This window comes from Centrocercus urophasianus, unplaced genomic scaffold (genome assembly GCF_019232065.1).
Source record: "Centrocercus urophasianus isolate 14NV4802_14NV808 unplaced genomic scaffold, USGS_Curo_1.0 seq_11, whole genome shotgun sequence".
Lineage (NCBI taxonomy): Eukaryota > Metazoa > Chordata > Aves > Galliformes > Phasianidae > Centrocercus > Centrocercus urophasianus.
Window position 1 is genome coordinate 36,386,948 of NW_024884253.1, and position 134,355 is coordinate 36,521,302.

Here is a 134,355-nt window from a genome sequence, read left to right on the forward strand (position 1 = left end):
TCTCCAACATTCTGTCTCCTGAACAGACAACTTTTATGACAGCATTTACCCCTACTGAGGTGGAGACTGGGAGCAAAGGGGATGGTCAGCAAGGACAGATGATTGTAGTTGTCAACACGAAGCTCTAGATGCTCTTTGGCCATTGGGGAAACCCTGCTGTGACGAGAAGAATCAAATCTTACTTTTCACTTTTTTTTCTGGAAGGGATTGTAGACAGCTGAGGACAGGTCTGATACACTTAAAATAAACAGCATGGCTGAGGGCTTTTTATTCTAGGTGAATTGTTCTGAGTGCTGAAAAGTCTGGTGACCAAATATATCAGACTTTTGTAGTCCAGCCAGGAAGCAAGTGAAGCAAGAATAACTGAGTAACATGTCACTGTCTGCCAGCATGGGATGGGGTCTTCTAGCCAATGAAAGCTCATAGAAAGCATTACTCATGGGTAATGCTATGTCCGAACTTAGCACAATCAAGGAATGCACAATCAAGGAATGCAAAAGGACTTCTAAATTATAGATTTGGTTGATCAATTACAGATGTGGATCGACTAACTCCAAAGTAGACCGCATTTTGCACTCTTCTGAAAGGCTTTCCTCACTTCATGATTCTTGCACGGGCTCTGTTTCACACAGCTGTTTTTCATCCTTGGGTTAACTTTGTCCAAATACAGAGCCAACGAGACAAAAACAGCAGCATTGTTGTACGGAGCAACTAGCAGATAGAGCAGTGTATTACCTACCTTTTTCTAGGGCTTAAGCCTATGCCACCTGATCAGTTTAGTCTGATGGTAAAAAGATCCAAGAGAGATTGTTCTTGCACTCCACATGTGAGCAGTCTGATAGTATCTGGCAATTACTCATCACCACAAACCTGCAGAATGGACTCAAAGCAGCTTAGCATGTTTTCCATCCTGCCTACCTCTTTTAGAGGAAGCAAGATATTTTTATGGTGGGACATCACAAGCGCTGTGGAAAGATGCTGGAGAATGCTAGTTCTTTACACTGACTCATTTCTATTAATGGAAGCAGCATTTAGCCAGTCAAGCTAAAGGCTGTGTAGGTCAGTGGCCAGGCCTGAGTCAAGTAGTCCTATTACTTCTTCCATACAGCAGATGCTGGCTTGCTGGAACGCACAAGAGACTGTCATACAGTCCATACTGGAGCTTTGCATTGTCTACCATATCATTTTCTACAGCGAACCGATCATAACTAGCATTGAAGATTTACTGACTCCATCTGTTAAACACAATGAGCCTCTCAGGATTTACTTTTCCATTTTTTTTCAGCCACGAGTGTCCTTAACTTTCTTATTCACATCTTACATCAAGTCAAAACAGATATTCTTTAGCATTGCTCTACATTTTGTGTATCTTCATTGCAAAGGAACAGGAAAAAGTACTATCTGTTTACTAGTGGGTAGTTGCCTCTGTGTAACTACTCAGGAATTTTTTGATGAGAAAATGTAACTTACATCAGTAATATTTCCTGACTGAGGAAACTGTGAATTATAGCTGTCCAATGTATACATTGTTGCAATTCTGTCATAGGATTATTAAAGCAAACAAAGAAAAACATTATATATTCCAGAAACATTTTTAAAAACATGTTTCCAAGTTTCTGTTCCCACTCGTATCAATTAATATCTCTGCATACAATAAACATTACAATAAACATAAACAGAAATTCTTATAGTTAAGGAAAACTCCCACACTGCCTCAGAGACAGATCATTTTGTTTTGATGAAATGAACTATCAAGTGAACAAGGGAGAAAAAATTAATCTTATCCAGATTCAAAGAAGACATCCGACAAGATCAAAGAAAGTGCTCTGATAAAGGCTAAGAGGAAAAGCCCTTGTGTCATTAACGAGTGTTTAAGAAAATAGCAGATAAAGGAGCAAATGCCAACTGTCACAGACTACAAGGAGCATCTCCAGGACCTGTGCTCTCATCCAAGGTGTTCATCATATCCAAAATGAGTACAGTGCTGTGACTCAGAAGGTGATGTGATTCGCTGCGGATGCTTCTGTACGAGTAAGAATGAAGCCTGGAAATGAAACACAGAAGAGCCTCAGGAGATTGACTGACTAAGTACTAAAATAGCAGAGGAAAGTGCAGTTAAGTAAACAAATGTAGAATGATACATTAAAAAAAAATACAATCCTAACTTTGCATAGAATTCTAATGGTCACATTTGTGAATTCATAATAATGAATTATTATAATGATAATAATGAATAATAATGAAAAAGTAGTAGCTTCACATTAGCCATTACTATCAGGGAGTGAGGTGTTAAAGATGAAATAGACAGTTCTATGAAAATATCAACTCGGTGTTGAATAATGAGCAAAAAATGAAAGGAAATGCTTATGAGGAAATGAATACTAAACAAGACAAAAAAATGTCGTGCCATTGTGTAAAATCATGATGTGTGTTATGAATAATGAGGGTATGAAAGAAAGGGTATGGCAGGAAGGAAAATGTAGAGACAAACCCAGAAACATCACAGAGTGGCCTTCCTATAAAGTGGTAGAATATTTAAGATGACTAAACCTGGTGAGGAGACAGCTGGGAATATGGTAAGAGGCTGAGAAATCTAAAGTGGCAGGAAGAAGGCGAATAGAAAACCTTTGCTGTTTCATCCAATAAAAGATCAAGGAAACATTGAATGGTACCAGAAATGCAGCGCACAGTGGATAGAAACATGTATCACTCCACTTTGCTTTTAATCAAAGGGACAGCTGCAAGCTCTTGGTCTAATCATAGACACCGAATGAGTGGCTTTTATGGTACTTGAATCTATTAACAATACTTTGATGTTTGCCACTGACTGAATCATTTTTACTTCCCGTGACTTACCTAAGAAACTAGGTTCTTGTACTCGGTACATACTACTTTGAACATTATTGTGTTGCAACAATCACACAAATTAGAAGTGAATCTAGCGGCTCAAATCTATACAGTTAGTGCATTTTTTCTCAGCAATGGGGTGGCCTCAAGGAATCATTCCAGCCCTGTACTGTCCTCAAAGCTATGGACACACACTCTCTGGGAAAGTATTGACTGGTGAAGACAAAAACCACATCAGGCAGGATACAAATAACTCCACGTCATAGATGGCTGTGGAAGAGTCCTCAGGCTCTGATGTTTTCTTTACTACCATGGATGCAGACACTGATGGATGAAGAGGAAAATCAAGGTATGATGCATCTTTGCACAGTGCCAGGGAGCTGGAGAACGCAGCGGTGACTGATCACTTCCTTCTTGTGACTCACGGGATGTTTACTGAGGAATCATTTAAGAAAAACACAGGGCAGAGACTTTTCTGTTCTTATTTATGGAGCGTGTATCAGCAAGTAATCTGGGAAGAGGACTGTAAGAGCTCCATAGCCATTTCTGTTTTAAATTTGTGCCCTGTAGACATCCATCGACAGCCAGTGATAGCAGTAATTTTTTGCAACCACTACGCGGTCCAGAGTTGTTTGAGTGATGTCACTGTATTTGGAATAATTCCCAAAGCACATGAAAAATACTCACGGGCTGTACTAAGCGCAGCTGAACTTTGCCAGCTTTCTTTTCAGGCAGGCGGAGCTCTCTTTTCTTTTTCACAGAACTTATCCCAGACTCACACACATGTTGGCTGGAAGGTATTTCTGGAGGTCCACAACCCAACTTCCAACCCAAACTGGGGCTATGTTCAATGCTGCCTGATCACCACGGCTTTGGTTACTTATTGGCCTTAAAAATCAAGATATCACAGCCTCCCTGGAGTCACTCTACAGTGCCGCACTATCAAAACTAATCACTAAGTTTACCTAATGCCCATCCTAGGCCACAGTCCATGCTTACCTTGTGAATAGATCAGGACAGCAGCTTTCCACAACTTGCTGACCATGCTCCTTGTTACTGTAGCCCCCTATGTTGTTTGCTTTAATCAGCCAGAACCCAGTCCTGACTCATATTTAAGTCACATTTGTCCACTCTAACATCCAGGTCTTCTCCAGCACGGCTGCTACTCAGCCTGTACCTACACATCCATCTACTGACATAGAAACACGTTTTTCAGTCCATAAAAATGGACAAGTTACTTTTTCCACCACAAATTCAAACGGAGTGGAATTTGTTGACAGAGTTCAGATGAAAGGAATGTGAATTAGCAGATGAGTCTGCAGTTAGAATTTCATGTAGACAGGATATACGTCAGGATCCCAGTCAGGGATGACTTACTGCAGACCTCATATATTCCTTCTTTTAACTAACAACTGTACGGAAAATGGTTCAGAATAAGAAACCAATAACATTTTCTTACATCTCTTGTGCAAAAACTATGTTGCTTTCTGCCAATAATATTCCTAACAATTTGATTATATTCATCCATGCTACAACCATCTTTTTAAAGAAAGAATGGATTTGCCACATAAATTGCGTGAAGTCAAACATGGTATGAATTGCCAGTCTCATGATGAGACACCAGACAGTTGTTAACCATCACTATAAACTGTTATTTACCTGATCCAGAATGAGAAAATCCTCTAGGTGAGCTTGTGGCTGTATTTGGTTATGCTTTATGAGACCATAGCTATGTAATATCTTTGACCGTTGGCTTCAGTAAATACCATATGACATATACATCAAAAGTTAGATTTGCTTTTGCAAACCAGTCAAAAACCATGTATTATTTTCAGTAGGGAAAAATACAGAAAAGCTAAATAAATCCACAAACCATTCCCTTGGAACTGGAAACTTTTCTGAAAACAAACAAACAAACAAAAATGTGTACAGAAGATCAGCAACATTTTGAAGCCAGAAAACAAAACAAAACAAAACCTGAATACATCCCCGTAACTTTGAAGCCAAGTTTACTGACTGTAAATCTGCTGCAGTGAGCCTGAAAAACCATACAGCAGCCTTGATGGCACTTTTATCCATTTCTGAAGTTTCAGAATGAGCAAACACAGGGCACTGCCCAGATGCTCTCAGTGACAAATCTTGGCTCTCCCCTATCATTTGTCCAGGCTGTAAGTGTTTCACACAGATCTCTCTCCATTAGTGTATCCATGTCTGTCCCATGCCTATGTTGCAATTTCTGATTACGGAATAAGTTTCTGAGCTCCGTATTCTCCACTTCTATTCATTTTCAAAACAACCAGAAGCAGACCTGCCAAACTTTACACCATTTTCTCCTTCACCCTCTGACACACCAAAGTCCATTTCTCATGCTTTTACAGCAGAACACCAGACCTCTTCCGTGCCATGAAGTCCCACATCAAGCAAAATCCTCACCCTACCATCCTGCTGCATCAGGACTGGGAGAGAAGTGGGGCCACAACCCTGCTCGTGTCAGCAGTGGGGGACATCAGCAGGGCCAAGAGCTGAGCCAGGCTGAGCCTTTAGAATCTAGTGCTACCATAAGACCCAGGAACAGTTATATTTTAAAACTGAAGAATAAACACTAAATGTGCCAGTTGGAAAAACAACTGAATTTTAACAGAGCTAAACAATACAAATGCCTTTTCAGGAAATTTAGGAAGCTTACTAATTTTATCTATAGGTTCTTCTCATAGAAATTTTATCTTAAATTGCCAGTAACAAATTCAGAGAGTAAATTCATTTTAATGATAAAGATAACAGGAACCACTCAGGTACATTAGATATTATTCCTAATATCTTGACCAGATTTCATGAAATAAAAATGCACTTTTCTCTCCACACCATCATAAATAAACTCTAATAGTCAGCTTGGCTGGGAACACTTTAAAGCTTCTGAATTGGTTGTTTTAAAGTTTGTTTGCTTGTTTGTTTGTATTTTAAAAAAAATCTCCATGACAAGTTATTTCTTTTGACTGGTTCAGATAGAAAATTCAGAGTTTCCATAGCACAGACTTAATATCTTTTTTTCCTCTCTTCTTTCTATAGACTAAAACAGTGCTATTATTTTTTTTTTTTTGCACTTTGGTCAACTGGTTATTAAATTTTTGCAACCATTTTCTCTGCTAATTCAAGAATGCCCAGTAGGTGGTCTCAGTGCATAATGCATCTCTTATTAACTCTGCTTTGCTGTTTCCAATTCTACAACTATTTTATTTTAGCTGAAATCTTCCCCTTTTAATAATTTACTTTCAATATTTCAGTGTCAGCTATTTGTTGAGGAACTATCCTTTAAGTATTAGCAAAAACAACAACAAAAATCCTTCTGTTTCTAGATTGCAGGTAATAATTTGGGAAAAGAACAATCAAAATCCATAAAGTTCTGCTCTGAATTAGAGATATCAACCATATATTTATTGATTCCTTCTCTATCTCTCATTTTACGTTCTTTGAGGATTAGAGAAACATTTTCTTTAAGGAATACAATGTATTATTCAGGTCCAGACAGGCATAACTCGCACGAGCTTTTACAGATCCCTGGAATCATGGAATCACAGAACGGTTTGGGTTGGAAAAGACCTTCAAGTCCGTCCAGTTCCATCCCCCTGCTGTGTTCAGGGCTGCCTCCCACCACCTTCCCAGGGCCCCACCCAACCTGGCCTTGAGTGCCTCCAGGGATGGGCACCACAGCTTCTCTGCAACCTGTGCCAGTGCCTCACTGCACTCCAAGTAAAAACTTCTTCCTAACATCTAACCTAAATCTTCAGTTCTAGTTTAAAGCCATTCCCCTTTGTCCTATCACTAACAGATCATGTTAAAAGTCAGTCCCCGTCCTGTTTGTAAGGTCCCTTCAAGTACTGGAAGGCTGCAATGAGGTTTCCCCTGAGCTTTCTCTTTGCTACCTCTTGCTCTCCCATCAATTTCAGAACTCAATTAACTTTTGGGATACAATCAGCTCTCGCTTACAAACAAAGGTGTTGCCCATACTTGCCATCCTATAAACACGCTCCTTTCAATAAAGACAAGTAGGTGCTTTAGATATGAAAAGCATGAAAAGCATTAACTGACTGAAGATATCAATGACTCTATTTCTTGTTCTTGTGGGAAACACATTTTTTTTTTAATTTCTAAGATGGAGTACCAATAGCTGTGATTGCTAGCAAAACATTTAGCAGCTTTTTGTATTTTCAAATACATGTCCAAATTAAATGCAAGTATTTAAGACACTCAAAATCATGTATTATACCTATTATAACAGAATAGGAAATGGTGAGATTCACCAATTAGTGAAGTCATTTCTATAACATTGTCTTGATGAGACTCCATATTAATTCTACCCTGTCATTCATCATACAAGAAATCCTGTAACATGAGATCAGCTGTCATTTTCACCGTGACCTTTTATACTGAAAGAAGTGCCGGTATAGCTGCGAAGCATAAGTGCCAATGAAGTATATTTGTCTACCACAGATGTCCCAAAAATCCACGACTCTGGTTTTTGAAGATAATTGATGTAAAAATTCAGTCTTTGGCTATTGCCAGTAAGCTAATAAGACAGACAGTCTTATAGTTTCCGTACCATAATGAGGCCTGAAACCAATTTGGCTGGGATCAAGGAAATATGAAGCCTCCAAATATTTCTGGAATTGCCTCACTATAAACTTTTTCAAAAAGGCAGATTGAAATGTCTTATAATAGATCTGACTGTTTGCATCAAGAAGAAGATATTTTTAGGTTTAACAAGGGCTTCCTAAAGAGAATTTGGTGCCTGGTCTTATCACATCCTAACAACATTCTCAGCTAAGTTTGGGATCTTCGTTGCCCAACAATGTAGTCTCAGTACAGTCTTCACTTAATGCTTCATTTACATGGGGACACTAAGGAAAATGTCTAGTCAAGACAAATTAACTAGTCAGTGTACATAAGTGAGGCTTTATTATATTCAGAAGAAAGGCAGTTTTATTGCACAGCAGGCTAAGACATAGTTACAATGTTACAGTGCATGACAGCGTCCATATAGAAGTTTAATGCAATCAAGCATATGTGCATTAGTTTATTTCATTTAACATTCCTAAGTATCTCACTGTAGGCAAGTCCTAAGAAAACAGCATCAGATGAAGTAAAAACTTGGGTTTGCTTTTGTCCCCTCCATAGCCTGCTCTGCTACCATGGAGACAAACAGCTCTGACAGAATCTAGTAATCTCATCTTCAAAGAAATAAAAACATTCTTGGTGAAAGTGCCTGCAAATCTCTGTTGGCCCTGAATGTGATCTTACGCCTTTCATTGAAATCCCACTTTAGCATGAAAGGAAAAAAACTACTCCCTGTCATCCCCGTTTTCCTCCCTCCTCTTTCTATGAATGGTAACAAGAGCTCCTAATGTATAAATTCTCCCACAGACAGCAGAACCAGTGGGCCCTGCACCATGCCCCATGCTTCTCTAGCAGCACCATCCCTGCACCTTCTATCTGTTCTACGTACCTTCTGTTCCACAGTGCAACTCTCCCAACTCCTCCCGCCAACACAGAGCCCTACAACATCTTCACAAAACCACAGAATCACAGAATGGCCAGGGTTGGAAAGGACCTCAAGGATCATGAATCTCCAACCCCCTGCCACACGCAGGGCCACCAACCTCCACATTTAATACCAGACCAGGCTGCCCAGGGCCCCATCCAACCCGGCCTTGAACACCTCCAGGGATGGGGCATCCACAACCTCTCTGGGCAGCCTGTTCCAGCACCTCACCACTCTCTCGTAAAGAACTCCCCCCCGACATCCAACCTAAATCTTCCCTCCCTCAACTTAAAACTATTTCTTCAGTCCACTGCTGCATTCCTAGCTCTGGCTGTTTAGTTATTGCTTTTATTGTCTCCAGGTCTGTCTCCTCTCCATACCTCCTGCCTGCCTGCCTGGACCCAACAGCACCCGTTGGGCAGTGCGGGAGGCCTTGCTGAGCCTTGGCTGCCTCTGGGAGCAGATAGTGACTCAATTCTTCTTGCATTTCCTTCACCTCTCCTGCAAGCATCTACAAAAATATGGAAATGTAACCTCCATCTTCCTTGCCTGAGATTCCTGAGATCACCCAACAGATCATGGGCAGGGCAGCCAAAAAGACGGCCTGACTGGCAGTGTTTTGCTGTGATCAGAAACCAGGCCTGTGAGAAGACAGCCCTAGGGATCCAACTCAAACTGAGAACTGGCTTTCCCTGTGCTCTCCACCAAGTCATTTCATCTCACTCCCATTCTGTTACTCTGCCTATGTAACAGAAACGTGAAACAACCTATCTAAAGCTCAGAAAGGTATTTGAGTTTTCAGACACTGGCTGCATAGTGGGAGACTGCTGTTCTTCAGCATTGAAGAAAGAACAGGGTAGGTCTTTTAACTCAAGAACTATGCTATGAAGAAATTAAAACAACATTCAAGAGTTTAGGGACATTTTTGGGGTATATTCTGAATACTGAACATAATTTAGAGGAAACTCAAACTATTTTTGAAGAAAAAAAAAGTGACACATGGAAGTTATTTGCATGGTAGCTAGAGTGACGTTAAGAGAAATGCAAATTTAACCCTCAGAATGGGAAGGACAAATCTAGAGCACATTCCACTTTCATGAGATTTAAAAAAGCCTCCTCCTTGCCACAGATGTGCAAACAGAGCTTTCATAAGCCATCACAGATCTCAGCTCTGTTCCTTCCAGAAGGTCATGACCTCTTCTTCCTTCCTTTCCTCTCCTCTCTACTCCTTTCCTTTCCTTCCTTTTTTCTTTCCTGGAGCACTTTAAAACCACATGGTTATAAATGATTTGGATGACTATAGTGATCACAATCTCTTTGCTAACACACCTCTGTCATACATAAATAAGTTGTCACTGGCCTAGGCTCATGTTTCACTCAATGCACAGATCTAACCTGACTAAGGAAGTGGTTTAACCACTGGAATGCAATCTCTGCTTCTTCATTCATGTCTCAGTACAAATGCAATAGGCTTAACTCAAGAAGAATCTCATCCTTTACTATTCAAAGACAAACAAGCAAGCTAATTACCCCTTCATAAAAATATGTGATCCTGAGGACAGCTGGGCCCGGCTACAACCCATTGGTACTGCAGGTAGCCTGCAACTACTGAACTCAAAGCCAAACCGATATCAGTGGTATGTGTCCAGCAACAGAAGATGTGAGATGGAAAGCATCAGATTTTACAGACTTAGAACTTCAGTGCTTATTCATTGGGAATTAATGTTAAATGGGTACAGTTTAATGGGAATTAAAGAGAGTGATTTGTGAACGCTACCCCACATTGTGCACAATGTACCTCGGACAAACGTGAGCACACAAGTGAAAAGGAGAGGGATATCCCCAGTATACTGTCAGGATTTGGCACAAATAAATCAAGTGTTCTTATTTTCTCTCACTGACCCTAAAATATTATAGCTATTTGAAAGCATGAGCATTGTCCCAGTTCCACTATCGCAATGCCTACAGAGAGGGGAAGGATCAGACCAGGATCATTTACCAACTATACACTGTGCGCTGTGTCACACTTCTGCAGTCAGGCAATATTTTGTTATGATACACACCAAAATCACCTTAGCTCTGCTTTATTTGAGCATTGTACTTTAATTCACATAAATACACTTTGACTTTAAAGATTATGCATACTGTTCTAAAATTATGTCTCTGTGTCTGATTCTATCTCATTTCTACATCTATACACACGTTTACATGAGAAACATCAAACCAAAGTGTCCCACACAGTTGTGTACTCAAACATTCAAACTGGTGCCCAGAAGTAACCCTATCTCTACTAGATTTTACAACCAGATATTTTATTCTCAGTCACATTACTCTTACACAAAGCTGTACTTTCACAGGCCCACCAGGAACCCCCACAACCCACTCTTCACTGTAGAACAGCAGCTCCTACAAGACCACAGGAGTCCACAGACATACAGCATAATACTTGGCTGTGGCAATACTGGATTCCACAGGGAATCATCTCATTTCCCAATAACAGCTCTCTCAGGCTGCTTCAACTAATCCCTCAACCCCTCAAATTAGCATTACCTAACACAGGGGACACAGCTGGATACCAGCAGATAATTCCTAGTGATTATTACCAGTTTCAGGAAGCAGAGCTAAGGTTGCATTAGAAAGTACCCTAATTTCTCACTCTCCGGTTCTCAGAGTGTTACTTAACTGCACATCCTGAAAGAAATGAGACATTACGAAGCAATCTTGACAATGTGTTAACACATTTTTCTGCAGTGAAACCAGTAGGATTACAGAGCTAATGGTCAAGCTTTTCAAATCACAAGATCATCTGCTTCCTCTTCACCCTTCTGCATGCAAGCCCCTTCCTTTGTGCAGCCATTACATTCAGAAAAAAATAAGACAATTTATCTCTCATAAGACTTTAATGCACTGCTGACCCTGTTTTTCTGGTTTAAGAGCTTATGCACAGTATTCTTGTTTGCTATAAAGGCAGTATGCCTAACCAGTTTACATTTTCCTTATGTGAACTACTCTGAAGAGAGTAAAATATGTACATTTTTCTCTAAAGAAGCAATATGAATGTATTAGAAATTGATGTGCAATATAGGAAAATAAACTCCCAGATAAACTTCAGGCACCTTCAGTTTTGACCTGCAACAATTCTAAGCAGTGTGAAATAGACAAAGTTAAACTTGAGCAGAAAGACACACAGAAATGGGAGAAGTTTTAATGGATAGCTCTATTATTCATTTTGTGTAAAACTACTTGTGCTCAGCACTTATACAGCAATCTTGAATCTTCATGAGGAACTCCTCATAGTGCTTCTTCATGCTTAGCAATGCGCCTGCTCCACTTCATACACATTTACTCATGGTAATCCTGTTTGCTACCTGTCCTCAACAAATGAAAGAATGCATCATTACATCTATGCAGGAGGTGGCAGAGCACACAAGATGAAGTTCATAGGATACATCAATGAAGAAGAAACAGGAGGAACCAAAGTAAAGAGGAAATTTCTACAACGAAGTAACAGTGATAAAATGTTGAGAACACATAGGCAACTAATGGCTCCACTGGAAAGACTAATTAACAGTCTGGACATTAGAACTGAAAACTAGACAGCACAGGTTCATCTGTTTATGATAGACGACTGCTGGCTCAGCTGCTGAGGTAGTACTATGCCCTTCACTACGTCAGTTTTCTACATGTGATTTCACAGTCATAAGAGGTTTAATTATAACACTTAAAGTATGGAGGAAATTTCTCTATATTACTATAAATAAAACTTCAAAATTAGATTGTTTTGTGAATCCCGTTATCTGTGAAATCTGAAGCCTGTGTAATGCACTGAACTTCAACTGTTTCCAGGTTTAGACCTCTTATGGTCCATTCATACAAGGAAATAAGTCTAAATGCATAGATGTGAGATGAAAACTAGACTTTTCAACATAATCCTCAGTCCCTGACTTTCATTGTTTGCTGAAGTGCTGTTAATGTGTATGAAATGTGATTCATCTGCTGTCTTCTGTGCCTCCATCCAGCACGTGCTGTTGAAAGATAGTCATTTGTGTCTTCCAGCAACCTCTTCCAGCTTCCTCTTCAAACAGCAACTACATCTGAATCACAGCACTCAGAGAGCTATGATTTCTTTTTTCCACTATAGTGCCATTAGGAAATAACACTCAGTATTATAAATGTCGCTAGGGAATGTGCTAAAGGCTTCAGAGGAATTTTTAAAAAGACAAGAGCTGGTTTCAAAGTATTTACAGTTCAGTTTTCCACATAGCAAAGCAAGAATGCCAAACACACAGGCAGGTTTCAGGGAAGCACGTGAAATAAAACCTAATAGATTTCCTTTCCTATCATGCATGAACATCATGATGGTCCGAAAAATGTGTGGCAGACGAAGAAACACAAATCTGTTTCTCTAAAAGCACAAAGCAAGCAAAGCACTGGGTGAATTGCTCTGCAGCACTTCACCTCCTACCACCCAAATGTCATTCATGTTTTTTTTTTTACACACAGAAACAACGCTATGGAAGTGAAATAGAACAGAAACAGAAATAACGAAGACTTGGACAAAAACATCTAGCAAATTGTGTGGAGACAGATTTCAATATTTGAATGTTTGGCAGAATGCATGGAGAGTAGTGTCAGTCCTTAATTGTACAGGTTTAGAAAGAATTCAGCCTGTGGGCAAGGTGCTCCTATAGTTTCTTATTAGAGAAGCTTCACACTTAACAGTAATCTTTCAGCAACTTACAGTAACTTAACTAAATGGCTGGCATCTTTCAGGCCCTTTTCCAGTTCTAGTGATAAGAAATCAAGGACTGGTGCCAGTAAAAAGTTGCTGCTACCGTTCTTCTCCTCCCCAGATCCTGTTCGGGCCCACGCAGCAGAAAGTTCTCTTGTATTGCAGTCCTGACCTGCGTAATTCAGGTTGGCAAAGATGGTTTCATTGTGCTTTGTTCTTCCTGCTTTAACGACCGCTGTTTCCCTTCCTTGCTGAGATTTGAGGGGGCTGCATGTGTTTGCAGCAGAAGTCCTTCTGTCCGTTTTCCAGTTCTAACAAAAGGAACAAAGAAAGAAGCAGGCCCTGTGGGTCGTTAACAAGGGACTCTGGCATATTTTATATCTCTGACGCTTAAGAGGCTTTCTGGCTTTGCCCTACTGGAAACTGATCTGCCACCGGCCTTTTCTAATCCCCCACACACTTCCTTCACCTGATACTGCAGTGTCTGCGCAACCTTCTCTATAGAAAGCATTTCTTTAGATTTCTGAAGTTTAAGACGATATTTAGCAAAGCAACCGGCAAGGAAAATGTTGATTTTAAAACTTAAAAGAGGTGAAATCAAAAAGTTGAAGGGAATAGTAAGAAACAGAAAAGCAACAGCGAAGTTAACCAAGTAGAAAGCGCTGTTAAGCTTTAGGAATGCTAGCGGTGGTAATTCACCACGCGGGAATGGTCAGAAGAGCCGAGAATCTCATCTCCACCTCTACGAACTGTCTTCCCCTGCTCAGTTCAGCAGCTCCTCGCCGACAGGAGCGACACCCGAGCAGTAAACAAACGCGCGCCCTGAGCGCAGCCGGCCCCTCAGCCGGCACGTCCGGGCGCCCCGCGCGCACTGCATTTCCCAGCAGCGCCGGGGCTGAAAGGCGCCGTGTCCGGCGCGGAGGCCGCTGGGAGAGCCGTTAGCGGGGCGCGTCACGGCGGTCGCCCGTGAGGGGGGAGGGTGGCTGCGGCTCTGCTGCCGGGCTGTGCAGGGTGGGGTGTACGTTGATATGTTTTCTAGAGTGGGAAGGTTCTGATATACACTAGACAGAGGGAGGGGAGCGAGTTTTGTAAGGGTGTAGCTCAAAAACAACAAAAAAACAAAAAACCAAGCAAGAGTGCTTCCTCAGTCCCCATTCCCAAGGAGGGCAGTGCCAAGCAGTAGCTTTGATGAGGAGATTCTCCACAGCTGGCTCCCAGCGGAGGAAGCTCTGGTACAAAAGAGATCGATTTTTAGAATCATTTCTTAAGCTTAGGATGTCTATGACCGCCTCACATGCATTGGGGAGAGTAAGCTGCTAGAGAATTAGCGTGCCTGCATCCTGTGGCCATGTTTTCGGGCATTTGCTCACAGCAGGCTCAAAGTTGAGCCCTGGGGACGCAGGCATTATGGCAGTGCATGATTTTCACCATAAATCCTTGTGCAAACCACCTCCTACATCACCTGAGATTTACGGAACGTCACACGGCTTTTTGTTTCTTGGGGCTCTTTGGTCTTTCATAGGTGAGGCACGGAACATGAGAGCGGTAGCTGGGCCATCTCTTTGACAGCATCTTGACTGCTGTTTTCTCACTCTACCTTGTGCCAAACAAAAAGGCAGGTCACCAAACCTCTGTTAACAAGCAAAGCCACACCCAGAAGTATTTGGGAGTGCAAACAAACAAATGCACACAACATGAAAATAACTGAATCTTCAGATCTCAGGTTTGGTTTTGGTTGCTTCTAACTGCAAAGCATTGGGACAAAACTGCACAAGCTGCCCTGTAGAATTTCTTCTTTCAAGATGACTATTTTCCCTAAATGACCTTTTTTGTTTAAAAGTAGTGATAATAAAGACGTCTCTGCTAAATACAGTGGGAAGCTTTTTCCACCTTTCTCACTGGTCTTGCATTCTAAATGCATTTTTTTCCATCTCAGCTTCAGATACCTAGAAACTTTCCATTGAAGCTGCGTGTTAGTTTGCTGCAGCAAATTTAAGTCCAGTAAGAAGAGGTTTCCCATTTTAGTCACCTCTGTCACACACATAATCCACAGGTTACACCGTCTGTGGATCACAGTTTGAAATGCAACAAATAGGTTAATCTAAATTGCTATTCACTTCAGTGGCAGCTGCAACAATTAGTCACTTCTTTGATTGCTACAGTATAAATATGGTGTCTCTATACTCTCATACCTTTAAAAGAGGTAAATAAGGTAATATGGACACACTTTACATACAAAAGGTCTTATTTCCCCCCCCTTTCCCCCCAGAAATTCGCACAGTTTATCCAGAACTCAAAAAGCAGAGAACCAGTGTTTCAGTAATTACCCAGAAGGTGCTGCAATGTGTGAGCCTGTCAGCTGACTTTTCTCCATTTAACCACTGGGACCAATAAGTACAAAACTATTTTCTGTGGCTTCTGAAGTCCCTGAACTGAATGAGTCTGTGTGCACTGGGGAAATATCCCTTATATGTTTTGCCTGTTCGTGTACTATTTTTCTAAGTTCATGCTGCAGATTACCTAAGAAGTAAAATACTAGGTTAATTAGATATTTGTCTAACACAGCATGGCTGTTTTTCCAAAAAGAAGTGTTTTGCAGACAGTACTGTGAAGAATCTGCCATGTCAAATCAACTGTGTAACTTAGCTTTATGGGAGGACATACTTCTTTCTTTAAATGGCTGCTTTGAAAAAATGAGAATATTCTCCACAGTTACTTTATAGGATGACAAATACTCATCCATCAAGCAGCCGATTGCTGAATTTCTGAAAAGAGGCTTCTGGGACTAAGCTGCTAAGTGGCAGGGTGATTCCTTTTTGTTTCATTTGAAACGTGAGGATGATGATGGCTTGAAGACTACGTATTTACTGTAATTCATGTCATCCATATCATCGGAGATTTTATAATTTTCTATCACATTCATCACTTCTCAACTCTCTTTTGAGCTGTTAAAAAGTCTCTTAAGTGAAAGCTATGGCATACTTCAACCATCCTTTATCAGTCTTCTGCTTACCTTTCAAGTTTTTATTAGGTCCTTCCCAAAATGCAGGGTTAGGATGCAGAGAAATTAGCATTCTCTTAGAGTTCAGGACATCCATGCACTATGGATTTAAGACATGGCCTGCTTATTGTTTTCTGTTTTGTTACCTATTTCTTCCCTGAAAAACTGCTATTTTACTTCTCCCATTTTTCTTACATTCTTCACAGTGCTCCCAGAGCTACTTCCCTAATGTAGACACTGTTGCTTTGGGTTTCAAAAGTGAGCTATTAAGTCAGCCTGACAGATTTTGAAACAAAGTCCAAAAATATGCTGTAAACCAGCAGCGCTATCCAAAATCTTTATATTTTAGAAGGGATCTATAAACAGTCAGCGATCGTGTTTTGTCCAACCACAGTTTTCAAGGAAAGGGAAGCAGGCTGAGGAAAATAACGTTAGTGGAACTATCCTTCAGCTACAGGAAGTTAAATGGGCAACAGTAAAGCTTTTTAAAAATCGTTTAGTTTGGCTTTGAGGTATGGAATTAACACATTATAGATTTCAACTCTAGTACAGAAAAATATTTCAGAAATTAAATGAGCAATATGAAATGTGGCCATTTGAGAAAATGTAAGGAACACATTTCGTATTTGGATGTATGAAAAATACTACAGTGTGTACTAAGATCATATCCTGAATTCAAAAGTAACCAAAGGCAAAAATTCCTGCCTCTAGTATTGAGCTCATGTGGCAGGATTCTCTGTGGGTGATGTTTCACACTTAGACAAGTGATGTCTGGAAAACAGATCGCAAAAATCAAAATCTCCCACGGCTATTCAAAACCAGCTGTGGAAAAATCTTTTCATTTAGCACTGTTTTTTAAGGTTTTCTAGTATAAAATACAATGCAAGAGAAAGGACTACCAAAGCAGCAATGAGTTATTTTCCTTAGGGTTAATGGGCAGTACAGATCTCCTGGACAAGCTTCATTTCTTCACAGACTTCATTGGTGTAGATGTATTTTAAAATGTGAGGTTCTGTGTACTGTCGCTCTTTATTGCTGTGATACCACATGCATCTTTGTCATCTAATGACATGACATTCAGTTGCAGGCATAAAAACTGGGTATAGGCACTAAAGCCAGAAATGAAGTGTAAAAACATGGAATATTTTAAATATGAAGCTTATATATAATATATGTGAATACACCAACTTATTGCAGGAAAAAATATACTAACAAATGCAGGGGATGCATTTCAAACAAATGCAAACAAACAGATGTAACAAAATAAGGTGGAAATACTGTAATTAACATACACTGAAATGTAGCATAACTTACAAAAGTGTTGGGAAATGTGTCTAAAAGAGCTGTTGTAGATTTTTTTTCCTGCTTTAATTTAATTTCTTCCTTATGATCAACATAACACTATATAGGTCAGTAGCTGTTAGAAGAGCACACAAACATCCAAGTCTTGCATGCAAATCATCCTTTTGGTTTTCATCAGAATTTTACAACATGATAGCAATACTTGCACTGTGGTAGCATCATGTATAGCACGTAGTGTGCGTACCTCCAAGGCACATTCTGCATGTGAAAACCACCTGGTGGAAATCAGGCCTGAATCCTTCAGGGTGACTGGACGAGGCCAGGCTCTTCTCAGTGTTCTAATAGAAAGTTAGGGAGGTAGGGGCTGTGACAAGGAGCAGGACAAGAAGCAATGGGCTGAAACTTGAGTGTGAGATGTTCCATACTAACATGCAGAACTTCTTTATGGTAAGGATGGTGGAGCACTGGATCAGGTTGCCAGAGAGGTTGTGGAATCTCCTTCTATGGAGATATTCAAGACTCATCTGAATGCCTACCTGCATGACCTGTGGTACTTCATGATCTCTTGAGGTCCCTTCCAATCCCTGTGATTATGTGATTCTGTAACTGCTCCATTCAAATGAACTGTTAAGAGGCTACAAAAATCTGAATCTGTAGAAGTGGGAAACTGACATTTGAATTTGAACAAAAACTGGCAAATCCAAGGGTGATTTAAACTCTGCTTCCTCAGAAAACAGGTTTGGTACTCTCCAAAGTACCAAAGTACAAGAAGTAACCAGGGGTACACTGTGAAACTTCATCTGAGGCAGAATGCTCCTGTGAATGCTGTTCAATGTTTGTTGTAATCACTATTAATGAATTGACATTTTCCCTGACAAAATGGCTTCACCACAGCTTCCCCCTGTTGATTCAGCCGAAGAGCTTAGCAATTACGAAGTGATGGGAAAAAAAGAGAAGTTAAAGTCCAAAAGCGGGAATCCTGCATTTTTCTTCAATTTTCAGGCCAACAATTAAGGCAGCACCCTTTACTCCTCTCAAAACCTTTGCAGCATTATCTCAACCTCTGGATACATGCAGTCCAAACTTGACCATCAAGATACACAAGCATATTCTTATTTTCACAACATTTATTTGAGAGAATGAGAGGGTACATCTTATTGAAAGGCAAAAAAACCTTAATGCTTAGTAATCACCTCAGCTGCTAAGAGATTACTTAGAAATTATTTCCTCGAGGCCAATAGAAAACAAAGAAATGAAAGGACGAGGGGGGCAAAAGGGCAAGTTAGCTTTTTAGCAGTAGCTTGCAATGGCACAAATATGGAATAAGACTGAACACTCAGAGAACTGGTGAACACCTGTTATAGAGTGCATTAGAATACATTATAAGTTCTGTTCCTCACTGCCTCCAGAACTTTGAAAATTCAGAAAAGCAGAGGAGTAAGGGCTAGGTTTGACACAGAATCATTATGACTTTCACCCTTCGTGTTTTCTTCTCCCCTACCATTTGTGCCACACGTAGCCCCTACCTCCCTGACTTTCTGACAAAAAGCCCAGCTGAGGAACTCATCACAGCCTCACCTGGAGTTTTCCTTACAGTATGTGGAGTTTTAAATTAGCTCTTTGAGTGGTTATAGCCTGCTGCTCCCATTCCAATTTCTCCTTCAGTCCCTGCTTATTCCCTTATTAGAACACACTCTCCCACCCACTGCTTCTGTACACACTCAATTAATTAAAAGCTTGCTAACTTTTCTTCTTGTTAGCTGGCCATCAACAGCGCTGCTTCATTTCCCAGCATCACTGCAGATCTGATCTCTCTTGCTAATTCTGCTTCCCTGCTGAGCCTCTTGTATTTTCATGTCAGAAACCTTGCATTACTCTTCATTAGGAAAAAACTTTTTCAAGTCCCAAATGGTAGAAAGATGCATTATTCTATTAACCACTCAGACTTAGATTATTAGGAATTACTTTTTTTGTTTTTTCTTTTTTTCATCATCTCCCTTTAAATCCATTCTGACAGCTTGTATTATAAATGATGTTTGGCCCAGACTTCCTAACCAACCACTCACAGTTTTTTGGGGGTTTTTTTTTTTTTTTTTTTTTCCAGAGAGGAAAGAGATAAGTCCCTTGTGAGATGCTTCCACTTGGAATGCAGGAAGGTTCTCTTAGAAGCAGAGGTACTATGAGGAACATACAGTGTGGACACATAGGGAAGTATGAAAAAGCAGTGAGCAGGGGGCTACATGGCAGCAATCTCTTTGCATCTGACTATGGCATGCTACTGATATCTCTGTTCTTTATGTATCAACGTTATAGCTTCTGTATTACCAAATAATATCCTAATGGATATTAGGATCAGAAGTAATATCCTAATGGAAGGATCAGAAAACATGATGGTGCTAAATGAGAGCCTGGTTTACAACCCTTAGACACGTACCCAGTATTTGAGCTCATGCTTTAATACTTCTGTATCACACTAGAATTACTCACACCTCATGTTTCTTTCATTTCATAGTTCTAGTTAAAGTGAATCAGCTCTGGAGGCAGAGGGAAGCTCAGCCAATGCTACTTGCTTACTCAAGGGAACCTTCTGCTGCCACTCCCAGCAATTGCGTGCAATAACCTCTTTAGCACCAATAATCTGAACACCTGAGTAGTCAGAGAGGACCACAGTGTGCCAATTCCATCTCCAGAGCAGTGAGTTAAATAAAGTACAGCAACCTTGGCAAATATCACTTCAAAGAGGTGATGCTACTGTCATTCATTTCTATAATGTGGAGTGAGGGTGGGCAGCAGCAGGGCTAGGTACATAAGGCAAGAGGAACCCTCTTGTCCCACATCATTCAAGGCTCTGCAGATTTGATAAAGGAATTTAAAAAGGTATTTGTAGCGTTCTCCTGAGAAGGTGGGAAATGTGGTTTTAAGCCCTTTGCACCATCACTGTCATAACTCTGCATAACAGAGACTGGCAGACTTTTTCATGACTGAGGGACATACAGCACTTCTACCACTCACAAGAGCTGATTTATTCACCTACACCCACAGTGAGCAGCTGAACTTTGGCATTGCAGACATACACAGCAGGTATTCCTATCTGGGTGAAGGTCACATTGCTAGCATATTACACTACTTCACTTGAACAGCTGCAGTAGGTGGGGAATAATCAATGGTTTAACAACAAATATTTAGTACGTTTTGAGTGCTCTTATAAAAAAAAAAATAAAAGAATAAGAAGAGTGCTTTTGAAAGAGTATGGCCTGAGCAAGTCAGGTTGTTGTTCTGTGCTGAGGCAAGGCTGCGTGCCCTAGTCACTGTGCAGTTGCATTTATCTAGCTTAGGCCAGCCCTTATTCAGTTTACTTAATCCTCATTTATTGTGACATACTGATAATCAAAATTAAAAGGTGAAGCCAACATTAATGTAATAAGGACTGCCACAGCTTTGCATGAGGCTTTGTGCACCTGATTACGTGGCTCCACTAGCAGCACCACTATCTACTCTATAGCAAAACCAAGAGCTTTATGGGAATTCACGTTGGCCAAAATAAAGAGACACCCTTGAAAACAATCAACAGTTGCAGGACACTTAAGTAGTATGAGTATAGACCAGGCAAAGCTCTTACAAAGTCACTCCAACTTCTTTCCGTGGCCTTGAGATAAACTTGGGATCCTTTGCACACGCACAGAGTGCTGTAACACACCCTGCACCAACCACACCAGTCCAGTACGGCCCTGGAGTTTTGCCAGCACTCGCAATTTGGTCCAGAAATTATGTGTGGCAAAAGGGAGACATCTTCATCTGACACAGATGAAAGTAGTTCAATTTCTGGACTTGAATCATGATTGACAATTCTACCTGGTTCTGCTCCAACCCCAAACCATGGAAAACGGTAATTTGACAGTCCTGAAAAAGGTATCTTTCAGGCTAAACTTGAACTTTTCATCATGTAGATAAGCAATCTGGAGACATTCAGACATTTCAGTGAGTTTTATTTCAGTGACTTTATCATTTACTTTACAAAATCTGGGAAAGGAGGCAGGGATCCATATTTCTAGCTTCCCACTCTTCTCACAAGGTCAGGCTCAGTGTTAAATACTACTAATTTGCAAGCATTACTACAAAGCACATATTTTATTTAAATATTTTTGAAAATTAAATCAATGGTTTTCCACACTTCCTTGTTTCAAATGAACCACTGCAAACAATACAATCCACAAAGAAAGTTGCAGCCAAAACCAAATTTCATCCATGTTACTGTTTGGCTATCATCAGCCTCCTGGATTTACTTTATTATTACAATAAAACATTAACTCAGCAGAATATTCTAATTCAGCAGATACTTTCCCTTCTGTGAGCTGATCCTGAGGGTTCAGCACTGTTTGTACCGTCAAAAGCCTGGACCCTGACCCAGCATTATATACCTGAAAGAAAAGAACTTTTGACCCCTTTCAACAGTCCTTCAAGTAGAGCAGGTTGTGAAAGCAGGAAAGGTATTTATTTAAACAGCACAGCAGCTTCCAAACCCTGGCTCTTTGTGACCACAGGGTGCCATTTGTTCCTGAGCGGGCAAGCAAAGCAACCTGTTCGTGCCAGTGTGAATCACAGTACTCCCTCCTCTTGAAAGCAGTCCCTCAAACAGAGCTCTGAACATTTATTTGGAGACGATGGGTCACACCTCAGATTTCCAAAGTTGCCCTGAGACACGTTATTAATAGTGAACACAGCACAGCATTAGGCAGTATAACGAACCCAGCGCTTCACAAGGGAGCGATCGCCTAGCACAGCAGGCAGAAAGCGAAGGTTCAGAAAGCCGTGTGCTCTGCGTGTCACAGGAGTGTAACAGCAGCGTAAACGTGCCACTCGGGAAGGAGGGACACGAAGGATCCGAGTGCGAGGAAATGCCTTCAAGGCTATTTTTTTCCGGCGGCATTAAGTACCCTGTGTCTTACAGACCTTCGCGGAAGTTGCGAGCGTTCAGTTTTCTTGTCTAAGTGGGAGCGCGAGGTGAAAGCAAGAGCCGCCCCAAAGCGCTGCTCGGAAGGAAGAGACCATCCAGAGCAGTAAACACAGGGCACGAGTCAGCAAACTCAGGCCATCCTCAACTCCCTTATGAGACAACTACAGCACGTTTGGGAAGCCCAAGCATCCTCCATTCACTTGAACCCGCCCGGGGATCTCTCACCCCGGCTCAGCTCACTGACGGTGCCACCTCCTCACGCTCCCCGGTGCCGTCTCCGCGCACCAGCTGCCGTCTCACAGAATGCCGCCCCTTCCTCACGCAAACTCCGCCTGACGAGCTCCCCAGGATCCCACACAGCCCCACCGCTGTGCGCGAGGCACGGAAGACCAGACCAGCCCTGCCCAGCCTTCCACGGGCTCCGACCCGGCCAGACCCGCACCCCCCACCGCCGACCCGCGGCCCTTCCGGCCCGCCCCCCGGTATCCGGTCAGCCCCGCTCCGGGTAGGGCTGCGGTATAAAGGCCGGATCGGCCCGCAGTCCCGTTCTCCATGTCGCGCTTCCTTTGCGGTACGCGGCCTCTCTGTTCCCTCAGGCGGAGTTGCCTTCGTTCTTCGATCCGGCAAGCGGAGGTACCCGGGGTGCTGTGGGGGGACGCCGGCGGGGGAGCACCCATGGGTGCCGGGCTCCTAGGGGTAGGCGGTGCTCAGCGCGGGGAGGGGGCGGCGAGCCGCTCCCTGCTTGCTGCTCCGAGCCGTTTGTGGGCTGGAGTCCGGTGTTAGACGGTGGGCAGGGACGGACGGGAGGCTCAGGGTAGCGCGGAATCTTCCAGGGAAGGCATTGCCTGCCAGGTGCCTCGTCTCGGCTCACGGCACCGCTGCGTGTGCCGGGATTTCCTGCCCTCTGGATGCAGTGAGTGAATGCGTACCTGCCGGCATCTGCTCAGGTGGTTGTACCATCAGTTTTTTTACGCTTTCTCTATTAGCGGTGTATTGGAGCAACATACGGTAAAGGCAGCTTATAAAAAAAAAAAAAAATGGAGGCTGATTTTTTTTTTTTTTTTTTTTTTTACGCATTCTGATAGTAATATGATGGGGGGAATGGCTTTTAATTACAAGAGGGGAAACTCAGGTTAGATAGTAAGAAGAAATCCTTTACACAGTGAGACCCTGGCACAGCTGCCCTGAGAAGCTGTGGTGTCCCATCCCTGGAGATACTCAAGGCCAGGTTGGATGGAGTCCTGCATAGCTGAGTTGGTGGAGAGCAGCCGACTACGGCAGGACTGGATGGGCTTTAAGGTCCCTTCCAACTCAAGCTGCTCCATGATAGTAGTCCCAGTTCGGTCCTTGCAGCATGTGGGCACTGGTAGTCTGCAGGGGCTGCTCAGCTGACAGCATCAGCACCTGCACATACAAGTCTGTTTTGGAAACTCTCTGTGGCTGGAAAGCAGTCTGACTGTTGTGAAACCTCTTGAGACTTTGCTACTGCATAGAAGCCCTTCGTACTTATGTGGGGGGGAGGGAGAGAAGTATTAAAAGCAATGTGTGTCACCGGAATGACTGGTGAGGAAATGCAGGAATCTGCTTGTCCTATGTGTGCCAAAGGTATCTGTGGCTCATTCACCTGTAAATCTATTCCAACTTACGTGCTCCTATTTACTGCTTTTGGACCAGCCCTGTGCTGTGAGTTGGCAGAACAGGGCTGCAGGCCAGGCACGGGTAGGCTAAGGGAGGCACAGCAGAGGGAAATGGTAAGCATCTCAGTGAGGGGTGTGGAGTTCGACAACCCCTATACCTAAACCAATTCTACTTCCCCAAGAGAAAACAAGTTCTCTGAGCTCTAGCATGTCTCTGCCCTGTATAAGCCTGATACCTGATCATATCGCTTACTAAATTGCTGACACACTCTGGTTTTAGGAACTGGTTTTAGATCAAACAGAATATTATATTCAGAAGGCTGTTACCTCCCTTGTGTTTTCTATAGGGATTAAGGACTCTTTTGCAGCTCTCTGTAACATTCGTATCTGTTCTGGAGATACCAATCTCCTTTCATGCCAGTGAAGTATGTTACTGTTCACCCTTCTAAATTAACTTGGTGAAGTTAAACTCTGTAGCTGCATCTGCTTTGAAGACTTCCTACTTCTGTTTTAGACACAGCAAATAAATTGTAATGAAAAAATGTTATTTTTGATACCTGTGAAGTTTAGTAACACCTCTCCCATCTAGTTCTATCTTAGCTCAGATCTGTCATAGCTCTACAACTGTGAATGTCTACTGCAGGTAAAATCATTGCAGTATCTATGAAAATATTGTGCTGTAAAAAAAAATACTTAAATCAGTTTTACTACCCTACCTTTTTTGTGCTAGAACTTCTGTGTATACTTTGCACCATTTGAAAGGGAATTAGGAAGAGAAAATACTATACAACATGTCCTTCAGAAAGAGGAACTTGTTTCCTGACCCACTTTGCTGTTTGATGAATGTTTTTCTGTTACCAAAATTGATATGGAAACCATGTCCTAATGCTTGCACTGTAAAGCCTTCTGAACTAACTCTGATCTTGTAGTTGTCTGTTCCTTCACAGCTATTGAGATGTTTGTCATGTACCAAAACTTGATGCTCCTGACAATGCAAATTAAAATGCTACACTTTGCAGACTTTGCTCAGAGCTGCAGAGATATAAGTAACTTATCTCTAGGCAATTGTCAAACATGAGTACGTACCTAGATACCAGCGTTAATAAAGATGTGATTGAATCAGGCACTTAGTGCTAAAAGTTGAAGTGTAAGCACTGCTAAGCTGTACCTTTAGCTCAAAAGGAAAATACTAATCTTTTGCACCATAACTAAGTCAAAGATAAAAGCCTGCCTCGACCAAGGGCGTGCTTCTTGTGTAGCATTCATATGCTGGGGAATGGGCTTAAATGCCTGCTCAGAGTTACTGTGATAAGTATGGACTGTGGATTGTGATTCAAGCCTGTTGACTTCTAATTGCCATGCGTTTTGGCTTCAGATGTAGCAAAGGGCAACTGTTGCCTTTTTTTAAGGTGTCTATATTCTGTTGGAGTGGAGGTGGAAAGCCATGATGTGAAGGGCGGAGAATTTTCAAAGCAAGTATTTCTTCCCTCTCCCAAATCACAAATCTCTTCTTGCATTTCTGGAAGAGAATAGGAACACCCTCAAGATAATATAGAAACAGAGTAGGTGAGTCAGACATGCAGACATAAGGCCATGTACTCTCTAGGCTGCTTCTGAGTTCAAAATACTTAGAATAGATTGGAAAATGCTTTTCTGTTTGGAATTGTTGATGTTTGCATTATTTTCAATCAGATATCAGAAAAAATAGCCTCAAGATGAACTTCTTCCTGGAGCTGCTCAAAGTCATTGGACTTTCAACATATTACATGCTGGAATCACTGGTGTTTTTGTTTGTGCCTAAACGTAAGAAGAATGTGAGTGGTGAAATAGTATTAATAACAGGAGCAGGAAGTGGAATTGGAAGACTCTTATCCTTAAAATTTGCCAAACTTGGAGCCACACTGGTTCTTTGGGACATTAATCAAGATGGACTCCAGGAGACGTGCAGATTGGCTGAAGAAAATGGAGCAGTAAGAATTCATTCTTACATCTGTGACTGCAGCAAAAGGCAGGAAGTCTACAGAGTAGCAGATCAGGTAAAGTATCTCACTTGCAGCTTTGACACTATTCTGAGGTGTTGGTGATCTATGATACACTTTAGCCATGTCAAGTCAAGAAAATGTTTCATTTGACTTACTACATACACTACCTGTTTTAAGAATACTGGTTCTTAGAGTTGACTTTTGCACCTTTGTCCTTTAAAAATAAAAAGAGCTGGTTCTCTTTCAATGACAAATTTCAGCTGAGTGGCTTTGCATTTGTGCAGCACTTGCTGGTGAAGTACACAGAGACAACTTACTGAAATTAAAGCAGTATTTCAAGTTCTAGAAACATTTTACAAAAAGTAAACCCTGAAGATTGTACCTTGTGAGAAGGATTAATGACTTTGGTCAACTTAGACTAGATCCCTGGCTGTGAATAGACTTTTGCAAGTGCACGTGAACAGAATTAATAAATAGAACTTGAAGGCTTTGTTAGGATGCTTTCTAAAGAGCTTTGTAAATACAGCTTGTGGCTAGGTATCTTGGGCAGGACTTGTAGAAGTGCCAAAAGCTAGAACTACCTAACAGTTTCCATTATAACCTGCTCTCATTTGCTTAAAATGCTGCTAAACTTAAGTGCGGTTCTAAGGACCTAAGTTCTAAGGGCTGATGCTTCAGTACCATGGAGAAAAGCAGCAGAAGAACCTTTCTGGACAAGCAGAGGATGTAGCTATGTGTGTAGAATAGATTGAGGACGATAAAAATGGGGAGATGGGAGCAAGGAGGTGGTAAAGGGGTCTTGTAACCACACAGTGCAGGATTCCTCACTTTACAACATTCTGTCAGAAGTTCACTAACAGCTGAACCACAGGGAAGAAAACAGACTACCACTGTTATTTTAGATACAGCATTTCCTCCTGATGTAGAATCACGCTGGAAGTGTTCTTATTAGCAGCAAGACCTTAGTATTAATCAGTGCTTGATGCTGCTGTTTATTTAGTACTGTGTAGTAGATCCTGGCTCAGTGTGCTTCCTCAATTTTTGCAAGATGAGGCAGAACTGTTCCACAGGTTTTTTTTGTTTGCTTGTTTTCTCCGGTGGTTCAGCTACACACATAGTAGTTTGGAGTGGTGCAAGATGATAGTGAAATAAATTCATGCAGGCAGTATGGAACGTTGTTTTGCATGGTGTATTTCCTGGAATCTCAATGTCAAAATGAAATGCAACTGATCCTTAACTACCTGCTCTGGGTACTTCATCAGCCACACAGAAATCAGAAAACATTTCAGTAGGAAGAAAAAGTGCTGGGCGTGTGATGTCCTTATGAATTTCCTGTACCAACAAAGACAGCTTTTGGTGCTGAGAGCTACGGCTTAAGACACGTTCAAAGTGTCCCTGTTGCACCACCACCCCCAAAAGGAATTTGGCCTTCTCTGACTTAACTCCTTTACTTAGAGTTTAGCTTAACATTGGGCATCTGGGGCTTTGAAAGAGGGAAGTAACTTTTATGGGTTTTTGATCTCCTGTTTGGGAGGAAACAGCCTTTTCCTCACTATGCGATTATGAATTGCATATGGGCTCACACTTGCTTCAAGATCCTCTTGCGTGTTACTGCTCTGCTTATGCTCTATTTTGATTTTTGTTGTTACTGATTGCTTGTCAACGTGACTGTTTTTACTTTTGTATGAACCTTCTTTGCTTTTGCTCCCCTGCACAGCAGAAGCAAGTTTCTCAGTTGATGTTTTCTGCTCCCAAATACACATCCAGTGAACTTTTCCCACCTTGTAGGAAGTTATGGGAGATGGTCTTTGTCCATGGAAGGCAGGCACTTTGGGATGCTCTCTGCGGTTCACAGAAATACAGCCAAGCGTCTATATGTAAAGTTATAAATGAAATACAGCAACAAACAGGAAAGGGTGCTCATGCTTGATAAAGATGCTTAACCAGGTCAGCAGTTTGCATAATTTTCAGCTTACCTAGGCCTAAAACAAACACCTGAAGTATCCTTTCCTGCTCTGCATAATGGAGAGGCTTATAATTCTGGAAAGATGACATTCCCTGCCCCATTAATTAGAATACTCAGTAGAGGTGTCCTGTTCTGAGAGAAGAATGTGGGAGCCTGGTCTGAGTGTCCTGGCTCTCTGTCTTATGTGGGGTAGCTGTGAGGAGGGAACCAGAACAGCCAGGTGTGTGAACAAGGAGCTGTTACGTCTAGTTAGTAGTTGTTGAACAGCTGAAGTGTATGGGTTGCATCAAGGCACTCAAGTCTGCTTTGAATGCTATCCGAAGTGTGAATGTATTTTGGAAAGCTTGGTAGAGACAGCTGTTCTTAAACAGGAATAAAGGAAGAGGTCGCTTAGGTTTTTTACCCCTAGTAAGAAATCGATTGAGACTGTTATTTGCTGCCTTCTCACAGTATTTTCATCTTCACCTTATGGGAATGCCCCAGGTACCACCTTATGAACATCCCCCAGCTCTGTCCATGCTTTTGCATGTGAAAGCAGCATGACTGCTCATTCAGGTATTTATTTGCCCCAAAGGGTAGGCCGGGGGAGTGAGTCTGTGCTTCCAGGTTTGCAAAGATCATCAGATGTGAGGCAGTGCTACTGCATCATTTGCCAGTGATTCCGGGTCTCTCTGAGTTCCCACAGTTGTTAACTTGTGGTGGGGCTGTGCGCTCCTGTTAGTGACTAGACCAACTTGTCCAAGGCTGCATGCAGAGATGATGTAGCACTGCTCCAGGAATACTTGAATTGTTATCTGATGACCCTCTGGGAGGAGTATGACTGAGGTAGAAGGAGGGCTTTGGCTTACAGAGTGCAATAAAAGCTACTCCATATAATCCTAAGAAGTCTGCTGCTTTTTTTTTTTTTTTTTTTTTAATCTATACCTTTTAACAAACATGGAAATAGTCAAATAAGTGCAGAGACAAGAAGGTTGTTAAGGGGATAAGCATTACATTTAAACCCTTGCTCTCAGGCAAGCTATCCTGTGTGGTCTCCTCATGCTCTGTTCAGTTGCTGTATTTGTACAGCATAGGACATCTCATTGAGAAATGAGTTTTCTGTGATCTGGAACTCAATGGCTGGGGGCATAAGAAGAAGGTGCTTTTCCTAAGCTACTCACCAGCGGAGTTTTACCACTTGATCTGGAAGCTACAAATTAAACAAAAATAGGGAAAACTTGCCTCCTGTTTCCTGGACAGCAGAGATGAATGAATGATACTTGAAATACCACACCAAATATTTTAATTCTCCTTCTATGAAAACTGGTACAACACCTTGATGATCTCAGCTGGCCTGTAGCTGTACTGTCAGGTTAGTTGACTCTCATTCTGGAGCTGAAATGAGAACTATGCTTCCACTTACTGAGCTAAATTATTTTTTAGCCAACTAATTTTTCTGGAACCATTTCAAAAGGTTTCTGGCTCAGTGTTACAATCAAAGCAAATATTCTACAAACAAACTGCTTGTCGTGTGCTGCCCCAGAAGGCTTTTGAGGTTTTTGCATTCTGTGAAAGCATGTGTTTTTCACTCCTCCACCTAAACTGTAGATACACAAAAATAATAATAATAATAATAAAATAAATACCTTCATTTGGTAAGAGAAACTGTTAAATTCCTGATCTATGAAATTGCTTGAAGCAGTCAAGATATTTGAATAAAGGAAAAGGCTGTAATATGGAAAATAATTTTATAAGCTGTCTTTCTCACTGCTTATGCACATATGGGATATTTCTAATGAAAAACGACTTTGCCCATTCTAACCCTAATGTGCTGAGGGAGAGAACTCTGATCCTCAAGAAGGGTGCAAGGAGGTCTGGTTTAATAGGAAAGCTCTTGTTGTGTACAAGTGAAGGTATGGCTAGTGGAGAAGCTGCAATGTAATACTTGCAATTGCATAACACTGGCAGTCAGAAGAAATGGAACCTGTGCTAAACAGCACAATGAGCTTTGAAATGTCTGAAATACCATGATGCAATTAAGTAGCTGCTGTCCTATACAATGGTAAAGATAAAATCCTGGATTGTTTGGACATGGGCAACTTGTGTTACCAGCAAGTAACTCTCTTTTCCTTCTCTTCACTAGAAGACCAGTGGTGTGAAAGCTAGTTTCAGTTCTGAAGCCGTATGGCAGCACTGCTTCTGAATACAAGTAACTCTGGAATATGTAAGAGGATTTGAGTATAGAGGAAAATCTCACAAGTGAGGTTAGTTTTAGCTATTAGTTTAGCTATTATGGCCCTCATGTAGGTTTTGGTGGACTGATTCCGTTTACTTGGCATGAGGACTTGCATACTGTGCTTGCAGCATGGTACAGAAATGGTCCTAAATACAGACTTGCCTGTTGGTTTTGAGATGGGTTTATTTAATGTAGGAAAGTACTTATATTAGTAAAGGTCTCTGTAGTAGGGATTTATCTGGAACAGTCACAGTGAGAACTGTAGTTCTCTGAAAGCAGACACCTACATGGAGCCATGAGCTGCTGGGCTCCAAAGTCCAGGGGTGAGCTCAGGCCTAAATAGGCATCACGTGGGGAAGTGTAGGGACCCATAGTATTTGGATCTGTAACAAGCACAATACATTCAGCTTGGTTGAGATGTGTGACACTTCTATTTCTTATATTCTTATGTATAAAATTCAGAAAGCGTGTTTTATATTTATTGCATAATAACTCAAGACTTTTTGTTGTAGGTTAAGAAAGAAGTTGGTGATGTCAGCATCCTAGTCAACAATGCTGGCATTGTCACTGGAAGGAGCTTTATTGAATCTCCAGATTCACTTGTGGAAAAAACTATGGAAGTGAACACAATGGCACACTTTTGGGTAATGCTGTTCTTGTACATACACACATAAACATCCTGTCCTCCTGACATGTTTTCAGTATTGATTTTGCAATTTGGAATTGAGTAAAATATGCGGAAGTTGAGTCAGAAATGATACAATAAATTATTTTCTATGCCTTGGAGTATGTGAAATAAAGGGTGAGGAATGGATCCTTTAGGAACTTCTAGGTAGCTAAATGGGAGAAAAACTGCTCAGTATTTAGAAATGCTTTTAAGAACTGAAGTTTGTCATTCTGTTAAATTCTTAAGCTAAGCAGATACTATATTCCCCAATATTCATTGATGTGAAACACGTCCAGTTTAGAAGTTGCTGCTCTAGCAACAGAAGTGTTGAATTCTGTTGTTGTTTTAGTTACTTTGTGGTTATGATAGTTATTGTAAGGAATACCACACGTCCAGTCAGTGTGCTTACACTAAATAAGTGGGGCTTTTGTCCAAAATGAGCAACTTAATGTGCTTTTCCTCCTTTCAGGGGAGAAGGGCCATCTATGCTGTGTTCTTACCATAAAGAATTGTAAATGAGACATTAAAACATGCTTCAGTTTCTTCATAAATAAATTTAACCACAGAGAATAAGTAAACTTAAAAGGAAGATGTGAAATTCAAATTTTTGCCATTTTACAAAATTTTGTATTGAGTCTTCATTTGAAACAAAATAGTGCTGAACTTTAAGGTAAAAGCAGTTTTACAGCTAGCTGAAGATGTGTTTTATGCCTTCAGCAAGTTGTCATCTGTCTACAGTGTTGAGAAAATGGGACTGGTTGGACATGGAACATCCCAGCTTAGTTTAGTGTTCAAACAACAAATTCCTATTTTTTTCCCTCTCTTGTACAATAGGCAGGAAGTTCTCACTAAAAGTGCAGGCAGAATTTCTCTACAAATAACACCTTTGGAATATTATAGCAAGTACTTCACTTACTAAAATGTTTCATTGCAACTCTGACTTACGTTGCAGACTTATAAAGCCTTCCTTCCAGCAATGATAGCCTCTAACCACGGACACTTGGTTAGCATTGCAAGCTCAGCAGGACTGATTGGAGTCAACCGTCTTGCAGGTAGGGTATTAAAGCTGATGTCTGTTTAGTTAAACCAATTAGTTTGATTTAAGCCCAGCAATCTACACTCATGAAAGAAGTCCTAACTTTGAGTCTCTGGGTTGTTGTATACAAAGTAAAGCAAACAGTGATACTTTCAAACCAGCTGACCTTAGACATTTTGTTGAAAAAGTTTTCCAGATGCTCAGCAGTGCTGTGAAACAGGCTTTTCTAGCAAGGCAGTAAGAGGATCCAGGAGCTTCATATGGAACTTTGAAAACTGAGAACATGTATGTTACTGAAATTGACCTACAGACATTTGGTAGCTTAGAGGCAACTTTCTTTGCAGATATGTTCTCAAGCTATGCAGCGTCCTGTATTGACTTCCCTAACTCAAACTGTTAATAAAATCCAATGTAGTACAGTGGTAGTTGCACAGTATCTCATTTTGCATTCTCTTCTCCATTCACTGAGGAGAACCTACTCAGTGTTGAGATTACAGCAGACTCAGAAGGAATTCCTGCAAAGTGCATGCAAATGAGGGGAAGGAAAACGAAATAAGTGGCATAAAAGAAATCCAGCTTCAAGATAGTGATAATGAAAACAAATAGAGCTGCAAGCTGAAAACACTTTGGAGAGTCTTGAAATTCTAGGTTTGAGACTGAAGAAACCGATTTGATGAAGTTATGTTTTCATGCCGGTCCTTATCATCTGCTGTTAGCAGATTAGTGACTAGGAAGGTGATACACGCAGAGATGTGATGAGAAACCCTCTGTCTGCCAGTCTATACCAACAGCTGATTTAGAAGAGGGAAAGTAAAAGAATGAGTCGCATCAAAAGCAAGTTTTATTAGTAGCCTATGAAACTGCTGCTTACTCTGTTGTGTTACAGGATAGTAATTTCCTGGGAGTAGCACACATATATCGTATCTATACCATTCTGTAGTGCTGCTGTTTGTTTACTTACTAAAGCACAGAGTTGTTCCTGTTCTCTGTCAAAAACTGGGACTCGCTTTTTTAGTAAGGCTTCATGAATGGTTTAACTGCAATTACTGTTCTATTTGTTTTACAGATTACTGTGCAAGTAAGTTTGCGGCCGTCGGTTTTGCAGAATCCATTAGTTATGAGATGAAAGTTCTGGGAAAGACTGGTGTTAAAACCACAACTGTGTGTCCTTACTTCATAAACACGGGGATGTTCGATGGCTGCAGTACCAAGTGAGTAAGCTTCTGTGATGTTGTTATGCAATTTGAACATGTGGTCTTGTTTCTTTTATGACACTTACAAGCTAGACTTTGCCCTGCTTGTGTTGTTTTAGGGCCTCTCAAGGATGATATGCTATCTAGTGACCAGGCAATGTATGTGGCAAAGCTTTCAGTACTTCAATATTCATTTAAGCTGAAGCATAAAACGTAATTGATGTCCCTTCCCGTTTCATTCCTTTGTGGAAGTCAAATGCTTCAGTTGTCCTGTCTGGTTTCCCTCATTCACCTCCTGAAGTCACTGGCATAGCTTTGCTCAGAACTCTTATAAAAACACAAAATTCAGGAGCCAAATAAAAGGCTAGAGTGTCTTAATACATGGCTCTCTCTTGTGAGGGAGACAAAGGAAAAGTAACAACCACCCCTTTCCCTCTTTAGGCTAACATAAAAAAGGTTTGCTGCTTCATATGATTTATGGTATTTCTCTTTTAATTATCTGCAAGAATTGATACCTTCTTGAATAAAATGTCAATCTAAAGAAATCTGTATTAAAATAAACATCCTCCCCTCTAGGTGGCCGTTTCTGCTCCCCATTTTAGACCCAGACTATGTGGCTGAAAAGATAATGACTGCTATTCGACGAGACCAAGCAATTTTGGTACTGCCACGCAGTTTGTATTTCTTCTTTGCTTTGAAACAGTAAGTTGTGTTCTTCCTTCTTTACCTCACTCTTTTTTTCTATCTAAGCTGAAAATGTTTTGACTAAAAACACCAACTAGACTACTCCTGTGCAGTGTGAATGCTCATTCAGTTCTCCACATTTCTGGAGTTTTCTTAGTTTCTAGGGGTTGGTTCTACACAAAACAATGTCAGAAATGTGTGACTGGCTTGCTGCCTCTGCTGGGGTGCAGTGTTACTGTGGGCTGTAGAAACTGGGCCTGCTCCTAAGGAAATGCATCACTGGAATCTTTGCCCCAGCATTAGGGCATGTCTGTCTCTTGCAAGCCAGGCTGGTGAACTGATTTAAGGTAATGACTAAGGCAGCAAAATGAGTGTAACCTGTATTTTGTGAGCACTGGTGGAACTATGTAAGAGATTATAATTTCTTTGCAAGTATTAGCCACGTGAAGTGACTTCTGTGATTTCTGTATAAAGTACAAAAATCTTCTGAGATCTGTTTCTTCTACCTTGCAGTATCCTACCAGTGAAAGTAGGCGTTCTCCTTGCGGACTTTGCTGGAGCCCTCCATTTCATGGATAGCTTCAAAGGCCGCACGAAGAAGGACTGAAAATTGCACAAAACTCAGCAACCGAAAAGCAGACTTTGTTAAAGGTAGTGGTGGGAAAGGTCTGCTTCTCTAGCAGCTGTGAACTTAAGGTGCCTCACTTCTACTTAATAACATTTTTAAGGAAATTGATTTTAATTAGCTCTTAATCAACAGCTTTCACGTGAGCTTTTTTTTATCCAACGCACTGATTTCTTTTTCCCTCATTATGGAAGTAGGAAAATTGAAATGCATTCCTTTGGTAATATCTGTTATAATGCCTTAAATATCATTCTGCTTCACAAACCAATAATTAGCAGTTTGGGGGGAGATAATCTCAGGACTCACAGGTGTGTCTATGGATGTCAGGGGAACAAAAGAATGCAAATGACATTTGTGCTGCTAATTGACTTCTTGTCTAATTTATTTTAAAAGCTAATACTATGCCTGCAACTTTGCAATGAAATCTTTATATCTTATGAGTGCAATATTTTAGGAACAATTTTAACTTTTCATCTCCTATGTAGAGCTTGTAGCTACAAAGCATAATACTACCAGTAGAGATGGGATGTCAAATATCTTGCCAAGCAAGACAACAGAAATACCTTTGCTACTAAAATCAAAGGTATTACATGGTGTAATTAGGGCTTCTCCTGGGACTGTTTCAGAAAGGAATGATGCTGTGTGAATAGTGAATAGGTTCACTAGAACTACAGCTTGAGTAACAGCAGAATGTTTTGCTCCTGAATTGGGAAGCAGGCTGTCTTCTATCTACAGACACTTGTTTTATTTGCCTTTTCTCTTAGGACTATTCTCAGGTATGCTGTGGAGGAGGCCTTGTTTTTTTTGACAGTGACCACTTAGAGGCCCCCTCCAACCTGACTTTCATTAAACCCCCACAAAAAAAAGAAAAAGGAAGATTATATATTATGCTATTTATATATATGCTGGTTAAACCAATCTCATGTCACAGTATTCCACTGGCAATTGGCAATGCCTACAAACTAAGACTTGCTTTAGCATGAAATTAACTGCAGACAGCATGGAGGAAAGGGTGATTGGGGGTTGGACTCAATGATCTCTAAAGGTTCCTTCCAACCCCTACAATTCTGTGATTTAAAATCTGTAATTTAAAAAAAAAAAAAAGAGTTGTTTTTTCCACGATGGCCTAGAAACTATTGTCATTTTCCCCGCTTATACAATTAATGATGTTTTCACTGATTGAGAAGAGTTTAAGTTAAACTATTTTGCTAATGATGAGCAAGAAACAAGAATGTTAGAAGTAGCTTTACAGTTATGATGGATAGCTGAGAGGTAGAATTCAGACTGATGAAGAAAAAAATTGTTTCTACTGTTCTCTCAGATCTTCTGTTTCAGAAATTCTGCTCAGTTTGCAGCTCAATTCAGGAAGTTGAAGTTATCAGAAAATATATACCTGTAAGTTCTGTGATGTGTACCTGTAAATTCTGTGATAGCTCTGTTTGCTTGTAATAAAGTCAGTCACCAATATACCCGTGTGGTGCATGCACATCTTGCAGGCTCCTCACCTCCTGATGTTAGAAGGTCCATTTTCCCCTCTTAATGTGGAGGATCTTTCCTAGGAATGTACTGAAGAAGAACGTCTCCATAAGGACTTTACAGAATCACTGAGTTTGAAAGGTAGCTGTACTAAGAGCAAGGTCAATCAGAGTGTTCCTCAGCACTGTTTCCATGCTCCGATAGACTTTACAACCACTGTGGGATGGCCTGTTCCAGTGTGTGTGACTACGCAGTTTAAAAAAAAAAAAAAGATTATGTGGAATGTGTGGTTTCCAGTTTTTCTCCATTGCTTCTTGTCGTTTCACTGGATGTCATTAAGAAAAGTTTGGTACAGCTATTTAAAAATTCTGAAGGAAGAGCCATCTGGAGTGGAGCTGAGGCAGTAGTAAAAATTGTATTGATCACATAAGCAAGATTTATGTCCAGAAACCAAAACTACTTCAGCTGCATGATAGCAATTAACGTTAATTTAGCTACCAAAAAAAATGCATTTAGTGTGTTTTTTCTCTTTTTTCTATTCTTGGTCTCTTTAACAGATAATTTCTTTAAGTAGGATTATTCCTGAGAGCAAACAGACTGAGACAGCATCCTTGATCTGTAGATGTAGGTGTAAATGGCTTCTAAAGCCATCTCATACTCTAAGTTTGCATTTTAGAGATTGGGATCTGATGAGTCTAAGTTAAGTTCCTGCTCTGTATTTGTTTTAAAATAGAAAATGATGGCCCTATTACCTGTTTGTGCAGCTGGAAGAAATGGATGTTGTCATAGTGATCTGGGCAGCTGGAGTTCACCTGTTACATTTCTGAAAAGAAACTTTCTTCATCATAGGCTTGAACAGTAGCAAGAAGTAAACAAGCTTTATTGCAAAACAACACAGGATCTTTATTGCTCAAGTGTTTAGAGTACTAGCACAGGTGTGATGGTTGCTTTGTGTGACTGGAAGATAACATCCTGTCCTGTTGGTGACTTCACCTCCGTAAATACCAAGCACATCTAATGAAATAGCATGACAGGTATGTAAAGATGTGTCTTGGTGAGAGACTTTTTCCATGCTCAGGAGAAAGTATGAGGTATGTGCTTAGGCCTTCAGCTACCATATGAACTTAAGATCACAGATGGTTCTCTTCCAGCAAGTTCCTGATGCCAAGAAGTGCTCTTTCCTCCTGCACCCAGCAAGGAAAGTCCTCACAGAAAGATCTCTGTGAGACCCAAGCAAGAAGGTAGAACACAAAATGGAAATGCATCTTAGTTGTGCCAGTGTCATAGCTGACAACAGCATAGAGCTGCCTTTTGAAATACGTCAGGCAACTCCCACAAAGAGTTTACTGTTTCTATGACCACTGTTTGAAACTCTCAATGCTGGGACTCAGCCATTCCATTAGAACAAAGTTGACTGGGATGGCATAGTTGGCGTGACAGTCATTGATACAGTGACTCAAAGACAGTTCAGGATGTGGTGGTGTTGTTGCCCGCTGTTACTTTCCCATGTGCAAGTTCATATTCCTGTGGTAGCAAAGATCCTACTATTCACTAATGCTTCAAAGCATGGAAAACACCATTTTCCTTGGTGCTGACTGTGAATGAGATTGAGGAGAAAATAAAAAGCTAACAGCTGAGATATAGGCTATGTTATTACTTATTTTGTGAATTTGGTAATCATTTCCAAGAGCAATACACAGCTGTTTGGAAGCTGGTCTTCACAGTCTGTTCTCATTTTAGGAAGGAACCAAGCAGGTATCTTTTTTTCTGGTAGCTTCTGGCAGTTGATCTTTGGAAGACAGCCATGTCTATTGTCCTGCTCCAGGGCAGGATAGGAGACCACTGTCAGCAGATACAGCTAGCAGCAACAAACAAGGTTCTTGCAGAGCAAATTTTATCTCTTGGTACTGTAAGTGTTGGTGGTATACGGGTGGTGAAAACTTGGTGATGGTGCAGCTCCATTAGGGTGAGTTTGCATTAAGTGCAAACTAAAAGAAGCTTGCTCAGAAATTAACACGGTGGGATGTGATAGCTGAGGCATCTGTTGTGTGTGCAGTCTTTGAAGAATACTGCCTGGAAGTGGGAAATCCTGGTGGAGAGCTAACAAGGTGGGTCTTCCCTAGATTAATTTTAACAAATACTCTTTGCATTACTTCCTGATCTGTCTGTGTATTTCTGGTATGTTAATGGTTGTCCCTGAGGCAATGCATCATGTACACTTAAACTGAACATCTGATTCCAGTTATGCTACAGTTATTGTAAAACAGCATACCTGTGTTTTGGGAAGCTCCTAACTAACAATTTGGGTGAGAGCCGACAGTTCCAAGTAAAGGCTGCGTATCCAGAAGGAACAAATCTCAGCAGAATTGCCAGGTGAGGTGCTTGAATTATTTCCTTCAGGATATAACGTGATTTCTCTGCTCTGGCATTGAGTCCGCCTGTAACAGGATGAGAGTAAGGCACCCAGTAGAAATCTTCTGTGTTACAACTCCCTAAAAAATGAACGCCACGTTAATTTCACACACACACAAAAAATTGTAAGTTCTAAAAAAACATAAAAACATACTGAGCTTCAGGTAATGCACTGATTTTCAGCCTGAAGTTTTTCTAAGCTGTACTTGTATTTCTTTGGTATAGATAACACTGTGCAGTTAAGGATTTGCTCCACATAAATGTGCACATGATTACACTTGAACTTAAGGCTAAGATTACCTGCATCTGATACAAGGATATTCATGTGATTCTGTCAAGAACAGCATCTGCAATTTGTGGGGAAAAAAAACAGCTGGTTTGTACTATGTGCTTGAGTGTTAATTCATCCTCAGGTGTCATTCATCTGCAGATTTCTGAGTAAATTCCTTCTTAAACAATTAAGATAAGCACTTGTTTGAAAAAAAAGAGAGCAAGATTAACGTAGCTGACTGGAAATTGTGATGTCCTGTGTTTTCAGTATGGCTCACTGAAGGTAGAGACAGTCACAACATGAGTATGTTGTTCTGTAATACAGAGAGCGAATGTAGCACAAATATCAGACTATAGTGCAAGTACAGTGTAACACTTGTGGGAGTGTGAAAGGAATACTTGAAGCAGGTAGGGCTTGTGTGTAGAAGTGTTCACCATCTGCAGCAACAGTCCTGTCCCAAGTTCTCTTGTATGCACACTTTTACTGTATTCCAGAAGATAAAATCACAAGCCTTACCATGAATATTTACTCCTTATAACTTACTTATAATTTACTCCTCCCTAAAAGTTCTCCACCTTAGTCAGATGGACCTCTGTATTTTCCTCCTTTTGATAGTGTTCTCTTAATACCAAAAAGAAGCACCAAAATTACACGTAGATCAAGGGAACAAACAAGGAGCAATGTTCAGAAATCACACCATTCCTTGGCTGAGGATTTATAAGGAGATGTAACAGAACAACGAGCCATGCTTTTATCAACCAAATATGAGCTTTCTTCACAATTTTGAAGTCTTTTTTAAGATTCAGCCATTTTGAAATCCAGGAAATGATCCTGAAGAATCCCACGCTTACGTTCCTAAGTATGAACCATGAGAGCTTCTGAGTGGACTAACTGAAGAAGATCTGCAGCCATCAGGGCTTCACACTCATGCTTTCCACGTAATCTGCCTTAGAAGTTACCCTTCGCAACAGGACCAGTCTCTAGATGGTAAACATCTACAAAGATTTTAGATAACATTTTCGCACCAATAAAACTACAATCACTAAATTGTAAAACAAATGTAACCTAAACCAATGACTTGAGGTGGCAAAGAGTCTCAGAAGGGGCAGTAGCTTAAATGGTTCCACGCAGAGACCATTTGAGGGCAGAGAATGCTGAAAGGTTAAGTTTGTTTGTACCAGTGGAAGTAGCTACCTTTCTTTCCCCACTGTGTAAGAAAGCTTTTACTTCTGGTGGGATGCACTGATAACAACTGCTAATCAGAGTCAGAGTTATCCTCTTACTTGACCCTGCATCTAACTTTCTTTATCCTACATCTAAGTTCCTTCAACCAACTGTTCATGGCACTGTGTCAGTAATGACTTACTAGCACTTCAAGATTTCTGGAAATTCCTTGGCTCTCCTCCTGTTACCACTCCCAAGTTGGAATACAAGGAAACTTGGCTGGAAAATATTAACAACCTTTGTGTTTTGTCTGCATAGAGAAAAGAATTGCTATAACTCGACTGCTGCTAGCTTAGATATTTTAAAGATTAGCAGAATGAATTGATTTTTAAATTCCCATAAAGAATAAGACCGTTCCACAAAATAAATTTTCTTAAAGGAAACAAGAACTTGTAAGTCTACATTCATGTACATTGTGCCTAATTTTAAGATGAAGTTAATAAATTGCTAAATGGTTAACTTCATCAGTCTGGAGACTTCTGGCACTTGTGACTGATGGTTTGAAAATAAACTTGAGATAGAAATAATAATAAAAAAGGCAAATCACAGTCAGTGCAGTGTCGATAATGCTTGTTTGGCTCTTACGATTTGTATCTGCTGTGATCCAATAAAGATCACAACTTAGCAGTGGCTTCCCACTGAGGGACTTAAACTACACAGGATTACGTAGCACTTAGAGACAGTGTGCCCTTGCTTTTTTCTGCAAGTATCTGCATTTTGCATGTGGTGACATTCTGAATATTACCTCTGCAGCTAAGAATTCCAAGAATCATCAAGTCCAACATCTACTAAAGCAGGTAAATACAGTTTAGTGTTGAAGATGTGGGATGTTCGTGGAAAAATATGTGAAAGAATGTCTTTGAATAAATCTCAGATCTGTTCTGCAAACAACGTGCTTATCAAAAAATGACTTTGAAGGCTTACGAGAGACAGCAAGCATGGTTAGATGAGCAAACCTGGCTTGGAATTGTGCCATGTCCTTGGACCTTCCTACACAAAAATGTTAATAACAATCACACTTGTTCTAAACACAAGAACAGAGAGAATTGTGCACTTGTTCATTTGTATTGATCCTGCCAGATGATGAACCTTTGCTGCAACAGCATTGCTACAATGAGAAGTTACACAGATCCGTAACTTTAAATAATCCTTTTTGGCATTGCTTTTCTCTGCCCTGCAGGACTGAGAGTTTAGCCAGCAAAGTGCAGCCAGGGGCTTGCTGGAGGATTTTGTCTCAGAAGACCCCAACAATGAAAATCTATTGGGTAAGCGTGAAGAGAGGCTGAGATACTGCTGCTATCCATGTGGGAAGGAGGAGAGCTGAAAGCAGGCTTCTCTTGAGGATGGAGCCAGTCCCCCAGAATATACTGAACTATACAACAGAGGCCAAAGTAAACAACATCCAGCAAAAAGTATTTGCAGGCGTAGATAAAGCTTAGCTCTTCCCTCCGCACGTAGTAGATTCTGTCCTCTTGACAGCGATCCGCTGAGGGTAACCGTGATATTTTCTTCAGGTACTGAGGGAACCACTGCTGGCTGGGCTAAGCAGTACAGATCTGCACCACTGCTGGTGGAGAAGGAAACATACTGTATGTTGTCAAAGCTCTCAACGACTCAGAGATGTTCTCTTCTCAGTGTTTGCTTGCTTCTCAGCAGGGCAGCTGCTGTTACTGCTGCTGAGAGCAGGCTTACAATTTTTCTTAAGGTAAGAAGAAGGTATCAACGCGGAAAGGAAGAGTCTAAAAGGCACTTGGACTGCATTAGTTAAAACTTACTGTGGTAAACTGGGGTTGGTTTGTATCTCTCACAAAGTCTGTTTGTTTACAAAGGACACTAAGACTTGTCACATCATGGCAATAGGTTCTTCATGCTTTTTTCCCGACAGCTGATTGGACATGTGCAGTCCCTATGCGGGGGCAGAGGTTAGTGAAGTTTTCTATATGGCTTGTAGTTTTTTTTTTTCTCTTCTCTCTACCATCAGCAATCTGGCAAACAGCCATTTGAAACTTCAAGATTACAGAACACTCTTCTAAATGTGACCTCTTTTGGGAGATGGTCTCTCGGGTTGGAAATATTCTATTACTTTCCAAGTTACCAACTGGAAAACAATGAAACATCCCTGACCAGTATTCCTCTAGACACACGGTGAGAAGTCCCCTGTATGGGCAACCTGCACACAAGGAACCATTTATTAAACAAGATCTCAAAACAGATGGTTGAAGTCACAGCAAAATCTGTGCAGATGAAAGCAGCAAGCCTCAATTGCAATGACTCTAACTAGGCTGGCAGGGGAATTCTCCTAGCTGCAGAACATTTTCTTGCTGGTCAACCTTGACAGCTCACCATTGCTTGAGGAAGCAGAGCCAATCTATCACTTTTAGCACTTCAGCAGGTGATTAACCAGCAGCTGAGTCATCCCTGGCCAGGGCTAGCACATCCCAAACCAGGGGAGGGGTGGATTGCTGGGGAAAGGAAGCACAACAAATCTTCCTCTGCTAATTCATGCCATCTGGAAGTGACAGCCTGTGGGCCTGCAGCTTTATTTGCAAAATATTGTTTACGATTTTTATTACAAGGACTATAGGGAATAAGACTTAATTATATTTAACAGTTCATCATCATTACACAAACTGTTGTTCAGCATTCAGCTTCAGAAAACAGGAAGCAATACTCATAAGATTGGTTTCTCAGGTTTTGGTTTTTTTTTCCCCAGACTATTGTTGGTAAGATGTCAAACAATTAGATGGGAAAACTGGAATGGAACCCAGTGTCATGCAGTTGGAGTCTTTTGGTGTGAGAGGGCTTTTTGGTGAGCCACAAAGGATATGAGCTGTTGCAGTCTTGACTCATCAATTTTGCTGGTGATAATCCAAACTTATACGGGAGGTCTCTTGGCGCAAGAGTTTGTAATAGAAGGGCAACAAACACAGATGATCCACTGCAAGCAGACACTGTGCAGTGCCTGCAGCTCACGTGTTCCAGCACTTGCACAATCACTTTAAGTGCAAAATTACATAAAACCAGCATTAACCCAACCAGAACTGTTCTCCATAAGCTGCAGGGTTAGAAGTTCTACCAAGTGAGGGAACCCACAAGCGTGAGAACTGGCGTATGCCTGAAGGTGCATCTATGCAAAGGCAAAAGGATTGGTGAAAGGGGCAGGATCTCCACCATTTGGCAACAAGAAGTTGTCCAATAGCTCAGCTGTCTAATTTAGCTCTCAGTACAACACTCTGCTTCCAGATCTCAGCTGCAATTTTATATATATTTACATATATATATCGCTATCAACTACTGTAAAAATAAGTTTCCTTGCACTATAACCAATAATCAAATACACAATGCTGCAAGATAAACATACACAGTGGATTATTCATTAACCCACAATGCAAGAAAGCCAAATTCACAAACAAAGTAACAGTTTAGAATACTTGGTTACAGTCAAAACATGTCTTGAAAGTCACTTTGATCTGTTGTTTCCAGTGTAAGGGACCATCCATTGCAGTACCACCCTGACATGGGGCTGGGCACAACTTCTACCATAAAGACTGGGGTGAGCAAGTGGACAAGTTTATTTTCTCAAAGGAAAAACAGACTGCAGTCTACCCTCAGGACAAGGGAATTGATGAGAATGAGGCTCCAGGATTCTGTAAGGGTGCACGAATGGAGGCAAGACAGTCCCACAGCCTTTCCTTTTTGCCTCCGCTTCCCCCGACAGGAAGGGGAGCTGGGAACTGAGTATGTGATGCAGGTTCTGGAGGAAGCTACACGAAAGCATAAAAACATTGGGAGTGTGATATCAACAGGTGAATATAAGGATATGAGATCAAACAGCTGTGCACATCCATACTACAACCGCAGCCTGAGATATGCTAAGAGCTCAACACTCACAGGGAAGAAATAGTGCCTAAGAGCACAGCTTTCCACATTCTGAGAACCTCATCTGAAGTGCACCATGTGTGCCTGGAGCTACAGATTCAAGAGTCAGTAGCAGCACTGGGGATGCCCCAGGCCTACAGAAAAAGAACAGGGCACAGACTGCACCTTCCCTGTCCACATGCAACAGCTGTGACTGAGACACAGACTCCATCCGCAGACTTGGAAACTCTGATACCTCAAGAGCAAGAGAAGTTCTAGGTGTTATTCAAAAAAGTGAAGGAGCCTTGGCCTAGATATGCTTTTTTTTTTTTTTTTTTAAATTAAATATAACTTATTTTATATAAGATGTAAAATTTTTTTTTGGAAAAATTTTTTTTTTTTTTTTTTTTAAGATAATATTTAATAAAAACAAAATTTTAAAACAAGATATACTGTTGTAAAGTCTGCAAATACTCTCAAGCTATTCTATTTTTCCATTCAGTATCCTGTTGGCTTGAATTATCCTTATAAATGATACTAAGCTTAATAACATCCAAATAGTTTAAACAGGTCTCAAAGAAGAGGGGAAAAAATGCTTCATCTTGAGAACTGAAATGTGATTGCCTTGACAGAGAGGAAACCAGCACACAATCATATGCATTCACTGAACACTGACAAATAAGCATCTTAAGGGTCTGGTTTTTATAGTACCTGAGGAAGAAGAGTACCTGTTGTGTAAGCTGCCTGTCAGGAATAGAAAAATACTACTTTGGTTTCCTATTAGCATCTCTGCTGAATCAGAAAGTAATGCAGCTGTGCTGGGGGGGCCAGAGGTGGACATTTTCACTTAATGGCAAAGCTGATCACTAGAGGCAGAATCTTTAAGGCTAGAAAAGACCTCTGAAGATGATCTAGTCTGCTAGCACAACACATCTGAATAGGTTACAAGAACAGAGATGCCTTTCAATAAATCCATTACAGATATGATGATTGTGATGTCACTGTTGGGATACAATAGGGGTAATGCTGCTAAAAGAATGAAAATTAAAATACAAACATAATTTAAAGAACAGTGAGATAACACTTGAATTTATTTTGAAATGCCCAGTTCCACACAAAGCCCAGTGCAGGAAGCCTGGAGCCACCCCCCTCCCTCCCCAGCATACCCTCTCTGGGTGGGAAACCCCAAGGCCACAGCTCTGCTCCTGCCCCCAGCACACACTGTGAACACAGGTTGCTTAATAAGCAACCAATTGTACCATGCTAATAAAAATACGTTTCTTGGCAAAAGCACTTGATTTGGCTCCATCTTACTTGATGAAAAGTGGTTTATTAAATTAGGTCAATTTGCTTACCTAAAGTTCGCTGAAACTGTTCTTGCAATGCCACATGTTGAGTATCCTTCTAAGGGCTCATAGAAGAACACCTGTAAGCTGCTTATGTCAGAAGCATCAATCCCTGACTAAATAGCAGGTTCTGTTCCTCTCTCCCAGCAATGTGAATGCTGAGCTGCAGATACATCACAAGGAAATACATGTGCATAAAAATCTTTCTCCCTGCAAGTGAACGCCTTATCTATACCTAGCAGAGGATTGTGAAGAAAACCATAAATGAAGACATTGTAACATTTTCAGTTAGCAAATTACTTTGATTTTAGAAACCAATGTCTGCTTGCCACCATTATACATATGCCAAGTTCATAGAATCACAAAGTTGGAAATGACCTACAAGATCATCTAGTCCAACTGTGCTCCCATTACCATCGCTACCACAAGCACTAACCCATATCTCGCAGCTCCTCATCCAGACACCTCTTGAACACTGCCAGGGACAGCAATTCTACCACCTCCCTGGGCAGCCATTCCAGTGCCTGACCACTCTGAGAGAAAAAGTTCTTCCTTATGTCTAATCTAAACCTCCTCTGGTACAACTTGCGGCCATTTCCCCAGGTCCTGCTTGTTGCCTGGGAGAAGAGGCCAAATCCCTCCTCATCACAACCTCCCTTCAGGAAGCTGTAGAGTGCAATGAGGTCTCCTCCAAGCCTCCTCTTCTCCAGAAGAAACAATCCCAGCTCATCCAACTACTCCTCATAAGACTAGCAGGAAGTGCCCTCACGAGCACATGGGAACAACCAGCCTGCATTTCCAGACCAGCACAAACCTGTACCATTTGGGTCAGAGAATTGCTGTGCTCAAAACAGGGGTCACCTGCAGGTAACCACAGGTGGCTTCACAACAGCTTGTCCAGGAGCCTGATCTCCTATGGCTGCCAATTAGGGAAGACAGAGAGATTCTGATGCCCACTTGCTCCTGGTGGGGGATTTCCCCACACTACAGAACAGAGAAGCACACTGTGAACTCCTTTCATTCCACAGAAACCCTAAAAGAGCTGAGGTGTTAAGGTATTTATTAACATATTTGATTCTCAGGGTTTTGAGTGTTAAAATTTAGAGGGCAGAAAGCTGAAAAATACTTCTAGTGTGTGGGTAGATAAACAGTGACTAACAAGGGCAATGAGGGATTGAGAAACAGCTGCTGAAGGGCATCACTGCAGATTCTGGCATCACCTAACACCCTGAAAGAAGAAAATGAATGTTCTCCCTCTCGTTCCCACATCAGCATACCTCACAGGCACTCCCATGGACTCGACCAGTGACAAGCTTACTCTGTAAAAAGCCATCCCATTTGCACTGCCAGTATGAAAGGATGCAGTGCAATGTCATCCTCTGGTCACCTCTGATGCTTCAGGTACTAGGAAAAAATTCTCCTCGAATGAGCGGTAAGGCACTGGAATAGGCTGCTGAAGGATGTAGGACGAGTCACTATTGCTGGAGGTTTTCAAGAATGCATTGATGTAACACTGAAGGATATGGTTAGTGGGCATGGTAGCAGCAGTGAGTTGACAGTTAGACTAGATGACCTTAGATGTCTTTCCCAACCTGGTTCAATTTCACTCCACTGGCACCGGCTGCCCAGCAAGGCAGCAGAAGCCCCATCCCGGGGGACATGCAAGGTTAGGCTGGATGAGGATCTGAGCAACCTGATGCAGTGTAGGTGCCCCTGCTCATTGCAGAGGAGCTGGCCAGATGACCTTTAGAGGTCCCTTCCAACTCAAACAACTGTACAATTCCATGATCCAAATCAGCAGAAGACACCTGAATTCCTGCCACTCAAGTTCTCACGTGCAGCCTTGTCCATCACTTAACCAGTTACACACAGCCAAGAGCTGTTCATCAGTCCATACTGCAAGGAATTACGATCATTCATAAGTTTGAGATATCAACCTATTTCTACTATTAGTCTAATATCATCTCAAGTGTTACTTCCTTTCAGGACATTTAGTATTCCTTTTCTATCTTGAGCATAAGCTTTCTTGTTTGTCATTCTTAGTTACTTTGAAATTATGATCTATTTTGGAACAACTCCAAAGCCTAATTATGTTTTCAATTTATTTTACATCTCACTGATATAACATGGCTTACAATTGTCTGTACATGTAACATTGATATTTGATAGACAATAGTTCAATTTTAAGTATATGCAAAAAAATGTATAAAAAGTATATGCAAAAATCTGATCCTTGACCCACAAGGTTCTGAACTACATAGTTCAGAGGGTTTTTATTTCTTGAACATGAATGTTGGGTGATGTTTAACTGCTTCTACTGAAAAGCAGTTAAAACATTTTGTATTCTTCACTTCCAGTAAGAATAAATAGAGCACCAAATTTTGTTATTGATTGGTTGCCTACTTTCTGCTTTAAATTGCTGATCCATAGCATGCACAGAATGGTGTTTTGCAATAATTGAGAGCCATTAATCTTATTTTACAGGACAATGGATGACATCAATATTCCCTGGCACACAGAGCAAGGTATTGTGCCAAGAAAGTGTTATGCAAAGCATTAAGAAAATAGAATACCATCATCATCCTTGAAGGTACTGAAGTACAGGAATTTAACAGCACTCTCCAGAAATAAAGGTTGAATTGAAAAGTCTTCAAGAAGAAAATACAAAATATATTGGAGAAGGTGTAAGTTAAGAATATTAAGTGCTGAGATATAAAACATAGGTAGTAAAAGATGCAGATATTTCTGTGCCACTGAAGCTGCTAGAAACAAGAGTCTCTTCACTAAAAGCGAAGAAATGACATTGCACAGTAAAAAACACTAAAAGAGAAAGAACTGTAGTAGTGCTCATAAAGTGGTAAAAACATTTTAAAACACAAATTTGTCATCAACTGAAAGCATTTGTTTTAATAGTAGCTTCAGGAGGAGGAGGTGGACCGTAGCTTGTATCCACTGAACTAACTCAGCTGAAATAAAAGGAGGCAACAGGTTTCTCACACTGAAACCAAAACTAATTGCTTGAAAAGTAGCAAATATTGAGCAATTAGAGATTTTCATTCTTGTTTCAAGTCTGCAAACTGCCAACACTTAACTGTCAGGAAATGTTTCCAGTGGACAGCTGCTTATCAAAGTAAAGCAGTAGTCCAAGGGCAGTAGTGCTTGAATGTGCCAAGCAATGGCAAAATTGAATTCAACTAGGTCAAGTTTCAAATAAATAGCAGATTGTAGAATAATTCCTGAAATAGATTAGGACTGGGGCTGCAGATGAAATCTGCTCAAATTGTACACTACACACCTCACACAGCCCTGAAATAGGCACTGTGAATAGGAGTAATCTTTTACAGGCAGTAAAACAGGCAGTAAAGACCTAAGAGTAAACTGGAAGTCAACTTGGCAGGAGTGGAAAACTGTATATAAAGAAATAAAGAAAACAATTCTAAAAATTAATTTTTAAAAGGATGTTTTTAGAAAACAATAGTGGTATGCCTAACTCCAGTGGCTATGAAGATTTTATTCACTCTAAAAACCGCAACCAAAAGAAACCCATCTTATTTATGGAAGACTCATGCTACTCCAACTTCTTTGGTTTTGTAAAATAATATATAATAAATTGCAATGACTCCCACAGACAGCATAAGAAAGTGTTTGGACTCTATGATCCTTGTGAGTCCCTCCCAGTTCAGGATAATCTACGATTCTAAGACTGAATGGCCTCACATCCCTTCAGAAGACATTTTCTAGGCAAGCTACTGTTAATAACTAGGTCAGCCACTGTGCTACTTCAGGATCCGAAAGACACAAGTATCTGTTGTGGTTCTCAGCCTCAGAAGTTTCAATATTATTTGTTTCTGCAGTGCCACAGCTGCGTGCAGCATTCTACAGACTGCTGCTGAAGGAGCTGACAGCTCAAATTAAACACAAAGCACCACCATAAAACAAATCAGACTCAAAAAGCACTCAAAGAGCTATCAGAACTTCTAAAAACCTGAAGTTTTCACTGCTAACTGAAAAGCCGTTCAGTTAGCATTTCATATACATAGACATCCCATCTTGGAGTCTGCTGCTGGAGGAAGACTTTCTTTTTAATCCCTGGATGTGAGCTATGGAAACGTGTTTTGGGGCTGAAAGGGAAGCTAGAGTTGTAAGAAAAAGATAGGCAGGAAAGAGGTTCCAGGCAGAGTTAACAGAAATCAGTTGTGAAAGTGAAGACTGGCAAAAGGCAGTCAAGGAAGAAACTGCTGTAGAATGATACCTCCACAACAAACTTGACACCACATACATAGATGACAATCCTGAAGTTACAAGACAAGCTAAGAAGCAAATCAATCAAAAAACAAGAAAGCCAGATATAAGTCAGGAGATGAAATAGTATTGTACATGAGGAAAATCAACAAGACTGAAGTCATAGGAAAATGGGAGTCTAAAGGCAGGATTTGCACTAGCGCAAGGAAAAGGCTGACATTCAGTGAGATGCTAACAGGGAAGACAGGCTAATTTTAAAAGAGTTTCAGGTTAGCTGCATTTAGTTCAGCATCAAGTGTCAAGTGGGAAGTAACCGTGTGATTTAAAGACTTCACCTGTATTGAAGGTGTTAGAACTGCAGTCACTCACAAAAGGATTTGGACAAAGAAGGCACCAAGATAGAACCCTGAAGAATGGAGTGAGAATTTATTCAAATCTGATGAGTCTTACTTATCTATAGAAACAGATAAAAACATACTGAAGCCTTAATCGTCCATTTAGTCCATTAGCATTTAGTGGGTATAAATGTAATTTTCTATCCAACAGGTAGCAATAACAATTAAAAAATATCTGAAGTATATCTATATTATCCATTCCTTTCCATACTTAACTAGTCAGAGAAGATCAAGAACACCCAAAGCTGCAGCACATGCAACGATCTGCCTATCAAAGCTTTACCTACTGAACCCAAAGATGTTTTCAGGACTCTGGAGCTCAATGGCTAACACCTACAGGAGCACCAAGTCATACCCACCATGGGTGCAGAAAGCATCACAGCAGTCTTGCACTGTAGGATTACAGGAACCACAAGACTGTAAAACAAAGACACAACTGGACGTTCACCTGGGCCTGGCAGAAAGCCCAGAGCTACTGCTGGTTCAGTGCTCAGCTCTGAGCAAGAGACCTCAGTGGAAAAAAAGATACTCTGGAGGACCATTCTTGAAGGTTTCTCAGGCTACACATAAACTCCCTATCTCCAGCATTCTAGACTCTCACCTTCCTCATCTCTTTATAGTATAGAGGCAACATCCAGCCTTCCCTTCTCCTAAATGAATTTCAGGTTTTAAATCTGTGGAAGAGGCTTAAAAAAAAAAACAAAAAAACCAAAAAAAAACTAGAAAGACAGCAGTGGTTAGCAGTGTTGTTTTCATGCAGCCTCTGTTGTACAACAGCACCATCCAGCTGTCAAACAAAAAAATGAAACAGTTCACCACCACAATCCGGATTTACTTTTGTATCACAAAAAACTAAGTTAAAACTAGCAAACAAAACCCACAAAAAGTCTTCTCCTTCCCAAATGAATTGCATTGGTCCTTCATGTTTTGCTCCTGTGTTAGCGAGAAGATTGCGTGCTTGCGGTAGTGAAGCAAGGAGTCCAACCCGATTTATTTCTGCCCAGAAAGCCTGGCAGTCTACAACTTACCTCAGTGCTTGATGTGCAGAATATCAACTCTCAGACACGAAGAAAATACCATTACCTTTGGCTCACAACCAAAGACAGTTAACCACACTACAAAAATTAACCAAAAAATAGTTTCATAAATAACAGCTTATGTGTTTGCTGCCATAATTTACCACTCCATAGCCTCAGAAGTGAAACTAGGAACAATAACCTGAAGTGAATGGAAGAAAACAAAGACTCAAACTTCACTAATGGATTGAATTATATTATTGAATTATTTTTAGAACAAATGTGGGGAAGGAAGTTTAATAAAGCACGTGCAATACACAACTGAATAAGCAACATCCCTCACAACAGATAACTGTTACCTGAATGCAATCTTAACGTCACTGCTTACACTGCTGCCACTTCATCATAAAAGATCAGGCTTGCCATAAAGCCTGGAAGTAGCTTACCTTGTATGTCCACTGATGATCAGAAAGTCTAATACTAGAGAATTGCTCTTGCATTACGCATGCCTTAAGCTCACCCTGCAATCCCATATTTTTGCATTGTGAAATAGCTCCAGCAGGGAATACATCTCTTCCTCTAACTTTCTGAATTCAAGTCCTATTTCTTTAGACACAGTATAGCAGATACCTCAAACTGCCACATGTCAACCATCCTTTAAGAGAAGGAAATGAGCAGAAATTCCCCCAGAAAACATTAGCAGGAAAAAAATGAAAATGTAAAAACCCACTAGGAGTATGGCTATTCTTACACTCACATCTGAAAGAAAGATTCTGGGTGAGACAGCTTTAAGAAACTTCAACTCATGCAAGAAAACAGATTTAAGTGCAAGTCCAGAGCCAGAGCGCAGCAAAAAGAAAACAGCAAGCACTAGAATAGTAACTAAAGCCATAAGAGCAAAGACACCATGCCTAAAGATGCAGCAAAGGTACCAAATGACAAACTTGTGCCAAGTGGGAGAGAAGGTGCACTCACACAAGCACAGCAGCAAGACTAGAGAAGTTCAGAGATGCAATAAAAGAAGACAGCCAGCTAGCCAAAATTCAGAGAGCAGGAAGATTAAATAAAAGTATGGCCAATGAGGAAGTAGCACCAGTAAGCCTAACTAACATAAGCAAGGAATTCTCCACTCACATGGAGAACACGGGATCTTCAGGAAGAAGAGCTGTATTAGAAAGTCATTGCAGGACTAGATCATTAGAGCAGAGAAAGAACAAAGTTACTAGAAAAATGTTGGAATTGGAACAGGCTAAAAATGTTCAAATTATTACACAGAAGAATTTGTGCCAAACTGGAAAAAACTCCTAAATAGGAGGGTATTGGAACAATTTAGACGCGGTGGGCAAGGGAGAGCCTTCGAATCCAGTATGGAAGCTTCTCCTCTGCTCCAAACAAAAACACAATCACTAACAGCAAAGTCTGAATTTTAAGTAGAGACAAAATAATCCAAAATAAAGAATCTCATGATCTTCACTGAAGAAGGTCTACTTCCCTTGCCAGGAACACACAAGAGAACTTATGACATGGTTTGGAGGCCAGACAGCTATTCTCAGAGAACTGCGCACTCAAGAGGCATAGAGTTACACTCTTTCCAGTAACAAAAAGGGCACGATCAACCCGCTTCAAAACTCAGGTATAAAAGGAGAGCAGCCAGAAAGACAGGAGGAAAAGTAGATCCCATTAGTTACTAGCCAGTCAAATGGCAAGGGGGAAGGTGAAAATAGCATAAAACTGCTACTAACATAGAAATAGGCCTTGAGTGGAAAGCAATGAGACAAGCCAGACAGAGGGAAAAACAGGAAGCTATGAAGTCTTTCCAAAACAGTCTAAATAGAGACAACACTTTTACACCATCCTCCAAGAGGTCAGCCAGAGTTCTGCCAACTTAATCGCAGTATGTCTTAAAAGGTTTTCACATGGAACTTGAGCTCATGACAGTGGTTTTTCCATTTTACCACAGGGTGTGAGGTAGCCAGGACATTAGAAAACACTGAAGGTAAAGAAAACAAGTGTTTCTAGACAGCAATCTGATTACTCTTACTAGTTGCCCAGTTTAGATAAGGAATCAGTTTTAAGTAAGACTGGAGTAGCCTATTCAAACCGAGCTTTGTAGTCTTGTATGAGTAAGCATTTCCAAACCCAGGGCTTCAGCTGTCCAGAGTCTTAGATAGATGTACTATAGTTAAACCTGCTATGTCACTCCAAGTGCATGTTTACATGCCTACAAAGTCCCCAACCCCCTCCAACAGCCAAGTATCTATTTACTATCCACCAAAGGTACTATTCAGCTGAGACTAGTTCAGTTTCATCTTCACCAACCTCTCTAACCTTGTACCAAGCAAAGCCTGGACATCTGATTTATAGCAACCTTCTGCTTACATCAATGAAGAGCTGTAATCTTACTGACAGCTTGCTGGAATTGGGATTTTAGTTCATGAATACTGTTATTTAAAGAAGGGACACTGAAAACAACACATGAAAACAGTGACAGGACTACCCATGATAAGCTTAGAATATTAGTCAGAATAGCTACATACAAGAGATTTTGCACATACCAGTCCTCTACTAGTCTTTCTAAACATACACAGCCCTTAAAACTTACAACTATTAGAAAAGTTGGAACTTAGAATTGCAAATCTTAGGAGCCTTTACTATTTCACAGCATTTAGCGTTTCAAAGCATGCTAGCTTCTACTTCCAAGGTGTCTGGACAAGCTGTGTTGGTACCCACGTCTTCTAGTGAGACACTAAACACCAATGAGGAAGAGTAAAAATAGAACTAGTCCTATCTTAGAAAGCTCACACTTCAAAATTTAGGAGCTTACTTTAATCCAAGCTACGGCAACAGTGAAGTCCAGTTTACAAGAGGGCAACCTGCTGCTGTTAAGTCTTCGTATGTACAGTGAAAACAGTAAAACAACGCAAGTTTGTAGTCAGTATGGCTTCTCTACCGATTCCAAGATTTTCTTTCTCTCTTCTGCTGAGGGCATCTCCGGTTTCACACCATTTCTTTTCCTTTGCATCATAATGTCATGCTGAAAACAGAAGAAAGTAAGCATGAGAACACTGATTTCTCAAAAGTCTCTGCCCCTGAGCTCCTGCTGAATAAGATCCTTCAACTGAAGTACTCTTATATACAAGGAGCCAGATACTCCAGATCTGATTAGCTGACAACTAAACGTACCAGTATTTAACTGAAGCTATCTGATAGCTCACCTTGCAGCTTCACATTACAGCATTCCCATGACACAGACGACTATGCAATTGTCTGTAAACAGGTTTTTTTGAAGTTTATACAAGTATTTAAAGGCATAAACTGAAAGACTATTACAGTGGCATAAGGACTAAAGACAGCAGAGAACAGTTGAACTGCATGGGATTATATCACCCATATCCATGTGCACAGAAGTGCCCAGTCCCTCAAGATCCTTTCCCACCACAATACAGGAGGAAAAAAAAAATAAAATGAAATCACCACCAAACAGTGAACTCTTCCTGAGCGTTATCTCAGATTGAAGCAAACATGAGCCTAAGCAACAAAAACAGATCAACTTGTCTTACCTCTCTTTACTTACTTGTCTCACTTTCTTTACGTGCATTAAAAAAAAAAAAAAAAAACAAACTTACTGACAAAAATATCTGACTAACTTAAAGGGAAATAAACTGCAAGAACACTGACTCACAATTTCAGAGAGTAAGTTTAAGTCTTCCGGCACCACATACTAAATATTTAGGAATCCAGCACCTTCATGCAGGCATAAGAACAGCAGTAGCAAGCGGTACAGTCCAAAGAGTTCAGAAAACACTGTCAGAAATAATATACTTGAAACAAGATAAGGAGTAAAATTTAGGAAAAAAAAAATCTATGGTGCTTAAGGAAACCTGCTTACCCAGAATTTTCTGCAGTTTTTGTACTTCAAAAAATAATCAGTACACATATCCTTTTTATAGTTGTTGTCATCCATACATTTTCTAGAGGCATCTGTTTCCTTTAATAGGAAAAACAAGCTTCAGAGCTGAGAGAAGTTACTGTACTCAGTGTCTAAAAATTCTAACAGGTCTCAGTATCTACGAAGATAGGAGACAGCTTCTCAGATGAATGAACTATACCAAAGGGAACATCTACCAAAACAGATAATCAGTAATTCCCAAGCAATTACTCCACTTGGAGATTGTAACAAACATAGTATTCCTTAAATAGTAAGAAGAAAGTCCACAAAACAATTGTTTACAGAGATCCATCGTATAACCCGAAGAAGAATATTAAGATTATCCTTCAAGCTTGTCTATCTGGGATTTCAGACCGGTTTTATGGACAAAACAATAAAGCAGTAAGTTGTATTATTCCCATTTATAAGTAACTACAGACTTATTTCATATGTAATTTACTACACACGTTTTTCAGTCTTTCCCATTTTCAGGCTCTAAGAAACATTCAGTGCATACTACTGATGCAGGAGTGCTCCCAATAATGCAATTTCTAGAGGAATTATTTCTGCATTTTGACCTAGAAACATACAAACAGAAATCCCAATTTGATCTTACCGCTATGCAAGGATTTCTGTCATGATCTCTAAGCTGCTGTGCATACTTGGGCATTCTAGACACTCGTACCCTGGCTAGAAACAGAAAAGAAATGAGTTAAGTATCACCTTTTAATAGTGACAGAGTACTAAGTTTGAATTTCAGCATCTAATGAATGACTTCGGTAGTGCACACAAACAGGTTTTGTGGGTTGGTTTCTTCTTACAGCTTTTTTTGTTTGTATTTTTCAGTAAGCTTCTTTTGCAAAATTCCAAAGCACCAACAAGAAGACAGCTCAGGCAAGTTAACCTATCACCAAGATTGCTTCCACCTAGATAAGTTCCTTCAGAATGACTGAAGGGAGCCACTCTTCTACTGGACTACCACACTGAGAAAGCAAACATCTGGGAGAAACAGTTTTGTGGAAACTCTTCAAACCAATACACTTTAAAAACCACAGCAAATACAGCAGGGGAACAGACCTGTCCCTACTCCTTAGCTCGACCACATCACGCATACGCACATGCACAGAAGTGCCCAGCCTCCCGCTGCACCAGACAATTAACAAAGAGAAATTACTCCATTGTAAGGATGACCGGATTTCCCTATGCCATACAGGACAGCTTGAATCACATTTTTCAGCCGTTTACTAGCTTGAAACAGGCTCTAGGAACTGCAAGCTGAAGATATTTCAGTGCCAATAACCCACAGTCATCCAAGATTAGGACATCAAGAAGAGCAGCAGACCCTCACCTTCCTTACTGCTCCCCACGCACTGCCTTCAGCACAAATGTGGCCATGTAGGTATTTGTTCCAGATAGAACAGTTCTAAGCAGAAATACAAACTAACTTGATCAAATGCTTACTTGAGCCAATGCAAGCAGAAATACACAACTGAGAAAGAAACACCTCTGCAAAAAACTGAAGTACAGATATCCTTGTTCAACATTACTTAGCCTAGAGACACTGCTGCAGTTTGAGCTTAAGCTTCTTTCTGTTCAGATTGGTGACTGAGAAGCACAGGTCTACAGAGAAAATCCACTTCTGCTTGATATCAATTAAAAAAAAAAAAAAGAAACTAAACACTCTAATGAACTCATGTAGTATTTTAGATGAAGGTTCTTGGTGAAGAAGAAAACTATTCCATGTGAACAAGCCTTAGATTTCCATCCCCTATGAAACTATATTCACAAGGTACTTGAATTATTTCCTTACTCCACATGGCAGTGTCTGCTGTTTTAGAAAACAGCATCAGGAGCTTCAGCTTTCCCTAAAGAACTGCCCAAGGTTTGAGGTGCCTTAACAAGCTAGGTAAATGCTAACTTTCGTGAGCGCAAAAGGATTTGGGTGAGAAACTTCTGACTGAAATGGAACCACACACATGTAGGACAGCATCACCATCCCACTGTGAGCATTACCAAAACAAGTACGTCTGAAAGTGTTTGGAGTCAGACTGACTTCAGCTTAGAACTCCTCTGGAAGAATAACTGTTAGCCCCAGACACACCGACATCACTGCTCGCTACCCAGACCGTTATCACCACGTTCGTTTTGACCACACCGCCGGAACCCACCTCCGCACCGGGCAGCGGAGCGCACCGTACCCACTTCACAAGCACTCAGGTCGGGCTCCTCGGCACGTACGCCTCTCAACATCTCCAAAGCGCTCTCAGCCGAGAAGGGCAGGCGGGTCACACCGGAACGCCGCCTCTGCCCGAAGCGGCAGCCGGGCAGGAAGCCACCCCACACCGCCATCCCCTGCTACACGCGAGCTGCGGCCCCGAGCACAGCCACCGCCAGCAGCTCCTGCGCCGGGCTCTTACGTTCTAGCACACCGGCAGTCACGAGCCACGCCAGGCAGAAAGCTGCTTGTCGCCGCTGCTCCTTAACCCCGAGGCTCTGTCAGCCCATAAACCCACCGGCATATTTCCCCATGGGCTCCGCGCTATTTTCTTAAACGCACGCGGCGCAGCTATTAAGCGGCAAGCCGCGGGGCGAAGCTCGCACACAAAGACCGCAGCCCTGATCGCCTTAACACCGGGCGGGAGGCTACAGGGAGCCGCAGGGCCGCGGCCCGGGCCGGCGCCGAGGGCGCGGGTGGCGGCGGGGCCCGAACGGCGGCAGGGCTGTAGGGCCGCAGCACGGCGCCCCGCTCCCTCCGCCCCGCGGACAGCCCCGGCCCCACCTGCCGCCGGAGCGCCGCACCCGGCCCCACCGCTGTCCGTCCGGCCCCGGCGCCGCTCGGCCGTCGCCCGCGGAAACGAGCGAGCCCCCGAGAACGGGCGGCGGGCGCCCGGCCCGCCGGCGGCACTCACCTCCGTTCCCGGCCGCGTCCGCGGGAGCCCGAGGCGGGAGGGGAACGGCCCCGTCTCCAATTCGAAAGACGTCAGCGGCTCGGGCAGAGCGCTTAAGTACGGGCGCAGCCTACCCCGCTCCCGGCCTCGCGGCTCCCCCCGGCCCAGCGCCGCCGCCGCCCACGCCCCGGCGGCGCTGAGTGGCGGGGTCGGACGGCCAATGGCGGCGGCGGCGGGCCCGCCCCGGTCTTGAGCGGCGCCTCCTTCCACCAACGGAGCGGGCGGCGCGGGCCGCAGGCGCCGGCGGCGGGGCGCGGCCGCGGCGCTGAGTGACGGGGGGAGGCGTCCAACCCGCGGTGCGTGTGGGCGGCGGGCGGTGTGGGCGCGGCGTGTGCGGCAGGCTGGGCTGCACCGCAGCGCATACACTACAATGGCTGCTGGAAGGACGGGAAAGCAAACAATTTCCAGGCCCGCCGCGTCCAGCCCGAAATATGGGGAAAAAATTACAGAAAAATCGGAGAACACTGTAAAGGGTGGAAACGGGGCGCAGAGGGGATGCTGAGGCTCCCGCGGTGAGTCTGCTGCGGGTTTGGGGGGCAAGCGCCGGGGTTTAGCAGGGAAATATCAGGGTTATTTAAATTATGAAGGGGGAGGAGGAGAAGGAGGGGGGAGAGGAGCGAGGAGCGGCGAGCAGCGAGGAAAAGTTGGTGTTAATCATCCCCGCGTCCATCCTTCTCCCCCCGCCGCCCTCAGCCCCCACCGCCCCGCGCCGGACCCCCCCCCCCCCCTCGCCCCGGAGGGGGGAAAAACAGGGAAGGGGAGGCGAGCGCTGCCCCCCGCCCTCCTCCCTCGGAGGGAGAAAGCGATGATTTTCGGCAAAACCTCTCTCAGGAGTTTCCTCCACTCCTCCCCTCCCTCCCCGCGGCGCTCTGGTGGTTCGCGAGAGAGCGGGCGAGGCAGCGCGCTGCCCGGGGCCGGCGGGAGGGAGGGAGGGAGGGCGCGGGGTGCCCGGCGCAGACCCCCGCCGGGGCCGGGGCCGGGGCAGGAGCGGGAGCTGCGCGGCCGCCCCCTCCCCTCCTCGCCCGAGCGGAGCCTGTGCTGCGAAGGCAGTGACAGCGGCGAGAGCGGCGAGAGGGAGCGGAAGACATTAGAGGCGGCGGTGCCGAAAAATGAGGGAAAAAATTAATATAAATTCGCCCCCCGCCTCAAAGCGGCCGAATTTCGCACAGAAATTTCCCCCGCGGACCCGGCTACCCGGAGGGGGTCCCCCGGCCCCGGCGGCCGCCGCTTTGGGGGGAATCCGGAGCGACTTTGGGGCGCTCGCCCCCCCTTCCCCTCGGTTTTTTGGACAAAAGTGGGTTTTTTTTCCGGGGTAAAGCAACGAATTTGCCCGCTCTCCCCCTCCGGGTGGCCCGGGAGCCTTCCCCTGCCCCATCGGCGTGTGTTGGGAGCACAGTGCGGAGCCGAGGAGCGCCGAGCCGGGCTGCGCTGGGGAGGGGGATCGCTAACTGAAAGCAGGAGAGATCCGGAGAGAGAGAGAGAGAGAGCAGGGACAGCTTGTTGTCAGTATCATAAACAACCAAAATGGAGGGAGAACTGAGGCATATAACAAAATAAAAATCAGAAAAAAATGCCAAAAAATACCTAAAAATCGGGGCTGCTCCTCCTTTTCCCCCTCGAGGTGACAGGATAAAACCCCGGGCTTCCCGAGGCCGTTTTCGGGTTTCAGGGAGCAAGGAGTTAATATTTATTATTTTTTTTTTTTGTTGATGAATTCTTTGGGAAGGCAAAAGCCTCCTCTCACTCGCCACCGACAATGGGGAAACGTGAAAATCCCTTTCGGGAGGCAGAGGTAGGGGGAGATGGGAGTGCAGAAAGTGCACAACTTTGGGGCAATGCGCAGCGATCCCAGATAAGATAAATGCTGCATGTGCTGCTGGATAACTTCCCTTTTTAATGCTTTTCGGGTGTTTGGGGGGGAGTTTGGAGGTGGGGGCTCCTCTCCTTTTCTCTGCCTTCTTTTTCTGTCCTTTTTATTATTTTTTTTTTTTCGGACCGGAATGCAGTGCCTTTGTAGTGTCACTTTCCTGATCTAATTAGGATGTGTGAGGCAAAGTGTAAACCTTTCCGGTTTATGAAGTGCGTTTTCGTTGCCTTTCAATCTCGAGTTTTCCTGGTGGCTCCCTCCTCTCTTTAAACTGGATCCTGCGGAGCGGTGTGGGGCTGAGGTAATGCTCCACGGGGAAGGCTCGGTGCTCCAGGCAGGCACCCCTCCTGCTCTGCCTGCTGCCCTGCCTGCCACGTCCCTTCACCTGTCTGCGTCCCACCAGGCGGGCGTTCTGCGCTCCCCTCGTTGTGTTTATGTGAAATGAGGATGCCTCATCTCGCCTCACGTTGAAGTTAATGCGAAAGTGCTGCTGATGTTGGTTCCACGTGGGATCAGGGCATTTTAAAGAGACAGCTTCTCTTTTCCTATGGTTCTCAGCGCCTCTGCCTATGGCAGGCGGGTGGTTCGTTGGTTGTTTTTTTTTTTAATGGAAAGGTATCAAATCAGCCCTGGTCTGAAAAATTAGCTGTAGATAACAGGGGGAAATGCTCAGATTCGTTCGGATCGAAGCCATTCTGTTGTGCGTCACGAGGTTTTTCTTGATGTGTTCATGAGAAGGCTGTGTTTTGGAGAGCTCTTTCTGGAGTGGGTGTTGCAGGAATGGAGGAGTCCCATGTTGTTACATTAAAACCTGACCTTGCTGTGCTACCTGTGAGCTCCCTGGGAGGAGACCCTATGTGCGCAGTGCGGTTTCGTGGCTCTTTTGTAGGAGTTGCAAAGTGCATTATTTTTACTGTAAATAAGTTCAGTGTTACTGGGAACACTTGAGTTTGTTGAACAGCGTTGCGGCCCTTGTTGTGCGCTTAAACCTTCTGAGCAGTTCCAAAAGGTTTTGAGAATGGTGCAAATAACTGTAGGTTTTAATTGGCCGAACGAGGGGCTTTTTTTTTTTTTATTTTTTTTACAAGTACACCTTGGCTGTGTAACAACATCACTTGGGAGAATCGCCTCTGGCTTTGTCTAAGAAAAGGAAAAATCATCCTAACCGAGGTCTAGTTTCATGGGATACGTACGCATCTGTGTGTGCATGCGTACTTTTCGCATCCGTTCGGGATGGTACGGTTTTTCACTTGATTTTTAACTTGAAAATGTTGAACTGTCACAGTGTGAAACGCTCTGCTTCTTTGGATGATCTCCTATGGATTGTGATTTTCAGGAAAACAAGCTGTTTTAAGAAAATTAGTCTCCTCTGAGCATGGCGATTCGATATCTTTGCGAGGAGTTACAGCGTTTCCTTTGCACGTGCTTTGTTTTTGCGGACTGTGTTTGCTTCCAGGTTAGAAATGGAACACAGGTATGGAGTTTTGGAGAGGGAAGATGGTGCACTCAGCTTGTAGGGAGGCTGCTGGAGCAAATGTTTGCTTTGAACCTCTGGAATTTGAATATCAGTTGTGGCAGCCCTTTGTGTTTGATAGCATGTGTTCGCAAATGGTCCGTACCTTCCCTGCAAGTGTGACCAAAGAGCTGTTGTACAGTGGCTGTTGACTGGGGCAGCCTTGTGGTTGGAGATTTTGGAAGAAAGCTCCAAGTTTTCCACTGAGTCACACTTGTGAAAATTAAATCACATCAGTTACTCCTAGGCTTGAAAAGGAGCTCATTAGGGAAGGAAGATTAATCAGTTTGTGTAAAGGAATGACACTGAACATATTTCCATAACTGTCTTTTGGGGATGAGAGATCTTTTTTGTTGTTAGCAAGAATTCATGCTTCAAAATTCCTTCCCAAACCCCTTTTTTTTTTTTTTTTTTTTTTTTTTCTTTTTTTTTTTTACACTGATCTCTTCTTTTTACAGACTGTGAAGGTATTTTGTCCTGAAATTTGTAGAAAGCTGATAAATTAATAGCAGTACACTGCATGTTGGTGTTTGGTTATTTTTAATGTACCATGGTAGGGAGCAGTGGCTGCACAGAACCAACTGCAGGGAACTGGTTGGTGGTGCTGAGAGCAGTATTTAAGAGCTCTTAAAACAGCACATCTGTGACAGTGAGTGCGAAGCATTAAATATGTTACAGCCCTTTCACCTCCTTCAGAGCTTCTGAATGATCAATTTGGTGATGCTGAGGATAGGTAGGGGCGTCCATCCTAACAATAGGAAAGAAACACATGTTGTGGGGGATGGCTCTTGACCTACAGCTGTGCATTACAAAGTAAATTCAGTGTATCCAACTATAGCAGAAAACTCAGGACATAGGGAGGAGGAAGGGTGTTCTCACAGAATTTGATGCTCTTCTGAAATGGATTTGCTTTTAAGCTATAATCCAGATGATGAGGACAATAGAAGTAGATAAATGCTGCTTAGGATTGTTTCTTACGAATAGAATTACTCTCTTTTTGTAGAAAACTGAATTCTTGCAGGGATGATGCGGTGTGTAATAAAAACAGAAATAATTTTCCAAGCTTCCTTACTTCTAAGAGTTGAGCTAATCTTCTCTGTTACACGTTGCTTTGGTTATATATGATTTTGCTATGTTTTTTCATGATTTTTTGAAATTAAAACACCCAGAGAAACCAAAACTGTGGGGCAGTTGTTGGTAAAACTACCCAAGTTCCTGCTGGTAAAGTGGGGAGTTGGAAGTGTATTGAAGACCTACTGAGATATTTATCAATCCTATTCACTGATGTTTAAAAGTTATTAACTTCAGTATTCTACAACAGTACAGCAAATACGGGAATCTGAACTGACACGTATTGAACTTTTCTTGAGTGCTTGGTTCAAGTGTAATTCTTGATGCGTACATTTTACGTAGTAATAATCCTGAAAAATGAGTTTTCCAATGTAGAACATTGAGATTTAAATTAAAAAACTTTGTGAGAGTGTGTGGAATTCCAAAAGCCCCTATTTCCCAGGTGCAGCCACTCCTAATGGTCGTCCATCTGCGCACATAGGCAGTCAAAATGGTGCCCTTCAGTCCCCTCCTTTCAGGGCAGTGCATGTGTTTTAAAAGTAAGGGCTTAAAGAGGGCACTACTCCTGCCCTAAATAAACTACTATTTTTAACTGTTTCAGGTTGTTTTGTTAAAAGGGATGTTTTATTTCGGTCTAAAACAAAGTTTCTGCAATTCATCAGTAACCTCTGGTGTATTTAAAACTGGTACCTGTGAGCAGGCAAACACCTCTAGGGAGGGTTCTTAAACAAGTTTATCTGTTTGCCTAGGGAAAATATTCTGGAAAATGTGAAGTATGTTACAGCACTGAGCCCATTCTCAATGCAGTGTAGAGCTAAAAGGAGCTAGCAGCCACCTCCAGCACAGGGACAGAGTGCTTGCTTCAGGGAGGAGGAATGCAGCTACCTGCAACTAGTGAGGCTTTAGCTTGCATGGCACTTGAAGGAAAGGTGCAGGATCTGTCTGCTGAGCTGCTGAGCATCTTTATCCAGCTACCAGATGTTTAGGTAGCCTTAAAAAACTGTTCAAAAATAATCTGAATATGAGAGCGAGGTAGCATTTTCTGTTGAACAAATGTAAAATGTTTAAATTTCTGAAGTGTCAGGGATTTTTTTCTTGCATTCATCTGAGGATTTTGATGATAAGGAATTGTGTGTCTTTCCTGCGAATCAAAAAATCACATCTAGAATTTAATTAAATTTATATTGATTTTTCTAAATTGTGCAAACTTGTAACTCGAATGTAAAACATATTGATTAGCCCTCGACAGAATCATTTGTGCAGCTGCCTATATTTTATTTTTAATTTTCCAAGGAACATAGTAGCCCACTGCCTGCAATAGAGTAGGTGGCAATTACTAATGAATTTTAGGTGAACCGTTTTCCACCGAACATCAAATGTGAAAAATTCAAAGTGTATGCAGAGCTCTAAGAACCTAAGGCTAAATACAACCAGTGACCATTACTGTGAGCTGAATTTGATTTAAACAGGCTTGCTGAAGTATTTCTTGTCTACTTCAGTGTCAGTGTTTCCTTGGTGTTGTCTTATAGGGATGAATTAGCCGAAATTAACAGAATTGTGTTTAAAAGATTTTTTTACAAGAGATAACATGCTTTAGGAGAAAAGTTGTAAGTTATAAGTGATGGGGCCTTCTCACAGAATATATTAAAATTGTTAGCATTAAAATGGACTCTGTGTGTCTTATAAATGGTTGTTTTAGGGTCATGGCATTGCAGTGTGTGTCAGTGAGTTGAGAAGACAGCATATGTACAGAGTTGACAGTGAAGAGTGGGGAAACTGAAATATTTCTTCTTGTATTGAAGGAATAAATCCATTCATATGCTAGCCTTCTTTGTTGTAACTTCTGTTCATTTTCTAACTCACTGACTGTTCAGAGTGTAGAGATACTTTGTCAAATACATCAAAAACTATGGGCAGACTGATGGGCTCGGTTGCACATGCTCAGCCCTGGCAGCTTTGCAGGCTTGTAAGGGCCAGAAGAGAGCAGAATGTATCCTGATGTGGAGAATTCTTTTTTCTTTGTTTGTTTAAAGGCAAGAAAATGGGGGAAATAAAATAAAAAATAAATAGATAGATAGATAGATATCCAGGACTGAACTAATGTAAAACTCAAAAGTAACATAGATAAAACAAGTCATTATAGACAAGTGTGGCTATAATCCACAGAGCAGTAACTCAAAACTCTGAGTTAAAATAGCTCCAATCAGTTTTGAGGACCCAAATTGGAATCAGGAAAGTAAAACCTAGAATTGCCATCAAATGCAATTAAGAAATAACGGTGTAATGGAACTTGGAAAAATGCAAGAAGTGTCTGTTACAGTAAACTGAATTGTTATAATCTTCTTTTGCACTTAATGTGCTAAATTCCTCTCTCAGAGGAAAATATCCCTAGAAATCAGATTAGAAAGTGTTTAAAGGGAATTATTTGTCAAAGTGGTTTTTTTTTAGTTTTTTTTTTTTTTTTTTTTTTAACTGAAGTTAAGATAACTAATAATAATAATTTCCTCCATCCCTCTCTAAAGAGTGCTTTATTTCCTATCATTTAACCGTGTGTGTTGCACACAGTCTGTAACTTTGCTACATACTGTACAGGTAATTTACCTGCCAGCCTGACACTGGCACTAATTTCACCCTGCAGTCTTCTCTGTGGCTGTGGTCACGTTACACTGGTGAGAGTGCCAAATCTGAAGTATTCCTCAAGAATCAAGGTGTAGATGGTTGGTTTTGTCTCGTGCATGTATCAAACAGCAAGGAGAATGTCAGAAAGCTTATCTTCCCTCTTCACTCATTGAGTATGTATTTGTATACTACAGGATATCAGATTTACTAGTGCCTGAGTACTTGAAAAAGCCCTGCAAGTCATCTGATTCTGAATTAATGAGATCTCATTACACTAAATGTTTGAACAGCAGAAAAACCCTCTATGCAAATGGGATGTTACTGGAGCAAGTGCTTGTCACTTCCCATCAGGCTGTTGTGTGGCGTTACATACGTATTTCATATACAGGCACACATATTTGAAGGAAACATCTGGCTGGTAGGGAGGAATGTCATGTCTTTTGAATCAGTTGTAATAGAGGAATTTTTTATTGAAAAGAGACATTTTTTGAAAGAAACCAGTGATCTTATTACCAAAAAAAAAAAAAAAAAAAAAGACCAGAAGGAAAGATTCTGGCAGCTTACTATTAAATTTCAATCAAGGCTGTATAGTTAGCAATAAAACGTTTACGAGTTTGTAAATGTTAATTTTCTTCAAACTCTTACTGTCATGTGTGGAATTTTCATTTGTACTAATTGTCCATTTTGTACAGCTGCCTGCATTCACAGCTTCACAGTCGGTCTGTATTTGTCACGTTGAGGTACAGATGAGATATAAATACGTAAAACTAGAAATTGCCTGCTGCTATTTTGATGTTTTCATAAAATGATATACTGCAAAGGTGTACGTTTCTGGTGTTAATTATACATTATCACTTGCTGGTGCTCTTGCCCTCGCAATTATTGTAAGCAGAATGAGTGTTAAACTGAAATAAAACCAATGTAAAATCCTGGTGGGGTTCTGTACTTTGCTTAAGAGCCAAATGTAGACGTTGTTCAAGCTTATTTTATTCTCTGGAAGTTATTGTGGTCAATGCAAGCACAATTTGTTTCATCTAGGATGCTAAGAAGCTGTGAGCCTCATAGCTTAGGGAAGAGCCTCGGCATAGTTGATCACAATAGATGCCAGTTAATTTGAATCTAGATTTTTTTTTTCCCCTCTGTTACTTGACAGTTTTCTTTGATTCTTCTGAATACTGGGATTGTGTTTAGTCTAAACCACTTCCAATTATACTCCAGCACAAACATATAGCTTATGGCTATATTTTAATCAGTTTCAGAAAAAGTAATAAAAATATTATTGCGTATGCCAAAGGATGGTGTTGCTACATGCTATTTTAAATGGTGTTTAAGTATGGTTATAAGCATACCAGTACAATGAAATCAGTTCCATTCCTAAATAACAAAGTTACATTATTTGTTACTTAAAAAGTTACTGAGAATCATAATATATTAATTATCCCAATTATTCAGGCTGTTTTTAATATGTGTTGAAATAGCTTTAAAAAGTATATATGAAATATTTATATCAAACTAGTTTAATTTCTCATTACTTGTAAAATGTATGTTTCCCAGTTGTAACGTTTTAAAGAGGTTTTGTCTTACCTATGCAAGCATATCCTTTCCTTTTGGTTTCAAAATCCAGTTCTTTCATTTGTTTTAAACCCTTTCATTCTCCTGAAATGAATCTGTGTCTCAAAGTGTTGATATCTGTCATTTTTGTATTACAAAAGTAGTGCTGATGAGGGCTGCAAAATTAACTTATGCTGGTGATGCTACAAGTGTAAATACTGAGGTTTAGAACGCTGTGGAAAACTTAATCATAGTGGTATTTGAATGATGAGGGTAGCCCCAGTCTGAATGAATGTTGAAGTGACCTGTGAGGAAGAGATGCCCAGTTCTGCAGCCTTGTAGCACTAATCAAATTGGTGATGAATGGTATCACAAGAAATGCTCAAACATGCTCCTAGCGTGAATCATAGGAGGCAAACAGAAATCTAGATCATGCTTTCAGAAATGGGAAGCTCTGAAGTCAGTTTCTTTGAAAAATGCTGTTTATAGAGGTATCCCCTGCAGTGTGATGTTATTTCACCTTTGAGAACGTGACCAGTTCAGAATATTTGAAGACAAGAAAGTTAAGTCTGCCTTGAGCAATAATTTCAGTTTCTAGTACAGTTTTTATCTGTGCCTCCTGTAAAACAAACTTCGTATCTTCGCAGTACTGAAATATTTGTACTGAAAGAAGTGTGTTTAAGAAGCTTTAACTGTGTTGATTAGTGGTTCATTTGATTGGAGCAGAAGGGTGCTTCAGGTTGGGGAGGTTGAGCATGCATTGTTAATTTCAATTTTTCTGTAGTTGTTAGCCTAGTAAAGACACTGAATGTGAGGATCCTTCCTCAAGCCCCAAGTGAAAAGGGAGATGTAGTCAAGAAGGGTTTCTGATGGCTGGAATTGCTGGCCCTCAGTCTCAATAAATATTTGAGTCCTATGAATTCATGGTTTCAGTGGTACAGTCAAGTTGCAACCTTGAAACTCGTAATATGTTTGGCTATCATGAGGTGAATTCCAGAGTTTGTTGTTAGATGGACCCGAAAGGTTTTGTCTCAGGAAGTGCTTCAGTAGTGCGCAGGTTTTACTTTTCCCAGTGTGTGTAAAGTTTTCATCAGGAACGAAGCCTTAGAAAGCCTCCCTTCTCAGAGCAAACTCTCAAAGACTTTGGAGATGTCATGAACCTCTCTTTGGGGCTATTCCTCATATAGTTTTAGTTGTTAAACTGTTCTTGAAGATAAAATAATCTTTCCTTCTAGGCTTCCAGGCTTTATCAGAAAGGCAGCAGTTTGATATCCTGCGGTGGTTTTATCATAAAGGTTTTCAGTAGATAGGTTAACGAAAGACCTTAAAGGTGGCAGAAATTAGCTATCAGTTTGCAAGTACTCTGAAACTGTTGTGTAGTGGTATTTAAATGATACTTGTTTCATTGAGGTAAGAAGACTTGTAGTGTGGAGAAGATGGAGCTTAACTCATGCCTTAATTCTTCCCCAAATACGAATAAAAACTTGCCACCATTTTTGTTGCTAAGAAATGTATCTTTGGTACGTGTAAAATGTACGTATCCAGCCTTTTTGTAACTTAGGCCTTTGTAAGAAATGTAAGAGGTCTCATGGATGGAGATCTCTTATGGATGGTCTGTTGTTTAGGAACGTTGTAAATTCATTATAGGATTTCATGTTTGGGGGAATAGCTGAGAGAGTATGCAGTCAAAGCCAGGTGTAGAGCTTCAGCTGTTCTGCCTCCTTATGGTGGGTGTTCAGACTGGTTCTGTGGAGGCAAAAAATTGTTCTTTTTCTTCCCACCTGTTGCATTCTTCAGTTGTTTAAGAAGTCTATTTCTTCCTGTTTTTTTTTTTTTTTTTTTTTTTGAGAAGTATATTACAGTGGTTGGCAAAGTTATTAAATGATAATTTCTGAACTACACAGTTTGAAGATGGAAGAGGGAAACTTTTTTCCTTCTGATTCCGACCAGATTTATTTGCATGGTTCCTTGGCCTCTTCAGCAGCGCTTTGCTATAAATCAAAGTAAATGAAGTTGAACAAAAAGTCCATAAAAACTCATGTCCCAGATTCCTCTGGTGGAGCTTAAAACACAGTTGAATGCTGACAACTCTTCTTCACAGCAGTCTCCCAAGATATTCAACCTCTACTTCATTGTCTCTGAATATCTTGATTTCCGTTTTTCTCATTCTAGCTGCATCATTGATTAACATGCAGTAGAAACTGTATTGTCTGCATAAGCCTGTTTGAGCCCACTGCAGGACAAGAGATTTATGTTAAAGTTGACATGCTTCTCAGGGAGCTAATGGTGTTTTCCCATCATTTTTATTATTATTACAACATGCATTTGAGATTGTTTCAGGTGGCATTCGTGAAAAGGGATGATCTTTCAGGTTGCCAAGAATCAAGCTGTTCAGAATTTTATAGGTTAAAGTTAGTATTTATTTAAGCATCATTTGGAAACCGGTGGTCATTCAGGGTACATTATGGAACAGTAGAGTCATGTGCTTCTCAGCAGGGGATGCTGCTTAATGATGGCACTGCAATGTCCTGAATTTGGGAGGAGCGGACTTGCAGTGAAGGAACAGTCTCTTTCTACAGTGTGAACAGGGAGCCGCTTTACTCTGGCTTTTACAAATAAATGAATCTCTGGAATAAGATCCTTCGCTCACTCACACTTCCCTGTTTTTCCCACAGTATCAGAAATGGACACTTTAGGATAACTTTTACAAATCTGCTGTCCTGAAAGAGCAAGTATGTGTAACCGCATATGAAATTAGAGTGTGTGAAAAGGACAAAAATCCTTCTGATAAAAATCTTGGGAAAGCGTTAACTGTATTGAAAGCAAAGAAAAATAACTACTGGAGTAATCTGATGGTATTTTTTTAACCAAGTAGATAATGTACAGATGTCATTGGGTTTCATTCAGTGATAGTTTGAAGCCCTCAGTAAGAGAATGTGTGTCATAATGGTAGATTTATAAAAAACAATATATGATGTATGCATGGAGGAATATGTTTTTTTGTAACAAAACCATCAGAACTTGATAGGAAAAAAGATGTATCTGTATACATCCACAACATTTTTCTGATGTGGAGAGGTTAGACACCAAGATGCACAGGTCTTCAGAGCTCTGCCCTTATTTGTGGGAGCTGTACAAACCAAAGCTGCTCTACACTCAGCTAGCATATGGTCCTGTGCTTTCTGAGGTTCTTGAATTTCTTGGCTCTGGGTCTTAGAGTTTGGAATTAAACGTGAGATATTACTGAAGTCAGTATCATATGGTCACACCTGGGATTTTAGTCCAGTGGTGAGAGTGTATTTTTCAAAACATGAGCGTAAACATTACATGGCTTTGGACTTCTCTTTCTAGTGCTGTGGAGTGTTCCTAAGAATAAGAGCATTTTGCTTTGTCAGAATTACTGTTTCCCTCTGGTTTATTTGCTCGTAATCAAATTCTGCTCTGTAATTCTGTTACTATTATTTGCTCAGAATCGGGCTCATATTTTTCCTTCAAATGAACACACGTCGCCTTGTACTCCTGCTGAGATGATTATGCATAACACCTCTGACTCAGCAGATCAAAAGATATGTTTGTTGAAAAACAGAATTAATATTTTGTATTTTTTTAACAGCTTAAAAATAGCTGTGTCGAAAGAGATTATGCTTTTAACATGCTAATCCACTAAGCCATCATACATCATCCTGCAGGGAGTGTTTTTATGCCAGGCAGCTGTCTCTTACCAGAGTCCATCTGAAAGGTTTCAGGTTATCACAGAAATACACCCATAAACCCGAGAGAGGCTTCTTTAATGGAATGTGTGATGTGGGCATAATCGAATTGCAGCCTTTTTTCCAGGAATTGTTTTACATGTCAGTGTTGTTTGGCCTGTTTTGAGGCATTCTGGCTATTTTGAGACAAATCGATGTCTCAATTGCGGCGCTTGCAAAAAGCTTTTCTCAGAGAGGGGGTGTTAACAATTCCTAATTTGAATGTAGAATATTATGTTGTGATAGCCAAATATCTGAGTGGAATGCTTTCCTGATTACATGAAAGATAAAGAACGATGTAAATTTGTGCCAGATGGATTGGAGACTGGGAAATGCATCTGAATTTTGGTTGCTAATCTTGCCCACGTTCTTCTGACCCTTTGTTTTTTGAAGTTGCTTTTTCCTCATTCAATTTTTGTAATTCTATATCGTCTGTGTGGAGAGAGGTGCACAAAGGTTGGAAACAGCAGTACTGACTTTGCAGAAACATTTGTAAAGCGCACAAAATACAACTGAAAAGTAAACTGTCTTATCTTTTGACTTTAGGAATCCTGGATGTTACGCTTGTAAGAACAGTAGGTAGGTGTGTGAAATGGAAATTTGACTGTGGGTTTACTGCTGCTGCAGACACCAGTGACTTCTTTAGTTGTTAAATATGAAGAGAAGGAATTTGCTTCTAGTTAGATGCCTAAAATTTGCTGGAACAGCTTAGCAATGACAATTTCATTTTGCTTTACAAATGCTAAGTCAGATTGGTACAACATAAGATATCAAGTAGTAATAACTTACCAAATGTATCTGTTCTGGCTGATTATAGAACTCTATTTGATGTTATCTGATCAGGGTGGTTGAAAATGTGTTGCTGTCTGACTGGTGAGCTGGGATGTTGCTATGATTTCCTATAGGCAAGTAATCTGTAAAGAACATTTTCTGACAAGCTTGGCTGTACTTAAAACTAATAGAGTTAGGTAGGGCTGAAAAAAGCCTTCTGCAGTTTGGGCCAGTATATTTTTAAGCTGGAGAAGTATGTAATGTTATGTAATGTAAAAGATTCCTCATTTCTGATGGGATTAGCTCTGTAACTTAAAGTATGGCTCTGTGGTTGTTGTTTTTGTTGTTGTTACACAAGTAGCCATAGGACAGTGCTCTGTGTTGTACAGCCATTGCAAAAAGCAGTGAGACAAGGAGATGCATGAGAGAGAGGACAAATAAGGTGAGACAGGGAGAATATGGGAAAGAAGGTAGAATGAATTTTTGTAGGGTAAGTGAGGCATCGTAGGGCCTACACCAAGTGTGCAGTGACAGCCCAAGGAACTAAGAAACTGCATTGCTGTAAGTCTGTCTACTGTTCGTGTGTGAAAATACTTCCTATAGAGTGTGTATAGTTTGTTGATGATTGCAATGCTTTCAACAAGGACTTTTGTGGTGCTGCACGGAAGTAACTATGCCAGTCTTTATGTAAAGTGTTTTTGAGTAAACTGTTGAAAAGATGACGTTCCAAACAGCCACAGTTTGAAAACCTGATAAGGAAGGAATCGTCGTGAATTGTTTTGTTCCAAAGCTGTATACTTAGTCGTCCTGGCAGATAGCTCTCACTCCTCTAAGGCTGTGCTCTCACAGAACGGTTAGGTGCAGTTACCTGCCTTTGAGCTGATTCCTGGAGTTAGCCTAAATCGAATGGCAGCAAAGCAGGACATAAATCACTTTGTGGATCTGGGTTGTTAACCGTACTAGTGAAAAACATTCTTTGGGTCACCAGTTTAAATGAAAACAAACAAACAAAAACCCACCACCACCTAGATAGTCCTGTGTGTGATTAGGGTAGGTATTACTCTGTTCATGCATACGGCCAGAAACAGAGAATGTCTCTAAATTCAGCAAGTGGTGTGTGTTGCTCTAAAGGCAGCAAGTGACTCATGTGACTGTCTTAGCAGCTGGGCAGCAAGATTAGAGAGCTACTATGTACACATTCCCTTAGGGGGGGTCCAAGCTATTGCTAAATGAAGTTGTGTTACTGCCAACGACTGAATAACGGGCATAAGGAATAGTAAATAAATGTGTCATAAGGTTACCTCAGTGGTCGTTTCAGATGGTCTTTAGAGAAGAAAAATGTCTCGAGGTTTCTGTTTAAAAGACTTTTTTTTTTTTTTTCCCCCTAACACGTCAACTTCGTACGTCATTACATATCTATTGTCCCTTTAAGTTTGCAGATATGTAAAAGTCATCTTGGAATGGCTGTTCCTGACACTGCAGGAAAAAATGAAAATGTTAGTGAGTGAAGAATCTTATTCCAAAGAAATCCTTTATTTGTAAAAGTGCTAAAAATATGCTTGTATCTTGAAGTATTTTGATTTGAACTGAAATTGGCAAAGCGTGTACTTCTTGGTCACTAGCTAATTTGAAGACTTATTCATGATGTTATTCCTCATGTATTTCCTAATTGTAAGAATTTGTGAAGTTTGTTCCAAATTGTCTTTAAGTTTTCCTGGCATGCCAATATGGATTAGTGGAATACGTGTTCTTTTTATTTATTTTTTTTTCAAGCTTCCCTAATCGAATTCTTTTTTTTTTTTTTTAAGCTCAGATGCTTGCTTTTTACAAGAAAGTTACAAAACATTTCTGAATGCTTTGTCTTTTATAGATACATATTTACAGTTACAAATAGGTCTTTAATATATTATTTATGGGTGTAAACTCAAAATTGTTGCCCTGTCAAATACCACTGTAGGACTAAACCTCCCAAGAGCTCCTTTCAGTCTTGAGGACCGAAGGACGTGCACTTGATGGCTGCACTCAAGTAAATTGATACAGAAATCAAGAAGACGTGAATGTGAAGCTCCCTAGCACCATTTTTAGCATCATCATTCAGGCCATTATTATGTCTTACAGCTGAGAATTTATTTACCAAAGAGGAATTTTTGTGTTTGAAAAGACCAGGTGGACAAGAGGTCAAGCCCTTGATCAATTCATTATAGTAAAAGAGTACCAGACGTGTGTTCCTAGCCATCATTACTGCATCCTGCTGCCTCTAAAAACTACCAACTGAGTGGTTTTTTGGTCTGCTTTGGATTTTCTGGTTTTTCTTTTTTCCTACTTAGAAACAACTGGTTTCCTATTTGTTACTCTCTTTCATGTTGATTGCAAGTTTGTGTGACTGTTCCTCAGCAACAGTTTTGATTTATATCTCTAATAAAAATGTTGAACATCATATAAAATTGCCTGAAGTTGTCAGTGCATCAGACAGCTACCTTCCCAAGGTGAACCATCCTTTTAATAACAGTGTACAACAACTTGTTGATCTGGTCTTTTTGTCTTTGCATGTGTAGATTTTTCTTTGTAATGAAGTCTCTTACTGTTCAGTGTTTTGAAATCTTCAATTTATAGGCATTCTTGTTTGTTTGTTTGTTTGTTTGTTTAGTTGGTTTTGATTCATCCTCCTCTGAATCTTTGGTTACTATTTTTTTCCATGTACTGTTTTCCTCTACCAAAATGCTGTCGTCATTTTTTGGTCACACATTACTCATCAGTTGCAAAAGAAAAGTGTGTGTTCTTGTTTCTTTATTGCTTAGTTGGATGGTGCTCTGTGACACTGGAGCATGAGCAAACGGAGGGGTACCTGTCTGTCGGTAAGGAGCTTGCAGATACCATGCAAGCAGACTGTGGCTGAGGATATACCTGCAGAATGCATCAGTCCTCTGAAAAGCAGTAGCTACTTGTATGCATTTATGGATTTGTGCTTTTCTTGATGTGAGCCACCAGAAACACCCATCTTCCAGCAGAGTTTCAGGTTCTGAGCTCTGCTGTCCTGTGCTGCCTACAGCACGAGTCCCGAGCTCTGACCTCTCATGCCAAAAAACTGCTGCAGCATGCAGATTGCACAGGGCTGCTTCCCTACCCTGCAGCATGCTGTGTTTGCTCAGAACACCTTTTGCATCATTGGAAGAATCGTATAAACAGCTGTCCTGAGAGGATATTTGCCTGAACGAGACCTGGGTTGTTTGCTTCTTACAGATAGGTGCACAAAATTTGCATGAGACAAATTTTTGCTGCCCCACTGAAACAGAAGTCTCCTCTCAGAAGGAGGAATTCTCTTAAGCTACTTCTAGCTAGAAATACAATATGTTTTTCATAATTTTTATTTTTAAATGGCCAAGGTACAGCCCAGCAAAATCAGTCAGAAGTGTCTCATACCTATGTTAGATCACCTTCTGTAAAAAGGCATAGTTCTAGGAATGTGAGAGTAGGAAAGCATCTTGTTGGTACTGTCCTTCTCCCCTCATTCCTTCCTGCCACTCTGTGCTTAAGAGCAGAATCATCGTGGGGTTGGCTTCTCAGGGCTGTGAGTAAATCGTGGATGCTCTGAAGGAAGTGGAGGTGCTGTTCCTGATGCTATTTCTGTCCTGTGGTGAGAATTTTGCAGTGTTACTGCGGTCGTGTGTGCCACCTACCCAGTGTGCTTTCCTTTGACAGGAAGACCTACAACTAAAGAGGAAAAAAATGATCTGGGGGAAGTTGGTAACGTTTTTTTTTTCTTTTTTTCTTTTTTTTTTTTCTCTCAGCCTGTGCTCAGCATTTCTTAGGGCTGGAGTTTCACACCTTTCGATGTACCAGCGCAGGCCTGGCAGGTTGGCTGGGAGATTTAAATTGATCAAAAGTTACTCCAGCTCTTTGGTTTCGGGTGTGATCTCGGTGATGGACTTTCTAGTGATGAAGAGAATCTCTGTCACTGACTTCAAAAAGGGTAAAATCATGGCTCTGATATCCTCTGAATAAGGCAGCCTTCTGGGGCAAGCTCAAAAGTAAAACGTGGAAAGAAGAGGAGCTCAGATAGCTGAAACACTCTTCTCCAGTAACTATAGATACTGTGGTCTCTCACAGGAGAACTGCATACAGGAAGAATGTTTGTTTCTAAGTGCTGATGACCGTGTGAGAATAAATAGAACTAAAGGAGGCTTTAGGAGTTCTGTTGCTTTGTTCATGTGTTTAAAAAATATATATAGCATCCATTTTTAGGATTCAGTGTACTAGAGGCTGAAAAGAAAAACACAGCAGGAATCTGTCCCTTCCCTGTCAGGCTCAGAGAAGAGTGGAAGGGAAAGAAACAGTTAAAGCACTCACAGTTGTGTGTATATGTATACTGTTTAAATTTGTCTGTCAATTTAGCAATGGTGGCTGACACTAGGATCTTCAAATCAAATAGTACAATTGGCAGTCCCCCATTTGCACAAAGTGAAGATATACTGCCATGTGCACTCCTGGGCTCCGCTCCGTTTCAGGCCCTATATCTGAAGTCACATACCAGTGGGATGCTAGTTCTCGGAGCTGTATGGATCGCACAGATGGGAGTTCACAAGCCAGTTGGCTGGCTGGAAACTTATACATGGATCTTGACAATGGAACATATTTATACAGTGTTCTGGTATGCTCACTAGCACATTTGATGTTTTGCCTCAGACTCTGGATGCTTTCAGAAATCCTGCCTGCAGCCTCAGTCTGCACCCTTGCGAATCTGGCTCCTGTGATGCCCAGCTTAGACCATGCGTGTGGACTAGACTTGTAGACTTGTACGGTGGGCAGTTGAATGTCAAAACAAGTCAGCTTGCAATGCGTGCCCAGCGTAAAATCCAGAGTGAAAATACAATAAATGGCTCCTGTCACTTTTCTAAGGGTTGTTTAATAAGGATCAAGTTTTGTGGCATTTTTCAAATAGCCTGTTTTGAGATGACTAAGCCTAGTTTTATTCAAAACTATTGTCTTAATCATCTCTTGAGAACATGTCTTTCATTGCCTTCCCCTGCAAGTGCAGACATTAGGTATTTTTGCAAATCAGCTCTTGGACACACATGGCAAGGACCTGGAAAATTAATGATTCCTTGTATAGTGTTCAGTTTAAGTGACAGAGATCTCTAGTAGATTCTGAGCTCTGTAGGACAGTGTTCAATTATCTGACTCAAAAGGATTGGTTTCTGAATGACTAAAGGGGTTGTGGAAAAAGTAATGAAGAAACTGGCCAAATTTGGGTAGAGTTCACAGGAATGACAGCTAGACCACTATTTCTGTCTAATTTCACGTCTCTATCCCAAAGGACACGGGTTCAAAACTGTAGGAAAAGGGTAAGTGGGAGAAGTCTGCCAGAACTTTCTGATGAAGGAAAAACTTATTTTCCTTACTTTTTTTTTAATGGTTCTACGGTTTTGAATGAAAAAAAAAAAATACTGAAGCAGACACTAACTTGTAAAATTTCAGCCCAAACAATGGTAGTTTGGCAAAGTCATCTGCTATGTTATATAGAGAAGTCTGTCTTATAATGGCATGTGTTTGGCAGCATGGTGAAATGTGATACTATGAATTCTGCAATAGTGAAACATGTTGGATTTGAGTCAGCATTTGTACCTACTGATAGCAGTCAGTTCTTGTGTGAATTAACAGAATTGTCTTGCTTCAGATAAGGACTTGATAGATGACCATATCTCACATCTTACCAGCCCAATGAAGGCCCAAGATGAAAAATACAACGTGATAAAATGGCTATCAGAAGTTGTTTAGTGAAGATGATTATACTCATTTGCATATCAAGGCCCTGCATCTGACAGTTGTAAAGCCAAATGTGTAGGGACAGGCTTGGCAGGAGACATGTCGTGATAGCTTTTCCCATGTATTCTAGTTGCCAGCAATTCACTGGTCACAGGCTTCCTGAGCCAGACTTAGCGTTTTTATATTTACTAGACTTTTCCATGAACATTTTCCTGTGACCTCTTCAGCACCTTAAGTGTCTAAACACTCTACAGCAAGAAGTTCCACAGCAAAAATATGAAGAACATGTGTGCTTCCTTCTTGAGCCCGTGTCCTGGTGATTTCTCTTCATGTCTCCAGCTCTTTCCTTGGAAAAGACACTACTACCAGCCTGTTCAGATTCCCCTGTCATTCTCTAGCCACTTCAGTGCTCATATGCCTGTGTGCCATTTCAATTGCATCTCTTACATATGTTTACTGATTCCACTTGCTTTCTGGAGCTTGGTTTCCTTGTCCTCCCAGGCACTCATTGTTAGTTTAAGCTTCTGCTAGTTTGCTAGATTTAGGCCTTAAGCTTCCTCTTCAGAAGTATTTGAGCGAATGCTGGGAATTATTAAGAGTGGAATAAAACAGGTAGCAGCCTGTGGTGTATTTGTCTTGAATACCAAACGAGAGGTATGTGTGAAAGGGAGAAAATGCAGAAGGTGATAAATACGAACAAAGTAGTGAAACAGCTTCCACACAAAGAAGGCCTAAGTTCTAGGGCCTTAGATTCTTCAGCCTGATAAGAGACTACAACAGGGAGAATGCAGCACAGGTTCCATATCAGAGGCAGGGAATCATAAAGGTGTAATGAGTGACACAGAAGCCTGGAATGCCTTAGGTTGAAAGGGACCTTAAAGCCCCTCAGGTTCCAACCCCCTGCCATGGGCAGGGTGGCCTCCCAGCAGATCCGGCTGCCCAGAGCCCCATCTGACCTGGCCTTGAACGCCTCCAGAGGTGGGGCATCCCCAGCGTTGATAAAGGATGAGCAAAGTTATTGAGAATTAAGAGAAATAATGGGAGGTTGGTTGAGAACTAGCTAAAAGAAAGCAATTGTTAATAAAACATGGAATGAAGCTGTAGAAATCCTTGTCACGAGACATCGAGAGTAAAAAAGTTCCCATGGGCACGAAAGGGAACTCCTAACAGAGTGAACGAGTGCTTTGAGGGCTATCAGATCCATCCAAATCAGGATGTCCCCAAATCCCAAACAGTAGTACTTTCCCCAATTACTCTGCACTTGCCCTTCCTCGTAGGCTGTTATTGGCTGATGCTGGGTGGGCTCTGAGTCTGAATGCTGAGACCACAATTGTGCTGTGCTGAGAGCTCAAGGGAAACTGTCCTAGGAGCCATAGCTGGCTGGCTGTGACCTTGTGTAGATCCACTAGTTACATCATCTTTTGACGTGTAAGTGGTCATTGTCCTTGGTTTAATTATTAAGATGTTTTGTGATTTTGTTTTGGTCAGATGTTTTGTTGTACTACCCCAAACAGATTTTTTTGTGAATATGTATTACCAAATTTATACAGTGTTTCTAGCAAGAATTTGATTGTCTACTGCCATGGTATCTGTCTGTCTCTTTCTTCCCTGGAAGTAGAGATGCTTTTATGCATAATAGTAGGTTTTTTCTTCTCCAACAGCTCTCTTTAGTGACTTTTAGTAGCTGCTTATATGATGGTCATACACAGATGTTTTGCATCTCTGCTACTTCCAAGTAATGAATCATTAGCCTCTAAGTGCGATACTCTGTCCTTTGCTGTTACTTTTCATCCCATTTCTGTCGCAGCTGTCCTTAAGATTTGGCACAGCTTTTCTTGTGGGTTGTTTCAGACTGCACAATACTTCTAGTACCTCTTAGGTTTGTATTTTACACAAATTTTGGTAGTGCTCGTGTAAAGTTGCAACAAGAAATATAAAGGAAAATGTTGGATCAGGAAAGACAGACAAGCAGTCTTGGCAGAACTCCATGAATAACATCCTTCCACCTTTCAGAAAGAAAACTGTTTTCATCTCCTCTTGATCTTCTGCTTTTCCTGCTTTGCAATTCTGGAACTGGCCCCTCTCCTCTCAGTTCAGCAAACTGCTTCTCAGGTGGTGGTACATCAGATATCTGACTGAGTTGGACTTGAGCTGTTGTGCTTCCTTTCTATAAAGAATATTTTGTCATGTTGAAGGAAAGTTGGATGTTTGACATGGTTTCAGCTTTTAAAAATCATGTTATATTTTATTGGTGTTTTTTTTTTTTTTTTCTCTTTACCTTCATGTTTTCATTCTTTCTTCCAAACTGTGATCCAAGAAAGAAGCTGCGCTATCATCAGATACAGTGTGGCCAGATAACTTTTTTCCACCTTTCCTCAATGCTGAAATGAGACAGAAACTTTTCGGATTTAATGCTGTTCTGAGACTCTCTCATCTTATCACGTGGCAGTGTTGCTTCCAGTTAAATCAGATGATAGTCCTGAAATGTGGGAGGCAGTGCTGTGTTGGTATGCTAGATTTCACTTAATTCATCTTTCAGAAGCCCCTGTGCCCATCTCTGAAGTTGGCATAACCCCTGAAGCAGAGGACTGTAAGATTCTCTCTTGTTTTCCCTGTAGTGGAAGTGGCAAGTTGAAACAGTTGCTGTTGCTTCTCCTTGGTGTTAGTAATGGCTGTGGATATTCGGCAAGCTTAGTTCCGGCAAAGTTCATTCAGGGAAGATGCCTGCAGTGGCAGGGATTCAGCCACTAGTGCCACTTGTCATCCCTGCTGAGGCCGGGCACCTTGCTGGGTCGTGGTGCCCCATCAATCCTCTGTGCTCCATCTGCTGCCCAGGGGTAGGGGCCCTCACGCCTGCAGGGTCAGGATGCTGCCAAAACTGCTCATTTAGTAGGTAGTAAAACTTCTGCTGTTCTTGATGTCAAGCTGCCACACAGAACCTGTAGGTGCGGTTTCGTGGTGATCCTCAGCAAGAGCTGCAGGAATCCTAGTCAGAGATGGAATCCTTTACCTGAGAGGCTGTTCTCACCTCTTCCCCCATACTGTCAGTAAGCCCCCTCCAAAGGGGGGCTGCATGGAAACGAACTGCTTTTTTCTGCAATTCATTGGACTGCCTTAACTCTCTGTCCCAGTACTCTGTGTGGTCAGACGAGCACCAGTTTGAGAAGGGAAGAGAGGTAGGAGGGAGTACCATTGATCTGTTTTGGTGTGCAGGCCTGTTCAAAATTGCAGAGGTCTGTCAGCCCGTTCCACTCAGCGGGAAAGCTGTACAGACATTTGTCTGTCTCAGTCCCCTGGCTATTGCTTTGGAAGCAGCACAGGAGCTGTTAGCCCTGCCTTAGGACTGCTGGGGCTCCGCTGAGCTTGGTGTTGATGGCCTGTGGCCGCAAGCCCATGGCTGACCTGCAGCATGCACTGGGGAACATGTCCTCTGCCCACAGCTGCCCCAGGGACCAAGGTGCTTGCCGCTGTGCAGTCACCTAATTCTGCTGCTTGGCTTTGGAGACTGAGTCCAGAGAGGGGAAGGTAACTGCTGAGGCTGTTTGCCAAGCCAGATATCAAATCTGGTGAGGAATCAGGACTTGAGGTTAACTGCCAGCAATTTTCTCTGAGTGATTCTTTAGTGTCTTGTTTTCAATTGAAAAAAAGGAAAAATGAGGTCTCACAGTGCTGGCTCCTATGGCCTTGCAATTCAAGGGAAGTAGCAGCTCTCATCTTTGTGAGTTCAGCCTCTTGCTACTAAACCCCAAAGTTTTTGTGACAGCTGATGTAATGAGGAGACTGAAATACAAACCTCTGGTGTTCCAAGCTCCCGTTCGGGATGCAGACTCCTGAAAGCACTTCCTTGCTTTGCTAAGGAAAGCATTTCAAAAAGGGATGCGCTTGAGTCATCAAACCCTTCTGCCTGTTTCTGTCAGCAGTGAGCTGTTCCTTAGCTGCTCCTTCCCGTAGCCCTTTCTGGCCACTTTGTGTTCATCCTGCCAGCAGATGTTGTCCCCCAGCACCCAGCAGCCTGGCCAGGCAAGGAGAGCCATGTGTTTGGGATGAAAGAGGAAGATTTTCATCACCAGGGGTCAGAAATAAGCTTCTCGTGTGTGGTCGATAATACGTAGCACGCGTGGTTTAGTAAGATGAGCTTCCAGCTCTCTCTGCAGGAGAAAGGGATGCATACCTTTCATTAACTTCTGCAGATTTCTATGATCTGATAGGAGACGGGAAAGAAATTTAATTTCTACAGCCAAGTCTCTGTGTGTTACTTTCTCATGTGTTGCTGATGACGGAAAGCTTGGGCGGGTGCCGTGCTGTCAGACTGGATTACCCAGCACTCGCTGTCAGGAGTCACACTCCATGCTTGCAAGCACGGCTTTCCTTTTTCCTGAAGGACTGCAGGTTTGTGTGGGTACAAACAGTGGTGGCACAAGTCCTCTGGTATTCAGATTTGTGTGTGCAGAGCACTGTGAAATTTGTAGTTGTAATGTTATCTGTTAAGAGTAGAGTAAATCCTACTAAAGCAAGTAGTGTAAATTACACCGGCTGTACTTCAGATAAGTCTCCCTACTATTGTGTGCAATTAGACAGAGCTTTTTAGAGGATTAATAGGTACTATATTATAAGAGATTGGACTGTGGTAGGAAATGAGGCTTCCACTGAAAATTTTCTTTAAGCATCCAAATGCAAAGATCCCTTACTAAAATGTATCTAGCTGTTTAGCTTTTCTTAGCAGAAGGTTCATAGGTCATAGAAACAAGTGCTGTATGAAATTTCAAACCCAATGGTCACCTGCTTTTAAAGAAAAACAGAAGTAGTAGCTCATTTCAGAAAGCAACAAGTTATTTAACTTCTGTGTTGTGCTGTCATTAAATGCCTCTGCTCATTTGCATCCATCTGTATGCTATACTGTTTGGATTATTCTTTTGTTAATTTTATTTTGAGCTGCAGAAGCCAGCACGGGCACCTTAAGATTTCGTTGGCTTGCTTTCTGGACACCTTTTTTCTGAGAAAAGATGGTCATACCAAGACTGTGAATAACCCTCTCTGTGTTCAGATCTGTCGGACAGTGAGCATTGCCTTGCATTTTAGCTTTGCTTCCTTGCCTCTGCCTCACTTCACTTTGCTTTTTAGGCCCCCCTTTCCTCTTCACGTTGTTCACTGTTTTGTTTCATTTTTTTAACCAACTTGTCATCTGCCAAATAAAGAGTACGGAAGAGATTGTTTCCTTATAATTGTTCCTTATCCACCTATAATTTGCTTTCCCTTCCTTACTCTATTTTGCGCCTATCTCCTGATCTTCTCACCTTCGTCCCTATCCCTCCTCCCTTCACAGTCTTTGGTTTTGGAAAGAGCTGGGAGATGTGGTTGTATGCCAGACGGGCTTGGTTATTACTTACATAGGGAAACTTCATCCTGTCCAACAAGTAAGCTATTCGTAGCCTTGAGGGATATGTCTAAAGGGCACAGAGTTTCCACTCAAAATTTAAGTAGATTAGATTGTGTGTACATATTTGTTGTGACTTGGCAGGTGTCCCAGTGCCTGAGGTCTTAGAGCATATACTTTGCTATACTTGAGGCAAGCTGAACTGCATGTTTCAAGAGACGTTCTGGAGCAGTGGGAGGCTGCAAGGAGTTCACAAAGGTGTTATCCTCTCTAGATCTTACGCAACAGGAGTCCTGACTGCTGTTCTGTCTAGTCCCGTAATTTATCTTGGTATTAACTTCTATCAGATGCTTCAAGGGGTGGAATAACCGTAAGACAGACAGGATAAAATCCTCTTTTAACTCTCTGCTGTTTTGGATTCTGTTCTGGAAGAAGAGGGCTGCTATTATTTTTTCTGAAGCCCTCTTTAAATCACGATACCATTCTGATGATCGCATTAGAGATGAGTGTTGTCTGCATAACTGTATGCCACCTACTGGCACTGCATCTCACAGGCTAATTGCTGTTAAAAACAAAGTATTTGTGCTTATTAGTTTGAAATTTGCTACGCTGTGGTGTTATTATCTCTCACTGTTGTGAGAACAGCTGAAACTGCGTCATCAAGTTAGTCTACTGTTAATTATTTTAATAGTATTCACTCGTGTTGTTGGTTTGTTGCTGTTTATTTGTTTGGTTTGTTTATTTGTTGTTGCTTTTGTTTTATTTTTTTAAGTGTAGTCCTGAAATTCAGGTGCTGCAGACATGCTGGAGGGAACTGTGAGGTTAAAGCAGTTGTATTTTATGAAATTGTTTGGTATGGCGCTTTTCCTTATAAGGTCCAATGACCAGTTGTTTTGATTATTTAGAAGGGAAAAATTCCATGAGAACTGTTACTGAAAATGACTAACTTGGCATTAGTAATCTGTCATTCTCTTACAGCATTTGATGCAACACTGAAGTTAATAAAGATTGCTGAAATATCAGCAGCTGAAGCGCTGAAATATCTGAGCTGAAGTGCTCAGATGTTTTCAAATTCATATTCATATGTGAACTGCTTATTACATTTTCTTGTAAATCACTAGTAGTATCTGTAAATAAATATGGTCTTTGTTTGTGGTGGTGTGATCTCAACATCCAGGCCTTTGTAAATAAAGAGTAGCCTGGATATCTAAGAGAAGAGTCAAACAGTTGTTTCATAGAGCAGGCTGACCTAAAGGCAGCTCGGAGCTGGAGAGGTTCCTAGGTTTTTCTGTTAGAGAGGTGAAATCTCTGCAGAATGATGGTAGCACTGTGCTGGAGAATCTGCAGGAGCCCAGTGGGATTGTCAGGTCAGGTTGCATGGGGAAGGGATCCTTGACAGAGAGGTGGTGTGGATTTATTTAAGCAGTTTTGTTTCTTTATTTAAGCAAGGGTTGGAAGCTAATAAAAATGCACTAGCAGATAGGCAGCACATATGGGCCCCTTTTGCTTGAAGTTACAGAGAAGTATGAGAGAGACGCTACTAGGATTTACCTGATTTGAAATGTTCATCTACCTTACTCGTTCTTTGGGCATCTCAGTGCTTTGGGAAGAAATGCTTAAAAACAGCCGCCCAAACACATTTCTGCTGTCTGTTAGAGCAGGCTCTTAGAGGATGAGGAATGGTCTGCTTTTACCTTCTGTATGTTGAAATTTACCCTAACAGGCAGAAAGTTGCATGAAAAAAATTACTGCGTTTCTTTTACTTCTGTTAGGCTTTTCTAAGTACAGAAACATAGGATTCACTCAAGCAAATAATGGGTAGAATTGTCCCTTTTGTAAACCTTATAACAGAGGTAGTGAGAAAGCTTTTGTGATCAACAGTCTAGACACCCTATTTACTATGGTTTTGTCTACAGTAGGCTGCTGCTTTGAACATGTTAGTTCTTCTCATGGCATCGAGTGTCCGTGCTGAACTGAATTCTGCAGGTTGTGTCAGAAAAAGGCTGCTTGCTGCAGTAAGTGCAGGAAATGCACATTGCAGTCAGTTAGATTCCTCTCTAAGGTGTCTTTGAGCTACTGCCTTATAATATGCTAGTTTGTTCTCTGTACCGTATTTCTTCCCACCTGGCTCTCTACCCATGTCCTTCTTTACTCCAGGACCATCCTGATTAGTGGTAAATGCTTTATATGTGTTGGCACTTACGATAAAGATTGTGAAGAGGTTGGTTGTGGTGATTTATTAGTTACGAAGGGTCTACATTGTCTCTGGAATTGTGTGGCCTCTCATTTGTTCATGCCTGACGCTACTCAGATGACAATCATTGCGGGACGTACAGATACAGGCCAGTGCCCACAGAAATGAAAGCCAAAGGGCACACCTGGAGGTGTCCTCAGGGATGAATCAATAAAAAAGGCCGTAATGGATCTGTCAATTGACAAGGAAACATAACGAGATTCTTGCTCAGTGCCCTCACAAGTTCTTTGGGCTGGGGTTCTGCCCGTGACATTGCCACCAAATCCAGGAGTGACGTATTTATTTTTTTTCCCGGATGGTGCACAGTGCCACAGCAGAGGCTTGAGGCAGCCAGGTAAAAGCCCAGCAGTACAGGTCAGTAGCCTCACCTATGCCATACTGTCCAGCCTGGCCTGGGCTTGCTGGAAGCACTGACTCATCAGATGCGAGCAATACCCAAGAAACAACCACAGGATCCCGCAGAGACTGGAGGAGGAAGCCGATCCAGTAAGTACTGCATGCCCAATTGCACAATAATTTCACAGTAGGGTTTGAACTACTTTTTCTGGAGTGGAGAGCTCGGGCTCAGGTAGCGGCCTTCCATTTGCAGTTCCACTCGGCAGTTCTCAAACGCAGGTCAGGCATGTCTTTATTTATTAGCCGTGGGTTCCTCACCCACACATACGTGCTCTCGCTCACTGGCCCCCTCCAACCTTCTGTGCTCCAGCTGTGATTCCTACGTGTCTTTGCTTCTCTTATCCTCTCACCTGAAGAATAACAGCTTTACTATTGGTACTCCTTTCCCATCTCAAATTATTTTATGTCAAACACAGTAAATTCCATGCAGCCCTCACTCAGCTCACCTTGCCTAATTACCAGCCCTGGTTTGCTGAAGTACTACTTGGAAACTTTATTGTCAGTCTCCTTGTACCTCCTTCTTCTCCTTCCCCTTGTTATCTTTGTTTCCTACCCTCTGTGTAAGAGACCCACCCCATAATGAAGGTCTCTTTGCCACCCAAGTCTCTGCAGCCCATCCCATAGTTCCCTGCCCTGTTTGGGAAGCCTGGAGATCTCTAGAAGGATTGGAGAGGTGACCCTGCTCTTGATGCTGATCTCAGGAGCTCATGGCTCTCTCTCTGCTTGCGTAGGGAAGCCGGGATGCTGTGGGGAGGGTTCATGGCTACACACAGCAAGGAGCAAATACTTCCCCACTGAGCTAGAGCTGTGGCACAGCTCTCCTTCCTGCTTCCTGGCATCTCAGCTTCTCGCCTGGGTGGAAGGAGAGAGGGTTCGGAGACTGGAGGGAAGTGGTTGTTTGGGGCAGGCACAGATGCAGTGGATGGATGATGTTACATGTGACTCTGTGTTTCCCCCTCCTGGCTGCACCCCTCACCTCAGTACTCCTCAGTGTCATCTGTGACAAATCTGCACTGTTGACATGGGATTTATTAGCATTCTCTCTTCGGTACCAGACATCACAAATAGAAGAGTTCTTGATCACACTTCTTGATGCTTATGCATTTTTCACACTGTGTGGTTTTCTTTCTCCTGCCTCTTCCATCAACTGAAAGAGCATCCCCCTCCTAAATCTGTGTTTAAAGCAGCTCACTTCTTTGCTGTGCCAGGTCCCGGACATGAGTTGCACTTTTCTGCCTCCTCTCTCAGCTGATCTGATCTCCTCTTGTTTCCTCCTCGCTAATCGCAGCCTTCCCCAGCTTTGGTTATGCTGCCCCCCTGCTCCAGACCTTAGTCATGCTCAGAGTGTTTATAAATCCGAATGCAGCCTCAAATATAAAGCCGTGCTGTTGCTGAGCTTTGTTAGCGTGCTCAATCTCTGCTGAGGGCGAAGCACTCAAGGAATTTCAAACTGCTTTGCTTTCCTAAAACTTTATTTAGTGTAGTGGACTTGTGTATATGTAACTACCAGTACAGATTTGTCTTAATTTTGCAGCGTGCTTTACAGTAACTTGTAGGAGCCACAATGAATGTGTGGGAGGGAGGTTTAATACAAATGTTGCAAGGTAAAGGAGTTCCTTTTTTTTTTTTCCTTTTTTTTCTTACCCCCTTCCTTCTAGGATATAATCACCTAATTGTTCCTGGATGATGCTTTTCAATAGGCAGCCTTACAGTATGTTATCTCAGCTTACCTGTGTCTGTAGAAATGAAGCCCTTTCATCTCCCAGGGAGTAGTATCCTTCAGCATAAGGACAGCTAGTTGCACATGTGTGCAATTACAAATGTAATGCCCAATGTTTTTTTGTTTGTTTTTTGTTTTGTTTTGTTTTAAATACAACCAAAACCCTTTGTTTTCAAATAACTGTCCAACAGAGTCTGACGACTTTGAGTTTGGAAACAGTAGTGAGCAGCTTACTCCATCACGTATGTCCCAGAAAAACCTAAAGCAGCATATATAGTATGTGGAAGCAATTTGGAAAGCATCGTGCAGTTTTGAACAGAACGTGGTGAAAAGAAATGTTGGGGGAGAAGAATTTGAATGTGATTGAGGGAGGAAGCTAGTTAGCATTATTAAAGCAGTTTGTAATGAGTGGGGTGTGTAGTAACTTCTTTTATTTTTTTCTGATTTCTCTTAGCACATAAAAAGCTGCAGCCCGTATGAAGAGGGGAATTATTAGCTAAAAGATAGCCGTCAGATTTCAGAAGATAAATGAAAGGTGGATCTGAACCTTGAAATTGTCAGCTCAGCAGGAGATTGCAAAGGCAGAGTGGTGAAAGGAGGGTCTCCTGCAGAACTCCCAAGAAGATTGAAATGGATTGTGCAATTCTGGAAGGGGACAAGAAACGGGCAATACAAAGGTGCTAAACATAAACAGTTATAACACAACACTGGTCATGTGCTTCACCTCTACCTCCAACACCCAGCAATACATAGAGATGTTCCATGTTAAGACCACTTTGTTAGCTGATTTAATCAGAAGTATTTTCTGACAGTATTTGGGATCTTGTGTGTGTCATCTAGAGGAGCACTCCTTGCAGTACCTACTTTGTTTTTAAGGTCTTTTTTTTTTTCCTTTGAAAAAGCAGCATCATCTATATCAGTAAATAAATCCCTTTTCTGAGTACCTGTTTGAAACATGAACTGAATACATGGCCAATGTAAAAGTTATCCCTTCACATTTTAAAAATAAAATTAAACTAAAACCGTTATGATTGCAAATTTTTCTCTAATCTACAGCTACTTTCCCACAGCAGGAAAGGGGCTCAAGCATCTCGTTGGAGAGCACATTAGAGGAATGCACTCTCTGGGGCTCACGAAAGAACATCTCCATGTTTCCATCTGCCCTCCAGGATTTTTTTCCCATAATGTGCATGAAATATTGCTGCATACCATGCAGTCATGAGACTGTTTTTATTCCATCCTTTTTGTCACCATCTTCCTTCCACCTTTCTGTTGGCAGTTGTTCAAGGCAAAATCTTGCATATGTTTTTCTCCCATCACTTAATGTAGGTTTGGAAATCAGGGAGGCAGTGTCTAAACTGTGTTGCTTAAAAAAAGCAACAACAACAACAACAACAACAAAAAAACCCTCTGCACTTGTCTTAAACTGTGGAGAACAAACATGACAGATCTTTCATCACAGACCACTCAGTATTGATAGTGGTGAATGCTTACTGTGATCAGCCATGTCTAGCAGAATGTGAAGGAATGTGCTTGTCTTAAGCCTGTGTGTTTTGAGAGGTGGAGACAGAGCAGGGCGACAGGGATGTGTCTCACCACCTGTCTCTGTGCCAGTGAGGAGCCCTGTCCCTGTACGTGACCTGCTGTGCATTGACATGATGTGGAACAACTTCCTTGTGCTGCAGGGAGCCTTACTGGCTTGGCTGCCCTGCCAGTAATGAGCCAATTATCTAATGATTAATGGTAAAGCTGTTTGGTGGCTATGTGCTGATGGCATTTCATCAGGCTGATAGGAGCTCCCCGGATTAGTTTGCTGTTGCTGCAGCTCCAGGGTGGACTTTATATGGACCTGGGGAACTTCTGCCTTTGTTACTTGAAATTTGTAGCTGCTGCCAACCACCTGATTCTAAAATCATACTAACCTGCTTGGCTTCATTTCCTCTCATTGCTTTCAGTGATCTGGGTCTACATTATGCTTTTTTTTTTTTTTTTTTTAAAAATTATTTACTAATTTGACATCAAATCTCAAAATCCTTATCAATTCACACGTGCCCCCAAAATACACAGCATGACAAACTGAATGTGCTGCTCAGTGCACTGAATGGGAAACAGGAATAAATGCAGAGCTACATCCTTGTCTCATTAACAAGGATGCTCTCTTAACAAAACAGCAGGCAAGCACTGTGAATTCTGCATAATCAGAGTAAGCTGGTTGTGTATATGCTAGTGTCATTGCTTAGACAAAGCCAGTATGGAGAGACCAAATCAAACTTACCTTCAGTGCCTGAGCTGGGGGTTCTGAAGGGCTCACTGATGGCAGGTTGCTGTAGGCAACTGACCAATCTGGAGAGAGATCTGCTTTGTTGCTTCAAATTTTCCCTTGTTCTGTGTTGTCTTAAATCACTCACATATACATGATAATTGAGTACTGCTTGAGGCATAAAGCAGCAGAACTCATCGTATCTCTCAGAATGTGTTATTTTTACCCTAAGCATTTTGCATCTTCAGTTACTCTTCCTTAAGCCTTTTGTGTTTTATCTCATAAGGTTTTGTGATACGATCATCCAACATCAGAGCTATAGCGGTAGTAGCAAGGCCATCTTGACTAAATGTAAGTGACACTTCATTTAATGTAAAGTTAAAGTAATCCATGAAGTTATTTTCTTTTCAGATAGAGCAGTGGTTCCTCAATTGTAGGGTATCTTGGAGGATTTGCAGCTTGCAAATTGCACTCTTTGTTAGTTTTCGTCTTTCTTTGGGGCTGGGATAAATGAAGCAGAGGAGTCAGGGCAGACATGATCAAGGTTTTAATTGAAATAGCACTAATAAGTAATACATCTAAGGTTATATTTAAAAAACAAAACAACAACAGAAAAAAAATGCTAACCAAAAAAAACACCTGACAGTGCTAACCTTCTCACAGTTTTCAGCCCCAGGCAATGTTGTTCAGGACAGGGCTTCAGTGTTCTTTGGACTGCTGCATAGTTAACACGTGAACTCAAGATGGGACAAAAGTACAAAAGTACTGGGAAGACCACTTTTCCTCCCAGTTACTTTATTTATGTTTGTCATGAGTTGTCTATTTGTCCCAAGTGTAAATTTCCTAACCATCATCATAGGTCTTGTGCTATTGCAGCCACTTTATGTGGCACCAAGATTTTTCACACTCTTTCTTCCACAGGTTTGTCCCTCTTATTTGAGCTTGTGTTGGTGAGATGGGTATTGCCTTTTTTCTCCTTCCCATCAGGCAAAAAATTATGCCACAACAGAGGATTTCTCCAAGCCCGAGGGATGAATCAATGATTGGATTATTGTAGTCCTATGTTTTCTTTCCATGATTTTTTTTTAATAAGCTTTGCTATTTAAAACCTGCCCCTGCCTTCTAGCACCCTGTTAATATCTCCAACAGGGCCAGCTCCTTTGTGCTGTCTGCCTAGCAGACCTTCAGGTGAAATTACTGAACTCTTCCATGAGTTTTACGTTTTCAGCTTAAATGATGGGCACAGTACAAAGTAGTGTGAGTAGTAGCTGCTTTTTTTTTCTGTGCTGTTCCAGTGCTGGCTATCCCTCTCTGGCTAAACTGTACAAGATTATAAATGATAAACATGAGTGGAGTTTATCTTCTGTTCACCAATATCCTTGTGAATTCCACCTTGCAGGCCAAGCTCCAGTAACTTTTTTACGTAACAGATTACTGAAACTGTTAAAAATACCATGTGTTATGTTTCAAGGTAGATGACTGTCTCAAGGAGTAAAGCTTTTAACTTTTATCTAGTTGTGTTCTGCAGCTTAATTGTGATGTTGAAATTACACATTCTGGAGTATGCAGGTTTAGAAAAAAGTTCTGAAATGTAAGTATGTAGAACACGGTTTTGGAGGTGGTCCAGGCAGACCTGCAGCAGGCAAACCTGAGATTTCCATCAGTTAATTTTGGTAGAAGCTGTAATAAGCGTAGAATTGACGGTGACCATGATTGTCCTGGAAGAGTCAGAGTGATGTTTTCAAGAGGGAATGCCCGTAGGTCTTTGCACAGATGAATGACAGACTAGAAGGTGGGATCAAAGGGTAGAAGTGAAAAGAAAATTCTCTATTACAGGTGTTTCACAGTTACGTTCCACAGAGGTCTGTGCTGTTCCTTGCTTTCATAAATGATATAAGTAAGGGATGAGCAAGTGGATTAGCCTGTTTGCTGTGAAGAAGGGAAGCATCCGTGAAGAACAGTAGGAGGAGATTGAAAATTCTGAAGACTGAAACAAAATGAGAGATGAAATTCAATAGAGATAAATGAGGATAACTGAGGAGCAGATACAAGAGTTTGATCTCAGCATTACCACAGAGGTTTGAGACGTGGGGATGATTCTGAGTCATTGACTCATTGATCACCAAAGCACAACTCCAATGATAGGAGATATTAGGAAAAAGAGAGTAAAAGGGAAAACGTCATTATGAAAGTATATAAATTAGTGAGAACTATTGGTATTGGGTGGATGGCTGGACTGGATGATCTTGTGGGTTTTTTCCAACCTTGATGATTCTATGGTTCTATGAAATCCATGGTTCAATCGTATCCTGAGTGCTGTGTTCACTTTTGCTACCTTCATCTCAGAATTTATTAGAACTGGGAGAGGCTCAGAGAAGGGTAACAGGGATGATGAGATGCATGGGGTTGCTATCAAATGAAGAATTCTTATGGAAACTGGGTTTTTGGTTTGGGAAAGCAGTGACTTGAGGACAACATCCTGAAAATTTGCAAAATCAGATATCTGCAGTGGAAGAGGAGGAGAGGAAGAGGACTGGCCACTACCTTTTAGAACAAGAACATACCAAGCTAAGAGAAGACAACTTCTAAGCCTTTGAAAGTAAGAGCATCTCCATAAAATTGGTAGTGGAGAGACATGTGAGATGATATCTCCCACTGTTTAGCACCAGTGCAGTGGATATTAAAAATGGATATGGTTTCTAAGGGGAGACCGAAAAACTGAAATATTGCTTGGAAGGACAACGTACTAAAAGTTGCTAAATTAACAGAAATCATGTTCAGGAAGCTCTTGGCATCAAGGTAGTTGGAAGTCAGAGGAGTGTTGGTGGGAGATATCCCAGATTCATTACCTATTTTGGCTATTTCTAGGGACAGAATACTGGAGAAGATGTACCATTAATTTGTCTCACACACTTGACTCTCATGTTAAGAGGTTTGAGTGTCTTGTTTTACTCTTGAGACAAATTAAAATAACTACTTATGGATATGAATTAATTGTTAATTGTATTAGTGTAGGATCTCACAGATATGCTTTGGATATGTGTTTGTGTTTACTTGTACATATACAGGATTTGTTTTTCATTGGAGTTTATTGTTAGAATGGCATGGTCCTATATGGAGAGGAGCTTGGTTACTACTCAAAGTTTGCTTTCATCAGTTTAAGAATGATTGCAGATTGTTCCTGGTAGGTTCAAGGGCTGTTTTGTATATGTGTGTGTTTTTGTTTTTTTTTTAATTCTAAAATATATAGAGGCACTTTTACATGTTTTAAACATTCTGAAACTAATTACATCAACATTGTTTGCATCACAGCCTTGCCAGAGTTTTTAGAAAAATGTCTGTGCAGTGTTATGGAAATTCTTAAAGCATATAAAAGCCATGAGCATCAGATGGGTTATCTCTAGTCAGTTCTTGCTTTCCTTGATTTATTATATGAGCAGGAATCCTTTGGAATATTTAGTCACCAAAACTGAGCTCTCAAGATTTAAAGTGGACGTGAGTAATTTAAATACAGAGAAATGCTGGGTAGTGCTGTGATAGTTTTTTGTTGTTGTTGTTTTGAAATTACAGACTATTAAGTCATGATAAAATAAACTCATAAACTGGTAAAATTGTGTTTTACTTTTCCAGAAACTCAAGGGAAAAAAAAAAAGGCAAACACAACAGGATTTTATGTAATACTCTTTCTAGTGTTGCATAGTATAAGAGTGAGTTATTTTCTAAAATTAAAAAGCTGGTTGTTTACATTTCTTGACTGTGGCACAGCTTTTTAGAGTTGCAACAAGTTTTATAATCAAGGAAAAAACTGTTGTAAGTAGCAGTCACATTGAGATAAATACTCATCTTCCTGTAACTGCCATTATTCCAAGCATCTTACAGAGTTTTTCTCTAGAAAGTTTGCTTTATTAAGTTTAAAACAATAATGGATGTATTTCTTAAAAGTGCATATGCCTATCAGATGTTTATTGGTGAGATCTGTTTGCTTACTACTAGAGGAAAAAAATAGGCTGGGACATTTGTTCTCCTTGCTTAACCAACTTTTTCACTAATTTGAAAAGATGTGGATATTTTTCTGTAGTCAATTTTATGCAATTTCAGAAAGTTTCTCTGCTTTGTGAATGTGTTTCAAGGGAAAAAAAAAATCTCAAACAGAATTTGTTAAAGTTCTGAATTGGTGAAATATCTCAATTTTTATATTTTCCTGCCTTTTATGTCACGCTCTTTGTAGCATAATCATTACTGCCTGCATTAGGCGTATGTGGTATTAATGATAGGACGGGGGGAATGGTTTTAAACTCAAGGAGGGGAGATTTAGATTAGATGTCAGGGAAATTTTTCACTGAGAGGGTGGTGAGGTTCTGGCGCAGCTGCCCAGAGAAGCTGTGGTGCCCCATCCCTGGAAGCAGTCAAGGCCAGGTGGGATGGGGCGCTGTGCAGCCTGAGCTGGTGGTTGATCTAGCAGTTGGCAATATTCCTTATGGTAGGGCTGTTAGAACTAAGTGATCTTTGAGGTCCCTTCCAACCCAAGCCATTCCGTGATAGGCATCAGCAACGTGCTGTCACTGACGGTAGACTAAGGCGGTTGCCTCATGTTGGTTTCAGTGCTTATGTTAATTTGTTATGTTTTAGCTGCAAGACTGTTTTCCCCCAAGGGTGAAGTCCTGTGCATTATTATTTTAAGTCACTCTTATGTTTATACCCAAGATCACCAGATAGATAGTTTCGTTGTTTTGCCCACATCATTCCATTCCCCTGCAGTAGCTTTCCTCCTGCTGCGTGCTTGGATTTTGTTTTGTCTTCCTGCAGCCTGCGTGTGCTCTTGCTGCCATGGTCGTTCAGCTATCCCTGCACAGGGCAGACTAGAATGTGAATCCAAACTAAAAGATTCTTCTGAAATTGGCTTCCTGATAATAAGGGAAAGCCCTGAATTTCATGATAAGACAAATACAGCCTTGTATTAAAAACAAAACAAAAACTCAAAACATCATTGTTTCTTTTGTGATTAGTTTGTGTATGTACACATGCTTCTCTTACATGAAATGCTTATTTAAAGTTGAGCCAGTGTCTACATCTTTGAACATCTATTTACAGTATATCTTATCCAAAACTGTAAAAGGCCAAGTGGCCACCCACCTCTCAGTGTCATCTCATCACCCACTGGGGCCTCCATGTGTGTTCCTTGGTCTTCTCATATCTTTCTTCAGGCTTGTGAGAGAAGATCAACTTAAAAAACCTAGCCAGTTCTCTGCTAGTGCAAGATAACATACCTGTTGGCTCCCTTCCTCTCTCTGCCATCCTGCACAGTGGCCGAAGGCAGTGCTCTAGGCTTTGAAATCCGTCCATCCTGCCGTTTGGCAGTGCCGTGTTTATAGACAGTCGTGCCAGGTGTCTTCTTTGCTTAGGGGTGAAACGTGTGTGTACATGTTGTTTGCTGTTCAAATCTCTTCCAAATTACACAATAAAGCAGACAGAAAATTAAATGAAGTATAATCTTCTGGAACTGCAGACATGAGCCTTTCTGGCCTAGGTAGGCACCCTGGTTTAACTAACTTCTGGTTATCAATCTCACAAGAATGAACTGGGGAGAATCTACATCTTCCTACCCTTGTCCTTCTAAACACTGGCAGCAAAGGTGAGCAGGCTGTGCTATTTCCTTTAAGAAGTGACATGCTGTTCAAATGAGTGTGTATCAGATCACCTGCCAAGAACAAATAGTGATGTAGACACCTGCATCTGTCAGAAGACTGATTTTAATTGAATGCTGAGAAAGACACCCCTGAAGTCATCCATTCTTCAGCATCTTTGCCAGTTAAGCATGAATTTTTATTGCAAGCTTGACCGTTTTCAGTGGTCAACTTTTGCAGCTGAGATTATCCCATAATGCAAGTTCGCTGTCAGTAGGAGGTATCTCTGGAAGACTCAGGTTGGAGGCTAGACCTTCTGCAGCTATTTTGAGATGTTTCTCCTGCTGCAAAACTGCAACATTTTTCTACAAAGTCAGAGAGACTGACTACCATTTGTCCTGCAGTCAGTACAAGCCTGCAGTAGGCATGGTGGTCCTTGATGATCGGGGGGAAGCCTAAAGGCTGTAGATTCCAGCATGCTTTTGCCTGCTTTTTTCAGCAATTGTCCTATCAGAGGAGTTGAAAGGAAAAAGGTTTAAATCCACGCCTCTGGAAACTGAACTGACTGCTGATAGAGCAAAGAAGATGGGAGCAGGCTAAGTGGTTCTCCTTCTTCGGTTGCCTTAACCCAGTGGTAGATTTGTTCATCTTCAGCAGTCCTGATGACATTTGTGCAATTTGGATTGCCCTAGTTGACACACAGACCTGGTGAGGAGTTTTCTCATTCAGTTCTGCTGCACTGAAGTGAAGGTGCTGCCTGTCTGCCAGTTTAGCTCTTCTGTACCAAGGGATGTGGCTACACTGTCCCTTGAGGCTTCCTCCAGATCTGCTGCCCTTGCTGTCACTGACTGGTGCTATCACCCTGGCAGCTTGGTGCGCCAGACTGGGTTTCCTCAGTATTTTTGCTTCTATGTAGCTACTTATTAATCCCCTGATATAAAAAAGACAAAAAATGGCTACTTACACTACAATAGGTGTGGTTCTTCCATACACTTTTTCCGCAGGGATACCGAAAGTGATCTTTTGTCCTTTACTCTGAAAGAATCTTTACTCCTTGGTGGCAAATCTGAGAGAGGTTAGACAGGGCCATCCTTGGTTTTATCCATTACTACTCTTAGCAGCAGCAGCAGCAGCTCTTTTCTTCCTTGACTGCACATGTTCATCCCCCCTCTCATCCCAAACTGAGTTGTCAGTCCATGTTTCAGCTCTCCTGTCCTCACACCGTGCTCCCAGTGAGGCCATCATCTTCTGCCCATGTACTTCCATCTCACACTAGGTGTAGTAGTGATAAGAACAGCACAGCTGGGGAGTTCTTTCACTTATGCTACTCATGGTAGCAGTCGTGAGGATTCACAGGCCCAGCCTGGAGGTATGTCACTATCTTCAGAGAACTTGATCCTGTTCATTAGAGTACATGCTCACCTGGGATCTGCGTGGACAGCCTTTAAAGAATCACACCATCCACAGGGTAAATAACCCCTTTTCATTTTGTTTACTTAAAGAAAGATTTAAAACCCAAGATGACTCTGTAGTACCCTTAAATCTTTTATTCTGTCATTATCACAACTAGTATTTTAGGACCCTTGTTCTGCTTCACAACCATTAATTTTGAGAATTGAAACTCCATGCGCTGTTCTGCACACAAGGCACAGTGACCCTTCCTGACAGATACTGTGTTGTCCACACTGTGCTCACATTATAACCCTATTTTGAAAGAAAATAACCATGACGCCGATAATTTCCTTTATTTAAAATAAGAAATGCGAGCTAGGAGGAGGATTATTAGTTGTGTTTGTTTCATGTCTTCATCATCCTTTTAGTTTACATATTGCATTATATTTTAAAGCATTTCTAAGTGCACCTATTTCTTTCTGAAGGATGACCTGTGAATTTTGGAAAAAAGAATGACTTTCTTTTTATTATCAAAAGCAGGAATAAATTTAGCTTAGTCATGGGGGGCCTTTTTTTTTTCCCTTTGACTCTTTAGATGCTGTTCATTCAAATATAGTCTAACTGGCAATGATCTGGATGCCTTTAAGGTTAGCAACGTTAAGGCCTGACAGATAGCAGAAGATCTGAATCATTCTTAGAATTATAATCTGACAAATTATAGAAGTTCCCACATGGATTTCAGGCATGCACATACAACAGTGCATTTTGCAGTGTGGTGCTTCTCTGCCTCACGTGGACAATAACTTAAACTTTAGTATTGATTAAAAAATTGTTCTTATCTCATCTGATTGAAAGCTTAGCAACTATAGGCAGTTACAAGAAGAATGGTGCATCTTTGTCCAGTATTCTGCATTGGAGATTTTCTAGCACCAGAAGATTCTGAGGAAGATAGTCTGAAAATGAGCATTGTAGTGGACAACTTTGGCATTCTGTGCATAAGAAAGTCTTTTAGCAGATTGACTGCTGTAGAGTATAGAATTAAATATATGTATTTTTTTACATTTGTTTCTGTCAAATGTGACAGAATCTCTTCCTCTTTTGTATGTATCTCTCTGAGCTCTTTGAGTAGGCTTTGGTCTTGTAGAAACTGAGATCCCAGCTAATTGTAGTAGGTACAGAATTGCCCACGTCTGGATTCACTGCATTGCAATTGTGCTTTGTTTGTAAGACAATGAATAAGAGTACCTGACTTTCTCCTTCATTCAGTTCAGCATTTCAGCTACATTTGGCATTTACCTTCTTTATTTACTTGTTCCAGTTGCTCCAGTTTCACATGCTTTGATAGTCTTCCCATGCCTCTGATGACCTGTCCCTGAAGCCATCTGCTTTTTGCTAGAACTCCTTCAGATGTGAAAATTCTACACAATAATCGTTGAAGAGTTGAGGGGGCATTATATTACTGTAGATAGAACTAAAAAAAAAAAAAAAAAAACTGGAAATAGTCTGTAAATACCAATATTGAATGGACTAAGTCCCTTTGGACATAGTTCATTAAATTTTTATGTCTGTCTGAAATGCTGTCTGCTTATTACGAACTACTGTAGTAGAAACTTTTGGATAATGAAGCTCTTCTGCTGTGCAGAGTGGGTGACATTGATAGGGTAACTAGGGTATTCATATAGACAATCATAGGGTAATTAGTTTATAATGGTCTTGCTGAGAGACTGCACAAGGAGTCATCAGCATTTTCTCCCCAGAACGAAGTGGTTTTGATGAGAGTTGTGTCTGTGCACTTTCTTGTTAGTTAAAAACAAAGCTTTCGATTTGGGTTTGAGTACTGAACCTGTTTCTACCCCCTACCTGCATGTAAAAAAGCCCCAGGTAAACTCCTGTTTAGGCTGCCAGAAAGCCTTGGTGGGTTACTGTAAAGCACTTTCACCTTTGATAGGTTTTCAAGCACACTGGTTCTCTCTCATCCATAGTTACCAGCAGAAGAAGTTGGGGTGGCGCAAGGCTGAACTTGGAACCCAAAAAGAAAACCGTAGTGGAGAGAATGGAAAATGGGACAGGAAAATTGTACAGGGGGCAATGTTGCATGATGCCATAGCTCCTACCAGATACCTCCAGCCTGATATAACACCAAGTGTATGCGTGCTATATGGAGCTTTTCTCTTGCATACTTAGATGAGTTGGAGGGGGTAAGCCTATCCCTTAGAATGAATTGCTGAGTGTGTTTCCATTATATTCCTGTATCACCCAGGAGGCCTTCTAGCAGGAAAAGGGAGATGTACTGCAATTTCATAAAAGGGTAGAGGCAGGAAAAAGGGAGATGTAAGGGAAATTCCAGAAAGTCCCTCTGGATTTGCTCAGGCACACCTAGACTTGCCCTCTATTGGGATTTACCTGTAGCATGTACATCATTAAGATGCTTTATTATTTTTTTAAATTAATTTTATTTTCCTTTGCAGGTCACCTTTTAAGCTGCTATTTCCTGTATAATTAAGCAGAATGAAGGCATTAGGTTCTAGTAGAGTTGAGCCTAATCCAGAAATCTTCTCTTATTCAGTCTTTTCTAAGTAAGAAACTCAATTCTGGGCCCAGTGTTTTACATGTTTTGCTGTTATTTCTAAATTATTTGTGGTCTGTGGATTTTTTGTTTTTAACTTTATTGAAAACTTCTTTGCTTTTGTCTTATTTTATTTCTTTGTATTACTGTCCAGCATAGCGTTAGTTGAAATGATGTAAGTATATTGGAAATTGAAGTGCATAATTGCTACTGATAATGCAAGAGCAATTGATTCATGCAGTTTATAATTAACAGTACATAATGTTCAGTGCATGGATCGGTTCTGTCCCTTTTAACTTTTCCTTCCTGATTCTTTCCAACTCCCAGTCTTGCCACATTCCAGCCTTTCTGAATATCCTGGTTTAGCTGGAGTCTAGTCCATTCTTCCTTTTCTTTTTCAGACCAGTAAAAATGGGAAGTACTGGATTCTGGTTTCCTCCAAGAAGAGTCAGCGGAACTGGTTAAGACCAAAATCTGAGGACTTTAGTGGGCAAACATCAGGTGTGCATTGAACAGAAGCTGCTTTATTCCTGCTTTAAGTATATGCTTCTTTAAAAATAGTGTTACATATGAGCTTTCGTGTAATGTGTTTGTTATATTTGATACTGCATATAATCATTCATCCTGCAGTTGTGAAAGCACCAATAAGAATGAGGATTTTAAGTGATAATTATGTTGAGACACAAACAGGCAATATTACTCATAAAATTCTTTCAGCTGGTCTTTGGAAAGTGTAATATTTGAGGATCAGTGTTTTTTTAGGTTGTATCTCCATTGCTCAGTCTATATATCCACAAGAAAAAAAAAAAAGATGATTATTTACTATTCAGGAATCAATACTGAAGTTCTTGATTGCCTCATCTGTTGAGAAACAATACTGAGATAAAGAGTGTTTACATGTGTTTTTTTTTTTAATAAAACACTGTCATTGCCAAAGATTGAATCCATACTATATTTGTTCTAATAATGCATTGTTAAGGACACTTAAATGCAGTTCAAAATCAGCTTAATTAGTTTTGATCATAGAGAAACAAAACTTGAATTCTTCATTCACACAAATGTGCTGAGTTACATCTGGTACAGCAACTAAGTTACCCGAGGTTTTGGAGAAGATGGAAGTAACGTAATATTGGCCTGAATATAGGATGGCCTCAAGCCTGGGTGTGATCCTTGCAGTTAGAACAGGAGTGAGAAGTTGTCAGTGCTGTTTACATTAAGAGTTAAACTTCATATGCTGTTCTACAACAAGCATGCTTTGCATCAGAATCAGACCCTGCGCATCGCCCTTTGCATGATCTAATAATATCCTGGGTCTCTCCAGCTTGATGTGTTTTCATCTCCCCCCCACTTGCCCTCAGCATTATCAGATTATTCCACTGTCTTGTCCTTGGATGTTCCTATCCATATGCAGTGCTCCCCACAACTGTCAGTACCCCATGCCTCAAAATTTTGCCCACTCTCTCCACTTTTCACCCAACAGCTAACCTTGCCTGCATCCCACCAGTCCTGCCTGCTTTTTCCCTTGTCACCTGTTGAGCACGGAGGCCACCTGCTGCTTTGTTTCAGCATGTTCAAATTAATCATGCTCCCATACAGCAAGCAATAGAGGATGTTCCCTTTAGTATTTGCACTAATGCTGCCTGCCCTTCTCAGGCTGGGTGGGATTTTGCAAACAGGTAGTGGCCCATTTCAAGGCATCAGATGCTTCAGGACACTCCTGGAGATGCTACTGTGCAGTGAAGCCATGTAGGTGCCCACAGGATGTGAAAACACTATGTACAAGCATAGAGTGTGCTGGTATCTTTTTCTTCCCCAGAACTTCATTTATCAGGAGGACTAGATGACCTCCAGAGGTGTCTTCCAGCCCCTACAATTCTGTAATTCTGTGAAAATGGCTAGAACAAGTTTCATTCTATCTTCAGGCCAATGTACATAGGAGACCAGTGTGTTTGTTTACGGGAAGGCACAATAAATGGTGTTACCAGATCATAATTAAAGTGTATATTGAAAAATCTTTCAATCTACAAATTCATCATGTGAATGAGATTCTCTTCTTAATTACATTAGCAGCTCCATTGAAGTCTTTGGAATTGGTCTTCATTTACTCTTGATGCAGAAATACTTGGATTTCAAGTCTCCAAACAACTCTTCAATTTTTTTTTCTCTCATAAGCTAGAAAATCGCTTATGAGACAGAAACTGAAATTAAGCTGATTCTTTGAAGACCTCTGCACATTCCCAGTCATGGAATTGTTGTCCCTAGGCTTCATCCCATGAGTGAGAATGAGTCAGAGGCAAATCTGAAATAAGAGTCCTTAAAGAAACACCTTTATTGTTGCTGGGTATCTTTAAAGAAGTTAGTGCTTCCATGTCAATCTGGTGGGAGGAAAGGTGGTCTTACAAAACCTCTTGCTTTAGGAGTGTGGTACAGCTTAATCTGCTGTTCAAAGACTATAGGGTTGAAAGGTAGCAAATTTCCATCTTGGTCTGCCAGTGTTTCTTTCCTTTTACAAAGACAAGGGAGAAGTTATGGGAAGGAGGGAGGAAGAGGCATAGACAAAGATGTTACTCTATATATATGTGTTTCAAATGGAAATCTCAAATCTGAGGCATTCATAAAAATACACATGCAGATATTAAAAAGGCACGTTCCCTTCTTCTCTACCTCCCTGCTGACACAGCCCTCCTGTCCTGTCACAGCCTGAGGAAAACACAGGCCTTCCTTCTTCCTCGCTTTCTTCCAGCACGGCGCTGGGCTGTGGCAGGGGCTTCGGAGCTTACCAGGCCTCCCCTGCTGCCGGCTGGGATGAGTTTGCTTTGCTCATTGGGGAGGTGGCACGAGGCCGGAGCAGCTGCTGCCTGGTGCTCCCTGCCTGACTCCTGGCTGCTCTGCTCCACCTGTCCCAGCAGCTGCCGGCTTCCCTGGCCCTGCTGCAAGCGGGCATGGGGACAGCCGGCCACCAAGCCTCAGCCTCTGCCCACAGCCTTGCTGCCGTCCGGCCCAGCCCAGCCTGTTCTTGCGCAGCTGTGCTGGTGGAGGCCGGGCTGGATGGCAGCTGCAGGGCTGTGACACCAGGGTGGGGGGAATTGTCAGTGTTGTGGGAGAAAGGCCTAATGTGGGGCTTTTCAGCCCTGCCCGCTGTTTGCATTGAGTGTAGCCCTCCTGCCGCCCTCCTCTCTGTCCATGATGCCGCAGACCTCGCATTTGGCCCTTCCCACCATGGACAGAGCTGGGTTGAGTATCTAAAGTAGCAATTGTGCTCTGGTGATTCTGTTAGTGACTTCTGACAGTGGAGGATTATTAAGTGCCCTGTAGTCACAGGCACCCAGTTGCTACCATACGTTACCAGATTGTGAATTTAAAGTCATCCTTGCCAACAGATCAGATGTGAGCATCACACACCTCCTATAGCCAAAGGCTGCTGGTTTCATTCACAGTTTGCAGTGCATCAGGAGGGGCTAGGTTCCTCCTGAAGGTCTGAGAGCCTTCATCCCAAGCTAACCTCAACCTCCACACTTACAACCCTTGCGCCTTGCAGGGTAGTTTGAGGAAAATGCAGGTTTCCCATGCTGGGCTGATAAAAAGCCTAATCCATGAAGTTTGTTAGTGAGACATCACAGCTCTGTTAGCAGAGGAGAATTTCACTTGGCATTGGAAATTATTGTAAATGTTTGCATTTTGCTAGAAAAGACCTGCAAACAGTAACCAAAATTAGCCGATATACCAGAGAGTGTGAGCTTCGCACCCCCCCCACCCCAAACTTCCAAAAAGCTGCTTTTCATGTAGATTTTCAAACTCCCAGTTGCATTTCAAGATGTACAGATTTTCATTTTGATAACCGTGTATGTGCATGTGTGCGTGCATGTGTGTGTATGTCTGTACAAACACCACAGGCACAACTTTAATTCCTTTGAAACCTGAAGCTGCCAAAAGCTTTCTTCATATGTTCTGAAGTGAGTTCTTTGTCTGATGCCTCCTGAAACCTGACAAACTTTGCTGTTCTCCATCAATGCCTGAGGGGAAGGTTGTGAGGTGTAATTTCAGGGCATATGTGGATCTGTTCATCCTGAGCAATGCATTATAAGAGTTGCAGCAAATAGTGTAAAGAAACCTACAGGTATTACATTAGACCAGCTGAACCTAATTTTATTTTTAACTTTTATTCAGAAGCATCACATAGCAAGTAAACTTCAGAATTTAAGTTTAGTTACAAACTAGTTGTTTCTTATTTTTTTTTTCCAGTCCCCTTTTGCTTTCTTTTACGACCACATGAAACTTGAGAAGCCATCTAAAGCTAAATCATTTAGTGGAGTTGGGCAATTCCCAAGTGTCCAACAAGAAGGCCTGGTTTAGGCTGCGATGGCCACTGTCATTCCTGGTGATTTGTCAGAAGTAAGAGATACCCAGAAAGTCCCTTCAGGGAAACGTAAGCGTGGTGAAACCAAACCAAGAAAAAACTTTCCTTGCCAACTGTGTGACAAGGCCTTTAACAGTGTTGAGAAATTAAAGGTTCACTCATACTCTCACACAGGAGAGAGGCCCTACAAGTGCACACAACAAGACTGCACCAAGGCCTTTGTTTCTAAGTACAAATTACTAAGGTATTAAACTCTATTTATCTTTCAGATTATATTATCTATTTTATGTTGGCCGTGTTAAGCCGTGTAAAAGTATATATTTGTGTACGCCTTCAGCTGATTGCAGAGAGGATGTGTTAATTAAAAGTAGCCATTGGATTGTTTCTAGAAATCTAAATTACATAAGTTTGCAAGCTATTGTCTTTGATTTTGTTTCTTAATTTGTTTTCTGTTTTTGTTTTCTGTTTGTTTGTTTTCTTAATGAGAATAGAATTTGCATTTGTATAAGGAATTGTCACAAGAAAAGAGTATGGACTGAAAATTTTTGGCTATGGACTTTTACACAAGTACTTTCATACTTGCCCATATACCCCTGTTACAGTAGCTAAAACCCACCAAAACTAAAGTGTCGATTTAAGAGAAATGGCTCGTGTTTTGCTATATTTTAATTTGTCAAACTGTCTTTGTAGTGTCATGCTTTCAGTTAAAAGGTTCTGTTGAAAAGCAACCTTAGTGTAGTATTTAGCTGCCATTAAAAAAATGAGCACGTGTGTTTTTTGATCAAAATAATTACTTACAGAATATATCTGTGTTTAAAGGCATATGGCTACTCATTCTCCTGAGAAAACCCACAAGTGTAATTATTGTGAGAAAATGTTTCACCGAAAAGATCACCTAAAGAATCACCTACATACACACAATCCCAACAAAGAGGCCTTTAAGTGTGAAGAATGTGGAAAGAACTACAATACCAAGCTTGGGTTCAAACGTCACCTGGCTTTGCATGCTGCAACAAGCGGTGACCTCACCTGTAAGGTATGTTTGCAGACTTTTGAAAGCACAGGAGTGCTGCTGGAGCACCTAAAAACTCATGCAGGCAAGTCATCGGGTGGAGTGAAGGAGAAAAAACACCAGTGTGAACACTGTGATCGTCGGTTCTACACCCGAAAGGATGTCCGTAGACACATGGTAGTGCACACTGGAAGAAAGGACTTCCTCTGTCAGTACTGTGCACAGAGATTTGGGCGGAAGGATCACCTAACGCGCCACATGAAGAAAAGTCACAACCAAGAACTTTTGAAGGTCAAAACAGAGCCAATGGACCTTCTAGATCCCTTTACCTGCAACGTTTCTGTGCCTATCAAGGATGAGCTGCTTCCAGTGATGTCGTTACCTTCCAGTGAACTGACATCAAAGCCATTTACAAACACTTTGCAATTAAATCTCTACAACACTCAGATTCAGTCCATGCAGAGTTCTGCATCCGCACACCAAATGGTTGCCACATCATTACCATTGGGGCTGCCTTGTCCAATAGATATGGAGTCTGTCCACCCTTCGCACCAGCTATCGTTGAAATATCCGCTCAGTTCTACCTCATATGCAGTTTCTATGCCTGAAAAAGAACAGCCTTTGAAAGGGGAAATCGAAAGTTACTTAATGGAGTTGCAAAGTGGTATGCCTTCTTCATCCCAGGATTCTCAAGCATCTTCATCAAAACTGGGGCTGGATCCACAAGTTGGGCCACTAGATGATGGGTCTGGGGAGGTTTCCCTTTCCAAGGGCTCCGTTCCTATTAGTGAACCTCTAAACACCCCGTCATTGGACTTTTCTCAGCTGTTCAACTTCATACCCGTCAATGGCCCTCCCTATAATCCTTCTGTTTCGGTGGGAAACCTTGGAATGAGTTACACGCAGGAGGAGGCACATTCTTCTATGACTCAACTTCCACCACAGACACAGGATCCACAAGATCCTAGCAATAGTATAGGTCTTGGGTCTCTGCACTCATTGTCAGCAGCTTTCACGAGCAGTCTAAGCACAACCACCACCCTACCACGATTTCATCAAGCTTTCCAATAGGATGTACAAAGCTGGCTTGTTACTGTCTATTTGTAGAAATGCCTTAGGTGACCATTTTTAACTTAGTGCCTACTATAAGACATTATCAGTTCTCTGCTTTTGTACAGTACCAATCTCATGAAGCCAGTAAGAAATTTAAATTAACTTTTTAAAAATGTTTTGAAAGTGTTTATTCTCAGCTGTGTTTACTTCATTGTTTTTGTTTTTTTTTTTTTAAAGTCTCATTGTAGTGTTTTCATTTTCACTGCCAATTGACCCATTTAAAATGTCCACTAGAAAGTCATCCCAAGCAAACTTTCAACACGCATCCCTTTTAAAACCTTTTCAACCTTACAGCCACTCTGTTCTATTGATGTGGTGGAGCTGCCATTTTTACCTTTTATATATTACAGCATTTGCAAAGGATCCATTTCAAACGTGTATCACAAAGGTTCCTGAAGATCAGGGAAAAATTTTCTCCGGTCCCTTTCCAAAAAAAAAAAACCTCTTCCCAAATGGTGACATCTGATCTGTTCTATAATGACAAATTTTGATTTTTAAATGAAGATAGAATTCAGATTTTTCTGAAAATTTGGATGTGTATATGTCGAAGTCCATATATACACATGTACATATATATAACATTTTGACTTATATTGAAGTCATTATAAAAGGTGTTAAGAATTTTGCCATTTTCTGGCTTAAATTTTTGTGGCTTGTTATAAATATTGGAAGAAAAAGAATACAGTTTAATTTTCTAAAACCGTGGCTGAACAGAACTTCAACAGAGAATCTCTGCTTGCCTAACTGACAAAAGTTTCAAGTTGAATTTGGAACTGTGTTGTGCTTTCATGACTCTGGTAGAGGAAAACAGGCAAATTTAATGGCTGATCTTGAAATATAGAAGTGTTGTAATTTAGTAATGCAGAATATTTTGTCGCAGTTTTTGTTTTAATTCTTAACTTGCTGTTTTTTTTACCTTTAGTAGCATAGAAAGAGTACTGCATAGGAATCTTCCAGTAGCGTACTGACTTTTGTAGGCATCGGTCTTCTCCCAGCTGCCACCACCAAAGGGTGGATCAAGTCCAGCCAGAAAGTGTGTATCTATTTTAACTTCAATATTAGTGTGCAGTCAGAGAGTGAATGTAAATTTACAAATACCATTTTTTGGGTTGTTTTTTTTTTTTATTGGAATGAACTTTTCAGTTGTGTTACATGGTGTGTTATGTCCTCCTAAGCAACAAGTTAGATGTTAATCATACTTTCTACACCTGGGTACTTGGTTAGGGACTTTTTGCCCACTGCCAAGATTTAAAGACAGGACTCTTAGGAGTGAAGTAAAAGCATATTGCTTACACCACTTTTGCCTAATGCAATATTTTCTATTCCCCAACCCCTAATAACCAAAAGAGGAAAAAAAGAAAAAAAAAAAAAAACAAAAACAAACCTGTGATGCATGAAAGCAAACTCGAGTTGCTGTAATTCAACAATAACACACTTTTCCTTGTCATTTTTGTACGAGGAATTAAAATAGAAATTGAGTACATTAGTATCTCTCAAACAATAATGAGGATTCATACGAGGTTTTAAGTGGTTAAACTAAATATACTTCACAGAAACAAAAGTTGCTCCCATTTAAGGAGCTCATGCTCCAGATGTTTTATCAGTAGCTCCTACTTTTTTTTTTTTAATTCTAGGAGCAATATGCAGGTGTAGTTTTACTATTTTATACATATATGTATTTAAATTTTATTACTGAAAGATAACATTTTTATAAATGTGTTTGTGTTCCAAAGGCATTAAAATAAGGATGTATTAATAAGGAAAATACCTTTTGAAATTCTACAAATTGCTCCTAGATTTTGGGTTTAGGAGCTTGTTATCTCAAAGTGGGCTTTTAGCTCTGCTTCATGACTGCTTCCTCTGGTTTCTATGAAACAGATCGCTTGCTTACTTACATCTTTAGTTGAATGATTTGTTCAATATTGCTTTTTTTGTTTTTTTCTCATCACTTTTATAAAGGAAAGAAAAACACAGGTGAACAGAGCACAAGGTGAACGCCACAGAATGTATTTCTGGTTAAAAATCAGCAACCACAATGCACGTAGGGACAACTTGGCTTTCTTCTGAGTCTTTTCAGACAATTTGGGATGAAGAGCAACGGCCTCCCTTGCTCCTGTGAGCTCTGTTCCACGTGAAGCAGAGCCCAGCCTCTCCCTGTGAGCAGAGAGATGCTCTGCTCGGCTCTGGCAGCGGCTGTGGAATGGATGGGCCGCTCTCTTCTTCCCGACAGTGATGCACACAGGCCCTGGGAGCTTCAGCTCTGTGGGCAGTTTTTGAATGGCCTGGAGGGAGTTCTTTGCTCGAGCGGCACAAATAAGTTCGGTTTCCTCTGCCGCTGCCAGATAGTTGGCCAGATGCTCGCTGAGGGGAGTCGATGTGGCACATGTGACACTCAGCGCAGGGCAGTGCCACCTCTTATCAGTCCCAGCCGCTGATCAGACTCGATGAAAAAAACCCAACAAACACTCGGCCAACACCCAGTTCTTAGTACTTAGCCGGAGTCCTTACTCCTTGGTTAGTGCCTTAGCTTCCTGAGAAGGGGTTGACATTTCACTTCAGAGGTAGACATACATTTCAGTGGAGGAGCAGGGACCTCAGACAAGGTATTGAACCTCATTCAGTCAGGGCTGCAGCCGGCGGCTGCGCTCGGCCTGTGCCGCTGAGCTAGGATGCAGGACGGTGTGGAAGCAGATATGACACTGTAAGCAATATTAACACATTAGTGCTTTTGGATATTATTTAGGCAGAGTCAGTATTGGCAACTACTAAAACGTCATTTTTTAAACCCTGTTTTCTAGGTTTCAAATTGGTTCTTTGAGGGAGGGGGGAGGGCTGGCTGATCGTGCACCACTCTTTGTGCAACTTCGAAACTTCTAGTGAGGTTTGTTGGTTTCTGTTTTGTTTTGTTTTGTTTGTTCTGTTTTGTTGGTTTTTTTTTTAATATATATATTTTTGTGTACTTGTTGCTTGTGCTTAATTTAGTAGTAAATTGTGGAATAGAGTGATTTATTGTTAATTTGGCAGTAGCGGTTTTTTAAAACCATATACTGACTGAAACATGAGCCAGAGCTGATTGCTTTATTAAGCTAATAATGAATGTTAAGAGTACATATTTTCAGGATCATTTGCCTAGTGAGCTAAACATGTATTATAGGCCAATATTTTTTAAAATAAAGCTTGGTCAACCTCTATGTTACACATATTACAAGATATAGCACTTTCAAAAGAAAACCTAAACCTTTTAAGAAAGTTTCTTACAGGTTATGCTTTTTATTATAAAACCTTTTATTATAATTTGTTTCAAGTGCCATTAGATTACATATATGTAGGCCTTTGGTATAATGCTTTGTGTACAAAATGGTAGACATTGTAATTTTAAACAGGTACATTTTTACAGTGTTTTCTTATCAATTTGCTATATTGCACAGAACCAGTGTGTCTTTCTTAAGGGTTTTACAATGGTTTTTACTAGGTTTACATGTTTCAAACTACACTGTCTTCTACTGCCATTTTGAATACCAGTCGAAAAAAAAAGAAAAAAGAAAAAAAAAAGAAAAGAAAAAGAAAAAGTTTGTCCTCACCAATTGTAAATTGTGTCCTCTGGAGTTCTGGGTGGTAACTATTGCAAAAATATTTAACACGCAGTATTTGATGCAGATTTTTTTATCCTATGCTCTCAACGCTATGCTGCTGTCTGAAGTTAACTTAGGGCCTGATCCTGCATCCGTAGACGTCAAGGGGAGCAGGGCTGCATCCTTCGTTATGTCTGTCTCATACACTGGTTTAGCAGCTCATCCTGTATTCTTCTCAGTCTATAGATAAGCCTCCGAAATAAATGTTCTTACCTGGTATGTAGTAAACTGTATAGACTTAGCTGCCCATTCTGCATCTTCCCAGTGTACAATTAAAACCATAGGCATTAGCATTACACTCAGCGTACAAACAATGCCACAGTAGTTCAAAATGTGTTTGGATAGTCCCAAAGCTTTATGTAATAAGGGTGTCTTACTTTGTTGGAAGGCAGTGTCTTTTGATAACAGTTATCTAGCCCTGGAAGTGACACAGAACTATTGCTAATCATATGTAAACACTTTTCAGTATAAGCTTCAGTGGTACAGTTGAACCAGAGTGAATGTTTATCTCCTCAGAAACACTCCTGCAATATTGTTATATTGGATCATGCTGCTAATGTAACTTGGGATACAACTCCTCTCATGGTGCTACAAACCTCCCTGTCTCATTCAGATGTATTTTTACCCATAGAAAAAAGGACTATACTAGACCTATAGTTGTATGATATATTTTTATACTGTGACTTAATTTGTCATTAATGAACTTTGTACAACACCACAATGTATTCATATGCACTTGCAGAAGTAAAATGTTGGACATGCAAATTTAAACGCTGACAAGCCCAGCTCTTGTTCACAAAAATAGATGATTTAGTTAAAATTAAATGTGGGCTTTTTATATGGTGTGGAGTGAAGAACATACTATATATTACTAAAAGCTTCTGAATTTAGACAAAAACTGGGAAAGAGTATATTGGGGAATGATGACACACCCAAACCTGACTCGGATTGCTGAAATTCTATTTTTTAGATAGTGGGAAAATTGTTTGGACTCGAATGCTAAAATCTTTCAATGATAAAATTTTTGAGTCAAAAATAGAGAAAAAAGAACACAGAAAACCCTGCATTCCAGACAGAATTTGTGTATGTTTCTTGCATTTAAAAATTTGCTATCCTGTGATATGGGAAATTGAGTTGCTTATCATGTATATGTACTTTAAAATGTATTCACAAACTACTGTTGTATTTGTATAAAATATAGACAAAAAGATTGCGTATATATTTTTGTGTATAAGCTCTGTAAAATAGCAATCACATTATGAAGCTGCAGCAGAACTTCATTTTAAACATTCACATCCAAAGAAACAGACTATTTATTGTCCACATACCCTGATTATAAAATATACCTTGCTGCTATTAAACAATAGTGCTGCAGCTTCTTGTGGCCTACAGTGTTATGTTTGCTGTACAAAAATATGTGAACTCCACAAAATATATCAATAAAATTACAGAATGGTTTTAGTTAATGAATAACTTACGCCTGGCATTTCAATAGATAATCTCGGTCTGCATGCTTGGGATGACAATAAGTAATTTTACATGCATCCAGTTTTGCTGGGTGTAGTTACTCTGATTTTGCACAGGTGTGACTCTTTCTGACTGATGACTGGTAAAATGTCAGTTTTTCAGACAATCTAGCACGCGTAAGTTTCTGCGTTTCATGATTTTACCAAGGAACAGATTGGATGATGCTGCTGTGTCTGTGACCAGACAGATTCTAACCGAAGAAAGCAGTTGCATTTGCCATCAAACTGCCCTTTGAAATGCTGTGGAGAGCTGGAAGGTGAGTTTGGGGGTCTCATGTGGGAGAAACGGGCGAGTGATTCGCTCCATTCCTTCAGATGAATGCAAGTAATTTATCTTTATTGTTACAGTTTGTAGGAGAAACTGTAGACTGTGGCATGTGTTACAGGCACAGTGTGTGGGTTGCCTCTCTGATACGCTTCCAGGAGAAACTTCACTGTTTTGATATCACACACCTCCTGTCTGCCCGTGACATTGCAGAGGAAACCTTGCTGACAGACCTGACCGATGCACAAAGAGGTACCGCGGAGCCAGCAGCCTACCCACCATTGCAGAAAGTTGCAGAAAGTGTTTTTTCCCCATATAGCCGTTTCCCCAGAATGAACTGTTTTCCAGGAAAGTAAAAGACTTAACATTTGCTGTGAAACTGCTTTGAAGTCACATTTTATTGCTCTTCAAAATATATATTTCTAACGCCCTGCTCTTCCAATTCTTTAATTTTTAGATTTTTTCCTGTTCGCCAGTCTGAAAGAAAGGATCTTTCCAGAGTCATTGACTGTGTCATACAGACACTTTTGCTTTCTTGTGACTCCCAGCTGTTTCCTCTGAACTGACTTATCACTTTTGTGTCACAGGTTTCTAACTGAGAGTTGGCCGTGGTGTGGTAAGAGTCAACAGCTCTACAGATGGAGGAAGAGGCAGTTCCTGTCTTCAACTGCTTCTTGTCCAAATTTGCCTGAAAGGTATAGAAGGAAGGTGAAGACATAAACTGTAGTGCAGCACTGAACTATCTGAGATTCTGCAAAGCCCCCATCGCTCCCCTGAGAGAACTCCTCCCTGTCTCACTCTGGTAGATGGTGTCATCCACCATAACAGCATTAAGATGTTCTCCTTCCAAACTGATCCCCTCTGTGACAAGTGGGAGGTGGTTGCATGGATGGCATCTGTGTTACATTCAGACATCTCTTTGCAAGATCGCTCCAGAGCTTTCTCTGTTAAAGTCTGGAGCCTCTTCCAAGACTTGAAGGAGTTGGGTGTGAGGTTGAAAATCCTCAACATGACAAGAACCTCTGTTCTTATGCCTCATATAAACTGGCACATCTTCAACAGGGAAGGGAATTTTTCTAAATTCCTTTCAAAATTTTCTTATTTCTTAAAAGAGATAGTAAATTTTTTCTTCTGTATTAACTAAATGGGTAAAAAGCCCAGGTGTCCCGTCTCAATTTCTGGAAGGCTAGAGCTAGGCAAAAAGGCAGAAGTTCAGGGTTTTACCAGTATACTGAGGGGCTTTCAAGCTCAATGAATTCTTTTTCACATCTTGCCTCTTCCTTTGGCAAGAAAAGAAATTATGCTTTGTTAAAAGAAACATTTGGAAAAATGACTGGAGCTGTACAAAACCACAGCCATTCATCCCTTCCTTCTCTCTGCTGTAGCCGTCCCTGGCCAAAACATCTGTAAGAACATACAGAAAAATGGTCCTTCAATATCATCTGCATATCTGGTCTCTCTGCCCTGCAGGAATAGAAGAAAAAGATTATGCTTTCTCCCTTTGCTCTCCCTTTTTTCCTTCCTATTAATAAGTGTGCCCTAACATACAGAATGTCTGGGGCTTTTTTGACAGAGAAATCAAAAACCTGTGACCCAGAGCTTCTGTCAGGTTTGCAAGAACTGAGCAGCTACATACTGTTGGCTTCCCTCCTTTGCAAATTAAAACATGTATTGCACCGGATTGAAATGCAGGTTTGTGGAGTGGCAGTTGCTGTAGCTGGCACAGCAATGGCTTGAGATCCCAAACAGGCAACAAGTAGGCCAGCAAGATAAGCTGGATTACAAAATTTAGTGTGTGCTTACAAGTTTGGGAAACGTAATAGAGGATTAACTACTGCTTATCATTACTGGCTAGTGCCCCTGGCAAGTAGACAGCAATGTCTTACTTCCATTTTTTGAACAACAGTGGAGATAGTGATGTTGGAAAAGACAGACCACAGTCGTGTGAAATAACAAGTTCCTGGTCACGTGTTATATTCCAGGTATTTCAACATAAACATTCTCAACTAATAATAAGCACAGTGTGTAACATCTTGCCCAGTATTTTTAAATATACTTGCTTGTTGCAGTGACCCACATGTCTTCAAGGAATCAATCTTTTCTGATTAGTAAGTATTTTTAGAATGTAATTAATAGTTGTGTTTTTCCATGCCGTTGCCATCCCACAACTCTGTCTCTTTCAGGGATGTTTGTGTCATAAAATCACCAGCTACAAACCTCGTTTGCCACCCGGTGCACCAAAGATACATCAGCTAACAGCAGAACGCTGTGGATTCAGGACTGTAATGTATGCTATGATTGGTTTGAAATTCATTTGAATTGGGAGTTTGCCCATGGCACTGCTTTTCACTGTTGCACTGTACAAAGAAGAATGGTGCAGTGTAATTTCGTATAAATCACTCGGTGGGTGTAAAAGAATGCAGAGTACCAAAATAGTGACAGTTGCTGAAAATCAGTATATTGCCTACATTTGTGCGTGTGTATATATATATATACAAAAGTGTGTGCATGTATTGTGTGTATTTATGTGTACATGTATGCATGCATGGGGAAACCTGGAAAAGTTGAGAAATACATTTTGATTCACTTCAAAAAATGTAAGCATGGAACTTCAGTGTTTTTCAAGTCCAAAGTGAATCACGCAGTTGGTAGAGGTATCTCCCATTAAACACAGCGCTTGGTTTCCCAGACACATTGGAAGAGTTTCTTCCAATTACTCGATTTATCTACGAGAGGCAGCAGTTTATCTGCAGGGTGCACAGCCTGCTGTGAGGAAGGTGTTTGTCAGCTATGCCTGTGAAGCATCAGATAGAAATTCAGTAGAGTTCTGTGGGCTGTGCCTTTGAGTTTAAGCTCTGGCTTATTGCCTTTATTATTAAATGGTTGCACACGTGGTCATGGGTACATACTTAAGTTCTCTCAGAAGTACTTACACTGAAAATGAAAATAGAATATACATTCTGTATGACTAAGGGGACATAAGATAAAGGAGCAGCCTTCAAACTCTAACACAGGAGCAGGAATTATCTAACACTGAGGACAAGTAAGCATAGACTAACTTGCCAAACTCACTGAAATCTGTCCCCTGTGGCCTAGTGATCATCACGGTAACGGAGCTGAGTGTAATCAGTGCTCAGGGGTTTTGTGAGATGCTGGGATCCACTGCCCCTTCCACGTACCACCTGCAACACAAGGGTTCAGTCCCAAGCACCAGAATTACATCTGCTGTGCCTGGGAAAGCAGCTGTCACGTAGCACTAACATTGTCCCATAGGTCCTTTGCTGCGTGCGATTCACGTTGCTCATTGAGCACAGAAGCCATTTCCTAGTCCCCAAGTTACAACTCTCAAATTCCACCATTGCTCTTTGTTATCTTCCCACAACCCAGCAAAGCTGTTTGTTAGCAGTGCTACAGGGGCAGGACTGCAAAAGCACTCTTGGACAACGTGGCTGGAAGCATTGCATGACGTGTTATTATGACAGCAGTAATCCCACAGGGGGAGGCACCCATATCTGTGTCACCTGAAATATCTGAAATAACCACCATATCTGTGGTCCGGAGTTTCACCTTTGTCATCCTCCCACCTGAATTTAGACCATCTCAGCTTGTCTCAAGGTGCTCTTCTGCAACTGTGATATTAACCCACAACACTAGGTTCCCAGTTGTTATCCCTGGTCCATTTGTGGTCAGAGGGGCCACAGTGAATGGGCTATGAAACTCCCCTGCTTTGCTTCAGGTGCCTCCAGGTAACACCTCAGAGCATTGCAGCAGGGAGAGCTTCTGCTTGGTGCTCTGAAACCTTTCTGGGATGAAAATAAAAAGTATCAAGCAACTGTCTGGCAGTGTGTGTGTTTGAAACTTGATCTTATTATTTATAAACGAGGATTTAACCTCTCAAAATGGTTATTACTATGGCTCTATCCTAAAGAAGCGCTGTAAGATCACATCACAACTCCCACAGATGCGCTTGTTGGCATTTAGATTTGCCTCTCAGCACATTAATGAAAACTTGTCTGCGTTTGCTACTACAAGGTGTCATTTGCAAAGTAACCAAACTCTAAAATACAAACTGTATTCACTTCTGGCTCGTCCTGGCAGTTAAATAAACAGTTGATTGTGGCCTATCCTCAGAGCAGGCTGTATGTATAGACTGGCTTCAAATGATGATATCGCTTACGCCTGCACAATTGATTTTATCAGAACTGCGCTCATGCAATTCAGAATACCGTTAGAGGCCTGTGAGGTGTGATTGGAAGCAACACTTGCACTGTGAAAAAAGTGAGAAGGAATGTAAGTTCATCTTCAAACCCGAAAGTGAGATCACAGAGACTGTCAGCAAGTGGAAAAAAAGAAAGCTTTGATTTAGAAAGGGTAAAGAAACCTCAGAAGTCACAAAGGCTAAGGAGCCATGTTGTTTTCAGAGCAGAGTAAGTACTTAGGAGGTAAATGTAGGAATTCAATAGAAACACAGTGCTACCTTAATACTGGAAAGCACTTTTTAGAAGCCACTGAACACTCAGGCCTAACAGGGGTTGGTGCATTTTTCACTGAGCAGATGCGCAAATAATAAAGTAATGGTCATGGAGAAGAATTTAACTAAATGCTTTAAGAACAAAGGGGACAGACTCTGCAGCAGGGACTGTAGTGATAGCACAATGGGAAATGGGAAAGACAGAATGAAGAGAGATTTAGACTGGATATAAGGGAAAAGTTTGTTACGATAAGGGTGGTCAGGCACTGGAATAAGTTGACCAGAGAGGTGGTGGGTGCCCCATCCCTAGAAACATTCCAGGTCAAGATGGATGGGGCTCTGAGCAGCTTGATGCAGCTGTAGGTGTCCCTGTTCATTGCAGGGGAGTTGGACCAGATGACCTTTAAGGGTCTCTTCCAATTCAAACAGTCCTATGGTTCTATGAAACTCTGAGATAGTTCTGACCCTTAGTTCTATCCTTTTTATGGTTTAGACAAAAATGTGGCTGTAAGCAAGCATGAGAGCAGTGTGTCTTGATGAAACGCAAACTCCTCTTTACAAGGAAGGACACGGGCATTTGGTACGTACCTGCTGTGGTGTGCTGCACCTGTGTCAGTGTTAGACTGCAGCCTTTGGTATCAGAGTTGTCCTCTGTTTTGCAAATCTATGAACAGTGGTAGTAACTAACACTACTGGCAGATGGAGTTCTTGGACTACTGCTGAGATACCCATGGGTGATGCTGTGTTCCTCAGTTTGAAGCATGGCTGAAGCTGAGAAGCCGCTGCAGCATGAGAAGTACGTTTTATTGTAGAAGTGTGGCACAGAAGCCTGGAATGTCAGGATCCTGCCACAAGTTATTGGCACTGCCACATACTGCAGCCCTTAGGGAACAGGCTGCACGCTTTGCTGTTGTTCAAGGCCTTTGACATGGTCCCCCACCACATCCCCACCACATGTGGATTTGATGGGGGGGCCACTTGAGGATAAGAAATTAGTTGAAAGGCCGCAGACAGAGGGTGGTCATCAGTGGCTCTATGTCCAGGTGGAGGCTGGTAATGAGCGGCGTCCCCCAGGGGTCTGTGTTGGGACCGGTGCTCTTTAACATCTTTATCAGTGACATCAATGATGGAATTGAGTGCACCCTCAGCAAGTTTGCTGATGACACCAAGCTGAGTGGTGTGGTTGACACAGTGGAAGGAAGGGATGCCATTCAGAGGGACCTCAGCAGGCTGGAAAGGTGGGCCTGGGTGAAGCTGATGAGGTTCAACACGGCAAAGTGCAGAGTTTTGCACTTGGGCTGGAGGAATCCCAGACATCCATACAGACTAGAAGGAGCGGTCCTTGAGAGCAGCCCTGCAGAGAAGGACCTGGGGGTCTTGATGGATGAAAAACTTAACATGAGCCAGCAGTGCGCTCTTGTGGCTCAGAAGGCAAATGGTATCCTGGGCTCCATCAGAAGAGGGGTGGCCAGCAGAGACAGGGAGGTGATTGTCCCCCCCTACTCTGTTCTTGTGAGGCCCCATCTGGAGTACTGTGTCCAGGTCAGGAGCCCCCAGTACAAGAAGGACAGGGAGCTGTTGGAGAGGGTCCAGAGGAGGGCCACAAAGGTGATCAGGGGACTGGAGCACCTCCCCTATGAGGACAGGCTGAAGGAGCTGTGCTTGTTCAGCCTGGAGAAAAGAAGGCTGCAGGGTGACCTCATTGCAGCCTTTCAGTACCTGAAGGGAGCCTACAAACAGGAGGGGAATCAACTCTTTGAAAGGGTTGATAACAGCAGGACAAGGGGAAATGGTTTTAAGTTGAGGGAGGGGAGATTTAGGTTGGATGTCAGGGGGAAGTTCTTTACAGAGAGAGTGGTGAGGTGCTGGAACAGGCTGCCCAGAGAGGTTATGGATGTCTCGTCCCTGGAGGTGTTCAAGGCCAGGTTGGATGGGGCCCTGGGCAGCCTGGTCTGGTATTAAATGTGGAGGTTGGTGGCCCTGCATGTGGCAGGGGGTTGGAGATTCATGATCCTTGAGGTCCCTTCCAACCCTGGCCGTTCTGTGATTCTGTGATTCTGTTACTTCTAAAAGTTCATATTACATGTTTGTTTTACTGACACTTACAGCAGCCAAAGCTCAAGACATGCTGAAGTTCCCTGCTGGTAAGGACTGGTTCACACAGCTTTCTTTTTCCTTATGTTGCTGCAGAAATAGCAGCAACATGGCAACAGCATGTCTGAAGGCCTCCCTGGGTGCCCAGTATGGGTACGCCTGGGGAAGGCATTGGGATGAGGGGGGCAACCAACCCAGCATCCTTCTTCTGGGCAGGCACAGTGGAGCTGAACGTGGCTGGGAGGTAAGGTGAAGCTGAATGTGGCAAGGATGTCCTGCGGTGTCTGTGTCTCAAGAGAAGAAACTGGGCCGTGTTGAGAGCACAAGAAAATATGTTCTGTAAAAGATAAAAGCCTGGTTGGTTTCAGATTGGCTCTAACTGCATTTACAACAAAAATAATTGGATGTCCCCCTGCTCCAGCCCTCAGCAGTTGGCTTGAGACAAGTCGGCCACATTCAGTCTGCTTCAGCCCCAAAGTACGCCCCTCTTCCTGTTCAAGAGGTTCAGTGTGTTCCCAAAGAGTAATACATTCTTGCCACGAGAGGAGAAAAACAGAAAGGTTTTCAGCAGAAAAGGAAAATTACTGAAAAAAGACATGGAGTTAAAAAAAAAAAAAAAAAAATACAATGGAAAGTCTGCCATATTATTCTGAATGAGACTGCAGGCAAAGAAATTTGGGAAAAGTCCTAACACTAACCCTCTGGTTTTTGTTACGGTGTTCTGCAACATTCAACATCTCATAGAATTATCCTGCAATTCCTGAGCAGCTCATAGACTTTTTGCCCACACCTGGCAGTACTCCACTGACTCCTCTCTCTCACCCAAGCTTCCCTGTTAAGCTTCTCTGTGACCTTAACGCTGGAGAAAAGGTTGCAGTGTGTGTACTTTTTCCACGAGATAGGTGAAGTTCTTGGAGAATTTATAGCAGAGATCACTTCTCTGCTGTATTTATGTACTATATGTCACATAAGACCGTGCCAGAGTTAGATCCTCTACGGCTGTTGCAAAATAAACCTTAAGAAGTCATTTCCGTCTCCAGTATAGGTGGATTTGCTTATCACAGCTTTTTGTTATCATCACAGCTCACTTACTGAGAATGCATTTCTTGTGAAGATTTTTAAGTGGAGCCATCGTGCAGGCATACAACCCCAGCACTGCTGGGACCTGCTGTCTGCACTGGTTGCTTTGCAGCATTTTTAAAACTGCAATGAGGCTCCTTGTTGGTGTCCTCCACTGCCCCCAAGTGTCCCAGCACAGCTGATGTCAGAGCAGAGCCCTGTCCCTGTGAGACCCTCTTGCATCCCCAGCTCTCTGACCTCTACCTTGATAACAACTCCCACCACACGTTAGCACCTATTTATCTAAATCTCCCTTAGCTGATCTGTTTCACATCACTGGGTGATAACCTAGGTTTTCTGTTCTCATTCATCTCATGTTGACATCCAGATGAAGGACCTGAAGGATAAGGAGGTGGGAAATGGAGACCAAACTTTCCAATTGATTTGTTTGCAAGTATGGAAAGATACTTGCTAGAATGTTCAAAAGCATTTAGCTGTACAAAATGAAACCCCTGTGCATAATGCTCATTGCTATAGCCAACACACAATATGTGATGCTCATCAGCCAGTCCTTTTGCTACTGTTAGGCTTACCTAACCACCCAGGAAGGGCAGACTTCAGCAGCCAAACCCCTCCCATCACACATGAGTTGCGGGTCCCCTTAAACTCGCTTTTAAATTTAGTTATGCCTGCCATAGGCTTACCAAATGCTAATGGTTACTATCTCAGCTGTGTCCTCTGAGAAAATGCATCTAACAGTTACCATTGTTATCTATAGCCCCAGCAAAACGCACTCAATTTATTTACTGCCAGGCCCTTTTGATAGAGGCATTCGTGGAGCAAAGTATCTTTCTCGTCTCTTGTGATTAAAAATCATGCAAAATACACGTGAACGAATACATTTTAGTTTAAAATCCATATACCTTTACTTTCTAGAGATTTACTTAAGGGTGAAAAAAAATGTTCTCAGGTGCACCTGATTATAGGGTGAGCTCATTGAGACAGATGCGGATCATTAGGGGTGGGAGGGGAAAGTTGTGCAGAGAGAATAAAAGAGCTTTTGGAAGACGCCATGAAGAAGCTTTCTAGTCTACTGTCCTAGTAACTTTTTCTGGCATCTTATTATGCCATCACCTATTCCTTTTAATAGCTTTCTTCCTTTGGAGCTCTCCCCATCTGCAGACTTGAGACCTTGCAGCAGCCCTGTAGTTATTCCTGGCAAAGATGGAAAAACCTTCCTAGAAGGGACCCCCTCACCCAGGACCCGCCGCCTGCCTCCGCGCTTGGCCTGGTGCTCCATTGACTGGGACCAGCTCTGCCTCCTGCAGCCCCTGGGATCTGGGGGTTTTGGGGCTGTCTACAAGGCCACCTACCATGGTGTGACTGTGGCTGTGAAGCAGGTGAAGAAGAGCAGCAAAAATCGGCTGGCATCCCGACAGAGTTTCTGGGCTGAGCTGAACGTAGCCCGACTGCAGCATGACAATGTGGTACGTGTGGTGGCTGCCAGCACGTGTGCTCCTGCCAGCCAGAACAGCCTGGGCACCATCATCATGGAATACGTTGGCAACATCACCCTGCACCATGTCATCTATGGCACTAGAGATGTGTGGAGGCTGGGCGAGGAGGAGGAAGGAGGATGTGGGAGGAAGGCTCTGAGCATGGAGGAGGCTGTGTGCTACTCATGTGACATAGTGACTGGCTTAGCCTTCCTTCACTCACAGGGCATCGTGCACCTCGACCTGAAGCCTGCCAATATCCTCATCACTGAGCATGGAGTGTGCAAGATCGGAGACTTCGGCTGCTCCCAGAGACTGGAGGAAGGCTTGTTCCAGAGCCACCATGTTTGTCAGCAAGGGGGCACGTACACCCACCGTGCTCCTGAGCTCCTCAAGGGCGAGAAGGTGACTGCCAAAGCAGACATCTACTCCTTTGCCATCACCCTCTGGCAGATTGTCATGCGGGAGCAGCCTTACCTGGGCGAACGGCAATACGTGCTCTATGCAGTGGTAGCCTACAACTTACGCCCTTCTCTGGAGGCCACTATCTTCCAGGAGTCACCGGTGGGCCAAAGGCTTCAGAGAATCATCAGCTGCTGCTGGAAGGCTGATGTAGAGGAGCGCCTCAGTGCAGTCCAGCTGCTCCCCAGCCTCAGGGCCCTGAAGGGGAACCTCTAGGGGAACTCAAGGTTACTCTCAACTTCTTTCCCTCCGCTTTTCCTTCGAAAATAATGACTGTAGCCTCTTTGACTTTTGATATTTTTATATTTAAAAAAAGATGTTTTGTTATAAGAAAATAAATAAAGACATTGAATGAGTTTGTTTTTTGAACTACAGAGGGGATAGAGAGGCAAGGAGCAAGGTGTTGGTGATAATAGTCTTTTTGGTTTTTTGTTTTTTAATGGTTACTTTTTAGTTGATGTCTGGTGTGCTGTGCTGCCTCACTAAGAGGAAAAACTGGGGACAAAGAAAAATCATTTTCAAGTACAAAAGAGTGCTGTTTCTGGATAACATTTTGTATATAGTATTCTCTGGTATTTCCAAATTTGAGACACATGTAGTTCTTTAGATTAACTAGGCCTGGACATTTGAGATTTTCATAGACTAATACAGAGCACCAGTGTTTGTTGTTGTCTATTCCTGTTCTTAGATGTAAATAAACTGTTTCTGAAGTGGAAAATGTAAAATACCTTATCTCCCTGTTGAAAGGAGGGACCTTATTACATTTAATAGCCTCTGATTAACAAGAAGATGGAAAAGAACAGCTTCTTCGTATGTTCAAGTTTCCAGTCTTTCCATACTACCAGGTGTTTGTTGGAACTCACTGGCTGGTATATTGTAAACTGCAGTATCTGAAGTATTAAAGAGCATCTCGTGTGGAACAGGAAGTTCCTAGATCTTGGTGATAGAGTAAATTTAAAAAATATATATGTATATGAACTGACAGGGAGATGCACAGGTGCAGAAACCTCAAACTGGGGAAGGACTGCAAGAAATTACTCTCTCTTCTTAATACGTGGGTCAGTACCAGATAAGATACCAAAGAGATTGTAAAGGAAGATTGCTTAAAGCAGTAATAATAATACTTTGCTAGTGCTTAAAATGTATGTTGTTGAACAAACCTCTGCTCATGAATGCACTGTTTCTTATCTAATGTCTTTCCTAATCTGGTTGTAATGTGTCTGGGAGAGGAACTGCTCTAGGCAATGTTAGAGACAGAGCTCCAGTTTTTCACTTATCAAAACCAATCATTATAGATCTGTCTAGATCTCAGCCCTTATCTGGAACTATAAAGATCTGGCTGCTGTAGCTGATACTCTCATTCTCAAGAGCTATACTTTATAAGAGAGTAAGAGTGAAGTTTTGGTCCAGTTGTTTTTCTTTCCTCCCCCTTTCTTCCATTGGGGGGGGAATCCCAAAGGCATTGAGCCATTTTCCTGGTTTCTGACATGCATCTGTTCACAGCCCCTTGAAATCCTGGAAATGAGCAACTATTTATATTTGAGATGATTCTATAGGTCTTCATGGTGTTTGGGTTGTTCCTTGAAATCCATGCTTTATAAAGGAGAGCTAAGCTTAACTCTTTCTTTCTTTCCTGTCCCTCCTAAGTAGAAGTATGAAATGCCTGCTGGAACTGAGAAAATGTTGTAATTTTGTTTGTTTTCCCAGTCAAAATAATTATGCTATAAAACCAGAACTTGTTTTACATGTTGTATAACTTCTCTTGATTATAAACAGTAACTATCTTACAGGAGTTGTTATAATGAGCCAGTTCCTTTTTACAGTGATTAGCCAAGGGCGCATAAAATAAACTGTCAGATAAAGCCATCGGTGCCTCTCACATTAACTTCAAGCTGTAGTGGATTCTTTCAGGGTAGAGTAAGAAGTCTGCACGGTACTTGATATTTAGGTACATTGTAATAAGCTGTCATAACAATGTTGGTTTTTTTTTTTTTTTTTTTTTAATAAAGGGCTTTTCCCAGAAAGAATAAAGATCTGTCAGAGCATGTAGAGCTGGGTTTAAAGAAGTGAAAGGCCATCTCAGATTGAGTCTGGTGAGGGTTGTGAAGAGCAACAGGAAGGTTTCTACAGGTACATCAACAGTAAAAGGAACAGTAGGTTAAATCTGGGCCCACTGATTAATGGGGCAAGGGAGCCAGTGACAAAAAAAAAAAAAAAAAAAAAAAAAAAAGGGGGGGGTGGGGGGAACACTGGGAGAAGGACAAGGTATTCATCTATTGTTTCTTCACTTCAGCTTTTAATGCAAAGACCTGCACTAAGGAATCTTGGGCACCATTGAGACCAAAGGGAAATATGGAGCAAGGATGACTTGGTATAGAAAGGAACAGGTTAGGAACATTCAGGCAAACACATCATACACAAGTTCATGGGCCTTGATTGAGTGTATGTACATATGCCAAGGGATCTAGCTGATGTTGTGGTTAGGACACTCCAGTCTTGAAAGGCTGCGGCAAGTGAGGGGGGCTCTGCCAGACTCACAGAAAGCAATGTCACTGCTATCTGCAGATCATCAGAAATGAGTGCCTAGCAAACTACAAGACAGTTAACTTCACATCACTCCCCCAAGTAAATGGTGAAACAACTGATCCTGGAAATGATTCCAAGCACGTGAAGAACAAGAAGGTAATTGGGTGTAGTTAGCATGGATTTACAAAGTCCAGCTGGAGGTCAGTCACCAGTGGTGTACCCTGAATGTTAATACTGGGGATAGTATAGTTTAAAATCTCTATTGATAATGTGGATGACTGGACAGTGAGTACCATCAGCAAATTTGCAGGTGATACTGAATTGGTTGGAGTGGTTGATACAGCAGATGGGTTGTGCTGCTATTTAGTGGGACCTTGCCAGGCTGGAGAAATCCGTTGATGGGGATCAGTGAGGGGAAATGTAAAATCCAGTAAGTGAGGAAGAAGAGACCCAGACACCATTACAGGCTCAGGGCTGACTGTCCAGGAAATAGCTGTGCAGGAAAGGACCCAGAGTTCCAGACACCAAATTGAACATGAACTAGCAATGCGCCCTTGTGGCAAAGGAGGCCAACAGCATCTTGGGCTGCACTGCGAAAGGCATCTCGAGTTCCTCCAGAGCATCGACAGATGAGATTATTCTGCACCCACCACACCAGGCTGCCCAGGGCCTCATCCAACCTGGCCTTGGGCACCTCCAGGGATGGAGTGCCACAGCTTCTCTATGGGCCTGTACCAGTGACTCTCTGAGTAAGGAATTTCTTCGTAACATCTAATTTAAATCTCCCCTCTTGTACTTTAAAACCAGTTCCCATTGTCCTTTTACTATATGCCCAAGTAAAAATTTGATCTTCTTCCTGTTTAGAATCTCCTTTTAAGTACTGGAAAGATGCAGTGAGATCTCCTTGGAGCCTCCAGACTGAACAAGCCCAGCTCCCTCAGCCTGTCTTCTTAGGAGAAGTGCTTCACTGCTGTTCCTCTTCATGGTCCTCCTCTGAACCTGCTGCAACAGCTCCACAATCTTCCTGTGCTGGGGACTCCAGGCCTGGAGGCAGCACTCCTGGTGGAGCCTCACAATGGAGAGTAGAGAGGCACAATCATCCCATCGAGTCCAACTGCTTGCTTCACACGGGATCACTGGAAATTCAAACCGTGCTCATGGTTGTAAGTCAGCGTAAGTGTTAAGGGCACCTCATCCCTAATTTATCTTCTGCATTTCTGAAGCTGATTGCCAGCAGCTGATGAACCTAAACATGGGTTCTCTTAAAGGCCTGGAGAAAGCGCTACAACCAGATAATTGCAGTTTATCAACATCTGTCTGTATCTGCTGAGCATGATATACTTATGAAACCAGTGCTGATCATCCTTCCACTTCCAGTGTGGGAGGCAGCGGTCAAAGAAGGTAGGAGAATTTTTTTCTATTTTATCACTGTCTTTGATGGAAGGAGGGTGCTGATAACAGTGTTTGACGTGATGCAAAACGTAAAAAGGAACATCAGTTTTTAATCTGTGGTCTACATGCCTCAGCAGGGTATATATGAAGACATAAGGAGCTTGAAAGGCTGAACAAGCGTTCTTGTCCTGATCAGCTCAGTAGGGTCTTGCGAATTTGGAAGTATGGGGCCCACTATTGCACAGATTCAGATAATGCAGCATCACTGGTGCTGCAGTGTATCAGTGGGCTCTGCCATCTGCCAGCCAGTGTGCTCTGTTCAGTGTAAGAGTGATACTAAGAGTGGGCCAGAACTTCTCCTGCGAAAGTGGCCAAATCATCTGGGCTGTGCTTTTCTGAAGGAACAGAGCCTCATTTGTCCCAGTTGGTAAATGCCAGATCTCTCATGTCTTACCATCAACTCAGTTCCTTAGTTTGATATAGTTATTTTTCTTGGAGGCTGAAATATTCTTATGTTTATTTAACAGCATAACTTTTGGCACAGCAAAGTGCCATTTCTGGGATCCCGGGACTGCTGTGCCATGCCACAGTGGCTATCTTCTTACTGTGAGCTCTTTTTGTTATGTTCCCGGTTCGTAAGCGGGACCCCAGCACAAGCTGCCTTTCTGGCTTCCAGCTCTGCAGCATTGAGTTAACTAGTCCAAACCAATTGGGTTAGCTGCTGTCTCATAGCAGTCCTGAGTAGCCACAGTCTGCATGGAAACAAGCTAGTTCCCATCAACACCCTAGTGCCTAACTATCACATCTGGCTGCCTTTACTAATTTCAGACACCTCCTATTAAAAAGGACACTGTGAAATGCTTGCATTATCTTGCTCAGTCACCAACAGCAGTAGCTTTGGACATGTTAATCACATCAGAGTGTTACATTTTATGCTTCCTTGATTATACAGATAATATTGTCTACTATGGCAAAGCATGAACTAGAAGTGTTAACTCTAGCCTCTTTTTTTTTTCAGTAGTAAATGGCATCCAGTCCTTTCCATCAGATTTGCGCACTCAGCACTGGTGAGGCCACACTTTGAGTACTATGTTCAGTTTTGGGCCCCTCTGTACAAGGAAGAAATTGAGGCCCTGGAGCATGTCCAGAGAAGGGCAAGGAAGCTGTGAGGGATCTGGAGCACAAGTCTTATAAGAAACAGCTCAGGGAACTGGGGCAGTTTAGTGTGAAGAAGAGGAAGCCCCGGAGGGGCCTTGTAGCCCTTTAGCATGACTTGAAAGGAGGTTGTGGTGAGGTGGGGATCAGCCTCTTCACCCTGGTAACAGCAACAGGATGAGAGATAATAGCCTCAAGTTGCACCAGGAAAGGTTCAGGCTGGATTTTAGGAAATGTTTCTTCACAGAAAGAGTGCTGAGGCATTGCAACAGGCTGCCCAGGGAATGGAGTCACCGTCCCTGAAGGCGTTCAAGAAACATGGAGATGTGGCACTGAGGGATGTGGTTAGTGGGCATGGTGGGGATGGGCTGGTGGTTGGATTAGATGTTCTGCTTAGTGGTCTTTTCCAACTTGTATGATTCTATGATTCCATAATTTCATCTAAACATCCAATTTGAACTTAATCTTCACAACAGCCAGTACTATGGAGTACTGAACTGGTTTTAGATCAAAATTAAATACTTTTGTCCACGATGGAAAGCAATTTCCATGTGCTCTCTTGAGCTCTGAGAATCTCTAAGATCTGACATTTTCTTTAGCAGTCAAATTTAAAAAGGCAAGAAAAATGGGTGAAAACATGGGTAGCATGCAATTGTAATGAACAATTTCTAGGAAGAATAAGAAAATAAAAGAAATAGGATGGAAGTAGCATTTTATTTCTTAATTTGTTTTGTTTTGTTGTTTTGTTTTTGTCTTGCAGGAGGGAGCTGGGAGCATTGCTGTTAAGCACATTTGCTAATTAAGCAGCAATTGTTATTTATTTCACTTTTACGTAGCTTGTGGCTTCCCATCAGTGGAGTGCCACTGAAAGCCTGCTTCTGGCTTATTGTGTTGTTTGCTCCTCTCTCCTTGGAGGCTTCTTCTGAAGTTCTGAATCTTTATGAGGTGAACTGCATTGCATATCACTTATCAGAGAACTCAAATGCAAACTATTTCAGCAATCACAATCCAGTTTCTTTAAACTTTCTATTTTTACCTTCTATGATTATAATATAAACACAAGCATCTGGTTTTATTCTCTGCAGCAAAGAAAATGAAAAAATTGTTTTACAGAACACCCCAAATATTTGTAAATTCAGTAAGGCTTAAGTGGATGCTTCAGATTTGACTTGTCTATCATATTTTTTTCCCACTACTCTTACCTATGTTTACAAATTCCTCCTATGGAGCTAGGACAAAAACAGTGGTAGAAAATGACTATTTTTAAATATTAACTATACTTTGAATATTTTACTTATACTTTATTTTAGCCATTCATCTGCTAGAAATATCTTACACAGTGTTCAAAGAGCCTCTTTCTGTGCTTCAGTTAGCCCAGCTGCCAAATATTTGTCTGCCTGTCAAAAGAGCAGCCTTAAAACCAGTTAAAGAAAGAAAATGGGAACAACAACAACAACAAAAAAGCCTTCTGGCTTCCGTCCCAGTATGCCATCAGCTCAGGATGCCTTGGGACAATTTGATAGCAGAGGCAGCATTGGACCTGGAGTTCCCAGTGCACAGGGCTGAGCTGCCGTGCTCCCTACACAGACTGAAGTTCAATAGCCCAAGTGTTCGGCAGAGCAGGGAGGTGACTGCATTTGCCTTTGCAGGGCACCTGGGATAATAGGGTAATTCATAACTTAATAAATATTCTACTGCATATGTGCCAGGCTACAAAGAGTGAAGTAGGCTGAATATTGGAAATGTAAATGTCCCTCTCTTTTTAAGTTACTCCCCCGAAAAGGGGCGGAAGGAAAGGCAGTTTTATTTTCAAGCCATGCGTTGTTTTCAGCCACTTCAAAAATGGTGAAAGGCTTTTGATTCACGTGCCACCGGTGAAACTGGCCCCAGAGACAAGTACGGAAAGCTGCACCTTAACAGGGGTATTGAAACAGCTGAGTGTAAATATGGCAGTTGATACACTGGGCAGACTGCCTTTTTTTTTTCAGTGGCAGTTAGTAATATGTATCATGTAATACAGCAAGTTTGGAAAGACAGATACCATACACTTTGGCCAATAGTTTCATTAAAATGATTTGCAGACAACACGAAAGCCACACACAAAGCATTCAAAGGAATATATCACAGCTCGGGTCCCCTGAGCTTCTCTTTGCATATAAAGTGACAGAACTTCTGCAGACCGCCAGACACCTACAGCTGTCATTCCCTGTGTACCTCTGGGGAATTAAATGACTGCCATAAGTTGTTTTCTGACTTAAAAGGGAGAAAACGGATGTTCTTAAAATTTTGTTACTCAGTCCCCTCTAAGGCTGACTTTTGGAGGAAATCCATTTCTTCAATTGTTTTTGAAATTATTTTTTAGCTTTGTATATTTAATATTACATTTTTTATTTTAAAAAGTTGTGTGTTCAATTGCAAACAGCATTAGTAAAAGTGCCCTAATGGTTAAGATGAGCACAACCTGACAAAAATGATAAGGGCAGTGTGAAAGGGCCATTTGTGCTGGGGAACAAAGGGTGGCTGGAGGAGGCAACAAAACAAGCCAGAGACTGAAAAAAAAAGGCGATTTCCTACAAGCTGCAGTCAGTGAGGTTCTCATTGAAACATTATCTTATGATGGTGTTTGAATTTCTGCTTTGTATCCTAGAGGTGCCTGCTGAATAGACCAGCACGACCCCATATGACTGGATCTAAGAGAATTCAAGCAGTGTTTAAAATTGGGCAAGATCACAAACTTGGTTCAGACAGGTCACTGGCAACCATGGGCCACAGTAGTTTGGTTCAGCTGACGGCCTCAGCAGTTTGATTCAGCTGAAAGCAGCACAGCCTTCCCTTCACCCCCACACTCCAAAACCCTACTGCCCTAGATCATCAGAACCAAAAAGTGACCAACTGGACTCATTCTGCCTAGCAGTACCAAGCCCCAAGCTACCCCAGAGATTTTTTTCTTTCTTTCCTTCATGACCACACTATGAGCTGCTTAGTATGACAAGTTACTGTTATCCTTCAAGGAGATAACACAAATGGCTTAGCAACCTATACAAGCACACCAATAATAGCAGATCCTTCACTGAAAAAGAAATTTCATTTGTATACAGAAGAGAGTAAGAGTAAAGAGTTCAATTTCTATATCAAAGGTGTGTTGGTTGTTTTTTCCAGGAAACAGAAGCAGTCCCTAGGCATTAGCATATACATTTGTGCCAGCCAGAACAAAGTGACTGGCTTTACCTCACACCAGGAATATTTCATGAGAGTGTATTTAAAGCAGTTTTTCGTCTGAACACATCAGGGACTCTCAAAAAGGAAATTTATCTGCTGCAAGTTTATGGAAAGGGGGGCATTGATAGAATGAAGTACAGGCTGGGTGGTCTCAGAAATATCTTCGAACAGTCATAGTTATTGAAATATTATGTTGTAATATAAGTATTTTATACTTGAAATAAAAACATGAGATCATAATGCTCAAAAATCTGCAGGTATTGATATTTATTTTACGTTTTTTAGGGAGTATGGCTACAAGACTCAAGACCACCTTCTACGTATAGGACAGAATTTAACTTATGCTGCATAAAAATCGAATACACTTGACCATAGCCCTCTGATGTCTTGCTATCCGTTCCTCAGTTTTCAGCAGGTAGGTAATATCCTCATGTTGATCTGATTGTTACAGGCATATAGTAAAAGGACAAGGGAAAATGGTTTTAAAATACAAGATGGTACATTTAAATTAGATGTTAGGAGGAAATTCTTTACTCAGAGAGTGGTGAGGCACTGGCACAGGCCCAAAGAGAAACTGTGGATGCCCCATCCCTGGAGGTGCCCAAGGCCAGGTTGGATGGGGCCCTGGGCAGTCTGATACGGTGGGATCTTGGCAGTTCTGCCCATGGCAGGGGGATACAACAAGCTGGTCTTTAATGTTCCTTCCAACTCAAACCATTCTATGATTCTGCAGCCATGTGCACCCAAGTGTGGTTGCTCTTAAAACTATTCAAGCTACTGTTGCAGGGGAAAATATCCTCTTTTACTTTCTAGTATTCTTAATAACACATTTCCTGGGACACCAACAAAACAATATTCTTTGTAATTATAATGTTTTACAGACCAATATGAAATGTACAGCCTACATTTTCATTACAAGGCAATTGGGAACTTCTGCTGTGTATTTAGGTCAAAGACACATTTAATAGACTTCCCTTTGGCTACCTTAAGTTCTCAACAGAACTGACTCTTCTATGGAAGAACATTAAAAACTCTACAGTTGTTCCTGCCCCCCAGTCACAAGCTCACAATGTCTAAGCAGTAGGCTGCAGCTGCCATTCTGCCACATTAGCCTTTTTGAGAAGTTAGCAAGCCCTTTGAAAACAAAACTTCTTGGTCTTTGAAGCCTCTTGGATCACTTTCATGTTACATTTTGGATCTGACCATCTGTTATGAACAATCACAATGTAATGATTCCCTCAGTAGCTGCTAATTCCTGTTCCTAAAGCACAACTTCAACACCAAAGTATCCCGTTTTGTTCCAGATCCTAAGTTTTATGTTATTATTTTTGTTTCTGTCAGTTTTTGAATAATTTAGCTTTGCTAATTCACACAGGGTCAGGCCACAATAGAAGATGAATTACTGAATTGGCTTTTGTTTGCACTTACAGATGGGAGGGCTGGGAAGGGCATCTCTTCACAAGTCCCACTGAACTCAGCCTGACACTGGAACATAACCTCAATAAAATTGTGAGATGCAACCAATCTGCTGATCTAACAGTCCTGAACCATCAACATGATGATTCCCTCTTGCTTTAAATCTCTTTGTTATCTACAGCAAGGATTTACTATTTTTTTCTAGTGCTTGCAAACATTCATCATCTGAAGACCATCTGGCACAAGAATATTGTAGCAAGGAAACTAATCTTGAAGTGATGAGGAAAAAAAACTTTGGAGGAAAAAAAATAACATAAAAAACATGATGCACAATGCATTTGATATCATGAGGCTAGCCCGTCAGTCATAAGGCAGTGTGAGGTCAGAACCATTCCTTACATTATCCCTGCACCATGACAGGGAGGCAGCACAAGAACCGTGAAACAATTCCCTCCTACTCTGTCTCGACACAGAATTAGATTAGATTAAACTGATCTTTGAGAGAAAAACTGTAATCCTTCATAACAGGATTCTAAAACAGAAGACATCGCAAGCAAAATATGTGTGCACTACATATATTGGTAAACATAACTACTACAAAAGCATCAATGTTTTCTTCCTCGAAGACAGATCTCAACCATGCAAATCCCCTGTCATTGGTATCTTTCCACATTCTGTAGGAGGCAGACACTAGGATGAAAGACAACTGCTACAGTTCTTTACTAGCACAAATGCATTGCGGGAGCTCATACACACTGCTAATTCCTCAGTCCTCTGAGTACAGAACCTGTAGAAAAGCCAGTGAGGCAGGCAGCAAACCAACACTTGTGGTAGAAGCCACTTCCAGTTCAGTTAGAGCAGCTTGCTGAGGTCATGTCAGCATGAGGTGAATAGGTGCAGCTCTTCATGTTGTGCTACAAACCATTGCAGTATTCCTGCATGGTCTGTTTTTTTCAAAATCACAGATCATGACAAACAGTGCCAAACAGTAGAGTCTGAAGTAGCAGAAGAAGAATTTAAAAGAACTGTGTTGCTTGGAATATTGTTCTTATGCTTGATTAATCTTTCTGCACATGAAGTCTTCTCCAGTGATTTCTAAAACAAAAACTGGATGTAGAATCAGCAGTTTTGTTTGTGTCCACTAGATCCGCTTTTACTGAAATGGAGCTAGGTTTTTTTTTGTACAGGAACTGCATGACTCCCTGCCTCGAGGTAGCATGGCCCGGATAACAACAGATGGCATGGCAGGAATGCAAGTGTCAATAGTGCGTGTGAACCGAATACCCAAATCTGGCTGTTCTGAGAGGTTGTTTGTCCAAAACTGATAACACTAAGGGGAATCTGACAATAACAAAGTTTGCTTAAGACAATGATCATCCAGATTAAACAGTAACCAAGGGATTAGTGAGAAAAGAAGTTAACTTGAAAGGAGGTATCTTCCCCATTGCACACTGCATGTCATTGCCAACCCACCCCAGTTTGGGGATATGAGTGAGGGGACAGCCAGCATGAAGCCACCGTCAGACCCATCTTTTAACCAGCACTTGGGGTGGCTGCACAAGTATGCGTGCCTGAGTCTCCAGCTAGCACTTAGAAACTTGTTGCTATCTTGTTTCCATCCTGAGTGTTCAAAGATACGTTGCGCTGATGCACCACCTATTCAGCTTCACCAGAAATGCTAAGTATATTAGCTGTTCAGCATTTCTACTGCTATAATTTGTATCCAAAGAATAAGACAACCCAGGTTGACAGGGAAGCTTTAGGGAAATCAGGTCAATGATTCTGGAAGCCAACTACAATCTTTATCAGTAGTAAAGTACTTATCTGCAAGGTAAGAGCTAGTGATAGTTACCTCACACTGCACATTTGAAAGTCCCATTATCATCACTGTTTGTGGCAACATTTATCACCTGAAAAGGACTCCATCAAGCACAATTGCTCTATTTTCCAAGTCACGGATCTAGTTCATATTCTCCTCAAATAAGAAATTAAAGAAAAGAGTGCCCAATACCAGTTACATTTTTATGGCAAGCTCTATACCAGAAGTGACCCAAAAATTTAAAAGGGATAGGCTAGGTATGATGTGGAATTTCAGCTTTGGTCTAGTGTTGAAGCATGTAACTACCTACCTCATACATCAGTCTTTAGAAAGAGAGGTTGTTTTCAGTTCTGGCAGGTTTTCTGGAAGAGTTTCAATAGCTGAGGCAGCTGTGGGCACTGCAAACATAGATATTCAGTCCACAGGGGGATATTAACAGGATCTACCTAACAGCCAAGGAAAGAACCCATCGACTTCTCAGATAAGATACAATTAAGTAACTTCAAGTCAAGACAAGAGGATCTACAAATATTTGTGAGTAAAACCAAGCAGATGCTGAAGGCTTTCCTAAAACCCTTGAAAAATGCTTTCACTGGATTGCTGCACTACCTACTGATGATTTCCTGGGAAGCCTCAAGTACAATCCTGTTTCACAGGTATTTTATGATCAGAAGTTCAAACAAAATCTCCAAGAGTTTGTTCAGTTTTCAAAGAACTTGGAGAAGGAAGTTAGTCCAACATGCTGTGATGGGATAGTAAAATGTATGCACATCTAGATATTAGAATTGATTTGATGTTAGAAATGACCTCACAGAAGAGTTAGCTTTTGGTATTGACTTTGTTCTAAATTGGTAGTACAGCCTCTCCTAAAAATAGTCTAGGTGAGAATGAAAAACTTTCTAGCCCCATGAGCTGGAAGATGGACTAGAGAAAAGAGAAAACAGATCATGCATACAGTAACATGCAACATGAAGTGTTGATATGAGATGCTGGAGCAGATCCAGAGGAGGGCCACGAAGATGATCAGAGGGCTGCAGCAGCTCCCCTCTGAGGACAGGCTGAGAAAGTTGGGGCTCTTCAACTCAGAGGAGGCTCCAGGAGGACCTCATAGAGACTTTCCAGCACCTGAAGGAGGCCTACAGAAAAGCTGGGGAGGGTCTTTTTATAAGGGTATGTAGCAACAGAATAAGGGGAAATGGTTTTAAACTGGAAGAGGGTAGGTTTAGACTAGATATTAATTCTTTACTATGAGGGTGGTGAGACACTGGAACAGGTTGCCCAGTGAGGTTGTGGACGCCCCCTTCCTGGAAGCATTCAAGGCCAGGCTGGATGGGACTCTGTGCAACCTGGACTAGAGGGAGGTGTCCCTGCCTTTAGCAGGGAGCTGGAACTAGATGATCTCAAAGGCCCCTTCCTACCAAAACCATTCTATGATTCTCTATGATTCTATGATTTTGAAAGTAAGCAGGAATATATTTTGCCAATGTGTTTATCATCATTGCAAGTAAAGACTACAGGCTTAGGCGGGTGTAATCCAGGCCCTGCTTCCAGTGAGCTGCCAGCATCATATCATCACTATGAAATACAACACAGGAAATTTAAGGAAGCTACTGTGCACACTGTCAAAAAGGGCATGAAATTAGAATAAATTTAACCCAAAGGAGCAGCAGAATTAACAAGCCAATCTGCAGAACCTGCAGAGTGAGTCTGTCTTCTGAACCACCCAGAAGTGCAGTCAGACTACAGAGGTCAGCACTCACCAAAAGGCAGCACAAACCTTTGCTTCAACAACAGTCACTGTAGTCCTTCAGAGGGTGCTGAGAGCCAGCATGTGCTGCTTGTTCAGTCATGTAGGTGGACGTACACTTGACCTATGACCACCCTGGCTCTGGCTGGGACCTACAGGAGGTCTCCTCAAAGATTCTTTCTGTCACATGAGCAAAGGAAGACAGAAGATCAGCTGATGTCTAGACTGAAGGGATTTACATTTGTAGAATACTGGGACATCTTTTTTTGGATAAAAGTCTATGATTTAAACCCAGTCACCTGGAAAATCTTCCCAGGCAAAACCTGGCAAGATTAAACTCAATGGCAACAATCAGCCGAAAAAATAGGATGATCTATTCATCACAAATTAGAGATGTTCAAGCTAAAATTAAGCAGAGGACCATAGATGATGGCAAGAAACCTACTCCCAACACATACATAGTTAATTAACAGGAGTAACTGAATTATTAATTTGGAAGCATAACTTGAATTTAATGGGCCTTACTATAAGAGAAATAGGCATAGTACAACATGTGAATTAGGAGCTAAGAACTGCAGAATATTCAGAAAGTAAGCAAAAAGTTATTTTGATAACGGATATTTATTTACCTGTGTGAAGAGCAGGAAGGAGTAATTTTTATTCTTTTCTTAAATAATGTATTTCAGAGAAAGCAGAAACTTTATATAAATTGCTGTTCTATGTGTTTTTTTTGGGGGTGTGTGTGTGTGTTGTTTTGTTGTTTGTTTTTTTTTTTTTTTTTGGAGAAAACAGCAAATGTCACAAAGTTCTAACAATAACTAAGGAAAGCCTTAAACATAGGAACTAAAGGAAGATGTTTTTTAAATCAGCAGCTCCAGATAGCTTGCATCCAAGAGTTTTAAGAGCTGGCAAAGGAGACTTGTGTGCTGTTAATGTGGATTTTCCATAAGCTTTGAGAAATCTGGGGAAGCTCAAGAAAAAAAGTCTAACAGAAAGCTGAGGTTGTGCCAATACATATATATATACATATATATACATATATATATATCTGTAAAAGCATAAGAAAGGAATAAAATCAGTACCTTGCAGTACTCCCAGGGGAAAAACAAAACAAAACTAAACTAAATAAAAGGAATCCTTGGTATAGAAACAAAAAGAAATGACAAAGTTTTATTTAAATTGTACAGCTCAAATTAAATTTAAAATTGACTGTACTGCTCCTGTGATTAGAGCATATATCTGGTAGGCAACAGGAACAGCACTGGTATAACTTATGTCTACATGGATTTATTCAGTACAACAGCAAAAAAGTGACATAATTTTACATAGATTGCATGTTGCAAGTAAATAAAAACCAAGGTTCCAGGTCTGTGTCGTCAGTGAGGAATTGGTCAGATGTCTTTCTAATTGAATCCCACTAGAATTAGTTCTTGGCTCTAAGCTATTTAATATTTTATCAGCTTATCAGGAAATAAAGTTCAGTACTAACATTCATCAAAGCTACAATTAAATAGCATAGCAAGACAGCTGATTGAGAACCATTTGAACTACTGGAAAATTAAGTGTTTCAGCACGGTCAGTGTGTGGTTATGCACTTAATGACAAATACAG

General features: G+C 41.5%; 4 protein-coding genes and 2 long non-coding RNA genes across 27 annotated transcripts; 4 read left to right on the top strand and 2 right to left on the bottom strand.

The window, feature by feature from the left end:
• Positions 1–11,585: 11,585 nt before the first annotated feature.
• Positions 11,586–13,967, bottom strand: LOC122171965. Of its 2 annotated transcripts, XR_006172134.1 has the most exons (3): positions 13,856–13,967; positions 13,125–13,426; positions 11,586–11,751 (listed from the first exon to the last, which is right to left on the bottom strand). It is a non-coding gene; the product is annotated as an uncharacterized LOC122171965 (long non-coding RNA). The 2 variants fall into 2 exon arrangements; XR_006172133.1 differs by having other exon boundaries at positions 11,586–13,426.
• Positions 13,968–22,859: 8,892 nt separating this feature from the next.
• LOC122168820 (epidermal retinol dehydrogenase 2-like) lies at positions 22,860–35,844 on the top strand. Of its 2 annotated transcripts, none has more exons than XM_042834434.1 (7): positions 22,860–23,005; positions 25,702–26,045; positions 30,685–30,816; positions 31,792–31,891; positions 32,942–33,086; positions 33,645–33,770; positions 34,266–35,844. In XM_042834434.1, the coding sequence occupies exons 2-7, from the start codon at positions 25,725–25,727 to the stop codon at positions 34,357–34,359; spliced, it is 918 nt and encodes a 305-aa protein (XP_042690368.1). In that variant the 5' UTR covers positions 22,860–23,005; positions 25,702–25,724; the 3' UTR covers positions 34,360–35,844. The 2 variants fall into 2 exon arrangements, with proteins under 2 accessions (XP_042690368.1, XP_042690377.1); XM_042834443.1 differs by lacking the exon at positions 22,860–23,005 and adding an exon at positions 23,163–23,319.
• Positions 23,345–57,587, bottom strand: CHCHD7 (coiled-coil-helix-coiled-coil-helix domain containing 7). 10 transcript variants are annotated; one of them, XR_006171378.1, is made up of 6 exons: positions 57,455–57,587; positions 55,162–55,235; positions 54,507–54,605; positions 53,442–53,651; positions 38,126–38,345; positions 23,345–23,390 (listed from the first exon to the last, which is right to left on the bottom strand). XR_006171378.1 is itself a non-coding variant. In XM_042834488.1 (5 exons), the coding sequence occupies exons 2-4, from the start codon at positions 55,213–55,215 to the stop codon at positions 54,347–54,349; spliced, it is 228 nt and encodes a 75-aa protein (XP_042690422.1). In that variant the 5' UTR covers positions 55,216–55,235; positions 57,455–57,587; the 3' UTR covers positions 53,565–53,651; positions 54,300–54,346. The 10 variants fall into 10 exon arrangements, 2 of the variants coding, with proteins under 2 accessions (XP_042690417.1, XP_042690422.1); XR_006171379.1 differs by having other exon boundaries at positions 23,345–23,776; XR_006171382.1 differs by lacking the exon at positions 23,345–23,390 and adding an exon at positions 23,785–25,528.
• On the top strand, positions 38,416–42,437 carry LOC122168854. The gene is made up of 3 exons (XR_006171410.1): positions 38,416–39,523; positions 40,514–40,557; positions 40,941–42,437. It is a non-coding gene; the product is annotated as an uncharacterized LOC122168854 (long non-coding RNA).
• Positions 57,588–57,844: 257 nt separating the features above from the next.
• Positions 57,845–113,712, top strand: PLAG1 (PLAG1 zinc finger). Of its 11 annotated transcripts, none has more exons than XR_006171369.1 (6): positions 57,845–58,005; positions 84,332–86,818; positions 98,385–98,484; positions 102,226–102,584; positions 103,160–107,068; positions 109,719–113,712. XR_006171369.1 is itself a non-coding variant. In XM_042834369.1 (6 exons), exons 5-6 carry the CDS (start codon positions 102,343–102,345, stop codon positions 104,421–104,423), a joined length of 1,506 nt encoding a protein of 501 aa, XP_042690303.1. In that variant the 5' UTR covers positions 57,845–58,005; positions 84,332–86,818; positions 88,688–88,752; positions 98,385–98,484; positions 102,226–102,342; the 3' UTR covers positions 104,424–109,563. The 11 variants fall into 11 exon arrangements, 8 of the variants coding, with proteins under 8 accessions (XP_042690303.1, XP_042690285.1, XP_042690277.1 ...); XR_006171374.1 differs by having other exon boundaries at positions 109,772–113,712; XR_006171368.1 differs by lacking the exon at positions 109,719–113,712 and adding an exon at positions 107,264–109,563 and having other exon boundaries at positions 103,160–107,166.
• Positions 113,713–118,636: 4,924 nt separating this feature from the next.
• Positions 118,637–119,692, top strand: MOS (MOS proto-oncogene, serine/threonine kinase). The gene has a single exon (XM_042834421.1). It carries the CDS (start codon positions 118,637–118,639, stop codon positions 119,684–119,686), a length of 1,050 nt encoding a protein of 349 aa, XP_042690355.1. The 3' UTR covers positions 119,687–119,692.
• The last annotated feature ends 14,663 nt before the right edge of the window (positions 119,693–134,355 follow it).

Excerpts from the sequence above, each read along its gene's own strand:
- LOC122168820 (XM_042834434.1), top strand. The coding sequence starts at position 25,725 with ATGAACTTCTTCCTGGAGCTGCTCAAAGTCATTGGACTTTCAACATAT. Across the intron at positions 30,817-31,791 it reads ACACAATGGCACACTTTTGG|ACTTATAAAGCCTTCCTTCC; the intron begins GTAATGCTGTTC and ends CTTACGTTGCAG. Across the intron at positions 31,892-32,941 it reads TGGAGTCAACCGTCTTGCAG|ATTACTGTGCAAGTAAGTTT; the intron begins GTAGGGTATTAA and ends TTTGTTTTACAG.
- CHCHD7 (XM_042834483.1), bottom strand. The coding sequence starts at position 55,215 with ATGCCCAAGTATGCACAGCAGCTTAGAGATCATGACAGAAATCCTTGC. Across the intron at positions 54,606-55,161 it reads ACAGAAATCCTTGCATAGCG|GAAACAGATGCCTCTAGAAA; the intron begins GTAAGATCAAAT and ends TTCCTATTAAAG. Across the intron at positions 53,652-54,506 it reads AAAACTGCAGAAAATTCTGG|CATGACATTATGATGCAAAG; the intron begins GTAAGCAGGTTT and ends TTCTGTTTTCAG.
- PLAG1 (XM_042834369.1), top strand. The coding sequence starts at position 102,343 with ATGGCCACTGTCATTCCTGGTGATTTGTCAGAAGTAAGAGATACCCAG. Across the intron at positions 102,585-103,159 it reads TCTAAGTACAAATTACTAAG|GCATATGGCTACTCATTCTC; the intron begins GTATTAAACTCT and ends CTGTGTTTAAAG.
- MOS (XM_042834421.1), top strand. The coding sequence starts at position 118,637 with ATGCCATCACCTATTCCTTTTAATAGCTTTCTTCCTTTGGAGCTCTCC.